Raw genomic sequence first — 113,559 nt, forward strand, 5'->3', positions numbered from 1 at the left:
TTTCTATCCTCTTTTTTTTTGTTTTGTTTCTGCTCCAACTCCTAATGGCTAAGCAACTTCATCATCGCCAATGGGCGCTCCGCTTCTTTGTTAGGAGTAGCTAGTGGACGTCGCCTTGTGTTGAGACGTTGCAGGTTCAAAACCCAATAGTATAATTGTATAGCAGGTAGGGTCTGCCTAACCCTAGGTTGCCTTTAAAAAAAAAGCAACTTCATCGTCCAAATACCCTAGAAAAAATATAATATCCATATAATTTCAGTTTTTTTTATAGAACTTTAATTATAAGCATTCTCTATTTTATGTTTTTTTCTTAGATTAATTGATAGTTACAGCCAATCAAATTGATGTGGTTAATCAAATCTACTTAAATTTCAATAGTAACGGTGCTGATAAATTACCGATATATATCCTATATATTATAGCCAATATGAGACATGAGTGGCAAACTATAAGTTGCCAATATATTAATTTATGATCATGAAATCTCTCTCTCTCTCTCTCTCTCTCTCTCTCTCTCTCTCTCTCTCAGCCGGTCCATCCTATATATTAGGGGCGGGCAAGCCCAGCCCGCTAATGAACCGGGCTCGGGTTTAGAGAGAAGCCTACAATCCGAATCATTGGGCCAATGTGCAGCGGGCTGGGTTCGGTCTAACTCAATCTTAAAATGTATAAATGCTTGACTGAAATTATGGGTTAATGAGAGAATAGCAAGTTCCCATGCAAATAAATCTTGATTAATAATAATTAATAAAATGGCAATTTTTGTGCAACTAATTAGGTAAATAATAATAGTTATCTAACTTACTATGTAATAGTTAATTTTTAAAAAATTTATATTATTAAAAATTAATAAATAACTCAGGCCCATCGCCGAGCTCGACTCACGTATGTAATAGGCCGGATTTCGGGTCGATACCTAATGAGTTCGGGCCTAAAATCATGACCCAAACTCAACCCATAGCGGGTCGGGTCGGGTCGGGTCGGGTTGGCCCATCGAACTGCCGGGCCCGTTGCCCACACTACTTTGGATTTCTGGCCCCGCACCTCCTTATAAATGATTTGATTTGCTCCCGTTTCCTGTTCTATCGCCAGAAAAAGGAATCCCCAAGCCAACGCCCTAGTTTCCCTCCCATGATCCAAATCTTAGGGAAACCCTAACCCTAATTTCTCCTTCATCAGGAGGAGAGAATTCCCATCCCCAATTTCCCTCCAAGCAAAGATAAGGCCCTGACGCCCAATTCCCCTGCAACAAACAGCTAAAAGGGAAAGGAAAACCCTAACTCCCCTCCGCGATCGGGATGGCGAACTGCCGGAGTTGGAGCATCTACGGCAACTCGGAGATCACCGATCGCTACGAGATCCTCGAGAGGGTCGGCTACGGCGCCTACGCCGACGTCTACCGGGCAAGGCGCCACGATGACGGCCTCCTCGTCGCCCTCAAGGAGGTCCACGATCACCAGAGCGCCTACCGCGAGATCGAGTCCCTCCAGCTCCTCCGCTCCTCCTCTCCCAACGTCGTCACCCTCCACGAGTTCTTCTGGAACGAGGACGACGACGCCGTCCTCGTCCTTGAGTACCTTCCCACCGATCTCGCCACGGTAATCGACGAAGCGAAGAGGAGAGTCGACGAGGGCGGCGAGGGGATCCCGGTCGGGGATATCAAGCGGTGGATGCTTCAGATTCTGGAAGGGGTCTCGGCATGCCACGCAAATTCGGCCGTCCATCGGGATCTCAAGCCCACGAATCTGTTGATTTCTGCCGATGGCGTTCTGAAATTGGCGGATTTTGGCCAGGTGCGCAGCTAATTTTGCAAATCTGGATATTTCTTTCCGGTTTTTCTGTTCTGTTTACTGGAAATCGGTGGTGAATTATAGTTGTGAAACCACCTTGAGGTGGTTCGGTTTTGGGAAAGGCGTGATTTTTAAGAGTGCATCTTCAATAATATGTAAGTTAATCGCTTGAATTCAAGAAGGGATAGTTCTCCAATTCCGATGGAGTAGGCACATAATTTCATTTACGCATAATGATATTTTAATTATAACCTTGAATGTGATGCTTTTTCTGATCGATTTTAAGCAGATAATGCCCGTACCTTGATCACTAGATTTACATGAGACTCAAATTCAACATTTTCCTGATCAATTCCGACACACTAGTTCTTGTATCCAGCACCCGATTTATAGTTTAATCTTTTCCTGATTAATTCTGAATGACCATCGTGCTGCTACTTGGATGATGAAGTTCTAAAGGCTACCATCTTATTTAGAACCTCAACAAATGTTTGCATGTGATTCTGGATGGTAAGATCAAGATTTGTGTGAAAGAAAAAAGGCAGGCATGCTACTTTGATAGGATTGAGTCTTTTGCCTGAGAAAACTATTGAAAAGCTTATGTTTCTCTGTGGATCAATGGACCGCATGAAACCAAAGTAACTATCGCTCAGTTGACTCCCTGGTAGCATGCCTTATACCTAACTTCCGTTGTTTAATCTATTTCTTGTTTTGGCTTATATCAATTACTGGCCTTTGTAAACGTACTCTCTGATATTTTGTTAATTGTAAATTGGGTGGGACTTACCTTTCAGATGAATCGATCTTGCTGCTTGTTATGTCTGTTCAAATTGGATAGCATGAAATCTTGGTATTCGGTTCCTGGGTTCAATGTTAAGAGTTCAGATTCAGTACCTTGGATAGTAGTCCATGTGGTCAAGTTTGGATTTTGTACTTGCAATCAGAAGAAACTGTTGGAGGTCTTTGTTAATGGGTTTTGGTGAAAGTTTCTATTGAGGAAAATTCTTTACTTGTTTATTGAATCTGTGATTGTTTTTGGTCGTTTTAATATATAACTTATTTGGGTTTTAGGATCACATGTTTCTCTCCCAATGTTGACATATCCAACTACAGCAAGGATCATGTTTATGCTTGAAATTTCACATTCTCTAGATTCAGAAGTGTGAAATGTGGTTAGTGTTGGTTTGCCAGTCAAGGATACTCCAGGAGCCAGCATTTTTGCCAGGGGATGCGAACCCAGAGCAGGGTCAGGACCAAGACAGGAGAAACATGTCGGCGGTGCCGCAAGGGGACATCGGTAGTCCAGAGGAGCATAGATCATGGGAGCATGCTTCACCCCAGCAGTTGAATAATCTCATTGACCCTGTGGCGTTCTCTGAACTAGATCAGGAACACTGCCCGGATGGTGTGGATGAAACTGATGAGGTTAAAATGCATGAAACTGACTATGGCGCCAACAGCTCATGCTCTTACAATGAGGAAGTCATGGAAGAGAATGAGCAAGGCTTCACTTCTTGTGTTGGAACTCGATGGTTTAGAGCTCCTGAGTTACTTTATGGATCAACAAATTATGGTCAGGAGATTGATTTGTGGTCTGTGGGTTGCATATTTGCCGAGCTTCTTGCCTTAAAGCCTCTGTTTCAAGGACGCTCAGATATTGATCAGCTGGCTAAGATAATCAGTGTTTTGGGTAATATCAATGAAGAAACTTGGCCAGGTTGCTCATGTCTTCCGGACTACGGCAAAATTTCCTTCAAGGACAACCAGGCACCATTGGGTCTGAAGGCTTGCCTACCTAACCGTTCTCAATCCGAAGTTCGGCTGGTTCAGAGACTTGTTTGCTATGATCCATCGGCGAGAGCCACAGCATTAGAGTTGTTGCTTGATAACTATTTCAAGGAAGACCCATTGCCCGTTCCAGCCAACAAGTTGAATGTTCCATCTACTGGCAGCGCACGTGAGAGCACAACAGGGGACTGGGATGATGCCTGGAAAGGTTTGGGTCAGGACTCGGATCTTGAGGAACTTGGTGGCATGGATTTCATGCCCACTGATAAAGGCTTCTCTATTCGATTCTCATGAGTTCCAAACTTGGTGCTGGGAGTTGTACCAGTTATCCTCTCTTTGTTGGTAAACAGTAAGGGTCACTTTATATAATGTGGCTCCAGCTCTAGTTGTTCATGGCCTACCAGAGCTCCATTGAGGTGTACCATTGCTGCTTATATTATTGAACATTCTTCATTGCTCCTATTGGAAGCAGAAAAAAGTGTTGGACTAAGCCTATGAACATCTTGTTTTCCGGTTCTCCATCTTGCTTCGCCCTCGGCATGCTTTTGGACGACGTGTCAACCTTATGAATGTTTCACATGGAGGCTGTATCTGCCCTTAGGCTCTGTTTGGGAGCCGTACGAGAGAGAGAGAGAGAGAGAGAGAGAGAGAGATTTACTGAATCCCCTACGTCCCTCATGTTTGTAGCCCGGATTGGGAGATGAGAGTAGAGATGGAAGTTGAGGGTAGCTTTGCATCTCTTACCTCAATTGCATCCTCAAAAGGATGTAGTTGACAACTTCATTCTCATCGCTCATTCTCTCAACTCTCATCGCCCCTAGTATTCTCTATCGAACACCTGCTTCCAAAGAGAGACTTAATTCAGTTCAAAGTATCAATGTACTTCGCGGTTTAAATGGTTTTTTATAAGCCATGAATTTCTCAGGAGATTTTCAAGATTTTCATTTTCTAAGGTTTCTATCAGGTACATCTTGCAATTAAAAATTAAAAATACGAGTAGTATAAAAAATATAAGAATTAATAAAAATAGCTTAAAAAATCTTATGTGAATCTTTTCCCTTTAAGATATTGCTCATAAAAGTGAATAGTGTGTGATGGAATCATGATATATTTGTTTTTAATGATAAACTTTATATTTTCAGTCTGCAATTTTATCATGGTTTTCATCATGTCATAAAATCTTTATTTTTCACATCATAGAAAAACATTACGATGTTTATATTTGTTGTTTCCTCCAAAATAAAAGGCATTTATATTTGCCTCTAAAAGTATCAAGACCTTCCCCTGCAACACAGTGTGTATAGAAAAACTGGCTGCTATCATATTGGGTCGAATGCGGTGACCGGACATTTGCAGTTACTATCAAAATTGCATGAGACCAGAATAAAGGTTAGTGAAAGTTGGAGTTCCTTATCAATTCGGTCCTACATTAGAGGGAAAGAACATGCCTAAGGACATTAGTAAGAAACCTTTAATTTAAACACACTTTCGTAATAATTCACCTTCTAAAGTGGGAATCCCAAAGAAGTCTAATCCGGTTGAGATGTGGGGCATCAGTAGTGGTATGAAGGGGTTTTTCTATCACAACTGAAAGCACTCCTACTTTAGTCCCAAACCCCGGTCTACAAGCCACCAAGACTGAAGCCAATATGTACTTAGTACAAGGAACCAATAAGTACCATCTGAAGGATGTTTCATATCCATGAAGCAGCAAAAATTTTCAGAAAACCAGCAGTAAGGTGCAACCATGAGTCAAGTGATCATGCAGAAACCAAGGCATGTTAGCACATGAGATGTTCGTGTGTTGCTGAAATACAAAACGTATCGTAAGGTTGTGAAGTTGGTCAAAGATTCTACAACTGAAATTGAAGAAATAACATAGCAGATACAGGTCACAGACTAGAATATGAGAGCAGCACGAGCAAGAAGACCATATGGACATGCATGCACACACGCACAAGACTTATACAGACATGAGCACACGGTATCATCATGGGGTATCTAACACCTAAAAAGAGAAAAAGACAAGGCAGCATGCGAGCAGAGGGTGCACGTCTATTATCTAATTATTGGCAACTGTTCCAAGATGCTGTTAGTCTTCTAAATAAGCAAAAAATATTCTAGAAATTCAACACCCTGGCCCAGTTGGAATTTCTGATATACTTCCAAGCCAAACCATAGTGGAGGACTTAATAATCTCAATCAGACGGTCAACTGTTTGTTAGCTCCTTACAAAGGTAACAGCTAAAAAAGCATGCACTTTGACATAAGCATACAAGGCATTGAAAACAAAAGATTGTGCTCAAAAGGGAAAAAAGAAAAACATGGGCAATTGTACAGGAAAAGTTTTCCTAAATTATCATGTTGTGTGATAATATTGTAAGAATCACTATGAAAATCACCTTTATTGTACATATGCTCTTCATGTTGTTTTCAATAAAAGTATTGAAACTTCCTGTTTACACTGCACATGGTGAAACAGTTCCTGAGCAACAGACCAGAGCATTTCACTCTCTATATTCAACAAGTCATGATACTTGTACACACCTTTATTTACTCACTATTTAACTGAACTTTTGAGGCTTTACATTTTATAAAGAAGATGATACTGTGATTCATGAAAATATAATGAACCCTGTTCGGCCAGAAGCACCATTTTCCAGCCTGATATTGTGTTGCTGCAGCAATCCAATTGACAAGGGAAAATTTGTTTCTGATAGAAGACTTCAGTCTGGCAGCAGAAAACCACAATTGAGTCAACTCTTTGAGCTTACAGAATATGATCACCTCAACTATCGAAAGTCCAAAGACAACTTAAGTGGATGCTTAACAGTATATTTGAAACAGTTTTCACTAAAATTCAGCAAACACACCACATGCAAAAACTACTCAGCATGCTAGGTGTTTGTTTTTATGGCAGCAAGCTTAACAGTTTTTTGTCGCTTCCAATGCCTGGTGATTGATGGAGCCAACTTTTTATGAACCACAAAACTGTTTTCTTCTTGCATACTGATCTCAGCAGGATTTCTGTTCACAGAGCATATCTCAGTCATACAGTCACTTCCCATAGAAAGAGTTATTTCATCCTTCTCATTACATGCTTCAAGTGGATGGCAAGCTGCCAGTTGCTCTCTTTTGTCAGAATGCCCAGAAATATTTACAGACTCCCAAGCACATCGAAACCTCTTACCCAAATGATGGAACGGCATACATTCATGAGACCCTGAAAATTTTTCTTGTTCATTTTGTTGAGGACAACAAGGAAAAGAAGGAACCACTTTGTGCATCATATGAGTAACCTTGGAGGAAAACTGACCCACATAACCAAAGGCTGCTTTGCCATTGTCGGGTTCCAGAGATCTGTCCTCTTGCAATGTACATGAAACAGGACTGACCTTGGTAATTGGACTGAGAAGCTTTCCCATGCTTCTTAAGGGAAGATTAAGATCACAGCATTCTGGTGTCACTGGCTGCAAAGAAGTCTCGTTGATATTGCTCAGGCAAGCCACTGGAACACCTGATTCCTTTGGTTGATAATTGTGCGAAAACTGGGATTGGCTGAAGAAGCATGCACGGCTCTGGTCAGATGATGGTTTATCTGACATACTTGATAACAGGCCCTGGTTCATTAATCTCAGTAAGTTCATAGCTGAAATGGTCTCATTTGTGTAAAGATCTGACAAAAGCAGGTTTTTTGGATAATAATCAATTTGATCATCTGTACAAGAAGATGGATTGGCGTTGTTGGGGGTTCCAGAGATAACCTTCTCTTTCCTGTTTTGGAGATAGGGGGCAACTTTTGGGTTCATTGATTTCATGCCAAAACTTCCATGACTAATGACGTTCCCATTTCCTTTGAAAATGATGACAGAATCTAGACAATCTGTATCTCTACTTAGGTAATGAGATTCAAAATTTGTTGTCTGTGTACACTGAATCTCTGAGGGTGACTTATGCAGTGATATTGATGACTGTCTAGGGACATTTTGATGCATGCCATATGCTTCTGCTGACCACAAGGAAGTTGGAGACCATCTGCATTCCGTTGCATTTTTGTTCCAACCAGGTTCTTGAGTAACATCGTCCCTGTCATGACCACTATCTGGAAATAATCTTCTAGAGAGTTCAGTGGTAACAAGAGGTATTTCCTTTTTGTGTGCACTCAGATGATTGGTCCCAGGAATAACAGGAGTGAATCCCATCTGGCCATTTTCAATCTCAGTTGCCTTTGCTGCGTATGTCAACATTTTATTTCTTGTATCGACATATTGAAGATTTTGACTGAAAGGGACATCATTCTGAAGGACAGCTGTGATGTCCATTATGCTTGGACTCCTCTTTGAACATGTATTCAACAATTGATCTATGCTTTTATGTTCAGCAGCATAAAAAAGACGTCTTTCATGCTGGTTTTTTGCCATAAGTTCCACAATATCCATTGGAATTTCGTCCACAATGGTCTCCGAAAGTTTCCTTTGCTCATCTTCAGGAATTTCAATTGCACAATCATTTGATCTCTCAAAGTCTTCCAAACACTCTTGAGGTTTGGTTGTGTTCTCATGTTTGGTTGATGATGAACACAAGGAATCCTAGAATAGAGAAAGTCAATTTGTCAATGATTAAACATGTAAACTTTTTCAATAAGCAAATAAAAGAGCATTTCTGCAGCAACTATTAAACTTAAATACTCACCAAGTATGGACGATTGCAATAAGAACATGTCACATTCAAAGTAACAAATAGATTAAGAATTGCAAACCTGTGATACATGTAACCAAGAACGCAGTGCACAAACTTCAAATTTCTCAGATATGTACATTGTACACCCATATGAAATTGTATTAGAGCAAGCCATTGCCACCAACTCTATCATAAGACAGTTTGGTCTTAGGGAATAAGCCAATGTCAGATTTTTAAAGTTTGTGCCTAGTGTCCAAACGACACGACACAGGACATGCCACAACATTTTGTGGATACAGTCAACATGTCCCTAAGTTCATCAATCTTTACTATTTCTTTTTTTTATGAGGCAAACTGGGGTTAACCCCCATGGAGTTCGAACCCAATGGCCCTAAGTTCATCAATCTTTTTATGAAATAAAGTTTGTAACTATTTCAATTTTTATCTCAGACATTATTTAACTTTTATTAATCATAATGGCCTAAAACTGTTGCTCAAGAATTTGCACTTAACATGATATTTATGTTAAAGGAATCATTTATTTCAATGCTTATTCGTTATTATTAGTATTAGAGAATTAGGTAATACTAGGCTATTCAGCGAATGACTGTTGATATATTGCATTGTATTTACAAAAAGGAGGAAAGAGAGATTCATGGGAAAAGGGCAGTTAATCTAAATGTTGCCTAATGGAGGATATAGGGTGCAGGTCTGGACCATAGTAACAAATATTGCCAATATTTTGAATTGCAAAAAAAACATGATATAAACATCAAACTGAACATTCATGTTTTTTTCCTGCGATATTCACAATCTCATTAAAACTCAATATCTCAATTTTCTCGCAAGATAATTAAAAAATGCAAACTTTACTTTTTTATACAACTGCATGAAATAATATAGCATGACTGCCATGTAAGCAGTGAATGTCGTTGGGCAGGCAGCACCACTAAATGCTGCATGGCAAGCAGCATTGATTGCTGCCCACCTTTGAAGACTGCCATTTAGGTGGAGTGATGGGAGGGATCGTGTAACAACTCGAGAAAAAAAATTTAATTATTTGGGCCCGGGTCGGACCCTAACCCGGACCCGACCCGAATCTGTCACGGGGTTAGTCGGCTGCGTGCTAATAAAAGCACGCAGCGACAAAGGGAAGGAGGTCTCTCGAAACCTCCTTCCCCCCTTCTGTTCTCTCTCCCGATCGACCCCCTTGCCGACCTCTGCGTTGCCGAGCACCCCCATCGGCGACCCCCCTCCTTCCGGTGACTCCCTTCCGCTGGTGAGCTCCTCTTTGGCAGCCTCCCCAGGTACGCCCTTTTCCCCTCTTTGCTCTCTCGTCTCTCTCCCGATCCCCTCTCTTTTTACCTTAACTTTCCGTTGCGCAGAGAGGCGGTCGAGCCGCCTCCCTACTGCACTAAATCACAAGGGAGGGGCAAAGCCCCCTCCCTGCGACTCTTTTCAGCGAGGGAGGGGCCGAGCCCCTCCCTGCGACGTGTTTTGTAAGGGAGGGGCCGAGCCCCCCTCCCTGTGCCACTTTTGGGAGGGAAGGGGTCGAGCCCCTCCTCTCTGTTACGGCAGGGGAGGGGCCGAGCCCTCCTCCCTGCCTCCTGTTACGGCAGAGGAGGGGCTCGCCCCCCCTCCTCTTTGTCCTCTCTGTTACGGCAGGGGAGGGGCCGAACCCTCCTCCCTGCCTCCTGCTACGGCAGAGGAGGGTCTCCCCCCCCCCCCCTCCTCTTTGTCCTTTCTGTTACGGCAGGGGAGGGGCCGAGCCCTCCTCCCTGCCTCCTGTTACGGCAGAGGAGGGGCTCACCCACCTCCTCTCTGTTCCCTCTGTTCGGCAGAGGAGGGGCACGACCCCTCCCTGCTTCTGTTACGTCAGGGGAGGGATCGAGCCTCTCCTCCCTGCTCCCTGCATCCCCTTATGGCAGGGGAGGGGCTGAGCCCCCTCCCTGCTTCATGTTTTGACAGGGGAGGGGGTCGAGCCCCTCCCTGCTCCTTGTTGCGGCAGGGGAGGGGGCCGAGCCCTCCCTGTGCCTCTTTTCTCGTTAGGCAGGGGCATCGGCCCTGCCTTCGCTGTTTTTCGGCAGGCCGGGGCAAGCCCCCTCGCCTCGCTTTTCCCTGAAATCAGGTGGGCCTCCGTTCGTTGTTGACAGGCAGGGGCTTTGACCCTGCCTCTCTTCAACTTTGTCAGGTAGGGGCGCAACCTTGTCTGCCCTCGCTTTATGAGGGCAGGGGTGCAACCCCCTGCCTCCTCGGAGTCCGCTGACAGCAAGTCAGCAGGGGCTCGCAGCCCCTGCCCCTGCTTCTTGCGCTTATGGCAGGTGCGCAAGGGCATGATGCCCATGCCTCTGTTTCCCTTACGTCAGGACGACGACGGTGCCCCTAACCTTCTGTTTTGGTGTTAGCTTGCTAAGATTGTCACTTTTACAGCTCGTACGACGGATCCTACTCGCGCCCTGCGACCCGAGCCGTCCATCGCTTACACTCGCAGACGCCAGCAAGCTTGCAACTCTCAAAGGTAAGGGAAGATTGCACAGAAGACTTGGACAATTGAATTAAGTTCAATTAACTAAAAAAAGACCATTAAATAAATATATATATATAGAAATATATATATATATATTTATACGAGTACGCATTTAACTTAAGGATGTGGTTTTGCGATCCTTGTCCTTTATCTTGCCGTTGCGCATCGCGCAAAGGTTTGCGTTGCACTCCTGCTTACGGTCCTTTACTTTGTTGTCGCGCATCGCGCAAAGGTTTTGTGTTGCATTCCTGTTTATAGTCTTTACTTGCCATCGCGCATCACGCAAAGGTTCTGCGTTGCACTCCTGCTTACAGTCTTTACTTTGTCGTCGCGCTTTGCGCCAAGCTCTTGCTTTTGCATATGTGTTGTTACTGCCTTGCTATTGCAGATGACGCTCAGGTATTTGCTCATTGCATACGCGTTTGAGGCATCCTCATGGAGGATGCAAGAGACATCTATCACTCCCTCTTGCGACAAGAGTTCCGTCGGGAGCTGACGATACACCTTCGTCTAAGGAGAGGGATACCTCATAAGGATCCTGGCTCTTCGTGTGCGCAGTCCTGCAGAGTCGACTTGAGATTTTAGTGAGTTGCGCAAAAGCATCAAAGACTGCTCCAAATCGAAGCATTTGAAAGGATGTGACTGGCTGGTTCTGCTCGCCTTTTTGGCATATCTCGGGTGATCCCGAATTGGGGGTTCGAGCGAACTTCTTAGCGGGTGTTCTGTTGAAAAACTCGTATCCCGTCTATCGAGGCCGATATTAAGTCATGTGATGCATGTAGATACCCCGATAGTGGATGTGATTCGAGATAATCACATGCATAATGTTGGCACAAGGTACTCTTGTTTCAAAAGATAAAGTAAAGTTGATAAACTTTACATCTTTGTGAAACACTCTTGTTGAGGCTTCTATTGAGGAGTTATACCCCCTTCATCCTAGAGTACTTGTAGTCGTGCACGACACGTCTAGTACTGCGATGATCGGATGAGACGGTCGTGCGACCTCGAACAGCGCTAAATGCAAAATGTTGTAATCACATAAATGGCCTCGCATTCGCCTTCACAGGCAAGATGCTCAAGTAGTTTAAAGACCACAACATAGGATGGGTCGTTAGTTAAGCAACCCCTAACGCACTCATTCGCTTCTGGTTGTTCTGTCAAGGGAGAGGACAGAGCGGTACAAAACTCCAATGGACAGGTTGTTAACAACCACCCCACGGGCAATGATCTGGTCTCCCCAGTCATTGGAGTTAAGGAGAAAGGGGCTACATTAGTTAGCTCAACACTTCTGTAGAAGTTGGATGCATCCGTGGCACAGCCTCCTTTGGGGAATCCTCTCTCGGCTAAAGTCGGCCCTTTAGGAGCGGACTCAACTAGCTATTCGGGTTATTTAAAATACATAGAATAACAGACGCCCGAACTAGTCTCAGTTATTTCTACGTTTTGCATGCGCGTACCCGCAGGCCAGTAATATCGAAACATAAATTTTGTTCACACTGGTCGATCGCTTGCTTGCTCGGTAGTTCAGTATGCTACTCGTTGAGCTGTGCACGCCTGTTAAGGCGTTACTCTAGTTGGTTAAACTGCTTACGCAGTTCTTTGCGGAGTAATAAGAAGCTTCTCATACTAGTTAAATGCTTATAATAATAGCATTATGCCAGTTGCTACATATTAGCATGTGACTTGCTTTATCCCTTGGTCGAACTGTTTGGTGCTTATTATAGCGTAGCACTTGTTGGCTTGCATCTCTTATGATTGATGTGATTGCATACAGCTCGTACTCTACGAACTGGTGACAACTAGGATTGATGTGGCCGCTTGTCTTATAAGCTGATTACATATTGTGATATAACTGTTGTCGTACGATTCCTTATGAATGGCTTGTGATGCAATGGTTTATGCCTTACGATTAATTTAATTACTTGTTGATGGACTGAGTCATTTGATGGTAATTGTATGTTTTACGAGCATTGTTATGAGTGCTCGTCTTATTCAGTTGTTTTGTTTGGCTGACGGATAGAGTTAGTTACTCTTCGCCCATAGAATCAACTGGATTGTCATATCTGTGTATTCTCATGTGTCGTTTATGCATGTTTTAAGGTCCTATTTGAGGATTGTAATGTTCCTCGTAGCAATAACACGATGCGTAGGATTATATGCTTCTATGTGAAGTGATACGATGCATACCGCTGATATACATGCTTGTGCCCATAGTGTGGCTACTGACCCCGAGGCGGTCAATGGTTCGGAGCAGTCAATTATTGATGCATGTATCACTGAGTGGGGTGTCTGTCGAGCACCTGATCTCCAAAGGATTATCTGCGAGGGTGTGTATGATCCAGACCAGGTACCCGGCTAGAGTGGTAGATTCTCTGTGAGGATGTACACTGTCCACGAACGGGTAGCCGCAAAGGCGGTGAACTCCTGTGAGGAAGTGTATGGTCTAAGACCAGGTATACCATCTAGGGTGGAATTCCTTGTGAGGTTATACATTTCCCAGACCTGGTGATCCGACGTTGATCTTGTTGTTTGTATTAGTGTCTATCGACCCTGAGAATGGTCATTTGTGTTGATGCGTGTATCGCAATGATTTTCATTAGATATGCATTTGTTGGGGACCGGCTTCCCAAAGGTTTCGTTGTGGGGGTATGTATGATCAAGATCAGGTGACCCGGCTAGAGTGGGAGATTCTCTGTGAGGACGTACACTGTCCACGAACGGGTAGTCGCAAAGACGGTGTGACAAAGTGTATGGTCCAAGACCAGGTATACCATCTAGGGCGGTAATTCCTTGTAAGGTTGTATATTTCCCAGATCGGGTGACCCGGCTAGAGCGGTAGAATCTCTGTGAGGATGTACACTGTCCACGAACGGGTAACCGCGAAGTCGGTGAACTCCTGTGAGGAAGTGCATGGTCAAAGATCAAGTATACCTTCTAGGGCGGTAATTCCTTGTCAGGTCGTATATCTCCCAGACCGAGCTATCCGACGTGGATCTTGTGTTTTTGCTTACCATAAAAAGTTATGGTGAGTTGTGATGATCTTCTGAGATTGTTTGTGATGGCCAACTATGAATTCATAATTTCGGCTTTCTGTTTTAGCATGATTACATGCATGACTCAGGTGTGAGAATCAGATCGTTAGCGATTTGAGTTAGTGATCATGTTTTGGACCTTCTACAGAAGGGTGGGCTTTTCTGAGAAAGTATGACGTCTTAATGAGTCATAACCGGTGACAGTTAGCTGCGTAAGACTTTGAGAGATGAGAATAGATTAAGATTGTTCAGGACAAAGCGTTTGTTAGAAGTAGTGAGTGACAAACGATGTCCTGATGGTGATTAGATGCAGAGATCTCGTTCTAGGAACGAGAACAAGCTAGTTGCGTGGTGGTTCACAGCCTACGATCGATTGAATCGTATGTTGTGTTTGTCAGTTGCATGAATCTTGTGAGTTTTAGTGCTTTTAGCTAACGTGCCCAAAGTTGTCAACTTGCCTTATGATTTATCAAAAGAAAAATCTTCCGCTGATTTCATAAACAAACTTTGAAGGAAAGAGATAATTCTAGTCTTTTGCATGTTTTTCTAAAAAGGTTTGCAAGTTGAAATTTGGGGCGTTACAGAGCGCCCTCACCTCATTTTGTAAGATGTGGGAGGCCCTCCTTCCCTCGCTTAGATGTATTACAGTGTATACGCTTTATTCCAATAGTGCATTAAACTTCCCTCGCTCATTACATAATTGCACTTCACATATTTGCCCCAGCCCTAATACCTCTCTCTCTCTCTCTCAAAATATGTATATTTTTGTTTTAATTTTCAATTGCCAAGATTTTCTCGAGAAAAACTCATTTTTTTAAAATATCTCGAGATATTTCTTAGCCGAGAATATTCTGACTCCCAACAACGAAATTTGTGACTGGTTAGGTATGACTGTTGGGCCTATTGGAAATACCAGCAGAGGTGAACAACCCATTATAAATTATAATGAAAAAAACATTAATAGTTGGAATGGTAGGGGCACTTAACTTCTGTGTCATACCAAGCATGTCTATGTTGTGTCCCCAACCTTTGTCCATCTCTACCTGACATAGGAAATATCTTCCAAAGAAGCACTTTTCTGAGATTACTATTGTATCAATTTGCATCCCTTGCAAATAACTGAACATTGTCTCATGTATATATTCAGACTTGAAAATCTGTGTCCATTACATACCCTACAATTAGGCATCCTACAAAGAGTTTGCAAAGAAAAGAATAATCGAAGAATTGTTGCACAACAGCTGAATATTGAATTTGATTGAATCGATGTCGGATGAATTCGTTTGCATGAAGAATGATGGATTTGACATGACTTTCAGTTTTAACGTGAAAATCGGTGGGTGATTTGATTGTTGATTGCATAATCTTGATGATCGGCCTCTAGATCGGAGTTTATGGTGTTTTGATCGTTGATTTGGGTAGATTAGATCTGTAGTTGAGTGTAGATATGGTTGTTTTTGCCTAATTCGGGTTGAATTAGAATTTGGAGACAAAATTTGGCCATTTATTTGCTATTTTCGGTGTTTTTTGGAGTTTATTGGTAGATCTACATAATTCAGAGTGCTCTCTTGCCCTTTTGAGAGTTGAGTTGAGCTTCTGTGGTATTGATCCTACTGCAGTAGAGGAGAGAGTTGTTGTGGGTGAATCTGGCGAAAATCCCACCAGAAAATTCTGCTCTACAGAAATACTACAGAAAAAAAACATCAAGTTGTTTCAACTTTTGGTATTCACTGGTGCATCAGTCGGAGCAAAAATATTGGGTACAACTTCTTCACATCCTAAATTTCAGTTTGGAATTTTGTTTCATCTCATTTGGATTCGTGGTGAGTTTTGTTGACCCTCTCAAAGTCGGTGAAATTTCAAACTGGATCTTTGTTCCTATCCTACAATTTTAACACTGCTTCAACTTAGAAATTATGTTCAAAGGGGATTTTGGATTGATAAAATTCTGCAAAAAACATCTCCATATTCCTAAATTTGTCTAGATATCATGAGAATTTTGTATTTATGGAATTGCTGTCATATTTGTTTCAGAATTGTTGTTCTTCCGTGTCTTGTGTTGTTTATGTACTCTATTCTAGATTGTAACGGGGCAGAAGACAACTTGAACTTGTATCCTCATTCAAAACCAAACCTTACCTTAGCTAGACCTGCAAATTTGTACCCAATTAGCTTTACTTATCCTCAACCAAATCCAATTTACATCACCCCAAAATTCATTCTCTACCTGAAGATATAGCCATTTTATCAGTAGTTTCTTGGACCTTCTCTCTCCTCCCAGCTGCTCCCTCCATTGCTGCACCATCCAAGGTAGGATTCCTTAGTATTTTTTTGATAGTTTTTATTATTTTTTATGATTTTTCAATAGATTTCACCATGGGAGCCTCCCTTTTCATGGTTTAAACCATGGAATTGTGAAAACACGTGAGAGAGAGAGAGAAAGAGAGAACCTTTCTTGTGAAATCGGCAGCCCAATCTGTCTCGGTTGCTGCGCTAGTCCTTCATTAGTATAGGGTTACGAAAATCTTTTACAAGGACAACATTGCCCCTTATAAGTAACACATGTTACATTATAATACAACTTAAAACAAAACTCGTGGATTGGATATGGATCCGATATCGGATCCATATCCAATCCATATTCCACATTCTAATACCCTCCCTCAAGTTGTGCATGGGGTTGAACCATGTGCAACTTGTTCTTCAGATACCAGAAACGATGACTTGTAAGACCTTTTGTAAACATATCGGCAACTTGGTCTTCTGAAGGCACATAAACTGGTTCAATCTCTTTGTCGGCTATCTTTTGTCTGATGAAATGTTGATCGATTTCAATATGTTTAGTCTGACTGTGATGGATTGGATTGAATGCAATTTGTATAGCACTTCTATTATCACACATAAGTGTCGAATTTGAGATATCCTCTCCCATCTCTGTAAGAAGATGCCTAATCCAGGTCACTTCTGCTGTGGTAGCTGTCATAGATCTATACTCTGCCTCTGTGCTAGATCTTGCCACAGCCTTCTGTTTTCTGCTACTCCATGAGACAAGATTTCTCCCAATGAAAACACAGTATCCTGAAACAGACCTTCTCTCATCTGGATCCCCTGCCCAGTCTGCATCTGTATAGGCAAGTATATCATGTTTTGGTGATTTCCATGAAGATTGAGTATATGTGAGTCCATCACCCACCGTTCCTTTTAGATAGCGAAGAATGCGTTTGACAGCATCCATGTGACCAGTCTTTGGTCCATGCATGAATTGAGATACTTGATTGACAAAATACACAATGTCTGGTCTAGTGAAGGTAAGGTATTGTAACATACCTACTAAACTCCGATACTTGACAGCATCAGGATATAACTCACCATCACAGATACTGAGCCTTTGATTAACAACACTGGGTGTGGGTAGAGGTTTACAATCTGTCATTCCTGCTTTAGCTAGAAGATCAAGAGTGTATTTATGTTGAGTTAATGACATTTTATCACCTTGTCTATCTACCTCTACTCCAAGAAAATATCTCAGCTCCCCAAGGTCTTTCATTTTGAATCGCATACTCAATAGAACTTTAATTCGCTGAATGTGGTCTGGAGCATTACCAGTGATAACAATATCATCAACATATATGAGTAAGAAAACCACAGTGGTAATCCACCCATGTTCAATTGCCAGGCCAAGTATAATGCGAATAGTTTCCATTCTCACCACTGGGCTGAATGTCTCATCATAATCCTGACCATATTCTTGAGTGAAACCCTTGGTCACAAGACGCGCCTTGTACCGTTCAATGCTACCATCCGGTTTATATTTAATTTTATAAACCCATTTGGAACCAACAACATTTTTGTCTGGAGGACGGCCAACTATCTCCCATGTTCGACATTCATGAAGTGCCTCGATCTCCTCATTCATCGCTTCAATCCATTTGTTGGATTGGATAGCTTGATGAAAACCAAGTGGTTCATCGTGTTTTTCAATCTGGGATAGAAAGATCTGAAAGTCCATAGAAAAGTTGTCATAACTAACCCACTTTTCAATAGGGTGCCTTATCCTGCCTGATCTTCTTGGTGCTTCTCTGTCATTAGACAATGCAATGTGTTCTTCAAGAGGTACATTTGTTTGCTCCTAAGATCTCCTGGTATACACATTTCCTTTGTATCTTAGACACTCTGCTTGTGATGCATCATCTGAAACTGTCTCACCATGTATGCTTTCAGGAGACAGAATAGTATGCTCGGCAGCATGTGAAATAAGTTCAGCACTAAGCCATGGATCATACCAATTAGCAACTGAACCAGTAGGTTCACGATTGGCATCTGTTTCTTTTCCCAGAAAATTATTTTCATCAAAAACAACATTTCTGGAAATTCTAATCTTCTTATCTGCAGGATCATAGCATCTGTAACCCTTGTGTTCATCTGCATAACCTACAAATTGGCATATAGAGGCTTTGTCTTGGAATTTAGTCCTCATGGATTTGTCAATATGAACATAACATGTGCACCCAAAAACTCGTAACTCATTATAATCGGGATGTGCACCAAAGAGAACATAATAGGGAGATTGATTTTCAAGAATAGGCATAGGAAGGCGGTTTATCACATGAGTGACAGTGTGAAAGGCTTCAGACCAAAGACTAATGGGTAAGTTACTCCCATGCATCATACTCATTGCACTTTCCACAATATGTCTGTGTTTACGTTCATCAATTCCATTTTGTTGTGGAGTGTACGGGCAAGAAACTCTACGATGCATCCCATTATCTTGGAGAAAATCTAAAAATTCTTTAGAGGAATACTCATCACCTCCATCACATTGGAGAATTTGGATATTTTGAGAGAATTGATTTTTAACATAGGCATGAAAGTGACGGAAAATGAAAAAGACCTCTGATTTGTGTTTCATAAAGAATATCCAGGTAAAACGAGAGAAACTGTCAATAAAGGACACATAATATTTACTTCCAGAAGAGGAAGGATTAGGAGCTGGGCCCCAAACATCTGAACATATTATCTCAAAAGGTATAGAAGCTCTTTTATTTATTTGGTGAAATAGAAGTACATGACTTTTGCAAACCTGACAACTGGGACATATTTTATTCCTCAATAAAGGTGAAACAGACTCTGAAAGAAGACCATTGGACACTAACTTTTCAATAAAGACTTGACTACAATGACCAAGACGAGAATGCCAGAGATCTGACTTATTACATTTGGATGTACTTAGAACACTTTTGGAGACGAGATCAGACTGAGGCTTCAGGACACTGGAAGCTGGATCTTCATTAAAGACATGCATGTCTCCACGTCGCTCTCCTTTAGCGAACATCTCCTTCGTTTGAAGATCCTTGACAAAGACAGAAGTAGGAGTAAATTCCACAGAAGAATTGGTAGAATCAACAAGCTTGGAAACAGATACAATATTTTTCTTTATATTTGGTGCATGAACAACATCAGATAAAGGAATAGATGACTTAGACAAAGGAATGACGACATTGCCTATGTTCGAAATAGGGTGGTGAGTCCCATCTCCGGTTACAATATTAGATTTTCCAAAATAGGGAGTCAGAGTAGAGAACTTACCTACATTATCAGTGACATGGGTTGCTGCCCCAGAGTCAACATACCATATTCCATCATCATTTTGCTTCAGATTCAAGTTGGCCATAGCAGATAGGAGATCCTTAGCATCTTCACTGACTCGGAACGTACCTGCAGTTCCTGATGTACCAACATTTCTGGTGTTTTGCATTCTATTCTGATTTTGTGGGTTGAACCAACAGTTGGCCTTGATATGACCTCGCTTGTTGCACTGATAGCATGTGGGAACATTCTTTTCTTATAGTTTTCCTTATTCCTCTTTATTCACACACAGCAACTGGTAATTTTTTTTTATCCACACACAGCCTGCTGCAGTTTTTTTTTATTATTCCTCTTAATCCACACACAGCCTGCTGCAGTTTTTTATTCCTCTTAATCCACACACAGCCTGCTGCAGTTTTTTTTATTCCTCTTAATCCACACACAGCCTATTTTTTTTTATCCACACACAGCAACTTGTCATAACTGGGTTAGTTGTTGCACTTCTTTTTCTTAATTTACCCACAGCAACTGCAGGTCATTTTTTCTTCTTCATTCATTCTCAGTTTACACAAAAAGGCTGAATTCGTTTCTTCTGGTACCTATTTCTGTCATAAGCTGCGTCACTCTATTCTTTGTTTTCAGTCACATTTTTGTCATAAGCCTACAAATGGATTCTTCAGGCAATTCTAGTCTTTCCTCCAACTTCCTGGGGCAGCTGGTTTCGGAAAAATTGAATACAAATAACTATTTGACTTGGAAAAGACAGATTACCCCTTTTATTCGCAGTCAAGATCTTTCAGGTCACTTGGATGGCTCCACTCAAATACCTCCGGAATTTGTCACCACCGAAGAAAAAGGGGATGGAGCAATGTCAAGCACCATTCGCAATCCTGTATTTACTGCTTGGATGAAACGTGATCAGGCTCTCGTCGCATATATCACTTCCACACTGTCGCAAGAAGTTTTGGTTTCTATCCCTGATGATTGCACATCTAAGGTATTGTGGGAAACTTTAGCTCAAACCTACTCTCAGATATCAGAGGCTAAGGTGATGTTTTTCAAGCGTGAATTTCAGCTTTTAAAGAAAGGAGCAATGACCATTATTGAATTTTTAAATCAAGTCAAAAGCATCACAGATCAATTAGCCCTTGTTGGATATCCAGTGTCCGACAAAGAAAATGTGCAACAAACACTGAATGCCTTGGGATCAGAGTATCATGTACTTGTCACTTCTTTATTATGCTTGCCTTCGTTGCCCAGTTTTGAAGAATTACGTGTTAAACTCTTCCAATACGAGATGTCATTGAAAAGCATATCTGATGCTTCAGCAGGGCAACCATCTACGCATGAGATTCTTGTCACAGGGACGTTTGCTGATCGTACACGGGGAGGGCGTGGCAGAGGCAAGGGAAATCCAATCCAGGGTGGACGTGGGTTACTACCTACACCAAATTCTAATGGGAATCACCATCAAGAACCTCAAGTTCAATCCAAGAAGATGATCTAAACCTATTACATGTTGTTTTCCAGGATTCTAATTTGTTAGAATCGATGAAAGGTATGTTTTCTACGTTCTTAACCAAGAAAACATGAGATTTACCCGTTAAATGGGTTAAATCCATGATTTCAAAGGTAAAATCAAATTCCAGTCATGGATTCCCTGTGTTTTATTTATTTTTTTACTTATTCATGTTTATTACATGTGTTCCAGCATATAAATTAATTTTGTTTTACTGTTTAAGTATTTTTTTTATTGTTTTCATTGATTAATGCATGTTTTATTAAATTTCTGTGTGTTTTAAGCTTAGATCAGTAAAGGGCATGTTATTTCGTATTAAAATACTCATTGTAAATTTCTGATTTTTTTATATGTGATACAAGAATATGTCAGTGAACTACTGTAAAAAAATCAGATGTTTTGGGATTCGGGAACCCTATTTTTCTATGATTGTGGGAGCTCAATTCTATCACAGAACAAACCTGTAAACTATAGCTAGTTTCACATACCTAAACAATATCAAAGCAATAAAGTTCCAACCATTAGAGAGATGGCAAAGAAAAAGAAGAGAAGAGAAACTTCATTAACCTTGAGATGAGAATAATGCAACCATATAAAAGGACATCCCTTCTACCCCACTACAGGACAAAAATTGATGACTCTGCACTATTTGAGAAAGTACAAAAACACCCCTTAAAGGAATGCTATGTACATATAAATACATAAAGGGTCAGCACACAAGAATAGTAATATACATATGATACACGTCTCAATACTCTCCCTCAAACTTGAGATGATACAAGTGGAACCATCTCAAGTTTGGAAAGGAATGAACTAAAACATAAAGGACCAAGATTCTTAGTGAATACATAGAACCACATGCTCAAGTGAGATAACTCCATCGTTATAGGCCCTCCTTATAAAGTAACAATTTATCTCAATATGCGTAGTTATTTCATGAAACTTTGAATTCTTTGCAATATAAATGGCACTCACATTGTCACAATATAAGTCCAACCATCAACAGGAAAAACTAACTCTCTCACTAGCCACCTTATTCAAACAATATTAGTTGTAACCTGAGTCATAACCCTGTATTCAGTTTCAGTTGTAGATAAGGCAACTTTTTGTTGTTTCTTACTTTTCCAAAAGATTAAGGAGCTATCCAGAAAAATACAAAATCCAGTAGTAGAAAGACAATCCTGAGTAGAGCCCCCCAAAATCAACATCGCAGTAAGCTCTCAACTCTGTAGAAGAAGACGATGAAAAGAACATTCTATAGTGAATGGTGTGCCTCACATATCTAATGATCTTGAGAACTACAACAAGATGGATCGTCTTGGCGGAGCTCATAAACTAACTAACTACATGGACTAGATAAGTAATATTTGGTCTGCATATAGTTAAGTATATCAAACTCCCAACTGATTACCTATATACCATTGGATCTTCTAATTCCACTCCACATGAAGCCCTTAGCTTTAAATTTGCTTTCATGGGAGAACTAAATCTCTTTGAATAATCTACTAATCTCGCCTTTACAACCAAATCAGTTGCATACCTATCTTAGTTGGCAAGGGTGGCACCTAGGCGACCCAGGCACAACCCCACTGCCCGGGCGACCAGGTTTGGGCGGTGGGACCTTATATTACTGCCTAGGTCGACAGGTTTGGGCGATGGGGCCCTATATTACAGCCTAGGTCGCCTAGGCTGCAACCGCCTAAGTTTTTTTTTTGAAGATTTTTTTTTTAAGACATATCATTTGTTTTCTTCTTCAAGGAGGAGGAGGAGAAGGAGAAAAACATGTTATCTGTCCATTGCTTGTGTTATGTCTATTGTTGAGAAGAAGAAGAAGATATATTATTTATCTATTGCTTGTATTATGTTTATTGTTGAGAAGAAAAAGAAGAAAACATTATTTGCTTATTGCTTGTATTATGTTTATTGTTGTTGTTAATTTTTTTGTATACATGATTTTATTTTTTGTGTATTGTTCTTCACATTGTTAGTTGTATTGTTTGTTTATTCAATTGTTAATTTATTCTTAATTTTTTTGAGCAAGTTAAGGTTATGGAATATAATTGCTTTTGAGTGTTCAACAACATATTATTTGTATATTGCTTATTATTGATTGATTTTATGTTGTATACATGTTTTTTATTATGGTTTTTATGTTTTGTTTAATTTTTTTTATTTGGGGTACCGCCTAGGCCCTGCCTAGGCCTTTTTAGAGGCTCACTGCCTAGGCTCCGCCTAGCGCCTATGACAACTAAGATACCTATGTTGAGTCAATTATAGTCTCCTTTTCGAGTATGCAATCTCTAAACTAAGGAAATACTTCAGATTTCAAAAATATTAGCTAGTTTCTTATGGTATCATCCACCTTCTGCAAATCGTCTCCTGTAATAATCATATCATCAAAGGTATAGGAGTAATATAAATCTCCCTTGAATGGAGGATGTCACAAACAAGGTTTGATCATGATAACTTTGCTCAAGACCAAGAAATCTAACAATAGAACTGAATTTTCAAACCACTGTAAAGTGTTAAATGAGCATGAGATGGAGTATATAGCTATACACAGGTGGTAAAGGTGCTAATGCAATAATAATAAATAACAATAATACATACATATATATGTGACAGATGAGAAAAAAATCCTCACAACTCATATTAATTTGAATACAGGAGGCATTACCAAGTAGCTGTTAGATTATCAAAAACACTAAAAATTCCAACATTGAAGGTATATCGTCCCATTGATATTTCAAATTTCAAAAGCCCAAAATTTTGAGCTCTAACGTACAGATTATAGTGGAAGATGGGCCTATGCACAACGGCCAACAGGGAAGCTGCAGGATCAGCGTTTTGCAACCCTGCATCTGAATGGCAGCAGAGTTGGTTTTTACCGTAATTTGGTGTGAAGGTGCTATAACTTACCATAATTTGGTGTGAAGGTGTCTATTTGAGTTCATACAAAGCCCTTTTCAACTTGCAAACTCTACCCTCTAAATCTAAATACCCTTGTAGCAACTCTATATAAATCGCCTCATCTAAATCACCATTCAAGAAGGCATTCTTCACATCTTGTTGCCATAAGTTCCATTGTCTCACTATAAGGATTGTCGGTAAAGTCTATATAGCTGTCATATGAGCCATTGGTTCAAAGGTTTCTACAAAGTCAATTCCAATTTGTTGATTGTAGCCCTTTGCCACTAATCTTGCCTTGTATATTTCAACCGATCCATCTCTTTTATTTTGATCTTACAAACCCACTTGCTCCCAACAATATTCTTTTCAAGTGGAAGCTTTATTAACTCTCATGTACGCACCCTCTCCAGCGCATTTAGCTCCTCAACCATTGCATGTTGCCATTCCTTTTTGGAATTGCCTCTGAATAGGACTCAAGCTCAACATAAGAATAAATCAATGTCAAAAATGCATGATGTCTATAAGAGAAATAGATATTATAAAACTTCAGCATACCTGAGGAGGGGACGAAGGAGAGAACAAAGGAGAAGGTGACTCCAAGCTTGACTGATCAGGTTCGGCTGAAGAAGGAATTGAATCAAGAATGAAGCATCAACAATATTTTCATGTCTTTCTAGAATAGGTTTGTCCAAATCTATTGCCTTTCAAATGGACTTACTTCCCTTGAACTTCCACATGCTCATTCTTTGTTTTTTTCTTTCTCAAGAAATGGCACTAAGAAAGACAAATCAGATTGATCTCCCACCTTATCCCCAATCTGACTAAAATAAGGTGTATCATTGTGAAAGACAATTCTAAATACCCAAACTTTTCTTCCAACCGAATCATAACACTTGTAACCTTTTTTATTATTTGAAAAACCAACAAAGCAATATTTAACAGTTCTGAGAGACAATTTGTCTCTATATCTATCAGGTACAAGCACAAAACAGGTACACCCAAACACCTTCATCATTCTATAATTTGGAGCTATTCCAAATAACTTCTAAACAAGAGATATATCCTTAAGCACACTTGATGGCATACGATTTATCTTACAGGCAGACAATTGAACTGCATCAGCCTAATAAGTTTTTGGCACACAACCTCAAACAAGAAGAGCTCTCGTTATCTCCAAATATGTCTATTCTTCCTTCTAGCCACTCCGTTTGGATCAGGAATATAGGGACAAGACCTTTTATGGTTTTTTTATTGCAAGAACTTCTCAAACACAAAACTGACATATTCACCACCAGAGTCAATTCAAAGAGTCTTAATCTTAGCTGAGAATTGAGTTTCAATCATGGCACAAAACTTTTTAAAGATTTCAAAGAGTTCACTTCTACTTCTCATGAAATATACCCAAGTATATCTTGTGTAGTCATCAATAAAGGTGACAAAATATGATGAACCCCCCTTGGACAAGACCGGTGAGGGGCCCCATACATCCGAATGAACAAGATCGAAAGGACACTCAGCTCCATATCTCTAGTCTCAAATGGCAAGGCATGACCCTTCGCCAATCTATAACTCTCGCACTTCTACACATGCCTTGACACAATTAACTTCAACCCCACCTAAACTACCAAAAGACACCAAATATTGTAATCTAGAGCTACAGATATGACCTAATCTCTGGTGCCACAAGGCTGACTCATCCACAACTGCAACTCCTAAACTAACTCCATGTCTCCTTTGTGAACTCATATCCAGCCAGTCTTGGTAATACAAGTTCTCTCATATGGCCAATCCCAATCCTTCTTCCTAACAGCTGATTCTACAGAAAACAATCAACAGGAGAAAAGGTAATAGTATAGTTAAATTTGGTAATTTGGCCAATAGAAATAGGATTCATTGCAAGAGAAGGGACATGATAAACTTTTGAAATATTCAATTTACTCCCGAGACAAGAATTGGTATTAATGGACCCAACTTTGGACACAGCCATGGAGGAACCATCTACACTGTGAAAGGTACCACTGAAGTCTAACAATTAACTAAGATGGACTCATGAGCAGTCATGTGACATGATGCTCTTGAATCTATCAGCCACCCAAGAGGACTACCAAAACTACCTTCAGAAGCAATGTCAAAAAAGGAAGTGGGAACAAAAGAGAGATCAGGAGAAGGGCCAATAGTGAGTGACTGAGTTAAGAGATGCAACTAGAGAATTTGTTGTTGCATATGCCGCATCAACTCCAAACTTCGTAGTTGACTCCCACCAGAATATGTCAAAACCCACAAGACTTCTACTGTAACAACTGCCATACCTCGGTACTCGGCCTCCATGCTAGAGCGAGATACTGTTTTTTGTTTTCTACTAGACCACAAAATTAAGTGAGTCCCCAAATAAACACCATATCGCGTAACAGATCTTGTGATAGGATCACGTCCCCAATCTGCATCTGAATAAGAAACGATCTTGATCAAAACTTGCAGCTCAATATGCTACAGTTTAACATAAACAATCCCATCTGAAATAGTGCCTTTGATATAATGGTCAGCTGGCTGATTTACATCACTAATAGAATGGTCAAGATTCTGATTTACATCACTAATAGAATGGTCAGCTTGCTGATCTACAGCCTCAACAAGATTACCAACAGCCTGCGGTTCACCCACTGGATCACTATCAAGCTGATTTGACACACCAGATCCTGTTTGATCAGTTACTGGGGAAGTAGAAAGAGATCTGTCACGGGCAGATGCATGAGCTGAGTAATTCCTTCTGCTGTACACACGTTTAAACTTTAAAGAACCGAAACGATAGTTGGTGATTCTCCTGAGATTGATTTTCAGTATGTTGATCTGTTGCCTCCTTATTCCCTGCACCAACTTGAGTAATTTGAGCAGATTGAGGCAAACCTGTCGATGGACAAAATGCTCGAAACAAACTGCCATCAGACCATATGGATAAACTTCCACATGTATCCTCATGAAAAACATGATGTGATATCAGTATTTTGTTGGCAGCATGGTCATAACACCTATACCCCATATATTCATCATCATATCCGATGAATTGGCACATGATAGCCTCTAAAGACAGCATATTTCTCAAGGTATTGTCTATGTGAACAAGGCAAAGACAACCATAAGCACACAAATGGGAATAGTTAGGGTATGGTTCATGCAATAAGAAATAATAGGATTCACCACCAAGATTAGACAAAGGCATTCTATTTATGAGAAACACAGTTGTGTGAAAGGCCTTTATCCATAGATCATCCTTCAAGTTGGAGTCATGCATCTATTGAAACTGGGTCGTTTTACCCATTACGGGTTTGGATCTGGACCTAAAACCTATGTATTAATCCAAACTTCTCTGTATTGTTTATATTGGGTCTAGAACTGATGTAATATAGTGTAATATCCAGACCCAATCCAGTTTACAATATAAATATAACATATAAGGCATGATCCCAGCATGAAGGATCATACCATTTGTTGCAGCCGCCCCTCTCTCTCACAATCATCTCCTTCCTCAGCATCAACCGAACATTGGTAGACGAATTCATACATATACTTGGATTTATTTTATGAAACATAAATCTGAGGTGTTCAAACTCTTTCGCTCATTTTTCGCTTTAGTCTGTAATCAATTCTTGTCTAAAATTCAACATTTCCAATGTGATGGAGGAGGCGAGTAATTATCAAAAGAATTTACTGAATTTCTCCAAGATAATAGAATAAGTCGTCGTATATCTTGCCCACATACACCATAAGAAAATGGTGCGGCCGAAAGAAAACATTGGCATATTGTGGAAAGTGACTTGAGTATGTTAGCATGACACTTACATTCCCGTGAGTTTGTGGATGGAAGCCTTCTACTTAGCTTTGCATATCATAAATCGTCTACCCATGAGATTGCTAGAGAACCAATCTCCTTATTTTGCACTTTTCGGGATTAAACCCGATTATAATAAATTACGAGTGTTTGGTTGTATATGTTATGTTCATATTGATAGCTCTCAACGTGATAAATTTCAAGACAAAGCATGCATGTGCAAGTTTGTTGGATATGCTGATCAATACAAAGGGTATTGATGCTATGACCCCACCACTCATCGCATCAGAGTCTCACAAAATGTTGTGTTTGATGAAACCATTGTTGAGGACTCAGGGAGTATAGATGGGCACAACAAGGTCGTTGAGTGGTATCAACCATGGCTTGCTGCTGAATTACTTAACCAGATAGATACACATGATGTTCCCTCATGTCACACATCACCTGTTGAACGGAGTGAGACCGATGTAGAGCCTCAGATAGAAGGGTTGAGAAATGTGTAGGCTCCTAGCATGCCTTCTTCAGATGCAGCAAAATTTCAAGGAGTCATCTATGTACGACGAAACAAGAATAATGCTCAGCAAATCAATGTGCAGCCCAGGCGGACTGAAAGAATTCACCACCCTATTGAGAGATGGGTCAGTTATAACAACTTCTCTACGGACCTGCAATTATTCGTTTCTCAGATTGAAAAGCAAGATGAACCTGTCAGTTTCTCGCAGGCATACATGTCAATCAAGTGGATTAAGGCTATGAATAAGAAGATGGAAGCTTTGCATGAATGTGAAACGTGGGAGATTGTTCTTAAACCCTCAGACAAAAATGTTGTAAGTTCTAAATGGGTCTATAAGATCAAGTATAAACCTGATGGATCCATTGAACGCTACAATGCGAGACTTGTAGCCAAAGGCTTTACTCAAGAATACGGGCAAGACTATGATGAGACTTTTAGCCCTGTGGTCAAAATGGAAACCATTCGATTAATTTTATCTTTGTCGGTTCAGTATGGATGGACTCTCAGTCAGCTTGATGTCAACAATGCATTTTTGCATGGTAGTCTGAAAGAAGAAGTGTATATGGAGCAGCCCCCTGTTTATGCAGAACACAATCCCAACACCCATGTCTGTAAATTACGAAAAGCCATCTATGGGCTAAAGCAGGCATCTCGTTCTTGGTTTGATAGCTTCTCTGTCGAAGTTCAATGACATGGGTTCATTCGATCTCACATCGATCATTCTCTATTTATCTTTCGAGATCGTCAGGTCAGTAATTTACTTCTCATATATGTAGATAATATTATCATTACTGGGAATTCTAATGAACATATAGAAGCTACAAAAGCTCTCCTGAGTCGAAAGTTTAAGATAAAAGATTTGGAGGTTCTACGTTATTTCTTGGGGGTTGAGGTAGACCGGCGGGATAGATATCTTTCATTAACTCAACATAAATATACCTTGGATTTATTAGATAAGGCAGGTACGAAGGATTGTAAACCTCTATCCACTCCCAGTGTATTGAATCATAAGCTCAGTGCTCAGGATGGGGAGGCATAAGGAGATCCCAGACAATATCGCAGCATTGTGGGTATGCTTCAATATCTCACTTTCACTCGACCAGACATTGTGTATGCAGTGAATCAAGTCTCGCAATTCATGCATGATCCGCGCACAGAACATATAAATGTTGTCAAGAGAATCCTTCGATACTTAAAGGGAACACTTGGGGATGACTTAGTCTATCATCAATCAAAGACTAAAGGAGAGCAACATCGACTAATTGTATATGCAGATGTTGATTAGGCTGGAGATCCAGATGACAGAAGGTCGGTGTCTGGGTATTGTGTTTTTATTGATGGAAACTTAATAGCATGGAGTAGCAAGAAACAACGTTCAGTTGTACAATCCAGTACTGAGGCTGAGTATCGGTCTATGGCAGCAACTACAACAGAGGTTACATGGTTGAGGCATCTTTTGGTAGAATTAGGAGAAACTATTCTACCCACTACTCTTTTATGTGATAATAAGAATGCCATCCAGATTTCTTTCAACCTCATTTATCACAGTCGTACAAAACATATAGAAATTGATCAACATTTTATTCGGCAAAAGGTAGAAGACAGGGAAGTTGAACCAGCATATATTCGAACGGTTGATCAGGTGGCAGATTTGTTCACTAATGGTCTTACCAGCATACAATTGTGGTTCTTGAAGAGCAAGTTGTCCATGGTGCACGACCATGCACAACTTGAGGGAGGGTATTGAGACTGGGTCGTTTTACCCATTACGGGTTTGGATCTGGACCCGAAACCTATGTATTAATCCAAACTTCTTTGTATTGTTTATATTGGGTCTGGAATTGATGTAATATAGTGTAATATCCAGACCCAATCCAGTTTACAATATAAATATAACATATAGGGCACGATCCCAGCATGAAGGATCATACCATCTGTTGCAGCCGCCCCTCTCTCTCATAATCATCTACTTCCTCAGCATCAACCGAACATTGGTGGACGAATTCTAACAGCATCACGGTTAGGATAGTTTTCACAATATGTTGGTGTTTTCTTTCAGCAGTTGAGAAGTCCTGGGACAACTCAATTCACGTTGAATGTCATGATCATGGAGGAATTGGGTGAACTCATTTGACAAATACTCACCACCACAATTGCTTTGTAGGGACAAACTTTCGAGAAAATTGAGTTTCAACATAAGATTTGAATCTTTAGATTTCAAGAAATATATCCAAGTAAAACAAGAAAAATCATCTACAAAAATAACATAATATCTGGATTTTGACAAAAACATAACAAAGGAAGGTCCCCAAAGGTCATAATGGATGAGTTCAAAGGAAAATGAAGCCCCTTTATTAGACTTAGTAAATGAAAGCTCATGGCCTTTACAAATGCAACAAGTGACACAAGAAGAAGAAGAGGTCTTATTTTTTATATCAATAAGACATTTCTTACATAGAACATTAAGAAAACTAGAATTGCAATGTCCTAGTTTATGATGTCAAACATAATCAACTTGTTGCCTAGAGGACATGAACAACGACTGATAAGATGAAGACAACGATTACAAAGACACGAATTGTGGGGACGACACTAGAGCTTCATTTAAAACATAAAGGTTCATGCATCTCCTTCCCTCAACGAGCATCCACTTCGTGTGAATTCCCTTCACAGAAACAGAAGACAGAAAAAAAAGAGATGCAAAAATTAATATCACGACCTATGTCACATGGGTGCAGGTGCGGGGTTGCGGCACTTTAAAAACACATAGGTGCGGGGGTGCGGCAAAAAAAAATCAAACCCGGGTCGGATTCGAATCTGACCTGGATCCAAACCCGATAAAACATACCCTGTGTGCTTATTTAAAGCACACAGGGTAGGGTTTCTAATTCGAGAAACCCTACCCACGCTTCTCACTCACTCTCCTCACTCGTCTTCTCCCCCCATTGTAGGTTCCCTCTCTCCCGTTCGTTTTCCGACCACCTGACGTCGGCAAGCCCCACGTCCATTGAGCCTTGGATTTCCGACCACCCGACGTTGGTCCTTCCTGTGCCAGTGATGCGACCTCCGGCCCCCTTTCAGGTGAGCTCCCTCTCGCCTCTCTCTTTCTTCGTTGTCTTCCTCTTCTTCTTCTTCTTCTTCTTCTTCTTCTTCTTCTTCTTCTTCTTCTTCTTCAGGCGAGCCTCCCTCGGCGAGGTTTTCTTCTCTTTTTTTACATAAATGACCCTGGGTGCGATCATGCACCTAGGGTCGGATTGACCGCACCAGGTGCCGCACCTGCGTCGTGTCGACGCGGGTGCGGCACCTGGTTAGCTGAATCCCCGTGACATAGATATAGTTGAGAGACAGAAATAAGGTTCTTTTGAATGTTAGGAACAAGAGTATTAGGCAAAGAAAGAAGACCATTGCTAGTGGGAATAAAGGTTCTCCCTAGATGCATAATATGGTGATGTTTTCCATCACCTGTGATGATGTTTCCTGTTCCATGATATGGTTCAGCATGAGAGAGTTTACCTGAATCGCTTCTCACGTGATGTGCTGCTCTAGAATCAACGTACCAGCATTGAGCTCCATGAGAAGAAGAAGAAGAATGTTTCCCTATCATAGAATACACTCCATGTAGACCCTAGGTATGCGAGTTTGCAGCACATGGATTCCCAGTGGGACCATGTCGAATATTCAACTGCCCAAAGAAGCACTTAATGCATTCGCGTCATGCGAACCAACCCCAGATGGTGCATAGCTTCTAGGAGAAGATGACTGAATATAATTTTGAGGAATACCTGCTGAAGAAGCAGGCATAATGGAAGCAGCAGTTGCTACCATTGCTCAAAACCGATCAAGAATCAGAATGGTCGGTGGCTGATATATAGGGACCTATGTAACACGGACTCTTCTAACAGGGCACCGCACCCGCGTCGCACCCGCATCGCACCCAGGCGGGTGCGATACTTGGACACAACTTCCTTTGTGTTAGGTGAAGTCAACCGTATTGAGGTCCATTTCTATCCAAAAGTAGATTAAGTTAACCCTAATCAAGTCCATTTTTATTTATATTATATATATAAATACATAAATGCACACGCATACATGTAGTGTTAACTTAAAACTATTAAAAATTATATGTATATATATACCCTCCCTGCACCCCCACACCCAAGTTTTTTTAAAGTGTCGCATCATCGCATCTGCACTCGTACCCGCACCCGCATCCACACCTATGTGACATAGATAGGGACATAACGCCAACAACAATTAGAACATGACCTTTCTTCTTGCACATCTAACATGTCACGTTCACTTGATTAGATGAAGGAGCTATGTCACATAGATGTAGGTGTGGGTGCGGATACAGCGATGCGGTACTTTAAAAAACTTGGGTGCGGAGGTACAGGGAGTGTATATATATATAACTGGACTTAGTTAAAGTTAACTTAATCTACTTTTAGATAGAAATGGACCTTAGTGTAGTTGACTTCACCTCACACAAAGGAAGTCGTGACATGTTGGAAGAGTTTGTGTTATATAGTGATGGAGGAATAGGTAGAAAACCCGCACTCTGACCACCATACAAATAACATCCATGACCATGTCCTCTACCATAGAGGTATTAAAGGACTGGGCAAGAACCATGACTTTGTGACTAAGTGTTGCACCCTCCAGAAAATTTTGGTTCGAGTTGCACGCACCAGAGATGGAATCGGAATGGGGCCCGGTTGGTAGATCCGAATGGCAATGAACGTGTACTTCAAACGGAGTTCCTCAGACACGAGCAGATCGGACCTGCGGGACTTCAGCCTGAGGTCTGTGGGTTATGGGTCTTATGGTCGGCACCCTTGTGGGTACTGTGGGTAGGAGGCCAAGAGATTTCTCTGGGTTTATGAGAGAATAGGTAATGTAGGTTTAGGACAATTCAGCTAGCTGGGTAAGTTCAGAGTTCTTAGGCTGCCTTGGGACATGTGGAGGGGTCTTGTACACGTTCCAGAGGTCTGGGATATCAAGTTTGGCTTCAGAGAGGGCTGGAGATGTCAAACGGTCAAAACCACACAAGGTTTTCTAATCAATAAGGTCGTTTTTTGGGAGTTCGGTTCTAAGGGTTGTCACCGTAATTAAGCGGAGCTTTCCAAGGTTAGGTGATAGTGTATGGGACGTGAGTGAAGGTCAGGACAATGGCTAATTTATAGAGAAGGTCGTGAACAGGGGGATGTCAATACTGTCCAAACGAGTAGGACAAGTTATTGGTAGGATGTGGTTTCGGTCTTCGGATTTTGAGAAATAGGTAAAGGCTTAACTTAAGTTGGGAGATGTTGGAGACCACTTACAAGTCTGCAGCAGGTTGGGAAAGTGTCCCACAGAATGTTGATGCTTGATCTTCAACGAGGACACATCGGCCAGATAGTCGAGAGAACAAGACGGCACTCGTCGGGTGCTAGAAGAGCTTGAGCTCTTCGGAAGGAATGACCGACCAGCCTATGGAGGCATGGTCTTCACGTGAACTAAGGAGTGAAGAGGAAGAGAGGGACCAGCAGAACCATGGCTTGGACGTCTAGGGAGAGAGAGAAAGAGAGAAAGAAAATAGAAATTCAATTCATAATTTAATTCTTCATGACATAAACTAAAACAAGGGTGACCCTAGACCTCTATTTATAGTGTGGCTTAGGTCCGGGTCCGGCTCCAATCCAAAGAGTAAAATTCAAACCATAAAACTCATACATCATCTAACTGTCAAAATAAGGTCTAACTGACAGTCAAAACTAGACTAGGAAAGGGGTCAGTTGGACTAACCGGAGTCTCCCTCTAACCAGATCTTAACTAGATCTAAAACTTACTAAAAACATAATTTAAAAATAGGAAACCCATATATGTTGGACCCTAGACACTAACTTGAAAAGTAGGAAAAGAAGAGAAAGAGGGTGGGACGTCCCTCCTTGTTTCTGTTTTTCTTTACTTTACAAGTTGGCCTTCTATGGGCCCCACTAGCTTGACTCCTTCTTCCAAGTTGGGGTCCCCTGTGAGCCCATTTGCCTTCTCCTTCACTTTGGTGTGGACATGTGTTCATTGACTTTTCTTCTAAGAGATGAGCCATGTCAACAACCACGTCACCTCCTTGGGCCCCACTTAGACTTGGGAAACCCTTCTTGACTGGATGAAGTGGCATTTGGATCTTGGATCACAAGTTGAATGTTTCTCTGGATTTTGGACCGTAACAGATCCACCACATTCTGGTACACCTTGCCCCCAAGGTCTAAGTTTGGGAACATCCTTTTCAGGGTGAACTCTCGTTCTCACGTTGTCGGCCTCCTTACCATTGCGATCTTGCTCAACTAGTGGTTTTCGCATCATATTGTATTTCTGCCACCTTGTGATTTTTAGGACGGCGACATGTTGGGGCTCACGAAACTCCTCATGGGGCACATCCACATCAATCGGAGGCTCACCGTGGCATGGCTTAAAAAACGAAACAAGTTTCTACCTCTTCGGGGATTGCCAGTTGCTAGGCTAACTAGACGGGTCAAAAAAAATGGAAAACAAAATTGCCACATTAGCCCACCATGGGTTGGCTGATGTGACCAAGTCATTTGTGTGCTCGGGTCATCTCCTGTTCGACACTTGCCCGCACACTTTCTCTACAGACTTTCTTCCTTCCTACTGCACCACCCGGCCCTCGTGTGCCTTACATTCACACAAGCGGCCTGCAAGGTGAGCTTCCCGCGAAGGAGCCCACTTTACCAGTGGCGTGTCCGCGGTCGGGTTCCACCTGGATCAAAAACGAGGTTTTGGTCAACCCCATGTGTTGAGATGATTTCGCGGTTGTTCTCTCATTGCCTAGGCAAAGGAGTTTGCAACCTTGTTGTGTTACCTCAAGCATAAGTGCAGCTCTCTGCACATGCGAAAAATTCAGCTTGCTGCTCTGGCACTTGGGAGGTGTGCCGCGCATGCTCATCCCATGCCGGGATAGAACATGCTACACTTGAATTTATACAGGATATGTTGCATCTGTGTGTGGGAGAGTGCCCATGTATGCAGCCCTGGTAAGACCATCGATATGTTGGTGAACTGCAGCAAAAAGGGATATGAGGCTGCAGCAAAGTGGGCTGCACCAATGCTGCACTGTGACGCCTTGGAAAGGCCAGGAGTGATGGATCTCGCAGGGCTCCCGAATCTGGTTTTTCCTTTATCATGAGTGAGGGTGCTCATGATCCAAATCGGGCCTCCCTTTTTGCCCGAAAAAATATAGCAACCACCGAGAGCTCTTTGGTGCTCCAGAGTCCTCATATAACTCTGCGGTTATTTTCCAATTTCCCATCTGTTTATCCACTCAGACACAACACAAATTGTTCAGGGAGGTTCTGTAATCCCTATCCTTGTTAGCAATCATGGTAAGGAATCTCACAAGGACAGGATTGATGAATTGCAACAAGAGAGGGTGTGAGGCTGCTGTTAAGCTAACGTCCCTAGGGAGCTGCTGCACCGATTTTTTGTCAGCGGCCTGCAAAGTGGAGAAGGCAACTAGATCTTCCTCAACCAGAATGCGGTTGATTGCCTCGCACGGTTCATCAAAGAAAGTTTTCAAGTTAGCATCTAACAACGCATGATCCATGGCTTCGCGTGGATTAGCAAAGAATGATGCAAGATCCGCATCTAGCAAAATGTGAACCATGTCCCTACACACCTCAAGATCAGCTTGCATTAGAGTGTAACCGCCTTAATTCTACATATCATTTGCCTCCAAAATTGATCAAAATCAGCCATACAGTTTTATTCATCTTGTTTAATATTTTTTAGCTTTTTTTTGCATCACTACCTTTGAGATTCTACTGCTTGATTCTTTGATTTCTCCTAATATCTTTTCTTTTCTTAATCTTATGCACAAATCTGGAACTAATAGTCTATTCTTGGTAGTGAGACATTCTTCTGGAATGACCTTACAATTCCTACACATTTTTAGTTCTCTTTCTCTCAAAAGAAAATAGTCGATTTATGAGATCCACTCTTAAAAATCATCAAGTGTTCATTTTTTTAATGGTACGTACTTGCTACTGCAAGTTCAAAAGCACCTGCAAAATAAAAAATCATTTCACTTATCTCCATCCCCAAATTCAGATTTCTCTCAAATCAATTGCGTTTCCTACATGTCCACTCAAATCTCTGCCTATAAATATGCTTTTCCTAGAATTTGTCAAATTGTATTTTCTATAGAATTTCCAAAATCCTGTCTAACACTTTCACTTAATCCTAATTGAGGTACACAGACACCAATAACATTAAATAATCTTTAACCTAATAACCCTATTACTTATTATTTGCACCTCAACAACTTCTACTCCATTTGTTGAATTGTTCTTTCCTATATACCACAGCTTAAATCAATCTCCCAAGTCTCTAGCTATATCAGGGGAATCAAAGAGAGGTTCTGACTTCTGAGCGCTTTGCAAAACTTACAAAAAAAAAAAAAGACGACGTCTCTGATCCTAGTCAAACATATGACTATTATCTACTCCCAAAGAAAAACAGCTTCTAAGAATAATTTTTGAAAAATATCACAAAAAGTATCACAATACAACTATACAAGCATCTTCTTTTCTAAGAGGATGCAAGTAAATGATCAACACATTCCATTTCATATGTTCACTCATATACCAGCCAGACAGCACTATCGATAAAGGATTAACTAAATTTCTATAATGACCATCTGCTTTTAGGCACCAACTTGTGACATGTAATTATAGAATTGAGGGTCATCTGCTGTTAGTACCGGGACATTAAGGAAAATTGTTCTACATGAAAAGTTACAAGCTGCAAAACATCTTTTTAAAGTTTACATGAATTGCTTGGTTAAAGTCAGGATGTAAAGATGGAAGATCAACAGTGACAAAAGATGGTGATTACAGATACACAAAGTGCACAAACAGAATGGACCAACTCATGTCCTCCATAGCAAAAAAATTTGGTGCATGTATTGTAACAAGCTTCAGACAAGACATTAAGGAAAATTGTTCTACATGAAAAGTTACAAGCTGCAAAACATCTTTTTAAAGTTTACATGAATTGCTTCGTTAAAATCAGGATGGAAAGATGGAAGATCAACAGTGACAAAAGATGGTGATTACAGATACACAAAGTGCACAAACAGAATGGACCAACTCATGGCCTCCATAGCAAAAAGTTTTGGTGCATGTATTGTAACAAGCTTCAGACAAGTTATTGACTCAGGTTAGAGGGTTTGACATTCCCATGAATAAACACAAAAACAATGATCTCTGACTTCCAATACTATCTGTATGTGATTAGGTAGCTATCAAATAGAAGAGACCTTCACTTTCAAGAGATCAAATATTTTTCATAGACAAAAATAAATGAAACTCAAGGAAATGTATTTTGTTATCAGTAAGGAATAAAGAGGTCCAAAAATCCCAATTGGTCATGTCCATGGACAGCTGTCACATGGATACGGCTGCAGATACCGGTATGAAGTTTCAATATGACTAATATATAAAGGAACATGATAGGGGGGGCAAAATGGAGTATCCAAGTGACATAGATGGATAGTTGAAGGTTATAAACTTAACTTCAAAAGTATGGGTTTGAGAGATGAGGATCAAGTTTGAGCTTCCATACATAACTCCTACCTGGCTACACCTGAAAGATCTATAGCCTCACACATGATGTATTCAAAGAGTATCCCTTTATAACTCCCATTTGCTTTCTTAAGGTTGCAGGTTGCACGATTCGCCAAGAACTCAGTAAGACAAGGAAGGATCATTTGAACCTTACACGCTGTTACGCTTGGATATGCTGTGGAAGAAACTAGCACTGTATTCTAGAGAATGGAATCCAGATTAGCAGTTATTAATCAAGAGATTCTGCCCACAGCTTCCAGGTCCTCTGCTTCTGGATGCAACTTGCCCCCTAGCACACCTAAGTATACCAGTTCCCCGGTAATCCAAAATCTCCAACTCTAGCCTACCAAGGTCTTTGTGCATCCTCCAACCTGTGACCAAGTAAGCTAGTATCGATCATCCACATGGTGGTCAACTGGTCATCCATCCTCTTAGACTAGTAGAGGTCCCAATATGCACTCTTATTATGCAATAAAATACAAGATGAGAAGAAATACTGATAAGATACAATGTTTAACATATCCAATTCTCAAAGAACTGCACCCAAGACCCTTTTTTGTAAGAATGATAATAGTAGGAGCGGACCAAGAAGGTCTCAGACCTGTGACCTTCGCACCCAAGAAATTTCAAGTAAAGTTCCAACCAATCTAGAGACTACAAAACATGGCATTAAATATGATCAGATACTTCATAGCTTAAAATGGCCAGAACTTGGAGGAGAAAAACAAAAGATGAGCAATACCTGTGAAGAACCCATGGTGGTAGAATCACAAATTTTAATGGGACGCACTGCTTTCTTCTTCTTCATCTGATTAGACTTTCTACACTCCCCTCTTGGTGTTACATGGCTTCTAGTAGGAGAACCCTCCGACGATGTTTTGGACAGAACAATACTTTCTTTGAAGCTTCCAACAACTGAAATTCCCTCTGGAATATAAACCTTTCTTGTTGTAGCCAGCATTTCACATTCTTTTATGATATCTGATAGCAGACGCATCTTTTGAGCTCTCCTACATGCAGCTCCATCCAAAGAAAACAGATCACTGGTTTCACAACTTTCTAGACTGAGATGCCTATGCATTTGATCTGAATTATGCAAATGACAAATTTTTCTTTCTAGTCCAAAATCATTTTCAGAAGAATCATAATTATTTGGACTCAAGTTCACGCAATGCAGCTCACCCATGGGATCTGATCCAGCATCCTTACCACCATCATGTCCTGAATACAACTCAATTTCCTGCTGTTTCTTACCATCTGTATCTGCCTTTGCATCCTTTTTCCTCTTATGTGAACTGCCCTTCTGACATAACCCTGCATTATTTTCCTGAACAAAAACACCCTCCTTGTGACCTACAGATTTCCGAAATTCTATTTCCAAATCATCATCGTCACCAGAATCATTACTTAAATGTTCTTGAGCAGTAAGCCTTGACAGTCTTTTTTCCAACTGAACACCAACATCAGCAGTTACAATGTCTGACACAGACTTGCACTGATCAGGATCGTCTGATTTCCAAGCAACCACCTTTTTGCCAACTTTTTTCCTTGTTTTTTCTCTTTTCCAGCATGTTTTAGTATTGTCCCTTATGTCAGTAAGATTCTGCTCTTCAGCACTAACATGGCACTCTGGGAGATGAACTTCATTAATGGTCAGACCTCTCTTAGTTGATGATGCCACATTCTCCAATTTTCTTTCTCTAACAGGATACTGATGACCCTCCATTTTTGATATTTCATTGCTCACACTTGTGGGTCGCAAATTTCTGTAGCCACTCTCATGGTTAGAAGTCCATGAATAATTCTCTGTGATGTCAGCAGAAACTTTTTCAACTCTCAGCTCAATATGCATAGCACAGGCTTTTACTTTGCAGTCACTAATGCTTTCAACAATCATCTCTCTTGGGTCATCCAGATGAGTATCAGCCAATCCCGAACACTTTCTGCAGCACCACCATCTAAACTGAGGAACTGATAAAGGGGGTAGTTTTTTGGTTTCCTCGTCAAGCTTATCCTCATTGTCATACACAACAAACGGCCAACAAATCTTCCTATCCAATCTACGAATCTCTTCAACATATCCACTGGTCATATAAAAAACAACTAATTAGAAGAGATCAATAACCAAGACATTATTTTACAGGAAATAGAAAGAAATCATGTTACAACATCAATGAGACTAATTTATCAATTAATGATACTTAAATTCAAAATAAAGATCCATAAATAGAATCAAAACAAGCAAAATCTTCCATTTTGATATTTGCATAGATGCATAATATCATGAAACACTAAATATCATGAAAGTAAAAAAAATTCAATTATGATGACAATAAAAATATTATGACTAGTGTTATTAAAAACACGCCTCAAGGCACAAAAAGCGTGCCTCGCCTCAAGGCGAGGGGCTTTGTGCCTTGAGGCGCAGGCATAAGGCGCAAAAGCCCTGAGGCGCACGCCTCATACGCCTTGAGGCATACGCCTCAGAGCGAGGCGCGCCTCAAGGTGAGGTGTACGCGCCTCACCTTGTTTTGGTCAAATGGGGTAGCTATCCAAATCTATTGCATTAGCAAGCTCCGAAACATCGACACCATAGGAAACATCGACAATGGCCTCATCGTTCCGAGTGTAGAGAACGACGACCCGGTTGTTCCTGCTGCTGAGATTATGCAAATGGATCGGACGATGGTTGTCGACAACGAAAACCCGAGCGAGCGGCCCCAGATTTAGAATCCACCGCAGGTCATGGTGGCACCCCCAATTAATCAAGAGGATGAAGATGGATTGATCATCAGATCGGATCTTGTCCATAAGAAATTGGATCGCAAACATAAACCAAAAAGAAAAAATTCTTCCGGGGGGCGCTGCCCCCCTACGGCCCCCCGCCAGGGCGGCCCTCCCTGGACCCCCGCCCGCTGACCATGCAACGGGACCCGCATCGGGGGGAGCCCCCGAACCCCCCTACTGCAAGGGCAAAAACTCTGAATCAGGCTCCACAACTCATCATCTAGACGAACCGACGTACCTTGAAATCTGAAGAAGGGTTTTGGGGAGAAGGAAATGATTTTTCGGTTCTTCCTCTGTAGAAGAATGGCGAGTAGCCGAGACCCAGAGAGAGATTTTATTCGGATTTTGATAACACTTATGCTTCGATTTTGCGTCAGTTAACTTCATTACTTGTTGAAATTCGATTGAACACAGAAGGGGCCCATGCTTTCTCTACTACATATGGCTATTCTCTGGATATTTTTTTAGCTCTGATTTTCTTTCCTGCAAATGCGGCAAGAGATCAATTTAATTGAAGAGAATTTTGGTTTCTAATGTATGAAAAACAACATAAATAAGAAGATCTCATGCTGTGAGAGAATTTTGGTTTCTTAGATACTTAATTAGATCAAATTGTTGCATTAATGTTACTTTTACATGTTAATCTCATATTTTTTCAGTATTTATTTGAGATTTTTTATTTCTTGTAAGGTTATACCGGGAGAAAGTGTAGTTACACAGCATAATTTTAGATCTTAGAATTAGAAAATGCCGCAAAAGGGATAGACATAGGATAGATCCAAGAATTAAGTGATGGGCACTGAAAGGCGCTAAACAAGGAATGTTTGTAGAGCAGGTAGTTAAGGAAGTTGATTGGTGTCTCGAGGAGGATTCAAAATCAACGTGGAATAAAATAGCGGGTGGCATGAGAAAGGTGGCTAAAGAGGTATTGGGTGAGTCTGATGGAATTTGAAAGTGGAATTGGATTTGAGAAATCAAAATGGAATTTGAAAATAGAATTGGATTTGGGATTTGGAAATCAAGAGGGTATTTGAAGATGGAATTGGATTTGGAGTTGGAAGTCCATATGGGATTTAAATTCTAGAATTGGAAATAGAATTCAAATTTGGAAATTTAGAATAAAACTCAGGTTTTGATTTTTTTTTTTGGATTTCAACACTTAATTTAAGGTTGAAGTGAAAAATCAAACTGTAGAGTCTAGATGAAACTTGGGAAATTATGGAGTTTGGAAGAGAATAAGACTTGAATATAAACTCGAAATTTGAAATCAGAAAGGAATTTTGGAATTTGAGTTTGAATTTCAGGGTGAATCTCAAACTTGATTTGGAATTTCAGAAGGAATTTTAAAACTTTGAAATTGATTTAAAATTCAAGACTGGAGATGGGTTTTGAAAATAAAGATAGAAGTGAAGAATTTGAGTGAAATTTGAAAATGAATTTGGAATTTCAAAGTTTGAATTGAACTTTAAAATTTGATTTGGTTTGGAATTTGAATTCTAAACTTTGGAAATGAATTTGGAATTTCAAAGTTGAATCGAACTTTGAAATTTGATTTGGAACATTGAATAGATTTTGAAATCGAATTTTGAACTTACAGATGAATTTTGGTATTTCAAAGTTGAATTGAGCTTTGAAATTTAAACTTGAACTTTGAAATGAATTTGGAATTTCAAAGTTGAATTGAACTCTCAAATTTGATCTGGTTTGAATTTTGAACTTTGAAAATGAATTTGGAATTTCAAAGTTGAATTAAACTTTGAAAATGAATTTGGAATTTCAAAGTTGAATTTAGCTTTGAAATTGGAATATTGAAGCTTGAATTTTGAAATAAGATAGAATTGAGAATAAAAAAATGAATTTGAATTTATAAATAAGAATTGGAGATTCATTTGAGAAATGAGAAAAAGATTTGAAAATTCATCTCAAAATCACTTGGACTTTGAAGATAACTTGAAATATTTTGGAAAAAAAATGCAATTCTATCCTAAATGATGAATGATTTAAAAGGTTTTGAAAATTGGATTTTGAAAAGCATATTTCATTCTTTAGAAGAGTTAAAATAAGATTAAAGTTATAATACATTCATGACTATGGTCACAGTTGTATTATAAAATAATCTATATTTAAATTCAGATAAAGAATAAAATATATTTTGGTGCCTTTATAGGGTTTGAATTGAAATTAACCTTCAATATATCCTGACTATGGCCTTGAATATATATTTTAAGTTAATTTACAAGTCAAACTCTGATAAAAGAAGAAATTTTTAGAAAATATGATGAGTGTTGAAAGGGATCTAGTGTGGATCTAATGTTATTCTATAAAAGATAAAAATCCTAAGCATTGTCCACATTTTGACTATGGCCATCAATGTGAATTATTTGCTTAAGATTAATTATCTTTTATTAGAATGGTGCATGTGTCATTTGTGTTTCACCATGGTGGATTTTTTAGAAATAAAAGAAAAAAATAATATGAAACAAATAATATTTACATGCTCATACATTCTATTCTAAGACTGGAAATGTAAAATTCTCATTAATATCTAGCTATTACAAACTTGAATTGAACTAACATAATAAAAATCCTAATCTGAGAAGGAAATTAATATTCTCTGTATTTTCCCTGCGAAAACTGAGTTAACCCAAGGCAAGATGCAAAATAAAGAAGGGGATAGAAGATACTATGTCAAAACTAATCATACACATGCTAATGAAGAGATAAATACGTAAAATACTATGAAATGCTAAATGATAGAATGCATATGTAATATGAAGATGCAATGTTTGTGCAAAAAGGTGAGATACATATACCTAAGTGATGTGCACATGCTACTAATGCAATGAAGTCATATATATTGAATGATATGCAAGTGGTGTTGTGATTGAGGTTGCGGTTGCAGCTGCATCAGTTCCTGCAGCTGGGCTTGCACCTATGGCCAAGCTTGGGGCTACCTCTATGAGAGGTGAACTGCTAGAAAGTGGCAAAGTGGGTGTGGGTTGTGCTGTGAAGGCACAGGGTATGCTCAGGTTGTTGCAGAGAAGTATATGATAGCAAAGAATGAAGCTAAAAAAGTAGTTCGAAACGCGAGGGATAAGGTATATAAGGAGGTTTATGATAAATTGGATACCAAAGAGGGCGAAAAGGATATTTATAGGCTTGCAAAGATGAGAGATAGGAAATCGAGGGATCTGGGTATGGTTAGATGTATCAAAGATGAAAGGCAAAGGGTTTTAGTAAAAGATGAGGAGATTAAGGAGAGATGGAAAGATTATTTTGATAAGCTATTTAATGAAAGTCATGCTCAGGATCTTGGAGACTTTTCCATTCCTTTTCATGAGATGAATCGTGACTTCATGCGCAAGATTCAAAAGAAAGAAATTGCAGAGACTTTGAAGAAAATGAAATCAAGAAGGGCAGTTGGCCCAGATGGTATACCTATCGAGGCTTGGAAATGCTTGGGAGAGAAAGGTTTAGAATGGTTGACAAATCTTGTTAACAAGATTTGGCGAACAAATAAGATGCCTAATGAGTAGAGGAAGAGTACTTGGGTGCCTCTATATAAGAATAAGGGTGATATACAAGATTGCACAAACCATCGTGGTATAAAACTCATGAGTCATACTATGAAACTTTGAGAGAGGGTGATTGAGTATAGGTTGAGGAAGGTTGTCATGATATCGGAGAATCAATTTGGTTTTATGCTTGGAAGATCAACTATGAAAGCTATACATCTTCTTAGACAACTTATTGAGAAATATATATAAAGAAACAAAGATTTGCATATGGTTTTGTTTGATTTGGAGAAGGCATATGATAGAATATCTAGGGATCTTCTTTGGTGGACAATGATGAAGAAAGGTGTTTCTCTCAAGTACATTAGTATAATTAAAGATATGTACGAAGGAGTAGTAACCAATGTTCGCACTTGTAGAGGGGTGACAACCAATTTTCCTATAACGGTTGGGTTACATCAAGGATCTGCATTAAGCCCTTTCCTATTTGCTATAGTGATGGATGAGCTTACGAGATCAATTCAAGGAAATGTGCCGTGGTGTATGTTGTTTGTTGATGATATTGTTTTGATTAATGAGTCTAGAGCTGGGGTTAATGCTAAGTTAGAATTATGGAGACAGACATTGGAAGCAAGAGGTTTTAAGTTGAGTAAGAGTAAGACAAAATATATGGAATGTCGGTTTAGTAAGCAACAAAGTAGTGATGGGAGTGTAGTGAAGCTTGGTGAGCAAGAAATACCGGTGGATGACTGTTTCAAATATTTGGGATCTATCATTCAAAAGTATGGAGAAATTGATGGAGATGTAAATCATAGGATAAAGTTGGGTGGATGAAATGGAAAAGTGCAACTAGAGTGTTCTGCGATCGTAAAATGCCATTGCGGTTGAAGGGAAAGTTTTATAGGACGACAATTAGGCCCGCTTTACTATATGGTACGGAATGTTGGGCTGCCAAGAGACATCATATTAAAAAAATGAGTGTAGCTGAGATGCGTATGCTTAGATGGATGTGTAGAAATATAATAAAAGATAAGATTCGAAACGAGAAGATACGTAAGAAGGTAGGTGTTGCATCCATTGAAAATAAGATTAGAGAGAATCGTTTACGGTGGTTTCGACATATTCGGCGAAGGCCTAATGATGCGCCAGTTAGAAGGATGGAGAAATGAGAAAATATATTAGTTAAAAGAGGTCGGGGTAGGCCTAAGAAGACTTGGATGGAGATGATAGGAAAGGATATGAATGCCTTGAACCTCACCGAGGACATGGCATTGGATAGAAATGATTGGAGGAGAAGGATTCATATGGAAGACCCAGAATGATTTTCTTTTTTGGTTCATATCACCGACCCCAATTGTTTTGGAATGAAGGTGTAGTTGTTGTTGGTTGTTGCTGTTAAAATATATGTAATATATATATATATAAATATATTTGTCATTCACTACCCGATAAGGGGTAGTTCTGTAAACTCGCCCAACAGGGGCATTTTAGTCTTTTCTCTTTTTCTATTTTTTTCCTTTTACCTTTTTCTATTTTTTTCCATTTCTTTTTGTCTTTTTTTATTTTTCTTTTTGTGCATTTAATGCACAGCCATTGGGGGGCCCCAACAAAGAGTCGTTGGGCCCCCAACAGTCACAATTGTGACCGTTGGGAGCCCGACTCCTTGTTGGGACTCCCAATGGTCCCTCTCTCTTGCTTTTCTCTAACTCTCCCTCACTCCTCTCTTGCCTATAAATAAGTGGGGTCTCCCCCTTTGTAATGAGTGGCTTCTTCAAGCCCTTTAGTGCATTTATAAGATTTTATGCTTTCTAGCCATTATTGGCTTTTGTGTATGTCCTCTTTTGGACTTGTTCTTTGATTTCTATGTGTGAGTGTCCATTGTAGGACATACATTTCTTTTCCGCATATTTTATTACATGGTATCAGAGCCTTGGTTGTGCTCTTGATTCATATAGCTAGTTGTCTAGCTTTCTCTCTGTCTTTGTTTGTCCTCCATTCTTGACTATATAATGGAAGGAGAACAAAAGATTGATCTCTCCTTCAAGCTTAATGGTACGAACTACATGATGTGGGCCGCCGCCATGGAAAACAACCTCAAAGGTAAAAAGCTTTGGGGATATGTGATGGGAACCATTAGGGAACCTCAACTTCAACTTACGAAAATTGATGGTGATCAAGAAAAGGCTCTAGAAGGAAGTGCTCGCATGAAGGCTATTGAAGATCACCAATCCAAGGTAGAAGATTGGGAAAGTAAGCATGCAAAAATTCTTGCATGGTTTATGAACAACGTGGAGCTAAAGATTTGCGCCAACATTGCTAAATTCCGCCTAGCAAATGAAGCATGGTTCTTTATGAAAGGTATGTATACCCAAAAAGACCTTGCTCGTCAATTCTTTATCCAAGAAAAAATTCATACCATTAAGAAAGGTGAAATGAGTGTAAGAGATTACTATAGCACTCTTGGACCTTTATGGGATGAGCTATCCCTTCTTGAACCCAAATGGGTATCAAGTGAAGATGTTGAAATGAGAAGAGAACAAATGGAGAAAGAACACTTTTTCCAATTTTTACATGGGCTTAGGCCCGAATATGAGCAAGTTAGGTCCTCCCTCCTTCATAGATCAAAACCACTTCCATTGGAAGATGCCATAGCCGAAATATGCCAAGAAGAAACACGTCTTGGCATGATTAAAGGAGGAGATGAAGTTCTTGCCGTGTCTAGACCCGGCAATCATATGAAAGCATACAAGCCTCCACACTTTGGGAGGCAAAATAACTATAATGGCAATTATAGGAAAGCTATTTGCCATCATTGTCAAGAACCGGGTCATATAAGACCTAATTGTCCAAAGATAAATGAGCCTCCAAAAGGTAAAGTTGCTACTATTGAAGAAGTTCCCCAAAAGAAGGAGGAGCCAATGAAAGGGAAAGAGTCCTTCTCCCTTGCTCAACTATCCGAAGCACTTCAAATTCTACTCAAATCGCCGTCAACTTCGGGAGCCGCCATTGCCTCTTCTTCTCCTCCAGGTACGCCTTCTTGGATCCTTGATTCTGGAGCATCTTTTCATATGACCCCTATCGAAAATGGACTATCCAATGTATGTAGCAACTCCAAAAATTCTTTTGTCTCCACCGCCGATGGTACCTCTTTACAAGTTAAAAGTTTTGGAACCTTAGATTTTTCGAAAGATTTTTTTGTGCCAAATGTAAGAGTAGTACCTCAACTTAATTTAAATCTTTTATCTGTCTCTCAAATATGTGATCATGGATGTGAAATCTCCTTCTCAACCAAGGATTGTTTTATACAGGATCTCCAGTCCGGGAAGCGGATTGGGCAAGGCCATAGGAGGGGAGATCTTTACTACATGACCAATTTGAAACTTCCCACTAACTTTTTTTGTAATCATGTCCAAGATAAAAATATAGAAACTTGGCATCAAAGACTTGGACATCCAAGCTTCTCAAAAATGTACTCCTTTCCCTTTGGAAAGAAATTTTGTAATGAGAAACATTTTGTTTGCAAGAGTTGTATTTTTGGAAAAATGAAATCCACCCCCTTTCCAAAGAGAACATTTGTGTCAAAAAGACCCTTTGAATTAATTCATTCGGATGTTTGGGGTCCTTCTCCGGTCATATCAAAAGGAGGATACTCATATTATGTTACTTTCATTGATAATTTCACTCGATATGTGTGGATCTATTTTCTCAACTTAAAATCCGAAGTTTTTAACTTTTTTAAAAAAATTTCATATGATTGTCAAAAATCAATTTTCAACTAATATCTCCATTCTTCGATCCGATTCCGGTGGAGAATATCTATCAAATGAATTTCAAGAATATTTGGAAATCAATGGAATTTGCCATCAAAGGTCATGTCCTAGGACTCCCCAACAAAACGGTCTAGCCGAAAGAAAGCATAGACACATTTTGGAAACCACTAGGACTCTTCTCATTTCCAAAGAAATTCCTAAATGCTATTGGGCCGAAGCCGCTTTAACCTCCACTTATTTGATAAATAGAATGATATCCTCATCCCTTCAAAATATATCTCCATATGAAAAACTTTTTGAAAAAACACCCGATTTTAATAGGTTAAGAATTTTTTGGTGTAAGTGTTTTGTCCTTACACATAAAAGAGATAAGTTATCTCCTAAAGCTATCGAATGTGTATTCTTAGGATACGGAGAAAATCAAAAAGGTTTTAGGTGCTTCGATCCCAAAAGCAACAAACTATATGTATCCAAAGATGTTACCTTTTTGGAAAATGAAAACGGCTTTGAGAAAAATAAAGATATTGATGAAAGCGAATATGCTTTCTTATTTGATCTTCTCTCTCAAGAAGATGTGACTCCTCACCTAGAGGATGTTCCCAATGATTTAGAGGATACTCCTCTTAGTAATGATGAAATTGAAAGTAATGATGTTGAAAATAGGTCAATTCAAACCTATGCTAGGCGTGGTCAAGAAATTCCCATAAGTGCCTTAGAAAAATATTCTCAAAATTCCAACATAGAAGAAACCTCTTTAAGGAGATCTAGCCGAATCTCCAACCCTCCTAATAGGTTTGTTTCCTATGAATCCCTAACACCTAAATATAGGGCATGTTTAATTATATTACACTCTTATCATGAACCATCACACTATAATGAAGCCAAAAACATTCCTCAATGGGTTGAAGCCATGAAACTAGAACTTAGTGCCCTTGAAAAAGCTAAAACTTGGGAAATTACCCACTGGAAAGAAGTCTATTGGATGTAGATGGGTCTTCAAAATTAAAACTAAAAGTGATGGGTCATTAGAACGTTATAAAGCTAGGTTGGTAGCCAAAGGATATGCTCAAGAGTACGGAATAGACTATGAGGAAACCTTTGCTCCCGTAGCTAGAATGACTAGTGTTAGGACTCTTATTGCGATTGCATCCATTAAAAAATGGCCTATCTATCAATTGGATGTTAAGAACGCATTTCTTAATGGCGAACTAAGTGAAGAGGTCTATATGGATCCTCCACCAGGAGTATCCATTGGTGAAAACAAAGTTCTTAAACTAAAAAGGCACTATATGGGTTAAAACAAGCCCCAAAAGCTTGGCATGACAGATTTAGCAATGTAATGACTAGCTTAAATTTTCGTTCATGTTATACTGACACTGCGTTATTTGTGAAAAGTGCAAGGTCCTCTGTAGTTATTTTACTACTATATGTTGATGATATGATCATCACTGGAAGTGATGAGCAAGGAATCCATGATATTAAGAAAATTTTAAAAGAAAATTTTGACATGTCTGACCTTGGTTTCTTAAGATATTTTCTAGGTATTGAAGTTGCATATTCACCCCGAGGGTATATTCTCTCTCAGATGAAACTTGCTGCTGACATTTGTGCCAAGTCTGGAATTTCGGATGATAAAAAGACAGAAACCCCTGAGGTTATCAATGCAAAGCTAAGGCTGGAAGATGGGACACTTCTTGAGAATCCTACTCCCTACCGTCAACTCATTGGGTCTCTGACATACTTATCCATCACTCGGTCGGACATAGCTCATGCAGTTCATTCCGTCAATCAATTTCAACATGCACCTACAACTGTGCACATGAGTGCAGTCTTAAGGATTGTCAGATATATTAAGAACACCATAACTAAGGGAGTTTTTCTTTCCTCTTCATCATCACTTGATTTAATTGCCTATACAGATGCTGATTGGGGAGGAAATCCCAATGATAGAGTCTCAACCACTGGTTTTTGTGTTTTCTTAGGTGACTCTATGATTTCTTGGAGATGCAAGAAGCAGCATAAAGTATCATTGTCCTCAACTGAAGCGGAATATCGTGCAATGGCCACTACAACCATGGAGCTTGTGTGGCTTAGGAGTCTCCTCTGTGATATGGGCATCGTCATCTCAACTCCTTCGAAGATGTGTTGCGATAACAAGAGCGCTATCTATATTGCAAGCAACCACACCTTCCATGAGTGTACTAAACATATTGAGATGGATTGCCATTATGTTCGAGATGAATACCTAAAAGGAACCATTACACTGCCCTACGTCACATCCGAGTACCAGTTGGCGGACTTCTTCACCAAAGCTCTTGTTGCTCCTCGCTTCATGTTTCTTCTCAACAAGCTTTTCGTTGTATCCCCGTAAAGCTTGAGGGAGGGTGTTAAAATATATGTAATATATATTTATATATATATATATATATATATATATATATTTGTCATTCACTACCCGATAAGGGGTAGTTCTGTAAACTCGCCCAATAGGGGCATTTTAGTCTTTTCTCTTTTTCTATTTTTTTCCTTTTACCTTTTTCTATTTTTTTCCATTTCTTTTTGTCTTTTTTTATTTTTCTTTTTTGTGCATTTAATGATCAGCCATTGGGGGGCCCCAACAAAGAGTCGTTGGGCCCCCAACGGTCACAATTGTGACCGTTGGGAGCCCAACGACTCCTTGTTGGGACTCCCAATGGTCCCTCTCTCTTGCTTTTCTCTAACTCTCCCTCACTCCTCTCTTGCCTATAAATAAGTGGGGTCTCCCCCTTTGTAATGAGTGGCTTCTTCAAGCCCTTTAGTGCATTTATAAGATTTTATGCTTTCTAGCCATTATTGGCTTTTGTGTATGTCCTTCTTTTGGACTTGTTCTTTGATTTCTACGTGTGAGTGTCCATTGTAGGACATACATTTCTTTTCCGCATATTTTATTACACTTGCTTCATCAATAAAGAATTTTTTATTTATTTATAATTTTAGATATTTTTTATAGTTTTTTTTAAGTTTTCAAAAAAAACAATTGAGGCTTACGCTTTACGCCTCGCCTCAGATTTTGGTGAAGCGCCTCGCTACGCCTCAACGCTTTTCACAACACTGATAATGACCAATGATTCTTAAATTCAAAATAAGGTCCAATACAGAACTAAAATAAGCAAAAACCTACACATAATTTGCATAGATGCATATGATCATGAAACAGTAAATACCATCAAAGTGAAAATATTTCAACTATGATGACAGAAAAAATATCACAATATTATCATTAATTTATCATTGAAAAACTTGCATTCCAATTGGATAAGTACATGAATGGAGCAACTAATTACAGGTCATAGGTGTGATATTTATGGAAAGTCATTCATGAAATGAAAAATGCAAAGGTGGCAAAATATATTAAAGTTGTACTAACTCAATACTATTCTACTTCTACAAGAACAGGAAAAAAGAAAGAGGGAAGGGAGGAGGGGGACTGCTACTACAATGAAAAGAATAAACATGAAGAGAAAAAGAAGGAAAGAAGACAACATACTTCCCATTTTCCTTATTTTCTTATTTTCTTGTTATGAATAGCTTATTCATTTTAATTTTTGAGTTATCCAAAATCTGCTGAGATTTCCCAATAAGAAACAATCAAGAAAACAACACAAAAAGAAGAATTTGTCAGAAAAGACTGCAAGGTCAAGAAGATGATCTGTGCAAGGTCAAGAAGATGATCTGTTCAACTTGATTCACTGCATGACAGTAATAAACAAAATAACAATAATGACAGTTTGCCCACATGGGAGTTTATATGCTTCAGATATTTAAGGGTCTAAAATCTTCCATGGTGAACATATTTTGCTAAGGTTTACAAGAAATATGATATGAACATTTATCATGGCCACTGAAAGAGCACATGTCCCTCAAAATCTTGGTTCCGAGCATGCTTTAATAAAATGGAGAACCATAATTTCCAACAGGAAGCACACCTTGAAAAAGTTGAAAAACATGCTTCCAATATTAAGGAACTAATGTTCCTATAGAAATGGGACCCAGTGTTCCTATTTTCATTGAGTTTAAGGATGATTCAATTTCTATAATATTTGTAAAACATAAAAAAATATTCCTCTTTATAAATTTCTGGGTCTTATGGTCTTGTGTATCTTTTGGAAGTAAAGTTTGAGAAAGTTATCGGAATATGCAGATATCTGTAAGACAAATGTTTTAAGGATGAACGATTGTTGACCTGCACCCAGCCTTGTCAGATGCCGCACCTGCACCAGTGACACACCGTGTCAAAATGAGTGCTTTACATAGATAAGGGCGTGTTTGACAAAAGCAGGCCCTTTAGCCTTGCTGATTTAATTATTATACCTGTGCATATCCCTTGATGAAAAAGCTTTGTTGTACATAGCCCTCCCATCACCTTATTCCTGTGTACCCCTTTTTATGTATTTCATGTGTAGACCCTGTCGTCAATGAGACTTGCCAGCAAGCTCGCCAAACCAAAATGGCGTAAGCAGGCATCAATCAGATTTCAGCAAAATAGTTCAACATCAAAACCACGTTTTGGATAAGACACCTTTCTAACTACTGACATTTTAAAAATTTTAACTGATTGATAGGACTTTGCCAGCTCAGATGCATGCAAGCTGGCACCACTATTTTGGGGTTAAAACATGCGGGCTGGAATTACATAGAACCTATCTCAAGTGCACTTGATGTCACACACAAAAGACGGGCTCTTTCAACATCCCACTACAACTTTTTCTCCATTTTCTAGGTGGTTTAAAACCGTAACCAAATTATCTACATCAGTGATCATTAGATCCTCTTAATTCTCTTATTTGCAGTTACACTAACACTTCCAAACAAATACATGTATGCTTCTAGCATCCAAACAAATCATCAAGTATGCTTCATCATGTATGCTTAAAAAAAATCATCAAGTATTCCATTTCTTCTTCTTTTTAAGAAATACATGTATGCTTCTAGCATCCAAACAAATCATCAAGTAAAATACATATGCCACAAGTTATAACACTGACAACCCAAAAGTTTATTAAGTTCCACGTGTCTCCTAACAATTTAAGTTTAAAAAAAGAATGTAGGAGTGGTCAAATGCATTTTTCCAAAAATGTGCAACCAAACACATTCTAAATACAATTTCTGAACTACAATGACTTATACAAGGCAATTTTCAATAGATTGATATGATGAATTCATTATAAGCATTGTAATTTAAGTAAGTCTAGGGTATGTATAGTTTTACCCAAGCCACATTCGAATAATCATAATAACTTGCTTTACTAAAAAATAGTTTATAGAAAAAAATAGAACACGAGAATTTGCATGGATTTTAAGTAATGCATCTGGTTGGATGTCAGCAAAAAAATCAGATACAAAAACTCCAAAAGTAAATACTATTAGAATTACAAAGGCACCTTATTTAAGTCTGGGAGGAAAAAAGGCATTCGCTTTAACACCGAAACACACTTCTATTGCTATCACCATGTGCTTCGGCTCAAACTAATATGGATTTCTACAATGGTTATTATCAATCATACAAAATTCGGCATCTTCAATTCAGTATTGTCTTTCAAGGGAACATCTCGGACGAACGACTAGTTTGATCAGCTTCTCACCCTGAAACCGTTTCATTTCTTTGTAGCTCATCCAAAGGAATGAAAAAAGCATGCACGTGTAGCTATGTTTTCAGCTATAGACAGGCAGAGATTTTATGCTAACAGGAAATCATTCTTCTGAGACAAGAATGAGCTACATGCCAAAACTTATAAAACACATACGCATGCATTAAGTTCACAGGCTTAGAGCAGTCATGCTTGAGAAGTTATATGCATTAGAGCAGAGCAGAAGTAAGCTGAACCGACTAGATAACCAATAAAACTACACCTCCAAAACTAGCGACAAAGTGATAGACACACATGATCCGAAATTTTCAAATGGGTATCACAAGGAACAAACTCATTTAGCAGCCAGATGGAATATATAAACCTATCAACAAATAAAACGCACCAAACAATTGAGCCTTTACAAAACTGAGCAGCAAGACAGAAAAAACATGAAAATCACCAATATCACCACAAGATGAAAGAAAATTGCAATCTTTCCTTCGTTTTCCATCAATAACCAACCAAAAAAACTCACCGAATGGAGAAATGGCGGCAAGCATTAGATGGATCGTTCTCATCCGATCTCCAAACCTCGGTTCGTTTCAATCCATGGTGATCTTCACAAGATTTAGAGACAATTCTCTTTCCGTCACCATCTTGCAAGGGCGTCCCCTCCATGAAAACGAGAGATTAGAGCTCCAAAAGGCAATGGAAAAGAAGAAAAAACGCTACCAACTCTGCGTCTCTCTTGGGGAATCGATGGCACTGAATCATTTCAATTCAAAAAGGGAAGGAAAACCAAATATTTCCTCCTTCCCAACTTCAAGCGGGCAGAACCCTAATAATTGAATCCATGTGGGGCGAAGGGAAACGCACAAAGACAAACGCTAACCCCCCATAAATGCATCCTCCGAGGGAGGCTACCTGAGATTATCCTGACAAGGAACACCCTCCAAACGAAGGAAGGGCTCAGATGGCATGTGACCCTTTCCCCCACCGAGCATGCCCCACTTAAATTCTTAATCAGCTTTGTGGTGGTGCTATGGTGACCAACGTTTTTAAAGTTCTTGATTTTCACTTGAAAATATCGGGGAGATATAATGGAGGGAGGGAGCGTAACAAAATGAAAGGTGCTAACGGAGTGTGCATATTTACGTAAATAGTTAAGGCAAGTTTGCGGTTTTTCATGATTACGATTGTTTTGGGGGAGGAAAACCAAAAGAAAATGTTAAATTAATGAGAAAAATTAGTTTTAAGTTTTATTAATATGATTTATAATACAGGATCATTTTTTATGCAGCAGCGTTAAGCATGCAGCTCCACCACTGTTGACCATCCATCTCAAGATTCTTCAAGATGGACACGGAGCCCGTGTCAAGAAATGCCAAGATGGATGACTGTTAAGCATAATGCTGAATATAATATAACAAAGTGGTAGATTTTAAAAAAGGATATCAGTAATAGGATTTTTGCTGATTAAATAAAGTGGCAACAATATAAGATATTGTTATAATTAAAAAAATGCACCTAGGATATGCTTGGCTAAGTGGGTCAGCTTGAGGTAATTCTAAGTAAATGTTTCTGCCAAAAAAAAAACTCTAAGTTGATGTCACTGTAAGGTTGAAACAAATGAGACTTTTTTGGGTAAGCATACAAAAGAGCAATTAGCAAAAAGGTGGTAGAAGACTTTGAAGATGCGTAACTCATGAATGTTGGATTTTAGATCAAAAGTGTCACTAAGTTTTTTCTTTAATTTTTTATTTTTTCTTGAGTTTATGGGTGTTGGGTTTTCTATAAAAGTTTAGTCTCACCTTAAAAGTGTTTAAAAACTCTTTTGTTTTTATATAAAGGGGTGGTACATTAAAAGGAAAGGCCCTCAAGGGCATTAGATCTTAGGTTTGTGTATCTCTTGGACCTTGACCTTAACCTTTGTACTTGAATTTGGATTTAGATTCTGAACTTATCTTTTTAGTACTTGGAACAGATTTAATTTTCAAGTCTAAAACCGACTTTGATCAGTCCATTTATTGGCTTTAACTTTACATTAAACCTATTCAGATCTTTCTCGATCTTATTCGGATTCGTTTGAACCTTGTTCCATAGTTTTGCATGTGCACTAAAGGTTCAAAACGACAAAGTTTGTTGACTCAACCTTGGTCGAAATTAACCTTGCTAGGGTCATTTTTGTTCTTGTTTGAGCGCCTCTTTAGCGAGTTGTTTGAGCATTGATGGGCCATTTTAGCCAGCCATGCCCACTTATTTTTTTGTTGTTTTGGGCCTCTTAAAGGTCGTAAATGACCTTTATGGGTGGCCATAGGTTGGGGGCTCTATAAACCCCAACCCTCTCTCATTTTTCTAATCTCATTACAAGCTCTCTCTTCTCTCTCATGAGTGCTCTCGGACGGAGGGAGGGAGAAGGAGAATTTTGTACTACAATTCGAGCAACCGATGCAAATGTAAATGACTCGATCTTTTTTGGGTTTTTGATATTCTAATTCGGATTCTTATCTAGAATCCAGATCTGATTGTTGTTTTGATCTCTATTCAAGATTCAGATCTAATTGTTCTTCGGATCCTTATTCATGATCCAAAAATTATTGTTGTTCGGATCTCTATCCAGGATTCATATTCGATTGTTGTTCAGATCTCTATTTAGTGTCTAGATTCAATTATTGATCAGACTAATATCAAGTCGTTGTTCAGATCCCGATCTAGTTGTTGTTCAAATCCAGAAGCTTTCTTTCATCTAAATTTGACATGAAAGATATGGGTTTAGCTTATATTATTTATAGTATTAAATTAATGAAACATGAAAATGGTTATGCATTAACTCAATCTCACTATATTGAGAAAATATTAAGAAAATATAATTATTATGATCATAAGTCAGTTATTATTCTAATTGATCATATCATTAAGCTATTAATTAACACTATAAGAAGTATATCCTAATTGGAGTATACAAGTATTATTAACAGCCTCATGTATGCTATGAGTTGAACTAGATCAGGCATAACTTTCAGCATGAGCAAATTAAATTGATATACTAGTAATCTAAGACAAGAGCATTGGGATGCAATGTATCGAGTTATGAAGTACTTGAGAGAAACTTTAGAATATAAAATATTCTATGAGAAAGAACTCATTGTACTTGAAGGGTATAGCGATGCAAACTAGAATTCTAATTACAATGATTCATTATTTACAAGTGGCTGGATATTTACCCTTGGATCTTGAGCAATTGTTTGAAGATTCAATAAGCAAACTGAGATAATCTATTCTAGAATAGAGATACAATTGATTGGCTAAAGAATCTTTTAATGAAGATATCATTAGAAGATAATCTAATAGCTATGCATTTTGATAGTCCAACAACTATAGACAAAGCGAAAAGTAATATTTATTTATGAAAAATCTAGACATATTAATCTAAAGCACAATTATATGAATAGTTTACTCAAGGCAAAAGTAATCTCAATTAAATATGTGAAATATTGTCAAAACTTAATGAATTCATTGACAAAGGACTTTCTCGAGATATTGTATTTAAGACATTGAGAGAATAGGGTAAAGTTTATAAAAGCAATCACAGTTGACGAAAACTCAACCACATGATAAGGGTCAAACCATGTCAAGTGGTTAAATAGGAAGAACAAGTCTCTCAATGATTTGATTGAGTATTTAATAATTTTTTTATTTTTGATGTCAAGTACGCGAAACCTATATACGGAGGTTGACTTCGAATTGGACTCTTAATAAGATCCATAGGCCTTATGATTGGAGTGTTTCAAACATGTTTATATTCTTGAATGACTTACCTATGTGAGTGTGAAGGTGGTGGTTGCCTTCTATGGGACTTGGACTTTGTCTCTAGAATACTCATAAAAGTGAGATACAACACATGATCCTTAATGTGCAGCTTTTATATATTGATAGACACACTGTATATAACCAACTGAAGTGAAAGTGTGTATTACAGTATATTGAAGGTCAACCAGGATTCACAATTCAAAGCTAATGATATTGAGGTTCTAGACTGACTAAGACTATGTAACATTAATGTGAGAGTTTAAACCCAAAAGGTACCTTCACTAATGCAAATCTTTGTGAACAACCTCTATAGTTTTGATCCACGTGTAGATTTTGACTCAAAACAGTCCTTAAGTTTTTCCTCTATTTTTTTATTTTTTTTCTAAGTTTGTAGGTGTTGAGTTCTACACAAATGTTTAGTCCCACATTGAAGGTTTTTGAGAAATCTCGTCTTTATATAAAGGTTGGTGCATTAATGGAAAAGGTGATCATGGGTATTAAATCTTGGCCTTGTGTGTCTCTTTATTCTTGAACTTTGGATCTTGGATATTGAAATTGACTATTAACCTTTGACCTTTGACATTGGACTTCGAACTTGGAATTAAATTTGGGTTTGGATCTTAGACCTTAGGGTTTGGGTTTATACTTATCTTTTTAGTACTTGAAACGGATTTAACCCCCAAGTCTAAATCTGACTTTGACTAGTCCATTTATTGGCTTTGACTTTGCATTAAACCTATTCAAATATTTATGAATCTTATCCAAATCTGTTTAAACCTTGTCTAATGATTTTGCATGGGCATCAAAGGTTCAACCGATCCAGTAACTGCCTTTATCTTTGACTGGTTTGACTATTGACCTAGTCTTGGTGAGAATTGACCTTGTTAGGGTTATTAATGTTCTTGTTTCTGTGTCTCTTTAGCCAGGCTTTTGGACATTAATGGCTGACCATTTTGGCCAGCCATGTCTAGTTATTTTTGGTCATTTTGAGACTCTTAAAGGCCATAAATAGCCTTTATGAGTGGCCTTGGGTTGGGGCCTATATAAACCCCATTCCTCTCCCATTTTTTTCATCTCATTCCAAGCTCTCTCATCTCCTATCTTTCATGAGTGCTCTCTCTTCTCTTCTCCACGAGCTTTGCTCTATTCCCTTTTTCGGTTTTTGATATTCTAATTTGGATCCCTATCCAGGATTCAGATACAATTAATCTTCGGATCCCTATCCAAGATTCAGATACAATTAATCTCCGGATCCCTATCCAAGATTCAGATTTGGTTGTTGTTTAGATCCCCATTCATGATCAAGAATTGGTTGTTATTTCGATCCCTATTCAGGATCCAAAATTGGTTGTTGTTTGGATTCTTATCCAGGATCCAAATTCGATTATTGATCATACCCATATCCAGTTGTTCGGATTTAGAAGTTTTCTTTCATCTAAATTCGGCATGAAAGATATGAGTTTAGTTGATGTTATAATTAATATTAAATTAATGAAACATGAAAATAATTATGCATTAACTCAATCCCACTACATTAAGAAAATATAATCATTAAGATTGTAAGTCAATTGTTACTCCAATTGATTATATTGTTAAGCTATCGATTAACATTGTAAGAAGTATATCTTAATTAGAGCATGCAAGTATTAATGGAGTTTCATGTATGTTATGAATGAAACTAGTCTTTAACTGTTGACCTAGTCTTGGTCAGAATTGACTTTGTTAGGGTCATTTTTATCCATGTTTGGGCATCTCTTTAATGAGACATTTAGGCATTGATGGCTGATTGTTTTGGCCAACCATGCCTACTTATTTTTTATTGTTTTGAGCCTCTTAAAGGCCATAAATGGTCTTTATGTGTGGCCTTACGCTGAGGCCAATATAAATCCTAACCCTCTCCTATTTTTCTCATCTCATTTCAAGCACTATTCTCTCTTCTCTCTCATGAGTGCTCTCTTTTCTTCTCTCTACGAGCTCTGCTCTTTATCATTTTTGGGTTTTTGAGATTCTAGTTTGGATCCTTATTCAGGATCTAGATTCAGTTATTGTTTGGATCTCTATACAGGATTGAGATCTAGTGGATGTTCGAATCCCTGTCCACGATCTAGAATTGATTGTCATTTGGATCCCTATTTAAGATTTTGATTCAGTTGTTGTTCGGATCTCTATCCAGGATTCAAATTCGGTTGTCGATTAGACCCATATCTAGTTGTTGTTCGGATTCCAATCTAGTTGCTATTCAGATTCATAAGCTTTCTTTCATATAAAATTGACATGAAAGATATGGGTTTAGTTGATGTTATTCTTGGTATTAAATTAATGAAACATGAAAATGGTTATGCATTAACTTAGTCTCACTATATTGAGAAAATATTAAAGAAATATAATCATTATGATTGTAAGCCAGTTGATACTCCCATTGATCTTATTGTTAAGTTGTCGATTAATATTGAAAGAAGTATATCCTAATTGGAGTATGCAAGTATTATTGACAGACTCATATATGTTATTAATGGAACTATACCAGACATAGCTTTCAACATGGGCAAGTTACGCCGATATACTAGTAATTTAATACAAGAGCATTGAGATGCAATATATTGAGTCATTAAGTACTTGAGAGAAACTCTAGAATATAGAATATTCTATGAGAGAGAACTCATATTTGAAGGGTATAATGATATAAACTGAAATTCTAATTTCAATGAATCATTATCCATAAGTGGTTGAATATTTATCCTTGAATTTGGAGGAATTGCTTGGGGATCTAATAATCAAACTGTGATAATCTATTCTATAATAGAGATAGAATTGATAGCACTAGCATCAGCTAGTATGAAAGTTAAATCGCTAAAGAATCTTTTAATGGATATACCATTAGAAGATAAGTTTGTAATCTGATAGCTATGCATTGCGATAGTCAAGCAATTGTATACAAAGTAAGAAGAAATATTTATTTATGAAAAATCTTGAAATATTAATCTAAAGCACAATTATGTTAATAGTTTACTCAAGTAAAGAGTAATCTCAATTAAATATATGAAATCCTGTCAAAACTTAGTAGACTCATTGACAGAAGATTTTCTTGAGATATTGTATTTAAGACATTGAGAGAATGAGGCTTAAGTCTATAAAAGTAATCACCGTTGACAGAAACCCAACCACATGATAAAGGTCAAACCATATCAATTGATTAAATGGGAAGAACAAATCATTGAGTGGTTGAATTGAGCACTTAATAATTTTCTCCTTCCTGATATCAAGTGCTTGAAACCTTTATATAGAAGTTGAGTTCGAATTGGACTCTTAATAAGATTTATAGGCCTTATGGCTGGTGTATTTGAGACAGGTTTACACTCTTAATGGACTTATCTATGTGAGTGTGAAGATGGATGTCTCCTTTTATGGGACTTAAACTTTGTCTCTAAAGTAGTAATAAAACTAGGATACAACACATGACCCTTAATGTGTAGCTTCTATATATTGGTAGACACACTATGACCACCTGAAGTGAAAGTATATGTTACGATGTCTGAAAAGTCAATCGAGATTCTCAATTTAAAGCTAACGTTATTGAGGTTCCAAACTAACTAAGACTAAGTAACACTAACGTGAGTGTTCAAACCCAAAAGATACATTTACTTATGAACTGAATCTTTGCGAACAACCTTTGTAGTTATTTTCTATAGTTTTGATCCACGTAAAGGATTGTTGAATTAAAGAAAAAAATGTCCCTAAGTTTTTCCTTTAATTTTCTATTTTTCATAAGTTTGTGGATGTTGGGTTATCTACAAAAGTTATTTATCAAGAATATAAGGAGATCTTGATCAACTGCTTCATAGTGCTAGTAGGAGGTGGTGGAAATCTGTTATGTGGAAAAGACTAAAAGTTAGTAATATTTTTTCGAGAATTCTGAATGCATCCTCTCAATTATCATTGTCTAACATGGCTCCTTTTACCCAAGTGTATTTGTTGCACCTTCATTAGTTAGGTAGGAGGGGACACTTTGATTTAGAGGGATAGGTCTCAAGATTGGGATCCTATTTATGATTCTATGGATATATAAATTTCTATATACAGTTTTTGTTGTGCATGTATGACAATAATGGTAGGGGAAAAAAGATGGTTTAAATGTGTTGTATGAAGCATACAATAACATTGATGAAAAAAAGTTGACAAAATATAGATAAAGGTTTTAAGAAAACAAAAAAAAAAATATTAAAGATTTAGAGAAAGCCAAGTGAAAGATTAGGGCAACTACATAGTTGAAGAAGATGAATCAAGTGAAATCACATTGCACACTTTGAGTGTGCCGCTACACCGGATTTTCCCTTTGTCTTTAGCTAATAGTCTATCAATTGTAAGGCCCAACAACAGATGGAGGGCAACAAAGTGCAATGATACACTCAAAGTGCGCAATGTGATTGCACCTGATCTGCAATTATAGTTGGAGTAAGGATGGTAATGAATTGAGGCGGATGTGGGGGATAAGGTATCCACCCCTACCCTGTTTCAAAATTTTGCCCTTCATCCCTGCCTTCATCCTCACACAAGTTTTGATTTTAACTTCTATCTATGTTTCATAGCCTCCATTCTCGGTCCAAACGGGGTGAGGCACAACCTTGTTTCTCTTCTATCCACTGCCATCCCTAAAAAAGGAGGTTGAACCGTTCACGCCGACCAGAAGAATGAAGAATGAGAGGAAAGAAAGCTTATTAGAGAAGTGACAACCCAAAGGAGTGGGTTGTTTTATCTTTAGGGTTAGAAGTTAGGAATATATATATAGAAGAGTTATATGAAATTTTATTAAATTATTAAAGGTATTTTAGTTATTTTACTAACGGGGATCCGAGACGAGGCAGGGCAAAGAAAAGTGTAAGTCCATTCTCGCCTCCATCTCACATGGGTTTTGATTTTAACCTCCATTCTTGTTTCACGTCCTCTATGGTACAAACCAGGTGTGGCACGACCTTGTTTCTCTTCTATCCACTGCCATCCCTAAAAAAGGAGGTTGAATCGTTCACGCCGACCAAAAGAATGAAGAATGAGAGGAAAGAAAGCTTATTAGAGAAGTGACAACCCAAGGGAGTGGGTTGTTTTATCTTTAGGGTTAGAAGTTAGGAATATATATAGAAGAGTTACATGAAATTTTATTAAATTATTAAAGGTATTTTAGTTATTTTACTAACGGGGATCCGAGACGAGGCAGGGCAAAGAAAAGTGTAAGTCCATTCTCGCCTCCATCCCACATGGGTTTTGATTTTAACCTCCATTCTTGTTTCACGTCCTCTATGGTACAAACCAGGTGTGGCACAACCTTGTTTCTCTTCTATCCACTGCCATCCCTAAAAAAGGAGGTTGAATCGTTCACGCCGACCAAAAGAATGAAGAATGAGAGGAAGGAAAGCTTATTAGAGAAGTGACAACCCAAAGGAGTGGGTTGTTTTATCTTTAGGGTTAGAAGTTAGGAATATATATAGAAGAGTTATATGAAATTTTATTAAATTATTAAAGGTATTTTAGTTATTTTACTAACGAGGATCCAAGACGAGGCAGGGCAAAGGAAAGTGTAAGTCCATTCTCACCTCCATCCCACATGGGTTTTGATTTTAACTTCCATTCTTGTTTCATGTCCTCTGTCCCTGGTACAAACCAGATGAGGCAGGTTGGAGTCTCGTTTTCTCCCAATCCACTGCCATCCCTAAGTTGGAGGTATAAATTGCAGTGTCACAGCTGAGGAGTCTCATGTTTGAATTTCACATGGGTTATCCCTCGCTTTGCCTTAAAAAGAGGGAAACGAAATGATAGCTCAAAAAAAAAAGAACATCATTCCTTAAAGGGACCCATGTAGTTGTGACAAGACTAATAATGATGATGCCACTTTTGTTGGCTATTGAAGTAATGGCCTCCACTTGTACTAAATAATAGATTAAGTAAACAAAAGTGATCAAAATAGAAAGGAAAGGTTTGAAAAAACGATTCAATTTTCATTATTACTATCCACCCTTGGTCATAGCAATTGTATCTTTCTTGCTGGTGGCCCTCCTTTGTTCAAAAATCAAATATTCTTGCAAAAAGAATATATCGGTGATGTAATTATACAAAACATTGAAGTTTAATTTAAATACGACTTTTCACATTGTCCTTTTCTTTACATCAATGTGTGCATTAAATTTCCATTGAAGATGCCTTCTGTTTGTTACCTGTTGTGCTTTTATATGGTTTTATTTAAAGCCTTAAAAGCTTGGAGATTTTGCTTCATTTGCCTTATTAGGTTATTAATGTAAAATCAATGTGCATTTCCTCCATTCTCCATTTATTTACTTTATTCTACATTTACATAAAAGAGTTGTTGAAAATGACCTTAAAATCTAGATTCTCTTATTATTATTATGCATAGGTTTTTCCACTTTTGTTGCTAGACCAAAGATAAAAACCTCATCACCAACTTCACGTTAACAAGCATCGGATTACCGAACCAACAGTTGCCTGGCAGGAGCAGTTAGTGCACATCACCTTGGGTTGGGACATAGCAAGTTAGAACGCCAAATGGTTGTAATAACTGGTAGAAAAAAAAAATCTGGTCACCCTTTAGTAAACCCTAGGAATCCTTTCTGTCTAGTAGCGAATATCTTCGGCTTGCAAAACGAGACTATAAACCATGGTCGTACCATATCAAGTGACCAAATCATAGTTGGCCCTAAGGCTTTTATTCGGTTAAGGAAACTTATGCTTTTTCCCGCCCCGTCCTCAATCCTTTTTTAGAGATGGCAATGGACCGAGGAGAAATGGGGCCCCACCCCGCCTCGCCCTGTTTGAACCAGGTATGAAGGACATGAAACCGGGATGGAGGTTAAAATTAAAACCCGTGTGGAGATGAAGGCAGGGATGGAGGGCCGGATTTTGAGACGGGGAGGGGATGGAGACCTTGTCCCTTGCCCCCGCCGGAGTTCACTGCCATCCCTAGACAGGGGGGAGCAGATCAGGTCATGCTGAACATGAGTGTTTTTGTTCATGCCAACATCATGGCAGTCTGTTTGCATTTTGGATGAATGCCATGTGGTTTTGTTGACTTTTGAGCTTTTTAAAATGCAAATCGGATGGCTGAGAAAAAACGCTCATGTTCAGCATGACTTGATCCGCTTCCCGGAGGGAGTTAATGCCCGTCACCTTGTGTTGAGACGTTGAAGTTTGAACCCCAAATAGTATGGTTGTACAGCTGATAGGGGTCGGCCTAACCCCAGCTTTCTCTTTCGAAAAAAAGAAAAAGTGGCACCCTCTTGGGCCCGTGTTGTGCATAGTTAACAGTGGGAGACAACAAATTTTTTTTTTTTGAGTAAAATTAAAGATTTTAGTGCTTTAAACTTTCAGGTGACAAAAGGATAAAACCATCAAGATAAAATTTGTCATATTTTTTTAATTTGTATTGTGCCCAAAAGCTAGTGCCATCCTACCAACAGGGGCTCTGCGTGGTTGGTAGGAGCTGTCAGTGCACGTCTCTTTGTGGTAGGACTTTGCAGGTTCAAACCCCAGTGGTACGATTGAATAATAAGTCTGCCTAACCCCAACTTGCCTTTCAAAAGAAAAAAGCTAGTGCTATCTATGTCAATTTCTAAAAAAAAAAAACTGTTGTGTTACAAAAAAATGCCATGGATCAGATGAATGCTAAGTAGATCTAGCCTATAAGTAAATCCAACTTGTATTCAACATACATTTAAATTTCATTGTTAGAAATCTCGAGAACAATATTTTCTTAGTGTAATAAATTGAAAAATTTTGTTTTTAGGAGAATATTATGAAAATCTCTTGGCACTTTTATAGGAAAATATAAAAAAATTTATATAAAACATGTAATGAAAAAAAAAACACTATAAGAGTTGACAAGATCAGAATGTACAATAAATTGGCAGTGATTTGAAAATCTTGCAAAGCCATCATAGTCTTCACAGCATATTAAATTGAAAAATCACATGATCATTTAACTCCAAAGTTTGAAAATGATCTCCCACCAGAATCTTTCAAGGACAAAAACCAAGTCCTTCCATTTTCTTAATAATAAGATAAAAAAGGAGAAAAGCCATTCATGCAAAGCCTGTGACTCTGGGTGGGTCCAGATCTGAGTCCTTTGCCTGGCTCTATCATGACATGAGCTCGGATCCGTAGCAAGATAATGGAGCCTTATTTTTCTCTTTTCAAATAATCACATGTACGAACTTCAGTAAAACCACCCAGATGGCTGAACTAGATCCACATAAAATGAAGTTTGGATATCGGAGTTTTGCCTAAGAGGGAGGCAGGCCCATTAAGTGACCCAGTTCTCGGTGAGGGTTTTGCTTCGTCATAAAAAAAGATATTGTCCAGGAAGCATACCAGATACTGGCAAGATCACAATAGGATAACTCCAAGTAAGTTTTGGATCCTAACCAATTTGACTGAATAAGCTTCACTACCAAGATTTGAAGTAAACTTTAGAGGACTAGCATTGGAATATGTGAGGACTGGGCTCCATTTGGATTTCGGATGGAAATAGGGAAACAATACGGTTGGATCCATGTTGGAACCAAAATAAATGGAATCCATTTTACATTTTTAACCTGAAAATCCATGTACTTTACCATTTTCAGTGGGTCTACTACCACGGGGACTTGGATCATAACTGGATCTTGAACTCCACTGTAAGATCTGAGTCAAATCTGGATCCAAAACATGGTCGACTTCTCAAAAATGGAATACAGTGATGGGTCAAACATGACCTGATCTGCATCAAACCCATTGGCATCCCTAGCGCATAGAAAGTAAATGGGTTGGATTTAGTTCAGATGTAGACAGTACTGAATCCAACATAACTGGATCTACCCTAGTCACATGCACATATCGATGAAGAAAACCTATTACCATGACTTAGCTATTTAAGCTACTCTCAATTGTTAGCCGAGTCTAGATTTGGATGTGAAACCCTAAAATTGAATCTGACCTAGCCAGTTGGTCATTGGACTACTTCACTCTAGAGATGGCAATGGACCAGGGCAGGGGCGGAGGACAGGGTCTCCACCCCCGCCCCGTCTCAAGATTAGAACCTCCATCCCCGCCTTCATCCCCGCACGGGGATGGATTTTAACCTCCACCCCCACCTTCATCCCCGTTTCATGTCCTCCATTCCCGGTTCAAATGGGGATGAGGCGGGGCGGGGCCCCGTTTCCCGTAGTCTATTGCCATCCTTTAGAAGGACTGGGGATGGGGCGGGGATCGTGGCGGGGACGGGGCTAGGCGGGAATCGTGGCGGGGATGGGGCGGGGTGGGGGAAAAGTGTAAGTCCATCCCCGAACGGGGATGGATTTTAACCTTCGTCCCCGCCTCCATCCCCGTTTCATACCCTTCATCCCTGGTCCAAACGGGGCAGGGCCCCACTTTCCCCCGGTCCACTGCCATCCCTACTTCACTGTATCTGACCAAATGGGGATAAATCAATCAGATATCTGAACCAAACCCGCCCGATCCATTGGCTCTTGTAGCAGCATAGTCTCAGCCTTCATGAGTCATACTTTTTTTACCTACAAAGGGTTACGTTCATCTGGGTAATGGTGACTCGCGAATGCCATTAAGTTGATCGCACGTCACAAGTTCAAAACTCACGATTGCATGCCCTTTGCCATGATGGCTAAGGAGGACATGCGGTATTACACCAATAAATTCAAGGGTTTTTGGCAAATTGATCCCCGAATTATAGCCAATTTACAAAATGGTTTTTGCCTTATGCAATTTTGCAAATCAGTGCTCACCTATTACAAACTGATCCTTCAGTTTTACCATGGTCAAACCATGGCTAATTGGTCACTTGCAAATTAGTTCCTACCTTATTCACATTTTGCAAATTGGTCTTGCTGCAAGGGCATAACCATCAACTTGTCTACCCTTTTACACTTACCATCGGTGAAGCTAACAGCTGTTAAAACGCAGGGACCAATTTACAAAAAATCCTACATTCAATGAGCGAGGTGCTTATATTATGATCTGATGCAAATTGAGTCCACGATTCGTGAAGAAAAATGACGTTATGCTACTACTATGCACAAAAATTGAGAAAATAAGAAATACCGAAATAAATTATATAAATTCAATGAAAATAATAAAAATTAATCATCCAACTCTCATCCTCTATCTACGTAACTCCCTCTTTTAAAAATAGACAAGATTTTTTAATTTTAATTCAAGTAGACTTCTTAATCTGATAATCCTCTAAAAGATGAAACTTATCATAATCTAATAAAATCTGAATATTGGATATAATACTGTAATATTGTGTTTTTTCGCACTTAGTTAAATTTGAGATTTTCAAAAATATGACTAAGTATAAAAGAAGATCAATAGAATTTTGATTTTTGGTCATGTTCTTGGAGTCTGGGCTTTGCCCAGGTCTCATCGACAAGGTCTAGATGAGCCAATCGAAAGGTGATAAAGAGTTTTATTTTCAACCTTTAAATGCAAGCAAAATTTGAGTTATATTTGAACGAATTTCAGAGGCAAAATTCAAGTTATATATCGTTGGATGCATCTCGAAATTTACTTTTCTGGTTTCGGACTACGGTTGACTCGAAAATCATAATTTTTCAAAAAAGGATCGCCTTGACGGGCTAGGTCCGGATTTGGATCGAACTGGATCCAATGCATTTGATCTACATTAATATGGATCTGGACTATGCTCAAGACCCATATTAATTAGGATCTGATCTAGCCCATGTTCCAATTGGGGTTTGGATATGGATTTGGATCTAGATTCAGATCCAAAACCCATACCCAACAAAATTACAACTTTAAATTCAACCTTTATATTTAAATTGAAGTTGATTAGAGTTAAAAAGACTCCTAGAGGGATAGGGTACCCTCTAAAAGTTTCTGGATATTCATATATTAATAATTTATAATTAATTAATTCTAAATTTCAATTTTTTAAAACTAATTAGGATTCCTTAATAGAGTCCTTAGTAGGCTTAAGGAAGGTAGAGAAGGTTTGAAAAAACTTATTTGATTTAGGAAAGTAGATGGAAAAGTCAACTTTAGAATTTTAGAACAATTGGAAAGTAGGAGTAGAGAGAGTCCCAAATTGAGAAATTCTCTCTAACCTTCTCTAGAAGGGCTTGAGGGATAAGGGGGGGCGTCACTCCCTTGATGTCTATATAATGTTCAAAAAAAAATTTGTGGACTCCACGAGAGAAAGAGAGAGAGGAAAGGGGTGAAAGAGAGAGTGGAAAAGAGAAGAAGGAAGGAGGAGGAAGAAGAAGAGACTTCTTCTCCAAACACTCATTGATTTTTTCGGTTTTGCAAACTTTAAAAAAGAAGGTATGGGTTCTTTCTCTTGATTCAAATGAGAAAAACAACATAGATTGGATTTCTATGCAAGGTTTTAGTGGAAAGGAGTAAATCTGAATATTTACTCCCATATGCATGGATGGATTAACGAGTTTTCATTTTCGGGTTTTGTTGTTGGAAAAAATATGTATATTAATAATATATATATATATATATATATATGTGTGTGTGTGTGTGTGTGTGTGTGTGTGTGTGTGTGTGTGTGTGTATATTTATAGAGTGCCACAAATTCATAGAATTAGACTGATCTTCCATGTACTCAACATGCACATATCTGGTCGAGATCTAGTGCGTTAAAGTTTTGAAAAGAAATATAACTATGATCTGCATATAGTTTTAAATTTATGTACATATTTGTTCTCACGACAAAACATAATTTTTATTCATGTTAAGAGACTCTTTATTAAGTGTTTGTTCCATGGTAATTTTATTTTCATGGATAACCTAATGTAAAAATCGTTGGTTGCATGTATGCTCGCGAGAAAACCATTTATGCATGTATATCTCAATAAAAATCTATACAAGCATGTTTGTTGGTTTATGAATCTGAGCATACATGAATGTAACCTTACTTGTGCATGCATATTTGAGATTTTGTGAGTATATGTATACCTGATTTTATATATATATATATATATATATATACATATGCATATGCATATGCGCAAGTATGCACACCTAAATGAAAGCTTACAATGCATGACTATGATTCAGTGTATATATAAAAATGTATATAGATAGAGATAAATCTGAATAGGCATGCATACGTGCCATATAAATCTATTTTTTTGGCACATGTAAATGCTAAATTTGTTTTTCAGCACACTTATTATACTATCTTTTTTATCGCTGGCCTGACTGGCAGCCTAGCTGAGTTGTGCTCGACTGGGCAAGAGCAGATCTGGCAGTACTTGTCAGGTGGTGACAGACTCCACCTGGCCCTGTCGATTGGCTAGGTTGGTGTTTTTTGTTAAAAAAAAAGAAAGTTTTTTTTTCCAGGTTTTGTTGGGTTGACTGAAAGCCCAACTGAATTAGATTCGGCTGGCCTGCCAGGCCATGGCCGACTTGCACAGGCCCGAGCTGGGCCGGTGTAGGGTCTGCCAGACCTAGCCGACCGAGCTCGGCTAGGCTGGAGCTGAACCCCAACCGACTAGGTCGGCTGGGTGTAGATGACCTATGAAAAAAAAAGGTTTTGTATATTTTTTTGCTTATGTACGGGACTCAGTGTGGCCCAACTCGGACAGGCTTTGAAAAAGGCTTGTGAATGGAAAAGAGAAAGTTGTAAATCATGATACACTTGTGTGTAATATGTCCAGATTTATGCTTGTTAATTGTTAGCCTTTATTCATTCTTTGTGTTTATGTAAATCCGGAAAAAAAAATCAGTAAGTCAAAAAAATTTCTAGATTTGCTATTTATAATTGACTTAACTTTATGCATGCAAAACAATGAAAATTTTCACATGCTTAGACTTGATATATTATGCTAGATCAAGGTATTATTGCAAGATTGCTTTCATGTGCATGTGCATACATGAAATTTATGTGTTTTGGCACATGCATAATTGCATGAGTGTTCACATATTTAGTTAAGATGATTCATGAATAAAAGCATGTAAATGACATGATTATGTGAACAGATGCATATGAATATTGTTGTTCATGCACATCCCTAAATTAACATATATGATTGATGACATGATTATGTGAACACATGCATATGAATATTGTTGTTCATGCACATCTTTAAATTAGCATATATGATTGTGCATTGAAAAGCATATGAAAAGAATGCATAAGTGACATGTTCTTTATGATTTTTGCATATGGATGCATCGATGGTAAAAAATGGATCATCGTAGGCCAGTGTTAGCCTTGAGCATGTGTTGCTCCTTGTTTAGTTGTTTATATGCATGGCGAAAATCAAACTTGATATTATTATTGTGTTAATTATATTGTTCTATGTTTCGATGGGCTGTGGTCCCGTGATGGGTTTCGCATGTTGATTTGCAAAACGTGTGTTATTGATTTTGCATATTGATTTACAAAATAAAGAAATTAAAATAATAAAAGATAAAAGAAGAGAACCATGTAATTTACGCTTCCTCGATATCTCTTCTTTAGTGTGGGAATCCTGAACTTGCGGTTTTAGGAGATCATGAGGATACTAAAAATCCGTGTGCATGTTGTACCCGATATGGAGGTTCACCTTCGGGCCACAATTTTAGAGAAATTCTGCCACTTTGCCTGGGGGTAGTGTGCAGACACAACTGTTATTTTTGGTATACCAAAAAAGTGGCATAAGTTGATATTGATTTCTCTGGTGTACTGACATTAGATGTTGATTTTTAATATTCCAATGGATGGTGTTGATTCCTGATATTGGTCGAGGGCTAAGTGTGAAGCCCAGTAATAAAATACAAATTATATGTTAAGCTACAACTGAGACCTAACTTGACCTCAAAATTTTTTACCCATTTTGAGTATCCGCGGGCAACGATAATAAAAAGAAGAACTAAAATTTGTGTGCATTTAATAGGGATATGCATATAAAAGAAAACTCTAATAAAAGATAATAATTTATTCATGCATGTGCATTGATGTCATGCATATTCTTGTTGTGCATTAGATCATGCATATTTACTTGTTCTCTTACTTGTGATATATTGATGATTGCATGATATTTGCTCTCTATTGCATGATAAATATCTTTATTTCTTAATTGGTATTCTCTATTGCTTATTAGTTGTTCTCTTTTGTTTAGCAATAGTTCTTTAATGCATAAATGATTATTTGGATTATGAATTTGTCATAATGTCATCCCTTTAAAATGTTGTATGATTCTTATTTATGTTTTTTTTGCTTATTTGATTCATTAAAGGGACCTGTACGTAAGATCTTTGATTCTAAAACCCCTACTTTTGTATTTTTTGTGGCCTCTAAGGCCCAGTAAGGAGATTTGCTTTTGCGAGGAGCTACGAGGGCTACACGACTACTTGACAAACTTTTCTTAGGATAACGTGGCTCCATGTTTTGATTTGTTTACATTTAATTGCACATACTTTCAGACTATATGAATTTAATTAATAAAGTTGGTATTTTGGTTTGGATGATGGGTATAAGATTCCTTATGGTTATGAATTGGTTATGACTGTAAAGGCCTCAGGTCTCTAAGAATGTTTTCGTAAATGTTAAAAAATAAGTAAATTAAATTAAATAAATTTGTCACTTTTTAACAAGTATGAGTTGGGGTCGTTAAAATACATAGTCTAATATCTATTATAAATGAACTAAATACTAAAATCATATAAATATAAAGATCTAAATGATAAAAAATCTAAGATATAAAATGGATCCAAATAGATCTTTATGAACTTGGATCTTTTGTTTCGCTCCTGCATCGTTTTTCCTGGGTTGGACAAGACTTGCCCTCAAGTCTGGATCTTGCATATGTTTCTTCCAATTCTGCTTCACCTTGGAGGTCATGGGCTCATAATACAAAACTGGGCATGCTTATTGCTCTAAGAAAAGACCTTCTAGATTTGGTCTCATATGTGTAACAAGACCAGAAACATTCTTTCCAAACCAACCATAGTCTTCTGGATCCCTATACTGATATAGACCAATGATATCAAATGGATTCAATGTAAGCTTGATCCAACGTGAATAAGTCTATAAAAAAATGAATTGGGCCTCTCGCTTTGCCATCCTGTGCTCCAAATATTATTGTCAATGTACTCCAAAATCAAGGGCTTGAACCCAATCTAAAGATTGGACACTATGGACCAGATCCACAGTATTTAGAACCAAGCCACTATGGGATGGAACCGGTAAAAATTGAGATGGATTCAGCCCCAAAATGTGCAAATCTGGGTTTTGTGCCTATAAATCATGTTCAAATTCGATTTTGATACCATCGACCGATTCCTCGCTCATGAAGAACCCCACCCATGGAAGGAACCCATGAGTGGGTTTCCTATGGGAAACATGGTAGGCGGTGGCCCTTGTCCACCATCACCAGAGTGGGGCTCATCGTCGACGAGCATAGCCCCCATCGATTGGTCTCAGTCAGCGCAACCTCATCGGATGGCAGCCCGCCGATGGTGCAACCCTGTCTTGCCAAAGAAGGAGGAGGGGTAGGTAGCACCCACCCTCCCTCCTCAAATTCGTCTGACATGTAGGGCGAACACCGTAGTTTGGCCTTGTTTGATAGTGGGTCACTAGGGCGATTGCCACTGGTGCTTCTGTTGGTCTCTGTCAGAGTCAGGAAAGGAAAGGGGAGAAGAGGGGTTGTGAACCCCTCAAGTTAAGTTGTCACCAATAATGGGGGATCATGCACCACTGATGGGTTGGCCAGCCGCTAACCACTCCAGTCTGACGTTGGATCACCAGGGGCCCCACCAGTGTCCACCAGAAGTGAAGAGAGAGGGAGGGAAGAGGGGGCAGAGAACACCCTCTCGCCCTCTCCCATTAGTGTTAGTGGGCATGGGTGGACCGATAGGTGGGAACCAAGCCAACCCACATTGTTTAGTGGTTGACTATTAGATTATGCATGGTGGCTAGATCTGGTCATCGAACAAGCCCCAGCTAGGTGATCATCACTGGCTTTTCCTCCATCAGTTTTGGAAAACAAGAGAGGACCAGGTGGCCTCCCATCCGATTCAATGCAAAGAGAGGGGGCCAAGCGGTGGGTCAGGCGGCCATCTCGTTGGCTGCATGACTATTCACTGGCATCGTGCGTCTTATGAGAGGTTGTGGATGATCGTTAGACCTTGAGATGAGGGCGTGATGGATAATTGCAGTCACATCCCAAATTACACATCTTTTCATCTGAACACTGCATAAACTTCATAAACTTTTTCTCGAACAAGACAGATCTTTGAATCATTTTATCGATCATCTTTGTTGTCAAATCAAGTTCTTGAATCATACCGTGCACATCACTTCTTATCTCGTATAAAGAAGTTATCACACCACAGTATCATGGCAAGATTAAGTTCTTGCTTTGATACCACTTTAATGCAAATTAAGTCCACGATTCACAAAGAGAAACTACATTACACTACTACACACTAAAACTAGGAAAAACAAGAAATATCAAAAGAAATTGCATAAATTCAATGAAAGCAATAAAAATTAATCATCCAACTCTCATCGCCCACCTAATAGATGAGATTTTCTAATTTTAATTCAAGTAGAGTTCCTAATCTGATAACCCTCTAAAAGATAAAACTTATCTTAATATAATAAAATCTGGATATTAGATCTAATAAATAATTCAATATCTATTATAAATAAATCAAATACTAAAATGATCCAGATGATAAAAAAAATCCAAAATATAAATTGGATCCTTATGGACCCAGGTCTTCTGCTCTGCTCCTTCTGCATCAATCTCTCAAAAAAATAAGTGATACTTCTAGCCATTGGTTGTTAATGGTCTTAAGTGTGCATATACCCTATCTGAAAGACTCACCTGTCACAAAGTGGGACCGACGTAGTCAACTAGACAAGCATAACCCACTGAATTTGATTCTTAATCAGATGTCGTATCTCAAATTATATTTGGTGAGATCACTATGATGTCCATATTTTTTTTTTTTTCATGAAATGAATGTTATCTATATGTTTTAATAAGTTGGAATTGACTTCTGAATGGTTTGTTTACAACACAAGCACAATTTTATGAGCATTGAAAATTGTGTTAAACTTTGGTAAGCTGAAAATCGTAACTTGCCCTTTGATGTTCTTCTATGAGTTGCATTCCTAAAGCATAAATATAAAAACAAAGGTTTCCTACTATAATGGTCTAAGAACTCGGTTTTGAAAAGGGACTCACTGGTTTAGAAGGCCACTGCTAAAGCATTCCAAGTCTTTTCATCTTTTTCAAAGTCTTTTCATCTTTTTTGGTTACCAATGATAATGACTGGGGATTCAAGTGGTTCCTCATAGAAGACAACATTTTTTCTATTACCTCTTGTTACAGGGTTTGCTTGGAGGACGACATGGCTTGGCTCCCCAAGAATGCAATTTGGGGTCATGGTGTATCTTTGCACGACTATTTTTTTTGTTTAGACATTTATGGCAAGCAGAATCAACACACTTGATAAGCTACAACTGAGAGGGATATGCTTGGCTAATCGATGTATTATGTGCCACAAGGATTATGATTCGACTGAGTACCTATTGTGGTTTTGCGAGTTTTTTCAAAATCGCTTCACTTGGCATGGGGGGACATTAGCCTGGAGGCACATCCCTCATTGTGCTTCAGGCAATTACTCATTGGTCTGCCCTTTATTAAGTACTCTCACAAATGGAAGATGAGGAAATCGTGGTTGCTTGTCGTGTGGTTTTAGGTTTGAAAGAAGAGAAATAATAGTGTCCCAGACCGTGCCTTAGGAATGGGGCATGTGCAGTGTGAAGCTCTACTGAGTAGAAAATGCATCAAGTGTAGGAACATGTGGTATGCATTGGGTTAATCAGTGACGTGCAGTGGTAGCATGACATGCGATAGACAACTATATTATCGTTGATGCATTGGTATATGGTGGCACAAACATAGAGTATTGTTTGATTAAGCAATATGCCAATGGATCAGAGGATGTTGCCTTTAAAGACTTATTTTAGGACCTTTCGACTTGGATGAGTATCCCACGTGCAATTTGGATCTCACAAGGGTGCATGTAGGTTATGGTTCCAACTGAGTATGACAACTCAGGGCTAGGCGAGTGAATGCCTAAGCATCAATAAGCAATCTAGGTAGCGTTGCTTGCTATGATATATCAGCTATCAACTAATTTTCAGACTGGGGGTTGAAAGATCTTTCCCTTTGGTGGACGAGGTTCTGTGAGAGCGGTGCCCATGGAGTCGCTATACGTTCTATAGCACACAAGGCTAAGGCATTCGTGTGTTTTTTTCTTTCGGATGGCCATATCCTAAGAGCAGTTACTCATAATGAAACTCGGGAGTAGTATGTGCATCATCAACGCTTAAGTGATGTGTTATGCTTTTTATGACCTGTGTCGAACGTTGGGATGTTCGTAGTGTTGTAGATGCATGGTTTGACCTTGGTGGCGGCGTGCACTTGCCTGTGGGAGTGACAATGCATGTTTGGCTCTTTAGTTGAAAGTGTTTGTCGGTATGGGACAATGATAAACGTAAGTGATGATCGACTATGCAACGACAAGGTTCAAGGATCCTCGAAAAGGAGTCTTAGAAAAAAAAAGTATTTGTTGTGTGTGTTTGCACATGTTTGAAGAAATGCGTATTTAGACTAGATTTAGTTGCCTAGTGGAATCATGAGAGTTCGAGGCAGGCGAAGCATAAAAAAATGTTGTTTGCCTCACTCAGACTATGCCCATGACAAGCTGGTATCAAAGCAGACTTGTGCATCCATGTCAAGTTGGTTGTTGAGTTTTGTTTGAGTAGGAACGCTATGAGTGCCTAAGTTGGTGAAAATGTTGGAGAGCCTTTGGACTGATTTCTATTCAGTTTGCCAGAATCGGTATCTTCGAAGCACCGAAGCCGTAGTGCACAACTCCAAGGCCAAGGAGTTGGTGCGAAGGCAGGTTCATTTGTATTGGGCTATGTGAATGTCCAACTACATAATTGACATGAGACAATGTTGTACGTTGGTTCCTATATATATAAAATACAATGTTGTTTCTCTACATGCTTCAAAAGTTTGGTGAGGTGCATTTGCACAAGAGATGTGCGTTAAGCAAAAGAATCCTAAGGGTCAGTGTGATACTGAAAATGGTAGTGTTTGCTTGGTATGAGTTTCTAATTAGAATCCACCAAGAAAGTTGGTTTGTCCCGTATATGTGAATTTATGCAACTGAAGTATGATTAACCTAGCATAGAAGCAAGTTGTTGACAAAGTAGTATGAGACATCTTGTCGATGGTAAGTAGAAGCACAAGGTTGTTATTCAATTGGCTAAGAGAACATGGATAAAACAAGATTCCAACTAGTTATGCATCCAACTCACAGGTGGGGCGTGACGTTTGCCTTGTGCATGTTGGATTCGGCTTGATGAATTTGCACTTTCGAGTGTGGGAGACTCAATTGAACTTATATGTTCTCTTCTGAGTGTCCGCGAAGGATAGTGAGATTGTAAGTTAGCGGAGTACCCACCTTTCGAGCAAAAAGATGTTATTTGTTTTAGCCACTTGTGTTTCACAATTCTTCTTTGGATTATGTGTGTAGAAGAAGCTATTGTTCGTGGCTCATCGGCTTGGTTCCTACGGGAACGTATTTGCTGACTCTAGAAGTGAGTTGCAGTGTGCTGACTCTGAGGAGAGAGTTGTAGCATTGGGCCAAAAGTTGCCCATGTTTAGACGAGTGACCAAGAAGATCACTTTGAAGGACCATTTTAGGGGTGATACGCGAGTAGACATTCCCCTACTTGAAGACTGATTTGGACAGATGAAAAATTGTAAAAGTTTGGTGCTTTAAGCGAGTTGATATCCCTGCGACACACATTGGTGGTTGCTCTTCTCTGTGAGGACCACGAAGAGCTTGGAATTGCCCTTGCTGGGGTTGGAAGGTGCTCCAACCATAAACATAAAAGACGACAGATTTGTTATGCAGGCGAGAATGACTTGCTTGATTATGGAGCTACACTGGGGTCCCATGAGCGAATAGTGCTCGAAAGACCATTGTCTAAGTGACTTGAGGTGCGTTGAGGTATGCGACTTAGTGTGTTGAAAGTTGTGGCGATAATGAGTTGAAACCAAAACAAAGTTGAGATGTATTGGTCCGTTGTTGGCAGATCCTCTATCAAAACTTGGGTAGTGGTAAAAGGTTGTTGCATTCAACACTTGAGCCTGAGTGGGTTTGTAAGTTTTTTCATGTTGGACATATGACCAAGGTAGACCGCTGTGAAAGACCTTAAGGGGTGAGTTGGTGTACGCTTGAGAAATTGTCATTCAATCGAGTAGTAGTTATGTTGTGGACCGTAGAACTATGCAACACTGCCTTTGAAAGAGCAAACCTTTTGGTGGCATGTGTTGGTGGCCTCTTAATTGCCGACCATATTGGGCTAGAGTTGCCCACTGTTAGGCCAAAAGTGCCTTGGTTGGAGCCAAGATGGTGCCCGAGGGTTTGGAGATCCCCTTTTATAGGCAAGGAGTGCCTGTGATTGGGCTAAAGGTGCCTTATTGAGCAGGAAGTGCTCATTCAGAGCCCTTAGGTTTGGGGTTTGTGCGCGACAAAAGGTCGCTATGTAAGGAGAAAGCGGTGGGTTGTTGTCGAAGTAGCTTAAAGTAGGTCATGGTATGAGACTCGGCGTGTTGAAGAGTTGTGACGGCAACAAGTTGTTGGTCGTGGTTGGGGCCAACGTGAGGTGGAGCTCGACTGCCACTCGTAGTGCAGGACAATGTAGAGTAGACTCTTCAGTTGTTTCTCATAGTTTGGCGCAACGCAAGAAGGATTTTCTTGGTTGTTGCTTGAGATAACTCTTAGGGCAAACCTGAGATACCCTAAAAAGTGAAGTAGACATACCCTCCATAGGTCATTGTCAAAGTGGAATTCACGAAACCTGATGTGATTGAGCCAAAGGATGATCAATGAGGGCTTGCGGGGAAGTGGAGTTGGAGGAACCTCTAGTATGGGCTTCACTTTTGTAGCGGTTTGTGTATGGGCCGTGTGTATGCTAAGTAATTTGTGAAGTAGGGCCAAAGGAGACGCCTAAAAGATGAAAGAGTGTTTGTCATGCGCAAGGGGAGCATACACACAAAAAGAACTTCAACGTAAAGTCGATTTTTTGGAGTAAAGGAAAAGAAAAAAGAACAAGTTAAGAAGGGTGAAGAAAAGAAGACCAAAGTTACAAAGGAAAACTTACAAAATAGAAGTGAAGACTTAATTCTTATCTACATTGTTGAGGACAACAATGTTTTGGGTATGGAAGAATTTCCTGAACCGGGCCTTTGAAATAGGACATGTGCAATACAGAGCTCTACTGAGTGAAAAATGCATCAAGTGTAGGAACGTTCAGTTTGAGTTGGACTGATTGGTGATGTGTGGTGGTAGCAAGACATGCGATAAAAGACAATATCACCATTAATGCGATGGTGTGTGACGGCATAGACCTAAAGCATTGTTTAATTAAGCAGTATACCAATGGATCAGAGGATTTTTTTTTTAGAAACTTGGTTAAGGACCTCTTGACTTGGATGAGTATTTCATGCACAACGATGGTCGTACTAGGGTGTGTGGGTTAGAGCTAATCCCCCTAGAGATCAGGTGATTTCAACCGTGTATAGTGACTCAGGGCTAAGCGAGTGAATGCCTAAGCATCAGTGAGCAATTTGGATAATGTTGTTTGTTATGACGTACCAACTGATCTTTGGACTAGAAAATGAATTATCTTTCTTTTTGATGAGCGAGGTTCCATGAGGGCGATGCCCATGGAGTTGCTATATGCTCCATGACACGCGAAACTAATAGATCCATGTGTGTTTTGTTTTCTGATGACATCGATGCGTTATAATCTTCTAAATGTTCATAATGCTGCAGTGGGTTGGCCTTGGTGACAGCATGCACTTGCCTATGAGAGTGACAATACACGTCTGACTCTTTGATTGAAAGTATTCATCGATATAAAACAACGATGCGATGAACGACTATGCGACTACAAAGTTAAAGAATCTCAAAAAGGAGTCTTGAAAAAAAAGAAAGTATCCAATGTATGTGTTTAGGCTAGATTCAGTTGCCTAACAAAATCGCAGGAGTTCAAGGCATGCAAGCGCAAAAAATTGTTGTTTGCCTCGCTTGGGCTATGCCCGTGACAAATAGAATGTTTCAGGATAATAATTCTCAGGCCTGCCAAGTTCACTTAGTAATTCAGTCTGATCTGTTTACCTGACCCACCTTGAATCTATCCTGGATTGGCCCCCACTGTCGTAAATGCTTATAAAATCGTGCTTTTTCATTGAAAGCACACTATCCAAAAGTCGATTCCTAGCATTTAAACTATGCTGAATCCATTCAAACAACCCAATCAGAGCGTATGATCTCATTGGGACGGTCTGGTCGACATTACCAAATGTCAACCACCATTTAAATATCGGAGGGTCGAAGCTTCATTTTTCGTGTGTGTGTGTGTGTGTGTGTGTGAGAGAGAGAGAGAGAGAGAGAGAGAGAGAGAGAGAGAGAGAGAACACCAACAAAGTTTCCTCTTAAATGGCCTGTCCTTTTAAGTATTCCAGAGACGAGACTCAGGGCTAAAAGCATAAAGATACTAGTAAGGGGAAATATCTATGGATGTAAAAGACGGCAAAGCAAACTAAGGTCCCAATTATTCTGGGGGCAAGAGCGAAATCTCGATCTCCTGCAAAGACTTCCCTTTGGTCTCCACCACGTTCCGCTTCACAAACACTGCCGCTATGATGCAGAAAGAAGCGAATATCGAGTACAGAACCTCAGCCCCCAGTTGCTCCAACAAGCGCAGGAACAGCAGCCCCACAAAGAAATTCACAACCTGAGAGCAAAAGACTAGTCACAGCTTTAGCACAAAACAAAAGAAATTCGACCCATTTTAGCAGCACTGTGGAATGAATTTAGTTATAGGATTTCGTTGGGTGAACATGTCTTATTTTTCTACTGCAATAACCATAGACATATCCTGAAGTAATACTTTCAACAGATGGCCTAATCCCTATATAATGCAGTCTTTCCAAATAGAAAGTGTTCACATTATATGCAGCATGCAGCGCTGCTGACAGTCACCAATCTTGGCATTTCTCAAGATGTGTGTGGTCTCCATCTTGAGAAATGTTGAGATGGGTGGCTGTCAGAGATTTCAATGATTTTCAAAATTCTCTACAGTTTTATAAAGGGAACCCATTCAAAAACCAACAAATCAAGGAGCTTTAATAAATATATGAACCAATATCATACTTTTAGAAAAAGCAAATTAAAAGAAGCTAGTTTTTTCCCGATAAATTGCATATTTTGCTGATATCTTCTAAAATAACGTGATATTTGTCAGAAGTAACCTACCACTTTCACATAGGAACTACAGCTACAACTTGCAAGCATACGAGTCTCACTGAGCTAAATCCCTGGAACGGTATTTTGAAATAAAGCCAGAAGAACATTACCCAATGCACACACATACAGACAGCCATGGCTTTAGCACGGATACGGCTTGGGAAAATCTCAGGTAAAAGAAGGCCTGGGACTGGACCAGCTCCAAGTGCAAACAAGAAGACAAACCTGGAACAACATAAAGTCCGCGGTTAGATATGTAAGCCTCACCGAATCATTTAAAAGGAGGAAAAGAATATATCAATTGTCCATGTTCTACTATGATCACAAACATATCATCAAGGATCACCAACAGTAGGCCAGCTTTCCAATACAATAGTGCTGTGCATAGACAGAAAAGTACTGTTGGCAATATATGGCAACTGAGACTGCCATGTCGCCCCTCACATGCATGTACTCAGAAACTATACGTCACATTGCCAAAAGCAAGGGGTAGTGGAGATGAAGGAATTAACCTGGGGAACATCAAGTATATATAAAAAACAACACCTACTTTGATGTTACTAGTGTTGGAACATATCGTATTGAAGTATGAGAATTATGTCTTGCCGACTGATGTTCTGTTTGTGTCATCCATGTGATGAAATCTTGAGTTTAGTCCTGCCCTGACTAATAAGGGGTTTGAAGTCGGGTTTGTCCTAGGAAAGGTGACTGTAGACAAACATGGACGAGTCGAGTTTGAAGGGGTTTGATAAAGAGCATGGATTGTACAAACTTCAAGTTTCTAATATCTTCTGCTTATATTAATAATGTTCTTAATGCGGATGTAAATGTATGATACCAAAGACCGACATATTAGTCTAAATAAAATGAAGAAACTTGTCAAAATTGCATCTAATGTCTAATTTTGAAGAATTTCAGCAATGTGAATCATGTATTCATAAAAAAATGACGAGAAAACCATTTTCAACTGATGTAATTAGAGCACCAGAACTATTAAAAATTATTCATACTTGTTAAAATGTAAACAACACATATATAATATTATTATTATTATTATATATTTTTGTATTTATACTTTTTAATTTTTTGTAATTTTGCTTTTTGTTTTTGGTATCTAGTTCTAGTTTGGTCAAGTTCCAGTTGAAACTTGACCAACTTTCTAGCTGTTGGAACTAGTCCAATGGCTAGAATTCTAGCTCTTGGAAGTTCCAACAGCTAGAAAGGGAGAGCTCATTATGAGCTCTCCTTAATACTCTTGTATAAATAGAGGTGCCTCCCCTTGTGTAAATCATTCATCTAAATACTTTTTAAGCATTTTGCTCTCATAAATAAAGTGTTATTTATTTTTATGCTTTTCCATTTATACCTTTTTATGGGTCTTGTCTAAAGTATCTTTTAGATACTTCCTTTTGAGTAGATTCAAGTGCATTCGTGGAGCCTACCATTTCATCACATGGTATCAAAGCTACGAAACTCTTAGATCTTGAAAAACTTCTGCCTCAATTTTCGTGCCTCTTGTGTAAAGGTGTGTTATTACCTATGTCCCACGAACTCGGCTAAGGAGGCGCCGCACCCGAGTCGATACGCCCTGACATGGGTGCGGCTTCGGACACGGCCCGGATTCGGTCAACGAGTCAAGACCGAGTCCGTCCTTGTTTTGGACTCGGTCAATGTTGACCGAGTCTATTTTTGTTCATTTTTTAGGAAAAAAATATATCTTTTATATATTTTTTATATAATTTTGTCTTTAGAGAGAAAGACGGTGATGAGCACAGTCTTTAGCAAAACTGTGCATTATATATATACTAAAGACTGTGCATTATATATATATATATATACGTGTCCCCGTGTCCAAAAATTTTGAAATTCAGCCGCACCCGCACCCATGTGACATAGGTTGTTACCTTGTTCTTACAAAAAGTTGCAAAGGAGTGTTTCATCACTTGCCAAAAGAGTGTTTTATCACTCTTCTATCGACTACAAGAGGATCCATTTGGAGAAAAGGACTTGAGCAAAAACATTGTATTGTATCCCTTTCTTCCTTTTTCTCTATTTTCCTTTTTTTTTCTTCTTCTCCTTACTATCTTCTTCACACCTTTGTAAATGATGGATGACCATGATAAGGTCACCATCATACCCATGAAGTTGAATGATACTAATTATGTGATGTGGGCTTCAATTATGAAGCACCACATATGGGAAAAAGGCTTACGAAGAATAGTGGATGGTTCCGATTCGGAACCTAAACTATCTCTCACCAAAAAAGAGGGTGATAAGGAAGTCCCTCTAACGGAAGAGAAGAAGACTAAGGCTCTAGCCTCTTATGAAAAGAAATGGAAAGAGTGGAGGATGGGGCATGCAAAGATAATGTCATGGCTTATTAATAGCATAGACAAAAAAAAATGTTCTAGCCTTGCTAAATTTGAAGATGCCGATAAGGCATGGGAATACCTCAAAAATATGTATTCCCTTAAAGATATTGCCTATGTGTGCAATTTTCAAGAAAAAGTTCAGACATTAACTCAAAATGACAAAACTATTTGTGAATATTATAATGAGTTGTCCGAACTTTGGGAAGAGTTGACTATTCTAGAGCAAAAATGGCATTGCACCGAAGATATCGAGCTTCGTAAAAAACAACTCGATATGAAACACTTTTACCAATTTGTGAATGGATTAAGGAGGAATTTGAATCCACCAAATTGACTTTACTTCATCGTGGTAAAATTCCTGCTATTGTGGATACTATTGAAGAACTAACTATGGAGGAAAATCGTCTTAGAAAGAGTACTCCAAAAGTTGATGATGATTCAGTTTTAGTTGTGTCTAGACCAGGGAATCATACCCGCACTTATAGACCACCTTATTTTGGGAGACAAAGTGGTGAGTTTGACAAAAGAAAAGTTATTTGTCACCACTGTCATGAACCGGGGCACTATAGGCCTCAATGTCCGAAGCTAAAAAGGAGAGACGAAAAGAGGGTAGCATCTGTTGAAACCGAGTCAAAAGATCAAGATGCACCTATTTCCATGGCTCAACTGATGGAGATTCTTCAACCTCTTTTCAAAGGGGTATCCTCTTCGACTGAAGCCTCAACTGGAGCGGCAAATGCATCTGTATCCGGTCCAGGTAACTTCACTTGGCTCTTAGATTCCGGTGCTTCATTTCATATGACCCCAAATGCTAAATGTTTATCCGAATGTCTTAAAAATAACTCAAGTATATCAAAAGTCTTTACAGCCGATGAAACATCTCTTGAAATAAAAAGAATAGGATGTTTTGAAAGTTTTCAAAAATCCAAATCTTTTTGTATTACAAAAGTTAGATATATCCCAAAATTAAATTTGAACCTTTTATCTGTTTCACAAATTTCTGATTATGGATGTAATATATCATTCTCTTCTAATGGTTGCTGGATACAGGATCGCCAGTCAGGGAAGTTGATTGGGGAAGGTCATAGAGAAGGACTATATTACATGGACTTTTTGGAACTACAAAAGAATGTATTTTGTTTAAATGTTAAAAAATTAGAAACTGAATTATGGCACAAAAGACTTGGCCATCCTCATATGTCAAAAATCCAATACTTCCCAAAGTTTGGGAAAATTTTGTAAATCTGAAAATTTTGCTTGTAAAGACTGCATTCTTGGTAAAATGAAAATATTACAATTTTCTAGTAGAACCTTTGTCTCTACAAAACCTCTTGAGTTAATACATTCGGACGTTTGGGGACCCGCACCAGTTATCTCTAAAGGTGGTTATGTGTATTATGTCATCTTTGTTGATGACTTTTCTAGACACACTTGAATTTATTTTCTTAAACATAAATCCGAAGTTTTTGCGCACTTTCAAATATTTCATAAAATGGTCACAAACAAATTTTAAAGTAATATTTCCATTTTTCGCACCGATTCAGGGGGAGAATTTATGTATGGAGAATTTAAAAACTATCTTAATCTATATGGCATTACTCATCAACGATCATGCCCACACACTCCTCAACAAAATGGTTTTGCGGAACGCAAGCATCGCCACATTATAGAAATCACTCGGACTTTGCTAATTGCAAGTCAAGTTCCAAAAGGTTTTTGGGTTGAAGTCGCTCTAACTGTCACCTATCTCATCAATAGAATGCCATCTTCTTCGTTAAAAAATATATCTCCAATTGAAAAACTTTATGATTTAGCTCCAGACTACTCTAGATTAAGAGTTTTTGGTTGCAAATGTTTTGTATTTACAAACAAAAATGATAAATTCTCCCCTCGTGCAATCCCATGTGCCTTTTCAGGATATGTTGAAAATCAAAAAGGCTACAGGTGCTATGATCTTCAAAATGACAAATTATATGTATCAAGAAATGTCTTTTCTAGAAAAAAAATCTTTTGAAAGTGAAAAATCCAAAGATATTACTGAATATTCTTTTTTTAATCGAAATAACTTCAAAATTCAATGAAGAGGATTTTGAATATAACTTTGACAATGATCAAAGTCCTATTATTTTTTAAAATGATAGCGAAGACCAAACCAGTAGGGATGTTGGTCTGCAATATTCAAGACGAAGAGTTGGAGAGCAACACCCACCATGTGCATTAGAAAGGTTTTTTGAAGTTCTCCTTCGTAGGACTTCTAGAATTTTTTTTTGTCTCTTACGAATCTTTTTCACCCTCGTATAGGGCAGCCCTTGCATTAATCCAATCCTATGTTGAACCTTCCTCCTATTATGAAGCCAAAAACCATGAAGAATGGGTTGAAGCTATGAAAATAGAATTGAATGTATTAGAGAAGGCCAACACTTGATCCATTCAAGACCTTCCTCTCAGAAAGAAACCTATAGGTTGTAGATGGGTCTATAAAGGCAAAACCAAAAGTGATGGGACTCTAGAAAGATATAAGGCACGACTCATAGCCAAAGGTTACGCTCAAGAGTATGGCATTGACTACAAAGAAACCTTTGCCACTGTGGCCCGTATGACCACTGTTAAAACTTTAATTGCATTGGCTTCTATCAAAAAATGACATATATTTCAAATGGATGTTAAAAATGCTTTCTTAAATAGGAGTCTTGTTGAAAAAGTCTACATGGAAGCTCCTCCTGGTATTAGTATTCCTAAGGGTAAAACACTTCATCTTGAGAAGGCCCTTTATGGCCTCAAATAGGCACCAAAAGCCTGGTATGACAAATTTAGTCATGTTATGACTTATATTGGATTTCTTTGTTGTTTGACTGACACTGCCTTGTTTATTAAGCAATATGATGCAAGTATCATCATCCTTCTTCTTTACGTGGATGATATGATCATCACTAGAGACGACAAATAGGGAGTTACCAATATCAAAACTCTTCTTAAAACTCTTTTTGAAATGTCTGATTTAAGATTATTGAGATACTTTTTAGGAATAAAAGTTGCTTATTCCCCTTGTGGGTATTTGATATCTCAATCTAAATTTGCTTTTTATATTGTTTTCAGGTCTGACATTACAGATGATAAGAAGGTGAACACTCCAGAAGTTGTCAATGTTAAAATGAAAATTGATGATGGAAAGCGTCTTGATGATCCCACTCCGTTCAGACAACTTGTTGGAGCACTTTCATATCTCTCCATCACTCGGCCAGACATAGCACATGTTGTACACACAACTAGCCAGTTTCAACATACTCACACTTCTGTTCACATGGGAATAGTTTTACGTATTATTAGATATTTAAAGAGTTCTCTCTCACGAGGACTCTTCTTGTCTCCATCGTCATCATTAGATTTAATTGCGGACTGGGGAGGTGATCCTAATAATAGACACTCAACCACTGGTTTCTGTGTATTTTTAGGTGAATCTCTAATATCATGGAGGTGCAAGAAGCAACAGAAGGTTTCTCTTTCCTCCACTGAAGCTGAATATAGAGCCATGGCAACCACCACAATGGAAGTTGTTTGGCTCAAGCGACTCAAGCGACTGCTCGCTGATATGAGAGCCGAAGCAACACAAGCCTCACGAATGTGTTGTGACAACAAGAGTGCAATCTATATCGCAAAAAACTGGACTTTTCATGAGCGCACCAAACACATTGAGATGAATTGTCACTATGTGAGAGAGGTGTACTTGCATGAAACCATTGATCTACCATATATGACTTCAGAATACCAATTAACAGACTTCTTCACCAAGCCTTTTGCGGCTCCCAGATTTCACTTCCTCTTAGACAAACTTTCGCTCATTGTACTGTAAGTTTAGGGGGGGTGTTAAAATGTAAACAACACATATATAATAATATTATTATTATATATTTTTGTATTTATACTTTTTTTTGTAATTTTGCTTTTTGTTTTTGGTATCTAGTTCGGTCAAGTTCCAGTTGGAACTTGACCAACTTTCTAGCTGTTGAAACTAGTCCAACGGCTAGAATTCTAGCTGTCAGAACTTCCAACAGCTAGAAAGGAAGAGCTCCTTATGAGCTCTCCTTAATACTCTTGTATAAATAGGGGTGCATCCCCTTGTGTAAATCATTCCTCTAAATGCCTTTTAAGCATTTTGCTCTCATAAATAAAGTGTTATTTATTTTTATGCTTTTCCATTTATACCCTTTTATGGGTCTTGTCTAAAGTATATTTTAGATACTTCCTTTTGAATAGATTCAAGTGCATTCGTTGAGCCTACCATTTCATTACAATACTGACATTTGTGGGTCATTCAGGACCCAAACTCATAAAGGAATGCAATATTTTATAATTTTCATTGATGATTAATTAAGATATAGCTATATATATCTTATACAAGTCAGACACATTAGAAAATTTTAAAAAATATCGTCAAGAAGTTGAAACCCAACTTGAAAGAAAGATTAAGGTCTTAAGGTCAGATCAAGGAGGAGAATATACCTCAAATGAATTTATTGAATATTGTAAGGAGAATGAAAAAAACACAACACTGAAACACCTCAATAAAACGGCGTGGCTGAAACCCAACTTAAAAGAAAGATTAAGTTCTTAAGGTGTAATCGAAGAGGAGAATATACCTTAAATGAATTTATTGAATATTGTAAGGAGAATGAAATCAATCCTCAAAACACCACCCGACGAAAGCTTCATGTTGGCTTATGCATCATTACCCAAGATATTTTAGGGGGAAGCTATTTATACAACTACATATGCTCTAGGGTTCCATGTAAGGCCATTGTCTCTACACCCTATGAGTTATGGACTGAAAGAAAACTATACCTTAGCCATCTACGAAAATGAAGTTCAATAGCTCACACAAAAATCATAGCTCGATCTAAAGATAAACTAAATAGCAGATCTAGAAGATATACATTTATTGGATATCCAAAAAGATCTAAAAGTTATAGATTTTATCATCCTGATAAAGGTTTAATTAAAAATAGAGATGAAATATTCTTGGAAGAACAAAACATGAAATCAGTCATTCCTGAAATAAATGAAGATGATCTATATGATCTCATCTATGATGATTCTAAAGAATCAGTTAGGCAATGATTAACCAATTGTTAGTGATCCTTTTACTCCACATCATACACAAGTTGGCCACAAAAGGTCAAGAGCTTCTCCTTCATATATGGATGACTATTATGTTTACCTATGAGAGAAACTATGTTACTCGATAAACCTTGATGACATGGAATATAACTCGACATATAGTAAGACAATTAACTCACTCGAGTAAACAAACTGGATAAAAGCCATGGACGAGGAAATTGAGTCTATTGAGAAAAACCAAGTCTGGGAATTCACTGAATCTACTAGAGAAAAGAAAATTCATTGGATGCAAATAGATATTAAGAAAGAAATTCAAGTCCGATGATAGCATAAACAAATTTAAAGAAAGAGTAGTTTCTAAAGGATTCTCTCAGAGAGAAGGCTTAGACTATGTTGATACATATTCTCCCATTACAAAATTTGCCTCTATAAGAATAATCTTGGCTATTGTAGTAAATTATGATTTAGATTTATATTAGATGGATGTTAAAACTACACTTAAATGTTGATCTTAAGGAAACCATTTGTATGAAACAACCTGAAAGCTATATTGTTAAATGCCAAGAGGATAAAGTGTATAGGTTAAAAAAATCCCTATATAGACTTAAACAATCACCACGTCGATGATATTTGAAGTTTCATAAAACAATTACAACACTGGGATTCGTGGCAAATAGATTTGATCATTGTGTTTATGTTTATAAAAGTGTGAATAAATTCTCTATCCTTTCTTTATATGTGGATGGTATTCTTTTGACTGAAAACAATAATGAAATGATTGTCAAAACAAAGTCATGGTTAAATTCACAGCTCGATATGAAAGACATGGGAGAGGCATCCTATGTTCTTAGAATCAAAATCACTCGAAAGATGAATTCTAAACTTTTGAGTTTGAGTAAAAAAAATATATTAATTATTTACTCAAGAAGTTTAGAATGAGTGATTGCAAGCCTGTCAAGACACCCATGGTAAAAAGAATAAAATTGAGTAAAAATTACTGTTCGGGTGAAGGGCAAAAAAGATTGAATGTCTCTTACGCATAAGCTATTGGAAGCTTGATGTACACTGTGTGTACAAGGCTTGATATCAGCTTTGTTGTTGGCCTTGTTAGTCGTTACCAGAGTAATCCTGCTTGGCCTCATTAGCAAGAAGTGAAGATAATATTTAGATATTTAAAAGAGACCAAACATTTGCAATTGAGTTTTCAAGCAAATAACTTAGAACTGACTGCATATTATAATGTTGATTTTGTTGGCAGCAGATAACAGTCTATGTCACATGGACTCACTGTATAGGCTGTCGCACCCGCGTTGCGTCACTCACTGTATAGGCCACTGCATCCGTGTCGACGCGACACGAATGCAGGTGCCGCACCAGGCGCTATTGATAAACCCTTGGTGTGGTCAACCCGCACCCAGGGTTTTGTCCAAAATGGTCGGTCATGAGTCAGGTTCGAGCTCAACCCGAGCCTGGACCGACCTTGCTCGAACCCGAATCATGTCGGGTACCGAGCCTGATCCGCCCCGGCTCGTTAGCTTGTAAGGGCTCTGCACAACAGACCGAGCTAAGCTCGGGCTCAACAGGCACACACACAGGGGAAAAGAGAGAGAGAGAGAGAGAGAGAGAGAGAGAGAGAGAGAGAGAGAGTCTTCCCCTCTCTCCCCTTAATCGGGAAGAACGAGAAAGAGAGAGAGGGGACCTCCTCCGCTGTACTCCGCCCTACGCTCCACTGTCGCCCAGAGAGAGAGAGAGATGGAGCCCAAAGCTCAAGAAGTGGTTTGGGGATCGAGGTAGGGATGGGGTTCGTCAGGGCAGGTCAAATCGGGGGAGGGGCGGGTCGGAGGTGGAGCGGGGCAAGTCGGGTCGGGCTTACCGAACTCTCTCTCTCTCTCTCTCTCTCTATATATATATATATATATATATATATATATTATATATATATATATACCCACCCGCACCCAAGTTTCTTTTAAGTGTTGCATTGCCGCACCCGCATCCGCACCTATGTGACAGATGATAGTAAATTCACTTCTGGATATATATCTCCGTGGAGAAGGTGCAATTTCTTGGTTACGAAAGAAACAAGGTTGTGTAGCTCAAGATACCCAAGAAACATAGTACGTTTCATGCAATGCTGCTGCCACTTTTGTCGTCCGGATAAGCCACTTCATTAGCAATTTGAAGCAGGATATAACCAACGGGCCATTGCTAATTTACTCTGACAATCAACTATCACTCTTATGAATAGTGGAGCAAACAATTCTAAAAGCAAATACATAATAGTGAAATATTGAGAAGAATGAGATTGCAGTTAGTTACTTGCCTATTGCTGATATGATTGTTAATCCTTTAACCAAAAGCATATATGAAGAATTGTTTTCAAAACATGTATCCTGTATGGGATTAAAATATGTCTAATTGAGATATCTAACTGAACAAGTAAAAGTGATATACATCATTGCTAGATTTTTTATGCAAGAGCAAGACTCCAATAGTGAGAGGAGAATCCTTGCATCATGATTTGGCTTGCATGGCCAAGTGGGAGATGTTGACCATATATCACAATTGAGGTGGCCATGTCGCCCCTCACATGCATAATTCCATGTGTTAAGGAGAGAGTAGGGCCCACTCTCTCGTTAACGCATGGATTGCTCGTTTCTGGGCATATAAAAAAAATGTTTTCTAAAACTTATTGCGAACATATTTTGAAAATAAAAACAGATTTCATTCTACGGATACGATAATGCATGGATTTACATCCCCAATCAAAGCAAGGGAAACGGCTACCCCGGAGATGGTTATTTAAGACCCAACCCCTGCACTGCAGGATTATCCGAGAAAGGAATCCCCAAGGCCATGAACATCAACCCTCTCTCTCTCCCTTCTCTTTCTGCCTCAACTTTGTAGACAGACTCAACTCAGACCCGCCACTAAATGGCCCTGGATATGGAGAAACAAAAGAGATTCCTATAGCAACTAATAGGTAGCATGTTACAGCCTATGGGACAAGTGTCTCGATCTGAAGAACCCACAGCAACAGCTAGCAAAAATTCCTCTTCAGAGATTCATTGCTTGAAGGTCTTTATGGCCACACTATACTTTTTCAGAGGGTTCTATGACTTGATGCCAATAAATGTCTAGAACTGCAGTTCCACATGCCGACTCACAATTGAATTGTAACTTACACGGTTTTAAGTCCAGCCTAAACCTTGGTGCTTGGAGTACATGGAACATGCATTAGCATTGGAGATATAAAAAGTAGACAGCAGAAAAGATGATCAAATCAGGTTCCATCATATAATACTTCAACGGATTTTTAATCGTGGTATTCAGAGTTTCATAGAATGGACGAAGAAGCAAGCAATCAGCATCAGATTGCATCTCGCCTCATTCATCAATTCTCCTTGATCCTTTGGTTTGAATCACAAGGAAAATCTTCTGATTGTCCCAAGTCACCTCGAGCAACCTAAACTCAACCATAATATTCTGGGTCCATGACACAAAAGCTTCATGTCAACAAACAAAATGAAACATTGGTGGCACATGCCTACTAGGAAAAAACCCTAATACAAGACTGTGTTGTAGCCAATTACTGTTGGGGAGATGGGCATCGAAGGGAGTTTATAAAGTTGGAAAAGTCAAAAGCCTCAATTCCTGGAGTTGGCAAATACTAACTCTAGTAGTAGTAGTTTCTCCTTCCACTTTTGGGTGCAAACTCAAGGAATATATTCTGCAACTGACTTTGAAATTCCCCAAACGCTTTCTTAATTCCTTTCTCCCAAAAAAAAGTTGCTGAAGGAGTTTCACTAAACTCCAACACAATTCCTCCATTTCTACCTTAACTACCAGCTGCCAGCCTGCCAAAGAAGGCCTAAGAAAGCTTCATATACTTTGGCATTAATAGAAGGCTGCCCACCCTCTCGCAGCACAACCATCAGAAAAAAATCAATGCTCCCAAATGGGGCAGCCAGATTCTACCTTAAACTGAAAGTTTAGCACATACACAGCATAAGATGACCTTTTTGATAAGGAGTGCTGCATGCATTTGTGTACTTACAACAATATTCCACAGACAGAGAGGTACAGTTCTGCATAATGTGGCAGAGAAAAAGTTGTTGCTGATACCTGGAGACCCATCGCTACAGCCTGCACCAATACAAAATAACGAAAGAGATTAAATTCCTAGAAAGCATGTGGACGACTAGAGGAGTGACTCAGCTAGATCAAGTAACAAATTATCCTTGGAATCTTGCAGATGAAGCCGATATCACCAGCTGGTAAGGTGAAATAGTGTGCCTAGGGTCCACATGGACCCAATGAAAGATTCCAGGCATTTTGGCCGAGCTCCATAGAGGAAGATGGAAGCCGAAGGTGCATGCTAATACACAGATCAAGACACCAGAAAGCATTCATAAAAAGTTAAAACACATACCATTCCCAGAAAGCTTCCTAACAGAAGGATTTTCCTCCCAAGTTTATCCATCAGAAGCATTGCAATGATTGAACCTGGATGAATTAATATATACGGTTTTATGAATGAAAATGTAGTTATGCTGCTGCTCAATAGATTCTAACAAACTTGAAAAAGATTGACCGATCATTCAATACCTGTCAAGTTGGAAAAACCAACACAAACATTTGCAAGATTGGAGGGTACCCCAGCGCGTTTGAAAACAGCTGATGAAAAGTAAAAGATGGCATTTATCCCGGATAGCTGCTGTAACCCAAATAACATAGATCCAATAGCCACGACTGCAACATGTAGATAACAGAATTTGAGAAGGGAAAACCATGATTGAGCAACTGAGGTTCAACCACAGGCACTCAAGCTACATACAGTGCACATGCTCATAGAAGAGGAAAGTCACCCCCTTCATTTTGAATGTTCACATTAAAATAAAGGTTAGTTGTTGACAATGAGAAAAGCATGCACAAGTCAGTAAGCAGCACATAGACAAGCAATCATGAGGGTCATATCCACATCTCATATCCGTGTATGGCACAGTCCATTGCAAGTCCTAGACATGCAGACAATGCTGATATCTGTACACATGAGCCTGCAACTACAAGTCTGCATGCATGTATCTGAATGCACATGCAAATCAACAATGATCGTATATGAATTCATGTGCACCCTAGCTGGCCTATGTAAGATGATGGTTCACTAACAAATCCAAATATATTTTCCTCACAATTAAATGTAGAGAATCAGCATATATCTAAAAGCCATAAAGCATTCAAAATGGCCCCATAAAAAATTTATTGGTTAAGAGACACCCCAGCATAATATAAAACTATTCACTTCTCATCTCCATTATCGACAACCATAACAATCAACAGAGTACTTTCCCCCAGTTAATTCCCCCTTCAAGTAGCAATAAAAAATCAAGCAATACATTGTACAAGTGCATAGGAAGTAAACTATACCGAGTTCACCAAAAGAAAAGGTATCATTAAAAAATACCTTTGAAATGACGACCATGAAGCAATTCTGAAAGCCTTACACTTTCAGCATCATCCCCCTTGTCTAACTGTGAAAATTCTGCAATTGCAGATTTTACATGAGCTCCACCAAAGAGCCTTTCAAGCTCAGCTTCAGCTTCACTGCATCTCCCTTGCTGGATATCCCAAAATCGGAGAAAGACATATCAACCAAAATCAAATACTAGGTCACTCATTACCATCAAACAAGATATGCCATGAGACAGTACATGTTAGTGAAGGCAAGTAGAAAACTACATGAAACAAATCAAGAAATTTTCTATTTTAAAGAGGCTGACCTTGTAAAGCCACTGGGGACTCTCAGCACAAAGTTCCATGGCCACAGCTAGTATAGTAGCCGGGATGATGGACACCCAAAAACAAAGTCTCCACCTGCCCCGACAATGATGGCAGTTTCCGTAATTAAAAATTGAAAGTTATTTCATGAAATCTGATTACTCATGCTTTTGCAGAACATCTTGTTCAATGGTAAAGAAGAATGTGAATTGCAATAATCTTACCAGCTAGGAATTTCCTTGGCTGGGATACCAATGAACAGTGCCATTAAGATACCAAGACATGTCGCAATCTGAATAAAGCTACCATATGTGCCTCTGACAGAAGAGGGAGAAACCTGTTAAATAAATGAAAAATCGATATTTGTTACCAGACAAGTTACAATAGCTGCAAAACTAACCGTCTTTTTTCACCTCAGTCACATAAAGAGATGCTACAGGTGGACCAAGTCCCATCCCAGCTCCAACAAGCAATCTCCCCAGAAGCATACCATCCAAACGTGATGCAGTTGCACTGCAGTTGAATGCTTTCATATGAATAAATGACAAGGAAAATCCAATTTTTACAACTACCAACATGTTTATATGATTATTGGTGAACAGAAAATGCAAAGACCTTTGAAATCTTAATATCTTGGGGTACATATTTTTTACTAGATCCTTTTGGCAAGTTCCTACACTAAGAAACATTTCTCTCTCTCTCTGAAATTAAAATCAGAATATTCTGATTAATTAAGAAGAAACTTTTAAGGACTTTTCTTTCTTTTTCTCCTTTCCAAGTCAAGTTCAGGTTATCTAAAAAAAATGACCTTAACAGGTTCTAAATTTGGTAATTAACCTAATTACCTCAAGGATGCTCCAATTATCATTGGCAATGCACTCAATTGGAAAGCCCTTCGACGACCAACTCCATCAGCTATCCAGCCACTAAGCATACATCCAACAAATGCACCAAGCAGACAAATACTGACAACAAGACCTGCATCATGTTCATAATGAACAAACCAAACAAAAAATAAAAAAGATAAACATAAGTGAACAAAGTACTATAGTAATTTCAACGTAGCATGTACCTTCGGCTAAGGTATTTCCATCAAATCCAAGATCCAAAGAAATGCTCTCAAGTGTTTCATTGATGACTCTGAGTGTATAAATGCAAAAGGCAAAAAAAATTATTTACAGTTTTGGAACCATACGCATGGAACAGAGAAGACGTCGATGAGAAGCACACAACCCACCCAAGATGATAGCCAAATGAGAACGAAGATATCACAGCCACACACACATGTGGCAGAGAATGTCTCCATGAAGGACTTGTACCTTCTTGCCCCATGCTGTTCAATAGACGAGCTTGTACAACAACAGAAAGATAAACAGATTCAATCCCAGTCTTAACATGAACTTTACATCATGTCTAAAATAATAATTATGTAGGAAGAGTACTTCTCAATTCAATTGTGTATTCTGATATTCTATGGTAATAGTTGTTTTCTACCTCAAAAACATCTAACTTCACAATAAATCCACAGTATTTGATCCCAGATTTGCTTTATGGTGACTTGCAGTTCCATTTTCTTGCAATGCATTAAGAGATAAACAGTAGAATAATTATTGAATTCATGGGATCAAGCACTCTATACCTTTACTACAACATAGAGCTAGCATGTCATAAAGTTTTTTAAAATTTTTTGAGAGTTATCGGTCACACATTCACAGTTATTGGTTTCAGAAATATGGTATTTAAATATCAAAGGGAAAAAGAAACAGCAAAGCAAGAGCCTTTAGGAGGTAAATAAAACCTAATCACTAATCATATGCAAACAACAAATGAAAATATTATCCATTCGAAGAAATGACAAAGATGAAGATGAACCTGAATTCTCTACTGCCGGGCCCTCCAGATCTGAAGCATTAGTGAAGTCCCTTGATGACAAACGCTTGTGCATTGAAGCAACCGCTGGCAGATTAGGCCTTCGGTGCATCCAAACATGCAAACAATAGCACCCAACACTTGGTTAGGGAAAATAAACTCCATGACAAAGAAGGGGCAAAAGGAACATTTAACTAACCAAATCATATCACGTCTTCTCTCATAAAAAGCCTACTTCAAGGAAAAAAGATTATCTGCAGATAAAATTTCTTCATGCACTTTAATTCCAGCAATGCCAATCACCAGAAACCTAGCTACTTGCATCTAAGTCTTGGTTATAACCATTCTCCAATACCTTACTATATAACCAAAAAAATGCACTAAAATCAACTCCCTGGAGATCTCCAGATTCTTTGACTCTATCACCACCTTGTTGTGTCTGGAATCCTGGAAAAGAATTAAAAGGGAAAAAAACGCTCATCACTAAACAAGAATATATACATAATACAGACACATTCAAGTCCAACTCTAAAGAATTAGCCAAAATTTTGAAAAGAACACAACTTTATATTCAGCCATTTCATCGACAATTGAGTGTCTATTCCTCAAACACAACTTCTAGATCAAATTGAAGATAATGGATGAGATGAACATATATGCTGAGCTCCTTTTCGACTGCATAGTGCAACCATCAGGCTATGATCTCTATTTCAATTTAATAAAAAATGTGTAAAAAAAACGATTGCCATCTCCCATATATAATCCTATATCGTAGCGGGACACTAAGGAATTAGATAACATTCATGCACATAACGACTTAAACGAATTAAAGAACTAAAGAATACCAAATCCATGCGTAAAGAGCGTCACCATTGGTGAGTTTGTAACTGTTTGAAGCATTGATCATTGAAGGACGTGACAGAAATCTCAAAAGTTAAAAAAAAACTCGAACGCAAGTCAATTCAAGTTTGCCGAGACATAGCAAACTAATGCGTGTGTGCCGGAGCGCGTGCATGTGCGCGTGTGTGTGTGTGGGTGCGTGAAATACACAAAATCAAAATAACTTGATTTAAGAAACAAAGTTAAAACATGAAGAATATTTTATTACAATTTTCAAACACTTGATGGAAATCAGAACGGAGAATTAGGGGAAAGAGAAGGAAAAAACAAATAAAAGAAAACACAGAACTCCAAATTATAAAGGAAAACCAAAAGAGCTTTCAAGATGCAAAATTTACAAAAGAAATGCAACACTTCTGCAAAGATCTCCAAATTATGTTATTCACACACACACTTCTGGAAAAGATCATTTAAAAAGCACATTTCTACCGAACAGAACAATTAACAAAGCATTAATTCCGAAGAAATCTCGATTTAATCAGACAGAACCCTCTGAAAATGTCGTATTCCACGGGACTCGAAGGATAAGAGACGAAAATCTCCTTCATAAATTCAAAAGCGAAAAATAAACTAAAAAACGAGTACTTCTCACGAGCAAAAGCAACAAGGAAACCCAAACTTCTTAGAGAAGGCTCTGATTCTTCATAAAAATCCAATTTTTCCAGCAGAAAACACTACGGATCAGTCATGAACAACGTCGCAGATTCCACAAGAGCAAGAAAAAGATCGGATAACGAACAATCACAAAAACTCGTGGTTTCTCCATCAGAAAACGAAGAAAAACGATCGCAAAAAAGTATAGTGAAACGCTCACCTCACTAAAAGCTCATCAGACTCAGAGAGGCGAAGCGATAAATCCGCCGAATCCGTCCTTCAAAATTTCCGATGCTTCGCGATACTCACGCCAATCTTAGCTGTCCTCTGAGGAAGAACTTGGCACGAGAATGAGAGAGCAACAGAGAAGTATGATGAGAGAGGGCTCAGCCTAAGGAACTGACAAATCAATGGTTCGTCTAGTGACATGTCGGTTCATAACTCGTGGCACGTTGTGACGTGTCGGCTGTTGCCATGTTCATTATTTCTGCCCGCCGGGGTCGATAATGCCCTTCAGAATTTATGAATTCTCAATCATGTCCGTTGGTGCCGTGTGGTGTGGCACGTTGTGACATGTGTTGTGATTGTTGTTGCGGTGGTCTTGGTTGATTCGGGTCTAGAATGATATTTGGAGCGATACATCCAGATCCAACTCAGACTCGGTTGGTCGAGGTGGGATAGAGAGTTTGGTTTTGTGTAAAAGTGGTTGTAAACGAGGGTGTTGCATTGAAAACTAGAAATGGATAAAAAGAAAATGCAATCGGATCAAACTGATTATGATCTGAAAACTACTTCTATTTTGTACTCATATATGATACGTTGTTGCATCCAAATTGAAGATCCAACTTGTTTTATGATATGTTGTTGCATATAAATTGAAGATCCAACTTGAAAACTCTCTCTCTCTCTCTCTCTCTCTCTCTCTCTCTCTCTATATATATATATATATATATATATATATATATATATATATATATATATATATATATATATATACCTCTCTTTTGCCGCAATTTGGGCAAGCAGCTCCGGCGTGAGCCCGTTTATATGATGTTCTTTTCTGTTGTGCTTTTTTTATTTTTTTGGCTTTTGCTCTTGTTCAGTTCATGGGTTCAACATTTTGTTGATCTTCATGAGTGGTAATGTTGAATTACTTTCGTCTCTCTCTCTGAACAAAACAAAGAGGCAAAAAACAGCTTAAACAATACCAAAATCGGCCGATTAAGACTCGAACCGAATCGAGCTGAATCGATTAACTTTTACTTTTTCAATTTCAAATTATTAAAAATTAAAAATATTAAAATAAGGGGCGGTTTAACCTCGAATTCAGGCTGATTCATCGATGCTACAAACATCGAGTCTAACATGACCACAAAGATTTCGCTCATATGGTAGGGGCAACTTGTGAATGTCAAAAGTTGATGGAATGTCACAAGTTCAAAATCCATGGGTGGTGTTTCTTGCTGTAAGGTCGAAGCTAGGTGTACTTTTCAGTTGGTAGGGAAACCTTAAGGGTTTTGCGAACAGAAGGCCAGCCAATGTGCGATTGGTGATTGGGAGGTTTCTATTGAACTATCGAAAAATAAAAAAAATATTGAGTGTAACATTATAATTTCAATATATATTCTACTACTATTGTTCTTATTACCTCAAGGGTGTTTGGCTGCACCCACTTACCCACATAAACGGAATAATCTGGGAAATCTCATTATCGTTTATAATGAAGTTCCTACAGTATGCATAAGCGGTTGCATCCAAACACCAACTAATTGTTTTTTACAAGAGCTTATTAAAATTTATTTTAATTGTTAAACATTTGTTACAAAAGTTACTCTCAGGACATTGAAAAGCTGATGCCCAATACAACCCATATATATATATATATATATATATATATATATATATATATATATATATATATATATATATGTGTGTGTGTGTGTGTGTTCGACCAACTCCTTGTTTCGTGTTGGTCAAACCACTCTAAACCACTGTCGCGTTTCACTCTAATAACGTTCAAACATTTGAAAGTTGTTGCTTTTTTGGTCTCTTTTAGCAAAAAAAAAAAAATCATGTTCTCAACCTTGGGACCTCCCTCCTAGTACTAACCTCTAGCTCTCTTTCTCTCTGTTTTCCCTTTTTCTCTTGTCGAAACCCTAGTGGAAGCTCATCTAAGGCCTCTCTCTCCTATCAAAACCATAGTCAAAACTCACTTGAGGCTTCTCTCTCTCTCTTTCTCTTTGCCCTTCCCTCTCTTCCATATTTTCCATCAAGGGACCCCTTTCTTCCATATTTTCACTCATTGGAGGTTGCTGCTCATCGGACCCATTTTGTTGGCTACTAGAATCTTACCAATGAAAAGGTCATGGGCATCCTCACTAGCCACACCAGCTACGTCAACACCATCACCATCTCTCTCGATGGATTGCTGGAGTTCGCTGCTCATCGGAGCCCTCCTTCTCGCCAAACTGAACTAGTATAACACTTCAACCCGAAAATTGAATCATTTTTTTAAAGTAAATGATGCAAGGCTTTGTCGATGACATTACTTCAACCAAGCTAAGTATTAGGGGACCTAAACGCAAGTGCAAGCATTTATTAGCCCATTAGAATTAAGTTGGCGAAAAAGACAACCAAGGATAAGAACTATTTATATTTATTTTTCTACATATAATAAAAACATTCATTTTAGTTTTGGTTAGAATTTTTGATGAGTTACATGTATTTTAACTCGACATGGGACTTAGATCTATTCATTGTATAGGAATTGAGTTCAAGTTTAAATCGTGAGTCAATTCTAACTAAGGAATCCAAATCCAAAATGTAAAAGAACCAATACTATATATGAACCAATTAAACCATTCACCAATTAAATGAATTGTTTGTAAATATTTGTTAAAACAAATTAACAAGTCTTAATATTTATAGATTAATTTTCAAAACAAATTTTGGATCTAAAATAGTTGGTTATTGGCATGGTTTGAAAACTCGTCGGCAACTCGTTGACTCGGCCCAGACGGCTCATCCATTGGGTCAAAAAACTATGTTGAACTCTGTATAAGCAAAGACTCGCCATGACTCGACTGAGTCATGAGTCATTGATAAACTCAGGCAAGTTTTGTAGATTTTTTACAACACAAGATTGAGCGAGTTTTATCAATAACTCGCTCGACTCGGCTGAGTCACGAGTCACTCATGGCTCCGCCTGAGTCAAGCAATGAAAAAACAAAAAAGTAAAAAACACTTAACTTAAATAGTACACGAGTTTTTTAGTTTAAAGTTTAAAGTTTAAAAGTTAAAAAGTAAAAACTAAAAGGGAAAGAAAACAGGAAACCCGATTTAGGTTTCCTCATTCCTGTTCTTCTCCCTTTCTTTATTTCTTCTAAATTTCTTCGTCGCAGGTAGGGATGGCAATGGACCGGGGCGGGGGACAAGGTCTCCACCCCCTCCCCGTCTCAAAATCCGAACCTCTATCCCCTCACGGGGATGGATTTTAACCTCCACCCCCGCCTCCATCCCCGTTTCATGTCCTCCATTCCCGATCCAAACGGGGACGAGGCAGAGCCCCATTTCCCCTCTGTTTAGTGTCATCCCTTAGAAGGATTGGGGATGGAGATGGGGATGGGGCGGGGTGGGGAAAAGCATAAGTCCATCCTCGCCTCCGTCCCCGCACGGGAATGGATTTTAACCTTCATCCCCGTTTAATGCCCTTCATCCCTGGTCCAAACGGGGCGGGGCTCCGCTTTCCTCCGGTCCACTGCCATCCCTAGTCGCAGGCTTCCTAGCGATGGGCCGACAACAGTCAATGCAGCTGAGCAACCGATAGAGAATCGCCAGACCTAGTGAGTTCTCTCTCTCTCTGAAACATGAGGTTCCAGAGAGTGGAAGGAGGGCTTTCTCTCTTCCTCAGTCTCCCTCCCACTCTCTCTGAAACATGAACCGAGAGAGGGGAAGGGGGAAGGCGCTCCCTGAGTTCTCAGTCTCCCCCTTCCGTCTATCAAGTTTTGGTTTGGGGACTGGGGTTTATGACTTTATGTGATGCATATGTGCTTTTGAGTTTTTTTTTTCTTTGATGGGTGATACTGTGATAGTTTTAAAATTTTAATGGGCTTTTTTGTTTATTTGTGGGTGTTCTGTTCTACTAGTCATATTGGGTTTTTAGCTTTGATAATCATGGGTAGAAAATATTTATTGTTTATATCATTTTGTAAATAAAAATTGGTAGAAATTGTAGCATGCTTGTGGTGGTGTAATATATATCAGTTGGTAGCTCTGGTTAATGTAGAAAGTGTTTTGAGGTTTAGATTACTTATGCGACAACATCTGCAATAGATGGATGGCCGACAAGTAAAGCATCAAATGTACATTGTCAATATTCCTACAAGAACTCCATTTTGACCATGTGATTTGGCTTGTGTATTATGTTCTTTTTCTTGTTATTTAGGACATTAAGTTTCAAATTTGGATTTCTCCCTTACTTGAACTTTTAGATAATACTTTCTTATGGCTCTTAGTCTTAAAATTTTAATATTATTTACTATGTAATATGTTCATATGACAGAATCAAAATGTTAAAAACGCATTGCAGATGCCACATGGGAGCATGGGACACCTCTTGATTCAAAAAAGAAAAAAGTGCATTGTTCATTTTGTAAAAAGGAAATAAGTGGTGATATCAATAGGCTCAAACAACATCTTGCCCATGTAAGAGAAGAAGTTGAACCATGTAAATATGTGGATGATAATGTTAAAAGAGATATGTTAACAGTTTGAAACAATATAAATAAAAAAAGAGATACAAGACACATATCTCTGAAATTAGTTTTTTTGATGTGGATGTAGAAGATAATGACTATCTATATTTGTTGGATGATGATAATGACAAGAAAATGCGTGCACAAGATAATAAGGAAAAAAGCATAGTTGGTGCTTCTAGAAACAATTTAGGTTCTTTTGTGAAAGTTAAGCTAGGACCACCAACTATAAGACAACTTGGGATAAAAGCAACTTTGGATAAGAAATCTAGAGAAAGATTATGTTATGCTATTGCTAGATTTTTTTATCATTTTGTAATCCCATTTAATACAACAAATTTTCCTTATTTTGCAAAGATGTTTGAAGTATGTTATTCAATTGTGAAAGAAGAAATAAAAAAGATTGATGAGTATTTTAAAAAATATAAGGCATCATGGGTATTTTACATATTTTAGTAATTCTTATATAATACTTTTGTTTTATTTAGTTAAATACTTACATATTTATTCATGTCTTTTAACCCTTGTATTTGTGTGATTTTGTTACAAATAATCACTAACAATGCAACCAACAATCAAGCAACTAGAAAGATGTTGGAGAATGAGAAAAAAACTTTTTTTTTGGATCCCGTGTGGAGCACATTGCATCGATTTGATGCTTGAGGATATTGGTCAAATCAAAAGTATAACTGCATGTGTGGGGAAGGAAAAAAAAATAATAAAGTTTATTTATAACCATACATTTGTGTTAAATTTGATGTGTACCTAGTTTTTCAATAAAAAAGAGATTTTAAGGCCAATTGCTACAAGACTTACGAATTTCATAATGCTTCAATCGTTGCTAGAACACTAGTCTAATCTTAGAAAGATGGTTGCATAAGAAGAATGGAGTATGTCATTATATGCACAAAATGATTATAGAAAAAAGATGAAGAAAATTATATCAAATCATAATTTTTGAAGGGTTGAGCCTCTTGTCAAGGTTCTAAGATTGGTTGATGGAGAAGATGATCCTACAATGAGATGTCTTTATGAAGCTATGGATAAAACCAAAGAATCCATTAAAGAAATCCATGTTAGTTATGAAAGAAAGTATAAAACATATTAAAAGATTATTGATAATCAATGGGAACATCAACTCCATCACCCTCTACATGCAGCTGCCTACTATTTAAATATAAAATACCAATATACTTTACACTTATGCAAGGTATTCTATATTTATAAGTTTTAAAACATTTGATTATATTTTTTAATAATATATTTAAAGGTTTAATATTAATTTTTTTTTTAAGGGACTTGAGATAATGTGTGGTTTAACAAAATCTATTGAATGCTTAGAGCCAAATGTGTATGCTTGAATAAGGGTATTTGCACATGTTTGTTTTCCTTTGCAGTTATTAGTTATTGGTTATCATACTATATTTTCAATGTTTAGTATTCAATTTCGATGTTATAGGCTTATATCCATTTTTTTTATATAAATAATTAACATCTTCAACTTGAGCTCATTGAGAATGCAAGTGGAGATTTTGGTACTGAGATGGCCATTATCACCAGAGAAAATCATAAACCAGGTAAAGGTGAAAAATTAGTGAACTAGGCTACTAGTTCATAAATATGAAATAGTTAAATTGTTATTTATTTATAATTTTATTCTTAGGTTGTAAGTTAACATTTATGTGTGTAGCAATATGGTGGAAGATACATGGCATAGGTACACCTGAACTTCAAAAAATTGTTGTGCGCATACTCCGCCAAACATGTTATTCTTCTAGATGTGACACAACTAGAATATTTTTTATCAGATCCACACTAAAAGAAGGAATAGATTGACACAAATAAATTAAATGACCTAGTATTTGTCCATTACAATTTACATTTGAGAGAAAGACATAAAAAATCTAGCACTAATCCAATTTCTTTGAATAATATATACTTGCAAATACCAATGGATGAATGGATCATGGACGAAGGAGTTCTAGATGAAGATGAGGTTAATTTTTTTTGTTTCCTTGCTTTATCTACATTTTATAATTGATGCATATAATTCTTTTTTAACTTTTATCTTTTCATGTTTTACTTTTATTAATAAGTTTCATTTTCTTATTTACGAGAAGGACTTTTGAAAGAATTGGAGGAAGAAATCAACAATGATGAAGTTGATGATGATGTTGGTGGTGAAGAAGCAATAACAAGTGCTACTATTCCTATAATCAAGCCATCTTCTAAGTATATTGACTCTTCCAATTCAAACTTATCAATGGAAGAGAACTAGCAATGTGAAGTTTGGCCTTGTTATTTTTTAATATTAATCACTTGAAATTTAATGTTTAAGTTTTAAACATACGAATTGTGTGATTGTGATTTGTGATGAAACTTGAAATCCAAAGTGCAAACTCTTAAGACTTAAGTTTGCATTAAGGTTTATATTTTCTAATGTTTGGATAGAGGAATTAAATTATTAGGGTTTATTCTCTAATCTTTAATTATTTAAGATTTTAATTATGTTCATTGATGAATGCTCTAATGTATGATTGACCATGAAGTTGATAATCTAGTAGCATTTAAAAGTGAACAATTAAAATTGTTGTGATTAGTTAAATTTGCAACTTGAAACTTGAAAATAAAAGTGTGCAGCTGAAAAGTGAATATATATGATGGAGTGTGATTGTGGATTATGGTGTGTAGATTATGGACCTTTAGACTTTAGTGGTTGGAATGTTGCAATCATTTCCAGGTATGTACTATAACTATAACATTTTTGTCAATTTATAAGTTCCTATAAAGCATCTTGGTTATGTTTGAGGATGTCTCTCTCTCTTATGTTGTGCTCATATCTTTATTGAATCTCAAACTTTTGACTCATGAACTTTGTTTTTCCCTTTATCGTGTCATACTTATTTACTTTCATGTGTAAATCATTCAGGATGTTAAAGAGAAAAACAATGACGACCTACTCGTTTTACCAACTGATGTTCTATTTGAGGATCTAGGATTCAAGGTAACTTAATTATTAACTTGTCACTTATTAGATTATCCTGAATGAGCTTTGTTTTTTGTGTTTGGTCCTTAAACTATTCACTTCTCTTATTTGTTGTCCATATCCAATGAACTATGTTATATAATCTAAATTTTATAGTTGGAGACACTAGTTTAGTTGTTTTGTACTTTAAATTTTTATTAGTAGATTACTAGATGTAATTCAATTGTAACTTAGCATGATGTTATTTGATTTATTTAGTATTTTTAAAATAAATCATGTTATTTTTTAGCTTTTTTTGTATTTATTTGATTAATATTACATTATTTTTATACATATCAAAAGTTAACATGACCCAGTTGAGTCACCGAGTTGACCCGACCAAGTCACGAGTCACTAATGGATGAGCTCATTCTCGAGTTATCGAGTTTTTGAACCATGATTCTTGGTATCACTGATAGCATCCCGCAATCGCCCAACTCATTTACTTGTTACCGGAATGGTTATGATACAGGATACTGTAAGACCCGCAATTTTTCAGAAAATATCTAAATAAATTTATGAGGCATTTACCGGTAAAAATAATATTTTTCTCAGAATGCGAAACGAATCAATTCCTGCGAGCCAGTTATACTTAAGATATTCGTCGCTTTGCGAATATATGCTTAAACACTCTGTAAGCCATAACTTCTTACCTAAACGAAATCAAAGGATTCCTGCGAGCCAACTTTCTTAGTTACGTCAATACGAAGGGAATGACGTACTCAGAATTTTTCGGAAAAAAATCGCCGAAAACCCGAAATTCTTGCGGGACCCACGAAAATATGGGTGGGACCCACAGAAATATTCCTCAGAAAATATCTGGTGGGACCCACAAAAATATCCCATGGAAATATCCAAGTGGGCCCCACTCCAAGGAACCTCTTGGAATTTCTGGAATAGCCAAGGGTAAAAAGGAGATTCTGAAACTTGGGGCCCAAGTTTCAGAATCTATAAATAAAGGCCCTCCCCTTTAGAAAAAATTATCCCCCCCCTTTCTAGCCTCATCTTTCTCTCTCCTACTTTCTAAAACCTCCCCTACCTAGCCCAGTAGGTCTGAGCTTGCCTGACTTAGCCTGAGCCTGCCTGTTTTGGTCTTAGCCTGGCTGACCTGGTCCTAACCCACCTGACCTAGGTCTGAACCTACCTGACCTAAGTCTGAACCCAGTTGACTTGACTTGAACCTGATTTGGTTCAAAGTCAAAGTCCTTTTTCGTCCGAAGTCCAGAGTTGATCCTTTTTTTCGAAGTCGAGCCTCGTTCGAAGCGTTTGAAGCAATCAGAGTCGTTTTTTCCGCAAATTGAAGTAAGTTCGCTTCATTAATCCATCTCTTTCAAGTATTTGATTGTTTGTATATAGCATATACTTTCTGAAGTAGTATCTTGCTTTAGTTATTAGTTGAGCTCTCTAGGACGCTTCGGTGTTCACGCACTCGCCTCGTAACTATCGTTGGATATATATGTTCGAATGCGCAGTATATGCGTTCTTCAAAAATAGTATCTCGCCCTAGTTCTTGGTTGAGCCCTCTAGGACACTTCGCTGTTCACTCGCTCGCCTCGTAACTATCGTTGGATACAGATCTAGGTGTATATCTGCTGATTCTGTCGATGCGTCCTATATCGCACAGGCTATGTAATTTACCTTTGCCGTCGCATCGTATGATGCCAAGGCTCCCTGCTTTCTGCAATTTCCGATTAATGCACTTCCGATTATGCACTTACTTACGCCGTCACGTTGAATGACGCCAAGGCTCCTGTTTTGTTATATATGTAGAATATTTCGTTCAGTTACACACCCTGAACAATAGTATATGCATTTCCTTTACGCCGCCGCTGTATAAAGCACAGGCTTCTGCTTATACTACATATATGGCGCGTAAATGAGCATTCAAATAGAGATCAACTCCAAATCGCCAATGTGATTCCCTTACCGCTCCTCGTTCAAGATTCTGCTTGACGAATGAAGCCCTATTGGAAAGGCTTCGGTTTTTGGCAAAATGCTCTTCACGTAAAGACTAAATCAATTACGTATGGCCTGGATATGGCCCAGGCCTCATGCAACCTTGATAGATGCAAAGTACGCACAACGGTGCACATTCATTTCCCGAGTTAAGCGTAGCGATTTTCCGCCAAAGAGGGGAGATGCCGCTGAAATGGATAAAAGAAACGCACGCTTCCTCCGTTAAAGAGATGAAGTGTTGCTGAAATTTCTGAAGAAGCTAAGAATAGCTCAGAAAGAACGTAGCAAGATACTCTGACATATAGTAGAGTACTACCCAGTTCATGGAATGCCTTCTACAACGTAGAAGGGTTCGTCACACCACTGCCGGTAGAGCAGAGGAGGTGCTGACAAAATGGTTGGCAAAAGAGCTGCCAGAACCAGTTAAGTGGCACAACGATGCCGTCTGTGGGAACGATGTCAGATTGACTCGTCTCCTAGACACATGCAAGGGCACCATACTTGTAAGAGTCGTTGCGCCAAAGTAGTGGTAGCGCCTTGACGAGGTCCTGAGCTCGTTGCGTAAAAATACGTCGAGTAGCCGATCCGTAGAGATCGAGTCATGTGCATGCTCATTGAGAATTATCAGACAACCAGACTCGTAAGGGCCGCTGAGCCGGAGTGTGTTGTTTCCACCGAAAGAGGTGAAGTGCTCGTCAAGGCCGAAGTGCTGAGAGCAGAGTTAAGCATGCATATGAATAAAACCTTTGTTCCACGGTGAAAACCGTGTGGTTGATTGGGGTCGGGTACATACTTCTCAAAGGCTGCCCAATAGGCATGCAATGTTCGTCAAGTAATTGTAAGACTGGCAGGCCCCTTTCAGAATTTCTCACCGAGGAAGACGGTGATGGCGCAGCCTTGAGTGACATATATTTCACCCGAACCTGATAGAGTTCATTGATGGCCTCCGTCACTCAGAGGTATGAAGGTCATGGTTGTCCTTAAATATCTAAGGATTGAACCCAACTACTACAGTAGCAGAATGCATTCGGATACCTAGTAATGATCTCTTCTGGTATGTTGTACCGTCCTACTAGGGGGATGGGGTCAACAGGCCTCTGAGGTATCTAAAATACACAGAATAATCAACCCCCAGATCGTCGCATTGTCGCCCAGATATGAGTCCCCTAAGCCCAGGCGAAGGTGTAATTATCGAAACAAAGCATTAGCTTAGGTACAACGATACTTTGAATGTATGCGTGTATGGACGTTGTTGAGTCAGTCCTGCATAACCTTTGTGAAAGTGTCATGGTCGGTATACTACTGGACCGATTGGAAAAGAACCCCATTGATATCCGTACGACTAAGCGAAGCTCGGAGAGTTGTCCTTAGATTCGTAGGATACGGATGTGCCAAGCATAAAGGTTTGAGCTAGACATCCATTCGTGTCCCTAAAGAGGTCAAAGCTAAGTCGTAAAGACTTAAGCGATTATTCCAACGCACGACCCTGAAGAGGCTTATGCGAAGTCATGAAGACTTGCGTGGATGTTCAACTCATAGCCTTGAGGAGGCTCTTGCGATATACGCTAAGTCTTGGAGGCTTGAGCGTCGTTATTACGAATTGCGACCCTAAGTGGTCATCGTATATACTTGAGTTGAATGGACGTATGATTGCATGCTTACCAGACCATCAGTGGTTTTGACCCCGTTTAATGAGGATTTCAGGTGTTGGACCTGCGTGGCGATATGCGGAGCATGGCGGCATCGAGTTACAGAGTTTCTCTAGACAGAGTTGTACTACTTCCTTTTATTAAACCTATACTGCTTTTTCAAGCAGTAATGTTGTAATAAACATGTGGTTTTCGGTAAATGAAACACTTTGGTGGTCAATGAGTTGCTTGGCCATATACTTGCAACGTGCTCGGAGTTTTCTAAAACCGACGACTCATTATCATCTGATTTCGCTGCTAAAAGCATTTCTAAGTTCCGCTGCAAAGAAAAAAAAAAGAAATTCATGAAAATTTTAACTTAGCTTTGTTTTGGAAATCCGGGACGTTACATAATTGGTATCAATGCATGTGTCTGAGAAACCTGGTTCAAGATCCGTCATGTTTGCGGTATCGCACTGTAAGTATAAATCTTACACTTTTTCTGATTTGGGTATATTTGCGTGAATAGATAAATGACTCTTAGGACGAGGAGAACCATGCCGAGCGAGGAGTCCCATACGCAGGGCTTCCTGCTGGAGACACTCAACAGGCTTGTGTCTGCCATTCATGAATCAAGGCAAGCACCAACCCCGCCTCGCAACGAGAACCTGGGAGGAATAACTTATGAGAAATTCCTCAAACTAGACCCACCAGTTTTCGTTGGTAGTGCCGATCCAGAGCTTGCAGAGAGCTGGATCGAGGAGACAGAGCGCGCTTTCCTTGTACTGGGAGTACCGAAAGGGAAAAAGACAAACTTCGGCACATATAGGCTGAAGGATAATGCACGAAAGTGGTGGGATACCACTAGGATTATTCAGTTCTCACATCACGAAGTCATCCCTTGGAATGATTTTCGGAGAGAATTTTTGGATAACTACTTCCCGTTGCACTCCAGAAATAAGAAAAAGATGGAATTTTTGGAACTAGAGCAGGGTGGTATGAGTCTCATTGACTATACTACCAAGTTTCAGAATCTAGAGCGCTACTGCTCCTGATTATTCGACACCGACCAAAAAAGGGTCGATAAATATATAAATGGATTGCAAGGAGGGTTGCGATCTCGTGTGATAACAAGCATGCCCTCAACTTTTCAAGCTGCTGTGGCAGCATCTTCAAAGATTAGCGAGGATTTGGAACGATCTAAGGGGATCATAACAAAGAGGCCCGTAGTTGATGGTGGGAACAATAAGAGGACGTTTCCAAGTGGCCAGGACTCACGACCACCTTTTTATAAGAGGGATTTTCAAGACAACAACTTTACTCCACAGGCCGCGCAACCATTGCAGATGGTAGAAGCTAATCAGCCCTATCAACAACCCAATTTTCGATGCCCGAGGTGTAGCTCAGATTATCCCGGAGGGGTTTGTCCTCGCGATACGGGAGGTTGCCTGTATTGCGGCAAACCGGGGCATCGTGTGAGAGAATGTCGCAAGAAGGCCTCAGATCTTCAACAGAGAAATATGGGATCTGGAGGACACTCTCAACAAATACAACAACAACGACTGCCACTACCCAGGATAGAGCAGAAACCTGTGGCAGGTCGTGTCTATGTGGTGACCGCCGAACAACTCACGAATGATGACCATATCAAGGAATCTGGATACCTTGATAGATAGAGTTTAAATGGGTAAAAAGCGATTGAAAGACAAGATCCAATGAATGCTTGAGACAAGTGGCTTATGACCTTGTGTACGGTCATCTGGATCGATATGTATCCTTACTCTCTAAAGTAATGTTGGATTTGTTAAATTAAATTTTGAAGTGCTTATACCCAGAAATTGATGGCTATAGACTCCATGATTGAGAAAGTAAGTTTACGTAATTAGAACGCTAAAAGTCACTTAATAAAATAAACCATCAAGGAATTGTTCCCAAGAAGAAAGTCTTGTGAGGTTTTACATATTCAAGATCAGATCGCCTAGCCAGAGTGAGCCTGTGAGGGTATACAGCTCCGTGCGAGTGTATATGTTCCAAAACCAGTAGCTTGGCTAGTATGATTCTGTGAGGGTGTACTGATCCAATATCAGGTAAGTCTGACGAAGGCAAACCTGTGAGGAGGTACGTTTACAATACCAGGTAGTCTGATAGGGGACTTATTCCAATATGGTTAATCTCTAGAAGAATGATCTGTGTGTATGAAATAGTTACACAAGATGGCTATGTTGATAGCCGGTTGGAAGAACATTGATTCAACAAAACTATCGTGGTTGTAGCATGATTTGAACTCAGATATGAGAAACATACCTCATCGATCATGAATCACGATATGAGGTTATGATTAAAATAAATACGATGTTGAACTAAGTGAATAAAATTATGAATCTAACATATGGGAGAAATATCCCGAGTTACGCAGTTAGTACTCTTAACTGAATTTCGCGGACGAAATTTCTTTAAGGGGGTAATGATGTAAGACCCACAATTTTTCAGAAAATATCTGAATAAATTCATGAGGCATTTACCGGTAAAAATAACATTTTTTCTCAAAATGCGAAACGAATCAATTCCTGCGAGCCAGTTATACTTAAGATATTCGTCGCTTTGCGAATATATGCTCAAACACTCTAAAAGCCATAACTTCCTACCTGAACGAAATCAAAGGATTCCTGCGAGCCAACTTTCTTAGTTACGTCAATACGAAGGGAATGGCGTACTTAGAATTTTTCGAAAAAAAATCGCCGAAAACCCGAAATTCTTACGGGACCCACGAAAATATTGGTGGGACCCAAAGAAATATTCCTCAGAAAATATCTGGTGGAACCCACAAAAATATCCCATGAAAATATCCAAGTGGGCCCCACTCCAAGGAACCTCTTGGAATTTCCGGAATAGCCAAGGGTAAAAAAGAGTTTCTGAAACTTGGGGCCCAAGTTTCAGAATCTATAAATAAAGGCCCTCCCCTGTAGAAAAAATCGTCCCCCCCCTTTCTAGCCTCCTCTCTCATACTTTCTAAAACCTCCCCTACCTAGCCCAGTAGGTTTGAGCCTGCCTGATCTGGTCTTAGCCTAGCTGACCTGGTCCTAACCCACCTGACCTAGGTCTGAACCTACCTAACCTAAGTCTGAACCCAGTTGACTTGACTTGAACCTGGTTTGGTTCAAAGTCAAAGTCCAAGTTTTTTTCAGTCCAAAGTCTCGAGTTGATCCTTTTTTTTCGAAGTCGAGCCTCGTTCGAAGCGTTTGAAGCAATTAGAGTCGTTTCTTCCGCAAATTGAAGTAAGTTCGCTTCATTAATTCATCTCTCTCAAGTATTTGATTGTTTGTATATAGTATATACTTTCTGAAGTAGTATCTTGCTTTAGTTCTTGGTTGAGCCATCTAGGACGATTCAGTGTTCACGCACTCGCCTCGTAACTATCGTCGGATATATATGTTCGAATGCGCAGTATATGCGTTCTTAAAAAATAGTATCTCACCTTAGTTCTTGGTTGAGCTCTCTAGGACACTTCGGAGTTCACTCGCTCACCTCGTAACTATCGTTGGATACAGATCTAGGTGTATATCTGCTGATTCTGCCGACGCGTCCTATATCGCACAGGCTATGTAATTTACCTTTGCCGTCGCGTCGTATGATGCCAAGGTTCCTTGCGTTCTGTAATTTCCGATTAATGCACTTCCGATTATGCACTTACTTACGCCGTCACGTTGAATGACGCCAAGGCTCCTGTTTTGTTATATATGTAGAATATTTCGTTCAGTTACGCACCCTGAACAATAGTATATGCATTTCCTTTACGCCGCCGCTGTATAAAACACAGGCTTCTGCTTATACTACATATATGGCGCGTAAATGAGCGTTCAAATGAAGATCAACTCCAAATCACCAATGTGATTCCCTTACCGCTCCTCGTTCAAGATTCTGCTTAACGAATGAAGCTCCTATAGGAAAGGCTTTGGTTTTTGGCAAAATGCTCTTTACGTAAAGACTAAATCAATTACGTATGACCTGGATATGGCCCAGGCTTCATGCAACCTTGATAGATGCAAAGTACGCACAACGGTGCACATCCATTTCCCGAGTTAAGCGTAGCGATTTTTCGCCAAAGAGTGAAGATGTCGCTGAAATGGATAAAAGAAACGCATGCTTTCTCCATTAAAGAGAGGAAGTATTGCTGAAATTTCTGAAGAAGCTAAGAATAGCTCAGAAAGAACGTAGCAGGATACTCTGACATATAGTAGAGTACTACCCAGTTCATGGAATGCCTTCTACAACGTAGAAGGGTTCGTCACACCACTGCCGGTAGAGCAGAGGAGGTGCTGACAAAATGGTTGGCAAAAGAGCTGCCAGAACCAGTTAAGTGGCACAACGATGCCGTCTGTGGGAACGATGTCAGATTGACTCGTCTCCTAGACACCTGCAAGAGCACCATACTTGTAAGAGTCGTTGCGCCAAAGTAGTGGTAGCGCCTTGACGAGGTCCTGAGCTCGTTGCGTAAAAATACGTCGAGTAGCCGATCCGTAGAGATCGAGTCATGTGCATGCTCATTGAGAATTATCAGACAACCAGACTCGTAAGGGCCGCTGAGCCGGAGTGTGTTGTTTCCACCGAAAGAGGTGAAGTGCTCGTCAAGGCCGAAGTGCTGAGAGCAGAGTTAAGCATGCATATGAATAAAACCTTTGTTCCACGATGAAAACCGTGTGGTTGATTGGGGTCGGGTAAATATTTCTCAAAGGCTGCCCAATAGGCATGCAATGTTCGTCAAGTAATTGTAAGACTGGCAGGCCCCTTTCAGAATTTCTCACCGAGGAAGACGGTGATGGCGCAGCCTTGAGTGACATATATTTCACCCGAACCTGATAGAGTTCATTGATGGCCTCCGTCACTCAGAGGTATGAAGGTCGTGGTTGTCCTTAAATATCTAAGGATT

At 38.8% G+C, this 113,559-nt stretch overlaps 3 protein-coding genes across 6 annotated transcripts; 1 reads left to right on the forward strand and 2 right to left on the reverse strand.

Moving 5' to 3' along the window:
• The first annotated feature begins 1,090 nt into the window (after positions 1-1,090).
• Positions 1,091-4,453, forward strand: LOC149830192 (cyclin-dependent kinase F-1-like). The gene is made up of 2 exons (XM_090015732.1): positions 1,091-1,793; positions 2,982-4,453. Exons 1-2 carry the CDS (start codon positions 1,299-1,301, stop codon positions 3,870-3,872), a joined length of 1,386 nt encoding a protein of 461 aa, XP_089871858.1. The 5' UTR covers positions 1,091-1,298; the 3' UTR covers positions 3,873-4,453.
• A 1,460-nt stretch (positions 4,454-5,913) lies between these two features.
• On the reverse strand, positions 5,914-54,445 carry LOC149830193 (uncharacterized). 3 transcript variants are annotated; one of them, XM_090016377.1, is made up of 5 exons: positions 54,009-54,136; positions 52,215-52,336; positions 52,087-52,114; positions 38,535-39,876; positions 5,914-8,167 (listed from the first exon to the last, which is right to left on the reverse strand). In XM_090016377.1, exons 2-5 carry the CDS (start codon positions 52,261-52,263, stop codon positions 6,476-6,478), a joined length of 3,111 nt encoding a protein of 1,036 aa, XP_089872503.1. In that variant the 5' UTR covers positions 52,264-52,336; positions 54,009-54,136; the 3' UTR covers positions 5,914-6,475. The 3 variants fall into 3 exon arrangements, 2 of the variants coding, with proteins under 2 accessions (XP_089872503.1, XP_089872502.1); XR_016433820.1 differs by lacking the exons at positions 52,087-52,114; positions 52,215-52,336 and having other exon boundaries at positions 5,914-6,042; positions 6,126-8,167; positions 54,009-54,445; XM_090016376.1 differs by lacking the exons at positions 52,087-52,114; positions 52,215-52,336 and having other exon boundaries at positions 54,009-54,445.
• Positions 54,446-79,806: 25,361 nt separating this feature from the next.
• Positions 79,807-97,626, reverse strand: LOC149830194 (putative plastidic glucose transporter 2). 2 transcript variants are annotated; one of them, XM_090015733.1, is made up of 16 exons: positions 97,490-97,626; positions 96,131-96,222; positions 95,975-96,029; positions 95,779-95,876; positions 95,144-95,255; positions 94,979-95,046; positions 94,752-94,884; positions 94,320-94,419; positions 94,131-94,243; positions 93,909-94,002; positions 93,593-93,746; positions 92,737-92,880; positions 92,561-92,634; positions 92,186-92,274; positions 80,752-80,866; positions 79,807-80,129 (listed from the first exon to the last, which is right to left on the reverse strand). In XM_090015733.1, the coding sequence occupies exons 3-16, from the start codon at positions 95,980-95,982 to the stop codon at positions 79,947-79,949; spliced, it is 1,485 nt and encodes a 494-aa protein (XP_089871859.1). In that variant the 5' UTR covers positions 95,983-96,029; positions 96,131-96,222; positions 97,490-97,626; the 3' UTR covers positions 79,807-79,946. The 2 variants fall into 2 exon arrangements, with proteins under 2 accessions (XP_089871859.1, XP_089871860.1); XM_090015734.1 differs by having other exon boundaries at positions 95,975-96,044.
• Between the last annotated feature and the right edge of the window lie 15,933 nt (positions 97,627-113,559).

This window comes from Nuphar pumila, chromosome 8, assembly GCF_984573655.1.
Source record: "Nuphar pumila chromosome 8, dmNupPumi1.hap1.1, whole genome shotgun sequence".
NCBI lineage: Eukaryota > Viridiplantae > Streptophyta > Magnoliopsida > Nymphaeales > Nymphaeaceae > Nuphar > Nuphar pumila.

Coding starts and splice junctions, on each gene's coding strand:
- LOC149830192 (XM_090015732.1), top strand. CDS start 1,299: ATGGCGAACTGCCGGAGTTGGAGCATCTACGGCAACTCGGAGATCACC. Junction 1,794..2,981: donor AATTGGCGGATTTTGGCCAG/GTGCGCAGCTAA, acceptor TTGGTTTGCCAG/TCAAGGATACTCCAGGAGCC.
- LOC149830193 (XM_090016376.1), bottom strand. CDS start 54,151: ATGGAGGGGACGCCCTTGCAAGATGGTGACGGAAAGAGAATTGTCTCT. Junction 39,877..54,008: donor TGCCGCCATTTCTCCATTCG/GTGAGTTTTTTT, acceptor TTATATGACCAG/TGGATATGTTGAAGAGATTC. Junction 8,168..38,534: donor CCACCATGGGTTCTTCACAG/GTATTGCTCATC, acceptor TCTCTATTCTAG/GATTCCTTGTGTTCATCATC.
- LOC149830194 (XM_090015733.1), bottom strand. Junction 95,047..95,143: donor TCATTTGGCTATCATCTTGG/GTGGGTTGTGTG, acceptor TTATACACTCAG/AGTCATCAATGAAACACTTG. Junction 92,881..93,592: donor TCATGGTCGTCATTTCAAAG/GTATTTTTTAAT, acceptor TACATGTTGCAG/TCGTGGCTATTGGATCTATG.